The sequence below is a fragment of the Somniosus microcephalus genome, unplaced genomic scaffold, assembly GCF_052327205.1.
Source record: "Somniosus microcephalus isolate GS21.2 unplaced genomic scaffold, FLI_Smic_1.0 unresolved_chr6, whole genome shotgun sequence".
Lineage (NCBI taxonomy): Eukaryota > Metazoa > Chordata > Chondrichthyes > Squaliformes > Somniosidae > Somniosus > Somniosus microcephalus.
In genome coordinates, this window is record NW_028225184.1 from 33505272 (window position 1) to 33649450 (window position 144179).

The 144179-nt window shown below is 43.1% G+C and overlaps 2 protein-coding genes, 1 long non-coding RNA gene and 2 pseudogenes across 4 annotated transcripts; 1 reads left to right on the plus strand and 4 right to left on the minus strand.

Annotated features, from left to right (window-relative positions):
* The first annotated feature begins 3237 nt into the window (after positions 1–3237).
* On the plus strand, positions 3238–9802 carry LOC147087181 (putative G protein-coupled receptor 139). The gene is made up of 2 exons (XM_085978081.1): positions 3238–3338; positions 8720–9802. The coding sequence occupies exons 1-2, from the start codon at positions 3238–3240 to the stop codon at positions 9651–9653; spliced, it is 1035 nt and encodes a 344-aa protein (XP_085834207.1). The 3' UTR covers positions 9654–9802.
* Positions 9803–29250: 19448 nt separating this feature from the next.
* On the minus strand, positions 29251–32567 carry LOC147087182 (uncharacterized). The gene is made up of 3 exons (XR_015075598.1): positions 32406–32567; positions 30594–30634; positions 29251–29537 (listed from the first exon to the last, which is right to left on the minus strand). It is a non-coding gene; the product is annotated as an uncharacterized LOC147087182 (long non-coding RNA).
* A 1744-nt stretch (positions 32568–34311) lies between these two features.
* Positions 34312–44888, minus strand: LOC147087183 (leukocyte immunoglobulin-like receptor subfamily B member 3; annotated as a pseudogene).
* An 853-nt stretch (positions 44889–45741) lies between these two features.
* Positions 45742–109809, minus strand: LOC147087184 (Fc receptor-like protein 5). Of its 2 annotated transcripts, XM_085978210.1 has the most exons (6): positions 109676–109809; positions 92054–92086; positions 72130–72423; positions 70060–70353; positions 67351–67435; positions 51288–51404 (listed from the first exon to the last, which is right to left on the minus strand). In XM_085978210.1, exons 1-5 carry the CDS (start codon positions 109704–109706, stop codon positions 67389–67391), a joined length of 699 nt encoding a protein of 232 aa, XP_085834336.1. In that variant the 5' UTR covers positions 109707–109809; the 3' UTR covers positions 51288–51404; positions 67351–67388. The 2 variants fall into 2 exon arrangements, with proteins under 2 accessions (XP_085834334.1, XP_085834336.1); XM_085978208.1 differs by lacking the exons at positions 51288–51404; positions 67351–67435 and adding an exon at positions 45742–45985.
* LOC147087185 (uncharacterized) lies at positions 77791–81078 on the minus strand (annotated as a pseudogene).
* Positions 109810–144179: the final 34370 nt, after the last annotated feature.

The window sequence follows — 144179 nt, forward strand, 5'->3', positions numbered from 1 at the left end:
ATCTAGTGAATGTAATATAGATATATGGAAAGAAAAGGCAAGGCAACATCCGTGGAGAGAGAAATAGATTCAACATTTCAGGTCGATACCCTTCATCAGAACTGAGAAAGAAAGGCAGGAAATGAGATAGATTAAAAGGCCATTTGGTGGATGGGAAATGGGGGAGGGGATGAAAGAACAAAAGCGAAGTGAAGAAACATTAGGAGGTATTCAAGACGAGACGAGGTGGTAATAGGACAAGTGAAGAGACTAAAGATGGCTCTAGATGAAGTGTGAAATGCGCTGGCAGAATAAGAGACAGCTAGCATGTGGGAGAGAAAAAGGGGGAAGGCACAATCAAAGGCGTGGATTAAAAATATATAGAAAATTAATAGAGGCCGAGATTGTGATGTGAATTTGTTGAACTCGATATTGAGTCCGGGAGGCTGTAAACTGCCTATTCGGATGTCGAGGTTTCTGTTGTTATTTCGGATTTCCAGCATCAGCAATATTTTGCTATCGTTTTAATTCAGCCTGGTGGCGTAGTCTGGGGGGAGGTAGGGAATTCTGCTTCGAATTATCGCGTGCTTTATCGGCAGTTATTAAAACGTTGCTAAGATAAGTCTCTGTGGTCAACATCAGCAACATATTTGATATCAGACAGACAGCAGTGCGGAGCCTAGGCCCAGCACCATATTCAGATCCTCCCCACAGGTGAATGTAAAAGGTTTCTCGGCTTCTATGTATGAAAACACGCCTATCCTCGTATCCGTGCCCAATATCTGCTCCTGGCTTCCCTCCAGTGGTCGCTATTCATGTCCTCTTGCTGCATCCTTACTATTATTGGGTCCACCTCTAACTATATCACAATGATTCAGCACTATCAACAACTCATTACTTCTTTCTCACTTATCTACCGCACAGCAAGCCCGATTTTAAACTGGAGGAAACACGTGTTCCAATTGTACCTTCTTCCTGCCACGTCCCCATTGCAGCTTTACACCTTCGGGTCCCCAATTCTCCTTCCCCAGGTGCAGTACTCATTGCACCATCACCATGCCGAGTCCCCATTGCAATTTCACCTACCCATACCCCATGTACCTTCCTCCTGCCCTGTTTCCATTGTACCTACACCCCGCAGGTTCCCCTTACATAGAATAGGATAACTTACAATTTTACAGCATAGAAACAGGCCATTCTGCCCAACAGATTTATATTCCACACGAGCCATCTCCCGCATTTCCTCATCTCACTCCACTAACACATCATTCTATTCATTTTTGACTCCTATAGTTATCCAACTGCCACTTACATGCATCTATGCAAAGTTCTGCAAATACTGCATGGCATAGAGTCATAGAGTCATAACGGCAACAGAGGAGGCCAGTCGGCTCATCGAGTGCGTGCCAGTTCTCTGTAGAGCAAGTCAGTCATTCCCATTCCCATCGGGGGTTGTCTTATGAAGAACATTTGAGCAGGTTGGGCCGATACTCATTGGAGTTTAGAATATTGAGAAATGATCTTATTGAAACTTATAATGACCCAGAAATTCGGGTCTCCACGGTTGAGTACGCACGGGGTACTCACCCGTGGGCCCAATCGAAGTGCCGTTTTCGTGTGTGCACTGCACATGCGCGGGAAAGCAGAACTTCCATTCCCCTGAAAGATGGGGTTAAGAGGTGGAACGCGTGCGTGGGAGAGGCAGCGCGTGCACATTTAACTTACTATTTTTTCCAGGTTTCTCCGGGAAGGTAAGTCTCCAGAAATTAGACACGTAAAGTGCAGTCCTCAGGCCTGCTTTTAAAAAGGTAAGTGGTGCATTAATCAATGTTATAACATTTTTTCCACAGGTTTATTATTTTTAAATACTTCAAAGAAAGGTAAGCTTATTTTTAGCCCCGTTAGAAAATGTAATTAATTTTTTCAAAAATTTAAATTATTGTTTAAAATAGTTGTTTCATGTAATTTATAGTTATTTTAAAAAAGCAATGTTTTTTTTAAATTTATTTGAAATTTTAGTTACGTTTTGGGGCTTACAGTATTTATAGGATTGACAGCTCTTCCTGTCAAACTTATGAATGAAGCATACCCTGCTACCATTGGCTCTCCATGGCCCACGTGATCCCAGGGGGTTGACTCGAACTAACTGCGCCCCTGGGATACACAAGCACTGCACGCCGGCAGTTGGAGGAGGCACAGGATCGGAACACCACGCAGGCCCACATCTCAACGGCCGGCATGCTAGGTAAGTGCACGTCAGAGGCTTGCACCCGCGGGAAGCCCCCGAACCGAATTTCTGGGCCAATATTCTAAGTGGGCTTGACAGGGTAGATGCACAGATAATGTTTCCTCGCGTGGAGGAATCTAGAACAAGGGTGGCATAGTTTCTAATTGGAGATGAGGAGGCATTTCTTCTCTCAGCTGGTCGTGAACCTTTGGAATTCTCTACATCAGACAGCTGTGGATGTTGGGTCATTGAATATATTCAAGGTGGAGATAGACAGAATTTTGAATTATAGGGGAATCAAGGGTAATGGGGAGCGGGCAGGGAATTGGATTCGAGGCCTAGATCAGATCAGTCATAGCCTTAATGAATTTTAACGAGTTCCACTTTCTAATATTTTTTGCACTTTCTCCAGTGCTTCTATCCTCTTATTGGGCTAAGCAGATCATAACTGTTCACAGCACTCTAAGTGTGGTCTCTCCAAGGTTCAATATAAGTTTAACACATCTCCTCTGTTATTGTTTTCCATTCCTCTAGAAATGAACTCCGTTGCTTTGACTGTACGCTTAATGGCTTCTTTCATCTCTTTGTGAATTTGTAGCCCTAATCTACTTATCTTCTCCCACCATTTGGACTCTTATTTTCCAAGTCTCATGTGCCCTACTTATTCCACCTACCAAAATACACAACCTCACATTATATTTACTGAAAATCAGTTATCATTTTCCCTCCATGATTCCATTTTGTTAATAACTTCCTGAATTTTGTCGCAAACATCCGCAGTGTTAACTATACCCCATAATTTGGTTTCATCCACAAATGTTGATATTATATTTCTGATTCCCAAGTCCAACCCACTACTGTAAATTGTAACCAATAGTGACCCCTGTGGAACACCACTTCCCACATTTCCCCAGTCTGAGCAATTACCTTTAACATCTACTCTCTGTTTTCTATTGAGCAGCCAGTTTTTCTATCCATTCGGCCACTTTTCCACTGAGTCTACAGGCTCGTACCTTAGTCACGAGTCTACTATGGCGGTGGAAGCTCTTATAAATGTCTATTTATATTATATTCACTACCTTACCATTATCTACTCTGCTAGTTTTTCAAATAACGCAGTACGGTTGGTCAAGTAGGAGCTTCCCGTTTGAAATCCGTGCTGACTAGACTTTATTATGTTTCGGTTTCAAGAGAAATTTCTTTTTTATGTTTGAGCGAAGATTACTATACCTTTCCTCTCACCCTTGTTAAGCGCACTGGATGAAAGTTCTAAGAATGTTTACATATATTTATATACAGTGCCTCTGCTGTCTCTTCCTTAGCTTTGACTGTGAGTGGAAATAGTCCTTCCAGACACGGGATTTATCCTCTATACATATGTTTAGTTTATCATAAGAACATAAGAAAAAGTTGCAGGACTAGGCCATTAGGCCGCTCGAGCCTGCTCCAACATTCAATGAGTTCATGGCTGATCTTCTTCCTCAATTCCATGCATCGGCCTTATCGCCATATCCCTTGATGGCCTTACTAGTCTGAAATCTATCGACTCCTGTTTTGAATAGGCCCAGTGACTGAGCCTCCACTTCCCTCTAGGGCAGACAATTCCAAAGATTCTCCAACCTCTGTGTGAAGAAATGTCCTCTCGTCTCAGTCCTGAATGGCCTTCCCTTTACCCTGAGGCTGTGCCCCAGGTCCTAGACTCCCCAGCCAAGGGATACATTCTCCCAGCTTCCACCCTATCAAGCCCTGAAATCATTTTGTATGCTTCAATGAGATGCCCTCTCATTTTTCTAAATTCAAGCAAATACAGGCCTAGTTTACTCAATACCTTCTCATGCGACCGTCCTGCCATCCAGGAATCAATCTCGTTAACCTTCCTTGCACTCCCTCTATGGCAATTATATCCTTCCTTAGGTAAGCAGAACAAAATTGTACACAATACTCCAGGTGCGGTCTCACTAATGCCCTATATAATTGGAGTAAGACGTCTTTACTCCTGTAAGCAAATCGTTTTATAATGAAGGCCAGCATACCATTTGCCTTCCTAATAGCTTGCTGCAACTGCACATTCATTTTAGTGACACATGTACAAGGATACCCAAGTCCCTTTGAGCATCTACATTCCCCAATCTTTCACCACTTAGGAAATACTCTGCCTCTCTGATTTTTCTACCTTCAAATTTATCCACATTATAATCCATCTGCTCTGTTCTCGCCGTCTCACTGAACCTGTCGAGAGCTCCTTGAAGCCTCTTCACATCCTCTTCGCAACAGACACTGCCACCTAGCTTTGTGACATCAGTAAAATCTGGAAATGTGACATCTAAAACATTGACATAGAACGTGAATAGCTGGGACCTAAGCACTGTCCTTGCGGTATCACTCTAGGCACAGCCTGCCATCCTGAAAAATACACGTTTTTCCCTACTCTTTGTTTTCTGTCTGTTAACCAATTCTTAATCAAGGCTAGTATATTTCCCCCAATTCCATGTGTCCAAATTTTGGTCACCAACCTCTTGTGTGTGACCTTATCGAAGCCTTCTGAAAATCCAAATACACACATCAACCAGTTCTCCTTTGCCTGCTGCATTAGTTCCATCCTAAAAGAACTCCAATAAGTTTGTTAAACAGTATTTCCCTTTCATAAATCCATGTTGAATTTGCCCAATCTTACTATTCGTTTCTAAGTGCCCAGTTATTGCATCCTTTATAATATATTCCAGCATTTTCCCAACGACTGATGTGAGGCTAACAGGTCTGTAGTTCCCCGTATTCACTCTCCGCACTTTCTTAAATAGAGGGGATACATTTGCTATCCTCAAATCTGCAGGAACCGTTCCTGAATCTATAAAATTTTGGAAGATGAAAAGCAATGCGTCCACTAACCCAATGGCCACCTCTTGCAAAACCCTGGGATGCACGTCATCCATTCCTTGAGATTTATCGAATTTTAGTCCCATTAATTTTGCTACTACTGTTTTTTTTTACTAAAAATAATTTCTTAAAGATCCTTATTCTCGCCACAGCTTTCGTTTTCTCGTATTTATGGGAGATTTGTTGTGTCTTACTTCGTGAAGGCAGAAACAAAGTATTTATTTAATTTCTCACCCAATTCCTCATTCCCCATTATAAATTCTCCCGTCTCTGACTGTAAAAGACCTACATCTACTTTCGCCAGACTTTGCCTTCTTACATACCTAGAGAAGCATTTACAATCCGGTTTTACATTTTTCGCTAGTTTTTGCTCATATTACAGTTTCATTTTCTTTATCAAATTTTGGTCACCCATTGCAGATTTCTAAAAATTCCCAATTCTCAGGCTGAGCCCTTTTTCTGGCAACTTTTTAAGCTTCCACCTTTGACTCAATACTAGTTCATTTTATTTTGTTTGCCATGGTTGGATCACTCCTCCTTTTGGGTTTTTATGCCATAGAGAAATATATGTTTTTTTTCAAAATATGCATTATTACCTTGAATGTTAGCGATTGTATTTCCACCTTCGTACCTTTTCGTATAGTCTCCCAATCTACCATGCTCAACTTGTCTCACATTCCCTTGTAGTTTCCTTTGTTGAGACTGAAGAATTTAGTTTCAGATTGGACTACATCACTCTCAAACGTATTACAATTCAATCATATTATGGTCATTTGTCAGTAAAGGACACTTTAACACAAGATTATTGATTAGCCCTTTCTCATTAACAGTACCAGATCCAGCAGAGTCTGTTCCCTGGTTGGTTCCTCCAAATATCGATCGAGGAAACCATCTTGCATGCATTCCAAGAATTCGTCCTTCACACCATTAGTGGTTTTTGATTTGTCCAGTCTGATGTACATTAAAGTCAACCATGATTACTGTATTGCCCGTGTTACATGCACTTCTAATCAAAGACCTCGCTCCTGTCTATCTTAGAAGCCTTGGTATTCATTTTGAATTCCTCGGATAATTTCACGCCCACCATGTTTGTGGCCCTGGTAAAAACTGAGGTAAAAGAACTGTTCAATTTATTTCATTTCACTGCTTTTATTTTAGAGTTTATCCTGTCCATTCCTAAGTGGCCATATCTCTATTTTCCTATTCCTATGCTTATAGAATTCTGAAATATTTATTTTTATATTGATTGATAATTTAATTTTGTAATTCGACATTGATTTCCTAATTGTATATTGGCTTATTTTCTAACATCGTGTTGGCATTTGCCTTCCTCTCCTTTATTGTCTCTGTAATGTACTCAATGTATACCTTTAGTTATTATTTTCTCTTTAATCAGCCGGGCTCATTTTGTATTGGCACTTGACCTTCACCCCACAGTCCCAATTTCACCTTCACTCTGCTCAGTCAACGTTGCACCTTCACCCAGCCAGTTCCCCATTGCATCTTCACCCAGCCTGTTCCCCATTGCACATTCACCCCGCCGACTTCCATTGAACGTTCAGCCTGCCCAGTCCCTACTGCACCTTCACCACGCCCGATCCCTATTGCACCTTCAGCCCGCCCAGTCACCATTGCACCTTCAGGCAGTCCGTTCTCGATTGCACGTTCACCCAGCCTGTACCGCATTGCACCTTCACCCTGTCCACTTCCAGAGAAAAATCAGACTGTCGAGTCCCTATTGCACCTTCACCCAGCCCGATCCCCATTGCACCTTTGCCTAGTCCGTGCCCCACTGCACGTTCACCTAGCCCCTTCCCCATTGCACCTCCAACCCGCCCACGTCCATTGAACATTCACCCTGCCCAGACTCTCTTGCAACTTCACATCGCCCAGTTTCCATTGCACCTTCATCTAGACTGTTCTCCATTGCAGCTCCACTGCACATCATCCATTGGATATTCACCATGGCCACTTCCACTGAATATTTACACTGCTCAGTCCCTATGGCACCTTCATCCCGCCCAGTTAATTTGCAAATTCGCCCAGCCCACTTCCATTGCACCTTCAGCCTGCCCAGTCCCTATTACACCTTCACCCCGCCCAGTCCATATTGCTTTTGTAGTGGAAGGCACGGTCGCCAATGGTGGATCGATTGAAATCCAGGATTCCCAAGAGGCCAGAATTGGAGGAGGGCAGAAACCTCAGATGATTGTAGGGCTGGAAGAAGTTACAGAGATAGGGAGGGGCGAGGCCAGGGTGAGATTTGAAAGCAAGAATGAGAATATTAAAATTTAGACTTTGATGAACCGGGAGCAATTGTAGATCAGCGACCTCAGGGGGTGCTGGGTGAACGGGCCTTGCTGCGAGTTGGGATACAGGCAGCAGAGTTTTGGATGAGCTCAAGCTTAATGAGGTTGGAAGATGATAGTGTTGCCAGGAGGGATTTGGAGTAATCAATCCTAGAGGCCACCGCAGCATGTATGAGTGGTTCAGCAGCAGTTGAGCTGAGGCAGTGGCTGAGCCGGGTGATGTTACGGAGGTGGAAGTAGGCAGTCTTTGTGATGGAGAAGATATGTGGTCGGAAGCTCAACTCGGGGTCAATTACAATGCCAAGGTTGTGCACGGTCTGGTCCAGCCTCATAAATTTGCCAAGGCGGGATGTAGCCGTTGGCTGGGAATGCAGTTTAAAGCAGGGACGAATACAATGACTTCGGTCTTCCCGATAATATGTTGCAGGAAATTTTTCCTCATCCAATCTGACAAGCGGTGTGACAAAATGGGGACAAGTGCCGTGTTGGGAGAGGTGGTGGTGAGATGGAGCTGGGTGTCCCCGGCGTGCCTTTGAACAAGACGTTGTGTTTACAGATGATATCGCTGATGAGTAGCATGTAGATGATGATAAGATGGGGCCAGAGGTAACAGTGTTGGAGCGAGCACAGAAGCCGTTGCAGGCTACGGTTATATAGATAAGAATAGAGCCAGGCGTTTGCAGTCCCACCCAGCTGGATGACGCTGGAGAGGCGTTGGAGGTGGTTTGTCCAGACAAAGGCATGAGACAGGTCGGAAAGGAAGAGAGGGAATAGCTTACCACAGACACAGTTACATAGATTACAAATTCTGCCTTTGGTAAGGGCGATTTAGAACTCGGGCAGGGGGCGATAGCTGATATGACTTGGTCCAAAATGGAATTCTGTGAAAGATGGGCACGGACTTGGGAGGAGACAGCACGAACAAGGACATGGTAATGAAAGGGATGTTGGAGATAGGGCGGTACTTGGCAAGGACACAGGCTTCAAGGATAGTTTTTGAGCAGTTGTTCATGACAGCATGTTTGAAGGGGAGGGGAGAGTATGTGAGGAGAGAGAACCATTAACAATATCAGCTAACATGCGGGCCAGGAAGTGAAGTTGGGTGGTCAGCAGTTTGGTGGGAATAGGAGCAAGTGAGCAGCAGGTGGGTCCCATAGACAAGTTGAGCTCGTAGAGGGCATGAGGGGAGCTAGGAGAGAATTTGGAGAAAGATGCGAGTTCAGCGATGGAGCAGATTGGAAGCAACAGAGCACACATGATATCCCATTCATCAGTGCAATAGCAACCTGAAACTTCACTCAAAATAACTGTAATAACGATGGATATAAAGTGTGTCTGAGTGGAAACAAATCTCACTGATCTGTGTATCTCTTGCAGTTAACTTGGCGGCGATTGTGATCCTGTCCCGAGGAAAGTGCGGTCTCTCCAAATGTATCACTCGCTACCTGGTCGCCATGGCAACGGCCGATCTCCTGGTAGTTTGTACGGATGTAATATTAAGCTGCATTGTTGAAATTTATTTCCCAGTTTCATTCTTGACCATTACCCCCGTGTGCTGTCTCAATATGGTCTTGCTTTGTGCAGCCACGGCGACCTCTGTCTGGTTCACAGTGGTTTTCACCTTCGATCGATTTGTGGCCATTTGTTGTCCGAAGCTGAAAACAAAATATTGCACCGAGAAAACTGCGACTGTTGTTATCGGGGTGGTGATTGCGCTTGGCTGTTTAATAAACATTCCGTGGTACTTTGTATTTGACCCTGAATATATAATGGAGAACGTGCCCCGGGGTTGTGTCTGGAAACCGACCTTTTTGACTTCACCCGCCTGGGCAGCATTTGAAGTCTTTTTTCTTACTTTAATCCCTTGTGTCCCATTCGTTCTGATTTTGTTGCTCAATGTTCTCACCGCTAGGCACATTTTACTGTCCAGTCGAGTCCGCAGGGGACTCCGGGGCCTCAGCAATGGAGAGAATCACAAGGACCCAGAGATGGAGAACCGAAGGAAATCCATCATTTTGCTGTTCAGTATATCGGGCAGTTTTATTTTGCTATGGACGACCATTGTTGTTTATTCTCTATCTCTCCGTACAACCATCATTCAGTATGATTATGATAATGACATTGAATCTGTGGGATTCATGCTTCAGGTTCTCAATTGCTGCACAAACACATTTATTTATGTGCTGACCCAGGGTAAATTCAGAGAGGAGCTAAAGAGTGGGGTAAACTATCCACTGCATTTAATTGCAAAATTATTTAAATAATAGAAATAGCTGATGTCTATCCATACAATGTTTATCGGCCATTGCAATAAAGATCAAAACCTGTTTAATGGATCAATTGATATTGGTACAACATTTTAAGCAAAGTTGCAAATCGAAGGTTACTGTAATATATTCTCCTTAACAAACTGTGTTATGTAACGTCACATGTATAATTATAATATTAAATGTTTTCCTGTTATTAACTGTGGAAATTAAAATAAATGCTGACTGAACATGCCCAGGTGATTATTAATGTTACACAGGATGATAGATTGGATGGATTTAGGGCCAGTTGGAAGGATGATGCAGCATCGTGTATCATTGGAGCAACTGTTCCCATCAGAAGGGAACCGTCGCACATCATCACCTGAATCATCTGTAACTAACACAATATAAATGTAACTTTCAATCAACGGGAAATACCCAGATTGTCTCTTCTCAGCTAAATTTACCTCAACGGCTGATGTACTGCCTAAATGGACCTGAAAATCCTTCACCACCACTCAGCGTCACTCCCCCAGTAACCAGCCTGCTTCTCCTCAGAAAACCTTCATTAAATATTGAGACCGGACGCATTCGCACCCCCTCAGCAGTACTCGTCTGTGGGTGACATCGCTGATGCTGCGACAGCTGAAAGAGCCAAGATAACCAATTCATTTCTGTAGTTAGGGCTACTGCGGGCATCGAAACATAAATTTAAATAATATTAAATTCATGGGTTGCTCGCGGCAATCTGGAAACGTATCGCCCATTTTCCATTTTCTCTCCAATGTAAGGAGGTCCAAGAATGTCATGACCCAGCTCCACAGAGGGTGAGCTTGCTAGTGATTGCTATTTCCAGCAAGTTGTTAATGCGGGAATAATTTTACAGACCTTACCAGGCCAGCCAAATAAACTGGACACAAGTATGGCCCGTAAGAGTGCCGTGTAAATAGCATGATTGACAATTGGAGCCACTTTCCTCTCACTGCATCAAACAATATCTGAAATTTACTGTGATACGGCGTTCCACAATATCTTAGACATTTCATTCAGCAGCAATTCTTATTGTCCTAAGATCTGAACACTCTAAGACGCAGTTGAAGGCTCTTGTGACAGATATTCCCTTACCAATATATGATTTCACCCAATCAATGAAAGCGGTATGAAACCACAGTTGGAACATGTATGGTTTTGGATCAGTTTCACTCGAGCAACTTTATTCTAACATGGGAACTAGCCTACAAGCAAAGACAAGGAAAAATTAACCTCAACCCCCATGGGTTCTGCTGTAACTACTCACCCACCAACTAATATTCCTGTACGATAACACCTAATTCTCTCTGAAATTCTACATTTAATATTTTGTCACCAGTTAAATGTATTCTGTTTTTCTATTCTTTATACCAAAGTGAATAACCTCACATTTGTTCACATTTTAGTACATCTGACAGTTTATTGTACAAACACGCAAACTGTGTATATCCCTTTGCAGGATCTGTGTATCCCCCTCACAATTGACTTTCCCACCTAGCTTTGCATCGGCATCAAGTTGAATACTTTACAATAGGTTCCTTCATGTAAATCATTATTTATGATTGTATATATTTGTGGTCCAAGCACTAACCCTTGCGGCACCCCACTAATAAGAGCCTGCCAACCGCAAAATGACACGTTTTTCCCTTCTCTCTGTTTTCTGCCCGTTATCCAATCCTCTAACCATGCCAGTGTTTTACACCAACCTAATAAGCCTTTATCTTCCATAACCATTTGTAAGTGGCACCTTGTGGAATGCTTTTTGGAAATCTAAATAATCTACATCCAGATAACCTGCTTCCTCTTCATCTACCCTTCTAGTTGCATCTCAATATTCTCCAATAAATTTCCTTAACACGATTTCCCTTTCAAAAAACCATGTTGACTCTGCCTAAACATATTATGATTTTCTAAGTGCCCTGTTATCTCATCCTCAATAATGGTAAGCGAAAAGGTTATAAGCGTGATAGTTTTGAACAAATGCATATGGTTCGACTGGATCTGATTAAGCCTGTAAACAGAAAACTGAATTTTGAGGCATTTGGCTCCCTCAAGTAAAACAGCAACTTTGAGTTGTAAGCATTTTTAAGTGTAATTTGAACGACTATTCAGTTGTACATTCAGGTACAGCAAACAATTAGAAAGGTAAATGGCATGTTTGCCTTTAGTGCAATGGGGTCGAGTACAAGAGTAAGGAATTCTTACTACAATTGTACTACAGGGCTTTTGTGAGACCTCGCCTGGAGTACTGCGCACGGGGTTGGTCTATTTAATACAGAAAGGGTATACTTGCCTTCAAGGCAGTGCAATGGCGGTTTAATAGATTGATCCATGCGATGGGAGGAATGTACTAAGGGGAGAGTTGAGTAGATTGGGCCTGAACTCTGTGTGGCAAGATGGATGCGGCGATGCTACTGACGCGGAATTAGGTGAACTTTGTTATAGAGTGACTATTGTGTATAACGCAGAACCTATGATCAGAGAGGTGCTGAGTGTCATTGGCAGCTAACGCCCAATGTAGGGATTGATATTGGTGATTAGAAACATAGAAACATAGAAACATAGAGATAGGAACAGGAGTAGGCCATTCGGCCCTTCGAGCCTGCTCCGCCATTCAATGAGATCATGGCTGATCTTCGTCTGAGATCATAGCTGATCTTACCAGTTCAGTACCCCGTCCCCGCCTTTTCTCCGTAACCCTTAATCCCCTTAGCCTTCAGAAATATATCCAATTCTCTCTTGAAAATATTTATTGAATTAGCCTTCACAGCCCTCTGTGGCAGGGAATTCCACAGGCTCACCACTCTTTGAGTGAAGAAATTCTTCCTCATCTCTGTTTTAAATGATTTGCCCGCTATTTTTAGACTGTGGCCCCTGGTTCTGTGCTCCCCGGCCATTGGAAACATTCTCTCTGAATTCAGCCTGTCCAGGCCTGCCATAATTTTATATGTTTCGATGAGATCCCCTCTCAATCTTCTAAACTCCAGTGAGTACAAGCCCAAACTATTTAATCTCTCTTCGTAGGTCATTCCCGCCATTCCAGGTATCAGCCTGGTGAATCGCCGTTGCACTCTTTCCATGGCAAGAACATCCTTCCGCAGATGGGGCGACCAAAACTGTACACAATACTGCAGATGCGGTCTCACCAGCACCTTGTACAGCTGTAGTAAGGTATCCCTATTCCTATACTCGAACCCCCTTGATATGAAGGCCAACATACCATTTGCCTTCTTGATCGCCTGTTGCACCTGCATGCTCTCCTTCAGTGACTGGTGCACAAGAACACCCAGGTCCCTCTGCACTTCCCCATCTCCCAATCTATTGCCATTTAGATAATAATCTACCCTCCTGTTTTTACCCCCAAAGTGGATAACCTCGCATTTATCCACATTATAGTGCATCTGCCACGTATCCGCCCATTCCCCCAACCTGTCCAAATCGCACTGTAGCCTCCTGACATCCTCATCAGAGCCCACCCCTCCTCCTAGTTTAGTGTCGTCAGCGAATTTGGAAATATTGCATCCAATTCCCTGATCCAGATCATTTATATATATTGTGAACAGCTGGGGTCCCAGGACAGATCCTTGCGGCACCCCGCTGGTCACTGCCTGCCACTCTGAAAACGAGCCGTTTATTCCAACTCTCTGTTTTCTATCCGCCAGCCAGTTCTCTATCCACGTTAATACTTTGCCCCCAATCCCATGAGCCTTAATTTTGCATGATAATCTTTTGTGTGGAACCTTATCGAAGGCTTTCTGGAAGTCAAGGTACACCACATCCACTGGCTCTCCCCCATCTATTTTACCAGTTACTTCCTCAAAAAATTCCAGCAGATTAGTCAAACACGATTTACCCTTTGTAAATCCATGTTGACTCTGTCCGATCCTTTCCCCATTTGTCAAGTGCTCCGCTATTTTAACCTTAATAATGGACTCTAGCATTTTGCCCACAACCGATGTAAGGCTTACTGGTCTATAATTCCCTGCTTTCTCTCTACCCCCCTTTTTAAATATTGGGGTAACATTAGCTACCCTCCAATCCACGGGTACTGTTCCCGAGTCAATGGAGTTCCGGAAGATGATCCTTAGAGCATCTGCTATCTCCAGGGCCACCTCCTTAAGTACCCTAGGATGTAGTTTATCAGGCTCCAGGGATTTGTCGGCCTTCAGTCCCCTCAACTTACCCAACACCATATCCCTAGAGATACTAATTTCTGTCAGCTCCTCCCTCTCATTAGTCCCTATGTTTGCCGATATTCCTGGGAGGTTATTTGTGTCCTCCTTTGTGAATACAGAACCAAAGTATGAGTTTAATTGGTCTGCCATTTCCTTATTCTCCATTATATATTCTCACAATATTTGTGGCTGCGACTAAAGATGATGCATTTAGCCATGCCAATGTTTGTTTAGAGAAAATTATGGCTCATCCAAAACAGGATACTGGAAATGTAGTCCGACATCAAAGGGGGGGGGAGTGGGTGGCGACAGAGAGGACAGAGGATTAAAACTGGTTTCGTCAACGTACATGTAAAAGCTGATCACATATTTGGGAATGAAAGTTTCAATGGGAAGCAGGAGGATGAGGAAGAAGAGAGGACTGGCATACGGAGAGATAGAAAATAAACAACAATGGGCGTCCATAATAATATATAACAGCCAGATATACTGAAGAGCAAAACGATGGATTTCCTCCGATTTTCCATTTCTGCGTCTTTGTTCAACTGATTGCAGCGCGTAGAGAGGCAGAGGTAACACGGTAAAGAAAGTAAACACTGCAAGAGACGAATCAATATAGGTAAAGATGCAAAGAGTAAGTGATGTAGGTGCTGAAATGGATAGTGAAACAAGAGAGAAAGAAGAATAGAGAGACAGAGCGAGAGAGGGAGAAATTATTGGGCAGACACACTGAGAAGGCAGAAAGAGAAACCGGCAAAAGATAAGATGGAGGAAAATAGAAAGAAAACAATATAATGAGGGAAATTACATGGACGAAAGCCATAAACAGTAAAGGCACATGCATATAAATTAAGAAAGCAGCACACATTCAGCACAACTTAAGAGAAAGATAGGAGTTTGTGAGCAAGAGAAAGCTGCGAGAAATTGTTGTACAAATGGAGACAGAAACTGAGAGAGGTAGAGGAAAGTTAAACAGGAATAATTGTCACACAGGGGAGTTATCAGCTTACATTCCCACTAATTTCTCCAGCTCTATTATTTTTACTATTACTAAGTTCCTTTAATTCCTCCTTCTCACTAGACACTTGGTTCCCTCGCATTTCTGGAAAGTTAACTGTGTCCTCTTCCATGAAGACAGAACCAAAGTATTTGTTTAATTGCACTGCCATTTCCTTGTTCTCCATTATAATTACTCCCATTTCTGAATGTAAGTGACGTACATTTGTCTTCACTAATCTTTCTCTTTTTACAGACTTGCAGAAGTTTTACAATCCACCTTTATGTTCGTTGCAAGTTTACTCTCATACTATATTTTTCCCCTCTTAATCAATCTCTTGACACATTTTTGCTGAACTCTAAACTGCTTCTAATCCTCAGGCTTGCTGGATTTTCTGGCAACTTTATATGACTTCACTTTGGATTTAATAGAATCCTTCATTTCTTTTGTAAGCCATGGCTGTGCCTCTTTTCCTTTTGTGCTTTTGCACCAGAAAGGAATGTATATCAGCTGCAATGTCACTGTTTTCTGGTTGAGGGTCAGATGTCGTTGTAATGGCATTAATAGAGTAATACATAGAGTTACACAGCACAGAAAGAGGCCCTTCAGCCCATCATGTCCGTGCCGGTCATCAAGCCCTGTCTATAATAATCCCATTTTCCAGCACCTGGTCCATAGCCTTGTATGCTATGGAGTTTCACGTGCTCATCTAAACGTTTCTTGAATGTTTAGAGTTCCTGCATCTACCAGCCTTTCAGGCAGTGATTTCCAGATTTCAACCAACCAGTGGGTGAAAATATTTTTCCTCAAATCCCCTCTAAACCTCCTGCCACTTACCATAAATCTATGCATGCTGGTTAACGACCATTCTAATAAGGGGGAACGTTCTTTTATATCTACCCTATCTATGCCCCTCATAATTTTGTACAAATCAACATGTCCCCCTCAGCCTTCTCTGCTCTAACGAAAACAACGCCAGCCTGTCCAATGTCTCTTCATAGCTGAAGCTCTCCAGTCGAGGTAACATCCTGGTGAATCTCCTCTGCAACCTCTCCAATGCAGTCACATCCTTCCTATAGTGTGGTGACCAGAACTGCACATAGTATTCCAGCTGTGGCCGAACCAGCGTAAATCTCCTTCATAATCTCCCTGCTCTTATAGTCTATGCCTTGGCTAATGAAGGCAAGTAACCCATATGCCATTTTAAAAACCTTATCTACCTGTCCTGCTGCCTTCAGGGATGCACCATGTACATGCACACCAAGGTCCATCTCATCCTCTGTTCTTCCTAGGGTCCTACCATTCATTGTGTATTCCCATGCCTTATTATTACTCTCAAAATGCATCACCTCACACGTTTCAGCGATAAATTCCATTTGCCACTCTTCTGCCCATCTAACCAACCCACCTATATCGTCCTGTAGCCTGAGGCTTCTCTCCTCACTATTTACAACTCCACCAATTTTCGTTTCATTTGCGAACTTAATGATCATAACTCCTACCTTCATATCTTAATCATTAATGTACACAACAAATAGCAAAGTACCCAGCACCGATCCCTGCAGTGCACCACTGGATACAGGCTTCCAGTCGCAAAAACAACCTTAGACCATTATCGACTGTCTCCTGCCACTAATCCAATTTTGGATGCAATGTGCCAATTCACCCTGGATCCCATGGTCTCTTATCTTCTTGAGCATTCTCCCATGTGGGACATTTTCAACAGCCTTGCTGAAGTTCATGTAGACTACATCAACTACACTACCCTCATTCACACACCTAGTCACACCCTCGATAAATGCAATCAAATTGTTAGACATGATCTCCCCCTGACAAAGCCATGCTGACTATCCTTGATTAACCCTTACCTCTCCAATTGGAGAATAATTCTGTCCCTCAGAATTTTTTCCATTAATTACCCGACCACTGATGTTGGGCTCACTGGCCTGTAATTCCCTGGTTTATCCATACTAACTTTCTTGAACAATGGTTCTACGTCAGCTGTTCTCCAGTCCTCTGGCACCTCCCCTGTGGCCAGAGAGGTTCTGACCATTTATATCAGACCCCCTGCAATCTCCTCCCTTTACTCACACAGCAGCCTGGAATACATCGCATCAGGGCCTGGGGATTTATCCACTTTTATGTCTGCTTAAATTGCTAGCACCTCCTCCCTCTGAATACTCATTTGTTCAAGTATATCACAATCCCCCTGCCTAATTTCTATGCCTACATCACCCTTCTCCATAGTGAACACAGATGCAAAATATTCATTTAAAACCACAACTACATCTTCCGGCTCTCTACACAGATTGCCACTTTGGTCCCTAATGGGCCCTACTCTTTACCTGGTTATGCTCTTCCATTTAATATACTTATAAAAATACCTTGGGATTTTCCTATATTTTGCCCGCCAGTGTTTTTTCATGCCCCCTCTTTGCTCTCCTTATTTCTTTTTTAAGTAGGCCCCTGTCTTTTCTATACTCCTCTAGAGCTTCCACTGTTATTAGTCCTTTGTACCCACCAAAAGCCCCCCTTAATTCCTAATCCAATCTTATATATCGCTTGACAGCCAGGATTCATTTGGCTTTTTGAACCCACCCTTGACCTTTACAGGAACACGTTGGCGTTGTACTCTCCTTATTTCCTTTCTGAAAGACTCCCATTCCTCTGATGTGGATTGTCCTACAAGTAGCTGATATCAGTCCACTTTGGCCAGATCCTGCCTTTTCATATAAAAATCGGCCTTCCCCCAATTTATAATCTTTATTTCCGGTCCATGTTTCTGCTTTTCCATGACTACCTTGAATCTCACCGAATTATGGAAACTGTCACCAAAATGCTCTCCTACTAACACTTCTACCACTTGCCCGGCTACATTCCCTAGATTTAGGTCCAGTTACCGCCCCCTCTCTTGGTGGACTTTCTACATGCTGGCTGAAAAAGCTCTCCTGGATGCACATTAAGAATTCCGCCCCTCTAAGCCTTTCACAGTCGGTCTATCCCAGTTAATATTGGGTAAGCTGAAATCCCCGACTATTATTGCCCTAATATTTCTACACTTCTCTGATATTTGCCAACATATCTGTTCCTCTATCTCCCCCTGATTGTTTGGGGGCCTATAGTACACTCCCAGCAAAGTGCTGGCACCATTCTCGTTTGTAAGTTCTACCCATATGGCCACATTAGAGGAACCTGCTAAGATATCATCCCTCCATACAGCAGTAATTCACTCCTTGATTAATATTGTGACAAGCCCTCCTCTTTTAAACACCCCTCTGTCTCGCCAAAAATTTCTATACCCCGGAATATTGAGCTGCCAGTCCTGCCCCTCCCTCAAACATGTCTCTGTGATAGCAACAATTTCCTACCCCCATGGTTGCACCAACACCTTCAATTTAGCTGCCTTACTCACAAGACTCCTCGCCTTAATACAAATGACACCCAGCCTTGACATACACCCTTGTGCCATTACATATATGCTCTGCCTTGCAGGATGACTTGTTTTTTCCTCTATATTTGGCTGTGCAGCAACCCCTTCTATAGCTGCACTCCGTATCCCATCCTTCTGTCAAGTTATTTTAACCACCCCCCCAACAGTACTAGCAAACTTCCCCACAAGGATTTTGGTCCCGTTCCGGTTCAGGAGCATCCCTTCCGACTTGTTCAGGTCCCACCTTCCGCAGAAGCAGACCCAGTGATCAAGGAAACTTAAGCCCTCCCTCCTGCACCAACTCTTTAGCCACACATTCATCAGCTCTATCCTCCTATTCCTATACTCACTAGCACTTGGCACCGGGAGAAATCCAGAGATTACAAACTTTGAGGTCCTGCTTTTAATCTGCTACCTAGCTCCCTAAATTCTTATTGCAGTACCTCATCCCTCTTTCTACCCATGTCCTTGTTACCAATGTGAACCATGGCTTCCGATTTTCACCCTCCCCCTCAAGAATGCCCTACAGCCGTTCAGTGATATCATTGGCCCTGGCAGCAGGGAGTCAAAATAGCATCCCGGAGTCACGTCTGCAGCCACAGAAATGTTTATCTGTTCCCCATACGTTCGAATGACCTATCAGTATTGCTCACCAAATCATTTTCCTCCCCATCTGTGCAGCTGAGCCACTGCTAGTGCCACGGACATGGCTCTTGCTGCATTCCCGAAGAACAATCTCCCCCATCAGCATCCAAAGCAGAAAATATGTTGGTGAGGGAGATGGAGCCAGGGGACTCCTGCACTACCTTCCTAGTTCTTTTACTCTGTCTGGCGGTCACCCATTTCCTGTCTGCCTGTGCACTGTTTACCTGCGGTGTGACCACCTCGTTAAACATGTTACCCACGAAGATCTCAGCTTTCCGGATGCTCCGCAGTGACCCCAGCCACAGCTCCAGATCCGAAAGGCGGATTTCGACTAGCTGCAGCTGGAGACACTTCCTGCACACATGTTCGCCCTGGACACAGAAAGTGTCCCTGACTTCCCACATAGCACAGGAGGAGCACTCCACACTGCCGAGCTGCCCTGCCATGCCCTACTCTTAATTTACTCCCTTTACTTTCTTTAAATTAAAAATAATGTCCCAGTAATTCGGGTCCCAACACGTGAGTATGGACGGAGTACCCACGCGTGGACCCGATGGAAGTGCCAGTTTCTTTCATGCATAGCGCATGCATGGGAAACTGGCATTTCCGGACCTCTGAACGAATGTGTGCGCAAGGGAGTCTCTGCGTGCGCTTTGCACTTACGTTTTTTTTTACAGATTTTTCCGTGAGGGTAAGTCTTTAGATTTTAGAAATGTAAAAATCGGGCATAAGGACTGCATTTCAAAAGGTAAGTGGTCCAATAATTAAAGTTAGAATTTTTTTTCCACAGGTTTATTATTTCAGTAGAATTTACAGTAAGGTAAGTGTATTTTTGGACACGATTTCGTGAAAAAAAATGTTTTCCGAAATTTGAATAATTGTTTGAAATAGTTTTTTAATGTTATTAATAGTTCATTTAATTAGTGGCATTTTTTTAACTTTTATTTTAAGTTTAAGTACTGTTTTGGGCGCCCGGAGTTTTCATGAGTTTGACAGTTCTTACTATCAAACTCATGAATGAACTTTTGCAACCTCCGATTAGTTGCCCAGTACTCACGTGATCCCAGCTGGCTCATCGAACTAACTACGTCGCTGGATCACGCTAGCAAAGCGCGCCGGGATCTGGACCGGGCCACAGACGCTTCCACACAGGCCGAGGTCTGAAATGTCGGCATGCTAGGTAAGTGTAGGTCGGGGGCTTGCACCCGCGGGAAGCCCCCGACCATAATTTCTGGGCCATTAATTACACTAGGGACCTTATATTATTTAAACACTACTTATTCTAAACTATAGACCTTACTTTTACTTTAACGACTGGAATGTACATATAGTCACCAGGTCCTACTTAGCAATCAGCTCTTTCCATGGTTGTGAGGTCATTTTAGTGGTTTTGCAGTTGCTGTTTGACTGCTCCTGCTCTCAAGCTCTTTACTTGGTGTAAAGTAAGAACCAATTCCTACAGGGTGAAAAGTTAGGAAAAGCAAAGGCGAAGCAAGGGAACTCCTCCTCCCACTCCTCACCTAACTCCCTGATTCACTCAACTCGCACTACTCTGTTTAAAACGCACTCAGTTCAAAATTGCACTGCACAGCCATTTTTTAGATGTGAATTAACTTAATTGTATAAACAATTTGTTCTAAATTAACCTCATACCTACACAGGCATAAGGACATTTCTGTGGCCGATTATCTCCGTTCGGGAGCATGCGGCATTGAATCCTTAAAGCAATCGTTTCAAACATAGTCATAGAATCATAACGGCACAGATGGAGGTCATTCGGCCCATTGCGTCCTTGCCGGCTGTCTATAGAGAAATCCAGTCAGTGCTATTCCCCCGCTCTTACCCCGTAGCCCTGCAACTTTAATTCCCTCAAGTGCCTATCCAGTCTCCCTTAGAAAAATTTGAGTGTCTCCACTTCCAGCCTCTTCTAACGGCAGCGACTTCCAGATCATCACCACTCGCTCAATCAAAACGTTTTTCCGCACATCCCACCTGTATCTTTTGCCCAAAAGGTTAAATCTGTGTCCCCTAGTCATTGTAACATCAGCTGTTGGGAAGAGCCTTTCCCCGTGTAGCCAAGGCAAACCTGTCATAATCACCTCTATCAAGTCACACCTCAACCTCCTTTGCTGTAATGATAAAAATCCAGCTTCTCCAACCTGTCCTTGTAACTAAGATCCCCCATCACCGTTAAATCTCCTCTGCACCCTCTCAAGTGTCTTCACATCCTTCTGAGAAACATACAAACAAAGAAACATAGAAGATAGGAACAGGAGTAGGACATACGGCCCCTCGAGCCTGTCCCACCATTTAATGAGATCATGGCTGATCATCCAAATTCAGAACCTGGTCCCTGCTTTCTGTGATATCCCTTGATCCCTTTAGCCTTAAGAAATATATCTAGCTCCTTCTTGAATATATTTAATAATTTGGCCACATCTGCCTTCTCTGGTAGAGAATTCCACAGGTTTACCACTCTCTGGGTGAAGAAATTCCTCCTCATCTCAGTCCTAAATGGCTTACCCCTTATCCTTAGACTGTAAACCCTGGTTCTGGACTCCTGCACCAACGGGAACACCCTTCCTGCATCTCGTCTGTCTAGTCCTGTTAGAATTCTATAAGTTTCAATGGATCCTCCCTTATTATTCGAAACTCCAGCGAATATAAGCCTCATTGACCCAATCTCTATTCATACGTCATTCCTGCCATCCCAGGTATCAGTCTGGTGAATCTTTGCTGCACTCCCTCCATGGCAAGAACATCCTTCCTCAGATAAGGCGACGGAAACTGCACACATTACTCAAGGTATGGTCTCACCAAGGCCCTGTACAACTGCAGCAAGACATCCTTACTCCTTTACTCGAATCCTTTCGCTGTGAAGGCCAACATACCAGTTGCCTTCTTAACCGCCTGCTGCACCTGCATGCTTACCTTCAGCGACTGGTGCACAAGGACACCCAGGTCTCCTTGTACTTCCCCTTTTCCGAATCTGTTGCCTTTCAGATAATAATCTGTCTTCCTGTTTTTGTCACCAATGTTGATAACCTCACATTTACCCACATTGTACTGCATCTGCCATGCATCTGCCCAATCACCCAACCTGTCCATATCATACTGGAGTTTCACTGCATCCTCCTCAAAGCACACTCCCCCACGCAGCTTTGTGTCGTCTGCAAACGTGCAGATATTACAGCTAGTTCCCTCGGCTAGATCATTAATGTATATTGTGAACAGCTGTGGTCCTAGCACCGATCCCTGTGGTACCCGACTAATCACTGCCTGCCACTGGGAAAAAGACACGTTTATTCCAACTCTTTGCTTCCTGTCTGTCAACCGGTTCTCTATTCAATTCAATACATTCCCCCCAATGCCATGTGCTTTAAATTAGCAAGCTGATCTCTTATGCGGGACCTTATCGAAAGCCTTCTGTTAGTCCAAATGCACCACATCCACTGGTTCTCCCTTATATATTCTACTAGATACATCCTCAAAAAATTCCAGTAGATTATTCAAGCATGATTAACCTTTTGTAAACCCATGTTGACTTTGTCCGATCCTGTCACTATTTTACAAGTGCTCTGCTATTACATCTTTTATAATGGACTCTAGCATTTTCCCCAATACCGATGTCAGGCTTACCGATCTATAATTCCCCGTTTTCTCGCTACCACCTTTCTTATAGTGGGGTTAATTTAGCTGCCATACAATCTATGGGGACTATTCCAGTGTCTATAGAATTTTGGAAGATGACCAGCAATGCATCTACTATTTCTAGGGACACTTCTGTAAGTAGCCTAGGATGTAGATTATCCAGCCCTGGGGATTTATCGGCCTTAAATGCCGTCAATTTCCCTAACACAATTTCCCTAAAAATACTGATTTCATTGAATTCCACCCTCTCATTCAAACCTATGTTCCCCGACATTTCTGGAAGGTTATTTGTGTCCTCCTTTGTGAAGACAGAACCAAAGTATGTATTTAATTGTTTTGCCATTTCTTTGTTCCCCAGTATAAATTCCACTGATTCTGAGTGCAAGGGACCTACGCTTGACTTCACCAATCTTTTGCCCTTCGCATATCTATAAAGACTTTTCCAGTACGTTTTGATGTTCCCTGCAAGCTTACTCTCATATTATATTTTCCCCCTATTAATTAATCCCTTTGTCTGCCTCATAACATCGTAGTTTCCTTTATTTAAATTCAGGACTCTAGTCTCTGATTCAATTATTTCACTCTCCACCTTCATATTATGATCGCTCCTCCCCAGGGGGCCGGACACAACACCATTGCTAATTAATCCGTTCTCATTACGTAATACCCAGTCTAAGATGGTCTGATCTCTAGTTGTTTCCTCGACAAATTGGTCCAGGAAACCATCCCGTATACAGTCTACTATTTCCTCGTCCACAGTATTGTTACTAATTTGGTTAGCCCAATCTAAGTGTAGATTAAAGTCACCCATGATAAATGCTGTGCCCTTATTGCACGCTTCTCTAATTTCCCGTTTAATGTCAGCCCCAAACTCAGTATTACTTTTTGGGTGTTTGTATACAACTCCCACTATATTTTTCTGCCCCTTGGTAAGTGTCAGCTCTAACCCTACGGGTACCACATAATTAGTGCTAATATCCATCCTTGCTATTGTGTTAATCTCCTCTTTTAAATGTGGTGACCACAACTGAACGCAATACTCCCGTTATGGCATAACCAGTGCTTTATAAACGTTCATCATAACTTCAGTACTTTTGTACTCAATACCTTTATTTATGAAGCCCAATATCCCATATGCTTTGCTAACCACACTCCTAATATGTCCTGCCACCTTCAAGGACGTATGCACATTAATTCCCAGGTCCCTCTCTCCCTGCACACTCTTTAAAACTGTGCCATGAAGTGTATATTGCCCCTCCCTGTTATTTCTGCCAAAATGCATCACCTCATACTTCTCTGTATTAAATTCCATCTGCCACTTGTCTTCCCATTTTGCTAGCCTATCTATGTCATGTTGCAGTCTATTGGTATCATCCCCACTGTTTGTCACCCACCCCCAAGTTTGGTGTCATCAGCAATTTTAGAAATTCTACTCTGTATACAAATATGCAGGTCATTTAAACATTTCAAAAAAGCAGTGGCCCCAACACAGACACTTGCGAAACACCACTGTCTACGATTCTCCAGTCTGCAAGGCAACTATTTACCACAACACGATGTTTTCTGTCCTTAAGCCAATTCCATATCTAACTTGCCTATTCCATGTGGCGCAATGTTGGTACCCAGCTTTCTATGTGGTAATTTGTCAAATGCCTTCCTAAAATCCATGTAGACAACATCCATTGCATTCCCTTCATCAATCCGCCCTGTTACTTTAGCAGAAATTTGAATTGAATTAGTCAAACACCATCTGCCTTTTACAAATTCGTGGTGGCTCTACTTCACTAATTTAAAGCTCCCAAGTGCCCGTTAATTTTCCCCTTGATTACAGTGCACTTGCTCGGCACCCCATCCACGAGTTTAAACATCCACTTTTCATGAGGGCAGCAAGTTGTTCCAACATCTGAGGCTCCACCAGCATTGAATTGGCCCGGAGCTGCTCTTCATCAACCCGGACTCCTCAACATCTCAGCTCACAGCAGCCGCTGGCTGACGGGATCGTGTGTATTCACAATGCAGAGCGAGCAGTCACAGCTCTTGTTCCTGTTTGACTCCCTGTCGTTCTTCCACCTCACTTTCTGTTTCGGACATCGGATTTTGGTCTGGTCACAAAACCTTCACAATTGCTGCTATGCTGCAGTTTCTTTTAATGTTTACAGGGCAGATGACCAGAAACTTAATGAAAGGAAGTCGGCAGCAGCATCTGAACAGTTTGCTCCAGATCTCGGTAACACCTCGTAGGGAGCTACAGGGTTACAACGGGATTAGTCTGATTGATAGTGGACTGACTAAAGGGAACTGATGTGAGATAGAGAACGAGGATCCTCAGAAACTGATCCTAGTCAACAAGTGCAATGTACATGCTACATGTGAGGATAAGCATTCAGACTGTCAGTGAAAACTTTTGCTCTCCTTACCTAAGGGAAAATACACGTGCCTTAGAGGGAGTGCAAACACAGGTTCACCAGACTGATTGCTCGGATAGGGGGATTGTACTATTAATATATGTTGAGTAGACTAGGCCTATATTCTCTCGAAACATATACAATTCTTACAGGGCTCGACAGGCTAGATGCAGCGAGAATGTTTCATTTGGCTGCAGTGTATAGAACCAGCGGTCACAGTTTGAGAATAAGGGGACGGCCATTTAAGACTGGGAAGAGGAGAAATTTCTTCACTCAGATGGTGGTGTATCTTTGCAATTAATCACCCCAGGGGACTGTGGATGCTCAATCCTTGAGTAAATTCAAGACAGAGATCGATAGAATTTTGGATATTAAAGGAATTGATGGAATTGGGATAGTGCAGGAAAGTGGAGTTGGGGTAGAAGATGAACCATGATCTTATTCAATGGAGGAGCAGGCTCGAGGGCCCAAATGGCCTACTCCTGCTCCTATTTCTTATATGTTCTTAGAAGGATAGTTATGGGACAAATAGTGGGCTGTGGGATTAAATTGGATTGTTCTTTCAAAGAGACGACACTCTCACAACGGAGCCAAATGCCCCTGTTGTGATGTAAGATTCTATGATTATATGTTGTTATCTCTTTATAATGATAAAGGCCTCTCTGAGGTCTCCTCTTAGTCTCCTTTTTCCCTGAGGGAGGAGCCCAAGGAGTCCCCATGTCTTCCTGCTCAATGCCCCTTTCACACTTCTGTGCTGAGCCCTGGTTTCTTCTCTTCACCCACAGTTGTATTAGGTGCACATATTCAGTACATACTTGGAGCAAAAAAGGAGCTTATTTTAAGTCCAGCAAATGAATGTTGGTATTGAGAAAGGAAGGAACTCAGTCCTTCTATCCTTGATGTCATCAGCTTGGTGCCCCGGACATGTAGCTCAGTGGTATGCGAGCCTAAGTTGCATCTCCAAGCATTTTCTTTAACTACAGTTGCTGAATGTTGCTTTATGAGGGCAGCAGGTTACAACAGCTGAGGCTCCAGAAACATTCAGTGGGCCGGAGCTGCTCTTCACCCACAGTCACAGACTGGCCAGATTGTGTGACGTCACAATGCTGAGCGAGCAGCCACAGCTCTAGTTCCTGTTTGACGCCCTGTGGTTCTTCCATCTCACTTGCTGATTCAAAGATCGGATGTCAGCTTGGAAACTAAACCTTGGTCATTGCATTTATGCCACAGACCTGTTTTTGAAATGTTCAAAGAGGAGCAGAAACCTTGAGAACAGAAAAGTATTTAAAAGCTGTGAGCCATCAGTATCGCTGGGCAGCTGGCTCTCTGTCAGAGAAAATAGAGATTATATTTTCATAATTACAGTCATAATGTGCTTGGAGAGACTAAAAACTATAACACGTGACCTTGATACATTCAAAGCATGCGCTCTACCACTGAGCTACATCCACACTGACAGCTAAGCACGCAAACCTTGGAAAGAGAGGAGCGCTGCTGTCTAAGGGCTGCTGTTTGCATCTTTGAGCGCCTCTCCCACAGACTCATCACCTCCAAACATTTAATTATATCGGAGCAGGAGTTAATCTCAGGCTCCCAGAAACAGCTCAGTTCAATGGGTAGTGCCTGAATATGTGATGGTGTCCACGGTGAGCGAGCAGCCCCTCTTGTTCCTCATTGGCTGCCGATGATTGGTCCTCCCACTTTCTGAATCACAGTTCAGATTTCAGCCCAATCTTCAGTTCTCACTTTTACAAAGCGCTGACCGCTGGTCCACACAACGTTTGTAATTTTATCTTTGGGAGCTAGTGTATCATGAGCGATATAGGTTTACACACCCGTTAGTGGAGATGTGTGGACGTGAAAGAGGGCGGAAAGTATGTTTTGTGGGGGCTTTAATAATGGCAAGATATTTCCACCCTGTTAAAGTCGAAAGAAAAAATAAAGTCTTCCATTTCACGAACTCAGGAAACACTGTAGAGCAAATGAAGTACGTTTGAGGAACAATCACTGTTGCAATGTCAGAAATGCGGCATCCAATTTGTGCACAGCAATGTCCCACGAAGTGCAATGCGAGGAACAGTACCTCATCTTCCGATTAGGCACTTTGCAGCCTTCCGGACTCAATATCGAGTTCAACAATTTCAGATCATAACCTCGTCCCCTATCACTTTTTTACTTTAATTTTTTCCACCCGTTTGTTTTGGGTCTTCCTTCCCACCCGCATTTCCTTCTGTTTCTCCCTCTCACCTGGCAGCTGTCTCTTACCTGCTAGTTCACTTCACACCTAATCTCAGCTGTCTTTTGTCTCCACCGGCCTATAACCATCTCGTTTGCTTTCGAATACCTTTTATTGTCTCTTTTACTCCTTTTGTCGATCGCAGTCCTGCCTTCGATCGATTTAATTTCTTTCCAATTTTGAAAAATGGTTCCGACCCGAAACGTCAACTCAAATTTCTCTCCACGGATGTTGCCTGAACTGCTGAGTTTTTCCAGCATTTTCTGTTGTTATGAGGTGGAGATGATCTGTTTTAGTGATGTTGGTTGAGAGACAAACATTGTCCAGAACACAGGGGAGAACTCCCCTGCGCATTATCGAATAGTGCCATTGGATACTTTATGTCTACTTGAGAAAGTAAGCGGGGACTCGGTTTAACGTCTCAGCCATTTTGATCTCCTTATCGGAGCAAGGATATACATGCCTTAGGAGTGGTGCAACGAAGGTTCAATAGATTCATTCCTGAGATCAGGAGGAATAACTTCATTCAGAGGGTTATGAATCATTGGAATTCTCTACCCCAGAGGGCTGTGGATGCTGATTCGTTGAGCATATTCAAGGCTGAGACTGATTGATTTTTGCACTCTAGGTGAGCCAAGGAATATATATCTTCTCAGATACCTCGATCTCAATTTTTTTCTGATTACCTTCCTGTGAAACACCTTGGACCGTTTAAAGAAAGGATATAAATGCAAGTTGTTTTTATTGGACTTTCCAACCTCATGGGACCTTGTAGTAAACAAACAAACACCACTACTGTGTTATTAGACTTCTGCGAAATTGTAATGCATTTATTCATATACTGAACGCATGACATTGCTGTACGCTCAAATGCATATGCTATTATAAAGCTATTAAATCATCTTCCATGCCATTAACAGTTATAATTATTTCCTGCAACAAAGCATCACCCGGGCAGAGCGCAGAGAGGAATCTCTGGCAGGGCAGAGGGGAATCGCACAGTTTTAACATAATAAACCCCGTTTTTATCAGTGAAAGGAAAGTCAATCCCATTCCTCAAGGTGCGCGCGATACTCTGCACCAGATTTAACATTCGGCGCTCTGCTATGGTGAAACTTAGCACCCAGGCAGTAAAAGCAAAAACATATTTTACACCAAATTATTTAGAGCAGAATTGACTTCCTGGAGGAAACTCCAGCAGTAGTGGAGAGGGCAAAGATGTTCATGAAGTTTCCTGATCTATTCTAATTTCCCCAAAGTGAGGTCCGTTCTGTAATGTGCAAGCTTAGTAAGAAGTTTTACTTTACTAAAACACCGCTTCTACCCTCCTGCTGCAAGGTGGTGCCGAGAGTATTGGCGAAATTGATAGCCCCCAATCCGGTGGTTAATCGATTATTCAAATTCATGGACTGGGGGCCAAGTTTGCATTTTGTGCCCGACTACACAGAAACAGCGATTCAGTCACAATTATCTCAAGGAACATGGCAAAAAGGATGGAATTTAAACTTGAGTTGTACAAATCCTTGGTCAGACCCGGTCTGGAATACTGCGGTCATTTCTGGGCATCGCTCTTCAGGCAGGATCTATTGGCCTTGGAAGGGGTGCAGCGCAGATTCACCAGAATGCTACCGTGGCTTAGAGAGTTACATTCTGAGGATAGGTTGCATTGACTTGGATTGTTTCCCCTTGAGTACAGGAGATTATTGTGTAAATTAATCAAGGTTCTTAAAATGTTTACACTATCTGATAGGTTGGCTATAGGTAATCTATTTCTTCTGGTAATGAAATCTATAACAAGGTAATTATAAAATTAGAGGTAGGCCGCTCAGAAGCAAATTCAGGAAGCACATCTTCACGCGAAGTTTTGCAGAAATTTAGAAGTTTACCCGCAGAAAGGCTCTGTGCTGGGGGACAATAGGAGATTTCGAGAGAGGGATTGAAAAGTTTTGTTAGGTCAGCGTATCAAATGATTAGGCACAATCCGGGTAAACCGAGTTGAGGTTCAGACCAACCATGATCTCATTCTATAGAGAAGGCTCGAGGGGCTGAATGGCCGGCTCCTGGTTACCATGTTCTAAAATGTTTGTTTAAATTACGCACAAAGTAAACTAAATACCTGGACTGGGGTCAGACATTTCTCACAGATTACATTTCCATAGATGGCTTCTTGCAAACACAAAGTCTCGCTGAATAATATTTTAATGGGTGAAATGCTGATGACCATGGCATTGTCCGGTACTGTTGAGATGGATGTGCCTGGTCTTCTAGAGTTTCACTGCTGCATAGAGGACGGAGTCCTCACCGAGGTTTTGGACGGTGTCTCGCTGACTCTGAAAGGAATGGTGCAAATGGTCAGAAATGCAATCGAACAACTACACTCTGGTAACAGTTCAGCGAAATTCTATCAGCTGATGCTCCAAGGCAGAAGCCGAAAAATGTCAAAAGCAGCGTTGTTGGAGTGAGCAGTATTAAACTGGGAATATTGCACTGCTCTAAAGGGTATTAACTGTCTGCTAACGGTTACATTTGCAGATGAAGTTTTCACCTCAGGTAATGCTGTTTGTTTAAAACAAGAAGGGACACTCGAGCAGCAGCAGGGCAACAGGACATGATGGAAACAGAGAGCGGGAGGAATTTTCTACTTGATCAGAGGTGCTGAAGGGACGATAAGGGTTCGGCCACCGATCACTTTGACATCGATGGAAAGGGACATCAGTAAGGTGTAAAATGGGCGGCTGAATCCAGATCACTGTTTTAGGCCCACTCTAAGCCAAAAGTTCCAGCGCCTATCTCTGACAGCATCGGAAAATGAAGGGACAACTTAACTTTCCAGGTGGGATACTAGGATGTTGTGTGTAAGACGTGGAAACCGCATGTTGGTTCAGTGGGTGAAATAGAAAATGGTCTTGTTTATGTCAAAATGCTCTGCATATTCCAGACATTAACCAATTGTTAAACTGTAAATGCTGTACATTGCCTAGATTCGCTTGTACAGGAGTGTGTTTGCAGCTGCATTCGTGGTAATTGAACTCTGTAATTTCCCTTCAGTTCCTATAGCGGGCCCAAATCTACACCTCACCCCTCAAATATTATTGTTCTATTGCAAATACATTTGTTCAATCCGCTTAGAAAAATAGAGATCCGTTCATTATTCTGCATTGGACATCATTCTGTCGCCGTTTAAAGACATATTGAAGTGTGATCAAAAACATTTTTGTCCTCATGTATATTAATTACTGGACAAGGCAATTGTGATATTTCAAAAGAAGAAGAACTCTGTTGGAGAAGGCAACAAATATTTGGACACATCGTTCCAGGAGATGGAATGAGCGAGATAAAAGTCCACATCAATGGAAAAATAAAATCCCAGTGCATTTTTAACTTACAGCGTTTACTCTCGGCAATGTTTGCAGGTTAAGAACAGCATCTAAACAAAACAAAACACAATAACAAATGGATTGATGTTTAAATACTTATAGCATTTTCCTCTTTTATTAAAGAGTTTTATTCCTATGGAGGTTTTGTTTATCATCATATGGATGGGACACCATCTCCACACTCAATAGTGGGAACTAGCTGGCCATTGACAACTACCAATGGGTATTTGACTATCCACTAGGAAGTGAATGCACCTCCTATGCTGAGCTTCCCTTCTCAATTCCTCGGTTTCTCCAGGAAGTGGATGGGTTGGCTGAGGTTTCTCTCGAAATGGGCAGTAGATTTTCACTGTATGACTTGATGTTTCTCGGATTATCGCTGATGCAGCGATAGCTTGCCTAATCTAGAGTTGTCCTGTGATCTCAATGAGTGCTAAACTCTCGATTGTTGAATATTAATGCATTTTTATCCATGATAATAACTTTAGCTATTTGAATAAGGAAACACTTGATTCCGAAATATTTACATCATACAGGCATGTTGCTTCCTCTCTACAAAATCTTACTTGCTGTTGTTAAAATGTTGTCATCCTTTTTGTTCAATCTTTGCTCATTATAATAACCTATGTGATCCTTTATTCTGGAAACTTTATATGTAAATGTCTCACACTGTTGTTACACCATCTAACCACGGGTGGCACTACAACGCATTAAACGTTACTGGAGAAGAAGTTCGATGCTACACCTAACCCAATGTGTTAGCTTCACATCTTTGAAAGGGTTTTGCTATTTAACATTAAATAACAATAAAACGTGAAGTATTGTACAAAAGGGAAAGACGGCCAACATTGGAATTTAATTACATCTGTGTACCCCGGTCCAGTTATCCACTACCCTACAAGAGCAAAAAGTGGAAGGAGCGCACGTCAACCCATGCAGCCCACCAACCCACCCCTTCAACCACCGTCTGCCCCAACTTTGACAGAGCGTGTAGTCACCTGAGAACTAATTTTTAGTGTGGAAGCAAGTCATCCTCGGTTCCGACTGACACCCTAAGAAGATGACCCTGCAATGCTGCACTTGAAGACTCTACTTAGCCCGGACTCCACATGCCTATTGCACTGCGAATTCGATGAGCAATACCATACAAATCTTTTGTGCTCTTTATAAATCGCACTTCCGATTGTAATTAGTTGCTTCACATTGCTCATGATAAATTCCTCTGCTTGATTCACTTGTAGAATCAAAATCTGCGACAGAAATTTGGCATACTGTAATTACATCTATCCACCAGTGGTGGTGTGGTGCAGCTTCTCAGCATGTTTGCAAAAACCTGTGATGCTATTACCGACTCCACTTGCTTCAGCAATTGCTACCTATTACAGTACTGTACTGTAAATATATAAATATTTAAAACAATGCACGATCAGATTTCCTATTAGAAACAAATTAGCACAGTGGGTCGGAATAAAAAAGGGGTTTGTTTTACATCTATGTGCCGGGTCCAGCGACCTCTTTCCGACTATCCTCTCTGCATCTGTTGACTACACTCCCTCATCACTCCCTGTCTGAAAAATCACTTTCATTGAATGATGAAAATATATATTCAGAGTTTATTTTGATTCTTGGTCAGATTCACTAAATGATTCAGAATGATTGACAGTATATGTGATTCACAGTTGGTTTGCTAATACAATAAAATGTCTACAAACGGTTACTAGAAATGTAACAATAAGATTGTGTTCATTCCTTTTCGTTAACTGCAAGAAAAGCTAAATGCAAAGGAGAATTTTGGATGTACGAATACAAAACTGAACTTACATGTTAGGGTCTCACTGCTTTGGTCACCAGGAGGCGCTGTGTTCCTTAAAACAACATATATCGTCAATTAATCATTTTATTTTCGATGGCACAGATCATTAAATTCTTGATACAGGTATTGATTGGATTTCAGACATGGATCCCATGTTATATGTAAAAGTATCTCTCTGCCCACGTCCTGGAACATGTGTTTATCCAACTGTTCCCAGGCCAGGTTATTCCTTGTTACCCTGGAACTAATGATTAGTTTGACATCTAGGGTGATTAATGAGGACCTATCTCCTGCTCTCACCATGTGGAGCGGCACCATTACATAGTTTGTGAATATTTCCTCCCGTTGGACAATCTTTTTGGCGAGCAGAATTTCCATTGGGCTAAAAATAAGAATTTGATGAAATCATCACAAACCGATTCGCGATATCGATTCAGTGAGCACAAAGAGGGATTTCATCTCTCATTGAGCTGTTGTTAATATGGGATCCCCAGATGAGAAAGGCTATAGTTTAATGAGATAATGAACAAAAACACATTTAAAGGGATGTAGTGCAGATGCAAACAAAATTACTGAAGTAAGTGAAAACTGCCTGGATTAGTGTTTGAATATGGTTGAGTTTGTGTGATTGTGTGTGTGTTTGAGTGTGTGTGTGTTTTATTATGATTGTGTGTTTGAGTGTGTGCATGTGTGTTTTAATATGTGTGTGTTTGAGTTTGAGTGTATGCTTTATTATGAGCGTGTATCTGTGTCTTTCACTGAACGTATGAGAAAATATATGTGTCCTTGTGTGTGAATATATGTGATTATGTATACCAGTCTGTGTATATGTATATGAATTTGTGAGTGTATGTATGTATATACATCTAATTGCCTGTTGGAGTGTGTGCGTGAGTGTGAGTGGGGGAGTTTCTTTCTAATATGAAAAGGAAGTGAAGTATACAGGGTACAATTATTCCTGAACATCTGCATCTGAGTTTTATCTTGGCCAGGTGTGGTTGTAATTGACAATTCAACAGTCAATGATCTCATCTCATTTCTCTGCTGCTTCTCCACTTCCCTGAGAAGAAAATGTAAGTGTTAGAAATCTGAGCCAAATAATGGTTTAGAAAATAGGAATAAGAGTAGAGCCAATGAGCTGAAAAGGTCTTTTGGACACAGAAACCTGTGCCCCAGCACCATAACTGCCCCGACACAACCACCCAATGTTTTATGAAGGAACCCGAAGGGGGTACTTTTAAATTAACCCACCGGTGGGAAACGGTCGAATTCAGGCAGGATCTCCATTGTACACAGCGCCCATCTCCTGCTCCGCTAAACTATAATTTCATTCCATGCTGTGTTGCAGATTTTCCTCCTCCATACTCATGTACTACCCTAACCACCTCCACAACATCACCTCTCAGCCGTCTCCTTCCAGACTAAGAATACCGAGTTTTTCGATTCATTCGTTACAATGTGACACTGTGGGTTGGAATTCCACTTGACTGGTAAAGGAAAATGGGCGGTATCGCTCACTCTGCATGTTCTACACCCCACAGGACATTCAGTTCCATACATGGGGAACACCATAGGTGGCAAATGCGATATCATCCATCTTGCACGATCAAGTAAGACACATTTGTACCCCAGTAATGCAGTTGCTCAAAATTAGCAGTAGCGTTGAGCCGCCCATTCTACGTTAAAATCTACATTCTATTGAAATCAATGATACTAAATATCGGATGGAGCAAATAACAGGCGGCTATTTAAAATACTCCCGTTATGTGCTTCCACCAAAGACGCATTTCTACCCAGGACCCTTTCTGCTTCGACCCTCGCTATTTCGCCTGTCAGTCTACGATTTCCAAATATTTACAGTCCGAGCTTATGGGTGAAGTGGGAGATGGTTGGAGGAGGTTGTCAGTACTGTGTTCATGGAGAGGCGGCTGTAAGCATGGTCTGCGTGTCTGTAATGAACGGATAATGCATGTTGATTAACCCACCTTTCTTCCAGAAGCACACACCCAACAGAACAAAGATGAGAATCAGACCCACAGCAGAGCCAACACCAGCCTCCAGCGCAAAGGATTTATCTAAGTGAGGTAAAGGGACACAGCGTAACCAAGTTAAACAACAGTTCCTACAAAAAATAGATAGTCTGCAGCTTAACAGAAGCCACCGATAGGCAGTGGATCCGGAGTGAATTCCAAAGCAGAAAAAATACATAAGAAATTAAAAGGTTGATATAATATCATAGAATTGCACAGAAAAGAATGAGTCCATTTGGCCCATCGTGCCTGTGAAAGAGCTATACAAATAGTATCACACCTCTGCTCATTCCCCACAGCCCTGCATTTTGTTCTCACTTTCAAGTATATATCCGATTCCCTTTGGAATGTTACTATTTAATCTGCTTCCACCTCACTTTCAGGCAGTGCATTCCAGATTACAACAACTCGCTTGTTTATTTAATAATTTTATCTCACCTCTGTGTTTTGCCAGTGATCTTTAATCTGTGCCCTATGGTTATCGACCCTACTGCCAGTAGAATCAGTTTCTCCTTATCTGCTCTATCGTAAACCCTCATAATTTTGAACCATTCTATTACATCTCCCCTTAACATTCTCTGCTCTAAGGAGAACGACCTCAGATTCCCTTGTCTCTTCACATAAAATGGCATAGCATTTCCAACACTCGCGATACTTAATGTTAGCGGTTCCTTGGATTTTCACTGTTTCGAAAACGTGCCTCAGATGTTCAAAGTCGTTCTCTCCTCCTCTGTTTTTTATAATAAATGACCCGCATTAAATCAGTGCTGCAAAATCAGCGAATCAGTAATAAAGTCGGCGGGGGTTTGGCATGCAGTTGACGTCACAATGCATTGGGAGAACATGACGCAGCACGAAGCTGATTCTCATTGTTCGATTGATTAGTTGCCTCGTTCATTCTTTGATTCTTTCATTTAATATTAACCGTGTTCTGGGACAAAGTGACTGTTCCCAGCTGGCGGCAAAAATATAACAGATTGCACGTAAATTAGTCAGTTTCATTCTGTAAGTTTCATTCTGGTCATTGGGTCAAAACTGCGCATGCGAGGAAAGAATGAGTTGAGCTAATTTTTTAGGTGCGGACCTTTGTCACAACATCCTGCTCTCTCCACAGACGCCGACTGAACTGTTGTATATTTCAAACAGCAGATTGTTTGTTTTGCTTATTGCTTACCAGGTTAAAATGACCTTTTGTTAAAGTCGGTGACGTGAATATTTTTTTTTCTCAGCTTCCCTAGGGTTAATCTTGCACTATTATAGAATCGATGAGGAACTACAGAAGAAAGCGAGTGAATCAAACTTTTAATCGGAGTTGGAGAAGTAAAACCATCCAATGGTTAGCGCTTTAGTTCTGCCATCAGTCACGCAGTAAGTAGCAAACACTTAATGGAATAAGAGTCAAGGGGTATTCGAGCACTGGCATAAAAGTGGGCAATGTCACATCGCCCACCTGTTCAGTCCTGTATGACGGGGTGTAAAGTGGGCAGCCTATGAGTCAACATCCAATAAGAATTTTAACATATTGATGTCATTTACATGCCAGCTTTAATCCTTAAACAGAACAACTGATGCACACTAACTATGATGCAAGCACCCCTTGTGCTGGGGTCCGATAAATACAGTGACTCTGTGAATCTCACTCACCTCCTACAGTTATATGTACAGGGTCACTCAGAGCCGATGTTAGCCGCCTTCCGCTCACATCCGCTTTGTACAGGCAGGTGTAACTTCCTCCATCGGAATGACCTATATTCCTGATGGTGAAGGTGAGAGAATTACACCCTGCAGCAGCATGCTGGACATCCGAGTGATTCGTTTCTCCATGTCTGTATAAGTAAAATGTGATGCCAGGAAGCTCCCGTGAGCTTGTACAGTTATAGGTGACTTATCCACCCTTCACAAGAACATTGGAATCCATTGATATATTTGGTTTGGGTAGACCTGTAATTCGAAAGGAACAAGTAGTGACCATCGATTCAAAATGCAATATAGACTTATTCTTGAGAACCAAAATATGAATGAGCTGGGCTTGTGTACACAGGGGATAACTGAAACGTTTGGAGAAGACAAGACAGTCGAAAATATAGTGAGCAGTGAGGATGATATCAACACACATCAAGGGGACATGATTCTGCTATTCCCATTTACACTTCCTCTAGACCCAGCTTTTGTTTCTTTACTGGTCCCATACCATCTCCTTTTGCATTGTACAATCAGACCTACTGTAATTTAATCTTTCCTGCCTTCCAACCTAACACAGACCTTCCCATTTGATCTTTCCTCCCTTCCCCATTTCACTGCCTCTGCATTTGCTTAAAATGTTTTATAACTCTAAGTTTTCCAGTTCTGAGGAAAGATCATCGATGTGAAACGTTAACACTGTTTCTCTCTCTACAGAGGCTGCCTGGCCTGCTGAGTATTTACAGCATGTTCTGTTTTTATTTCAGGATTACATAGAGAGACTGGTGAAATTGAGAGAAACATGGCAGATGAAATCTAATGCAGATAAGTGTGAAGTGACACAATTTCGTAGAAATAATTAAGAGGGAATGTTTAAACGAAATTGTACAATTTCAAACGTGGTGCAGGAACAGAGGGACCTGGGGAGCACATGCACAAGTCTTTGAATGTGGCGGGATAGGCTGAGGTTACATTTAAAGAAAAGCTGTATCAAACAGAGGCTTAGACTACAAAGTCAAAGAAGATATGCTAAAGCTGTAGGAATCACTGGTTAGACGCCATGTAGGAATACTGTGTCCCAGAATAGGGCACTACACTTTAGGAAGGATGTCAATGCCTTACAGATGGTGTAGAGGAGATTTACCAGAATGGTTCCAGGGAAGAGGGATTTCAGTTATATTGAGAGACTGGAGAAGCTGTGATTGACTCGTCAGAGCAGAGAAGGTTGAGTAGAGATTTAATAGAGGTGATCAAAATCATGAAGCGTTTAGATAGATTAAATAAGGAGAACGTTTTTCCAGTAACAGCAAGGTAGGTAACCAGGGGACGCAGGTCTGATTGTACAAATCAAACTTCCTCTCCACCTTCTCTGCTCTAAGGAGAACTACCCCAGCTTCTCTACTCTATCCACGGAACTGAGGTTCGTCCTCCCTGGAATCGTCCTCGTAAACCTTCTCTGCCCTTCTCTAAGGCCTTCCAACCCTTCCTAGAGTGCGGTGCCCAGAATTAGACCCAATGCTCCAGTTGAGGCCGAACAAGTGTTTTATAAATGTTTATTATGACATCCTTGCTTTTGTACTTTATGCTGCTATTTAAGAAGTTCAGGATCCCGTATGCTTGTATAACCGTTTTGTCAACCTGCCCTGCCACCTTCAACAATGTGTGCACAAATACCTCCAGATTTCTCTGGATACACATACACTTTAGCGTTGTAGCTTTTAGTTTTTATTGTCTCTCCTCGTTCTTCGTACCAAATATATCATGTCACACTCTTCCACGTTGATATATTTCGTATTGTTACTGCATCTGTGGTAAATGAATGTAAAGAACAACAGAAATGGATTTCTGCATGTTCTTGTGCCATGAAAGGCTGGTAACTCAATAACGATTGTGACGTGTTTAATTGAAATGTTCGTATCGGCAATTGAGATTCGACAAAAAGGGAACTGATGGTTTCAAAAAGAAAATAAATCAGTTGGGGATCTTGTTCCAAAATCTGGGCTTATCGCTGAAATTACCATCTTTGATACCAGGAGAAGATATTTTCCTTTGAAATTCACATTTATGCTAAATTAGTCGAGCCATAACCTGAATAAAAATAGTGAACAACTCCCATAAACTGTGTGGATTTACATTTCACATCAGGCAGTGCAGAGTTGCTCGGCTGTAGGATGTGGGCTTCGCTGGCAAGGCTGGCATTTAGTGCCCGAACCCAGTAGCCCTTGAGAAGATGATGGTCAGTCTTCTTCTTTAACCCATTTATGCTCCCACAATGCTGTTCGGTATGGACTTCCAAGATTTTGAGCGAGCGACGATGAAGGAACGCCAAATATATTTCCAAGTCAGGATGGTGTGTGACTTGGAGGTGGAACTAGGAGATTATGCTGTTCAGATGCTACGACTGCCATCGTCCTTTTTTATGATGGAATTCGAGGGATTTCGAGGTGCAGACGAAATCCATTGAGTGATATGAAACCTTAAATGTACTTAAGTTAAAATATTTTGCGTATCAGGATGTTTTTGTAAATCTCATTCCACTGTTTCGGTTATCTGACTGAGAATCTGTAATCTGACAAGGCCACCCACACTGGCGGTGCCTCGTGAGGTGACCATACATTCAGTGGAGTTAAAACTTTGGCAGGAAGAAGCCATTTGACGTTAAACATTCCACTGTGGTAGTTCCAGACATTTAGTGAGTAAAATTGGAAATCAGGGTCAGATTTTGCGTGATTTTAAGAGATAGCCGGCCGCCCCCTGTCAGAATGTGTTGTCTTCACATCGCTAAATATCCAATCTCTCAGCTCCATCAAACAGCATTCCCTCAGTACTCAGTCACAGGGACAATGGTAAACTAGCACGATATTAGATTCCATTTAAGTCAATGGAGGGTATAATTGGGCGGAGAGTAAAATGGAAGGTCGATCCCTATCCGCCTCTTTTCCACCTGGAGGATGTGGTTAAAGTTACCCTCCAAGTGTCGCCATGGACTGTGAGCTCATGTATTTCGTCGGGATTGAATGCACAACATTCAGACGCAATGGAGTATAAATTCGTCTTGTACAGTAGCCTAAAGCAGGCGATAGCTCAACATCAGCACGTTTTACACATCGCCGGATTTCCATTTCAATTGCCTGCAATGGAATCAGAAATCTGTCGGGTGTGAATCGGGCGGCTGTTTCGCTTTCGCCTGTTTTACGCTAATTCCCGTGAGGAATGTCACACTATCTCCAGTAATGCTCTTTGCGGTGAGCAGGTGCACAGCGAGTGATTGCAGGGCATGTTACATGAATCCTGTCAAGAGTTGAGGAATCAGATTAAAACCTAGCCCCACTATGTATGAAAGGAGGGAGAGAGGAAACGAGGAACTACAGGCCAGTTAGCCTGACATCAGTAGTAGGGAAATAGTTCGAATCTGTTATTGAGGAAATGGTAATAGGTCACTCAGAAAATACAAATATCATTGACAGAGTCAACACGGATTTATGAAAGTGAAATCATGTATGACAAATCTGGTGGAGTTTTTTGAAGTTGTAAATGGCAGAATTGATAAGGGGGAATCAGTGGAGGTGGTGCATTTGAATTTTCAGAAGGCATTCGATAAGGTGCCAAACACGAGGTTACTAAACAGAATTAGGGCTCATGGGATTGGGGATAATATATTTGCATGTATTGAGGATTGGTTAACGGACAGAAAACAGAGAGTTGCAATAAAAGATTCATTTTCGGGTTGGCAGGCTGTAACAAGTGGGGTTATGTAAGGATCTTTGCTTGGGCCTCAGCTTTTCACAATCTACATCAATGGTTTGGATTAGGGGACCAATTGTAATATATTCAAGTTTGCTGATGATACAGAGCTGGTGCAACTTAAGGTGTGAGGAGAATGCAAGAAGGCTTCCAGGTGATATAGACAGGCAAAGTGAGTTGGCAGGGACAGGGCAAATGGAACAGAATGTGGAGAAGTATGAGTCTAGATCCAAGGCCCACAGTCTCAGGTTAAGGTTTCGGCCATTTAGGAATGAGATGAGGAGAAATTTTTACACTGGCTGGATGACAAATCTTTGGAATTCAGTACCCCATGGGGCTGTGAAGGCTCAGTCGTTGAGTATATTCAAGACAGAGGTAGATAGATTTTTGAATATTAAGGGAATCAAGGGATATGTGGATAGTGCAGGACAGTGGAGATGCTGTAGAAGATTGCGAATGACCCTACTGAATGGCAGAGCAAGCTTGAAGGGCCAAATGGCCTTTCCTGCTCCTGTGTCTTATATCCTTATGTTCTTAAAACCAATTCTGTTTTATTCCTCTCTCCAAATATTAAACCATTAATTCAGTTACAGTGATAGAAGCATGATTTTATAAACATACCAAGAGTGCTGGAAAAATACTAAAATCCTCTGCTCCCTGTCACTCACCTGCTACAGTGACCATCACAGACTCACTGCACTGAGTTTCTAACCACCTTCCATTGACGAGGGTCCCATATTTGCACTGGTACCGCCCTCCTTGGTCAGTACTGTTAACCGGGATTGTTAAAATGTTGTCCTTTCTGACCATTTGATCAGATTGCAGGTATTGATTATCTTTGTATAAGTAGAACGATTTGTCTCGATAATCTACGGTCACATTGCAGGTAATGGTGATCGCCTCTCCTACTACATACACCCCACTCGGTTGATCAAGTGATATCATTGGTGTAGTTAGCGGATCTGTGGTAAAATAAATATAAAGTACAATTAGAAATGGATCTGCAGATTTCCACGTGCAGTGCAAGGTTGGGAACTCATTGATGATTGTGCGGTGTTGAAGCACAGTTTCCCATCGGATACAGAGATTCCACAATAGGGGAGTTCGGGAATTGATTATAAAAAAAGATTGACTTGCATTTCTCTAGCGCCATGCATAACCATGGGACGTCCTAAAGCAGTTTACAGCCAATTTAGTAATCTTGAAGTGTATTCGCTGTTGTTATGTGGGAAATCAAATGGTGGTGCCAAAGAACCAAAATCCGCTCAAGTTCTCGGTCCAAAGTCCGGTTTCAGGCCAGAGATTTTACTCGGGGATGCGAGCGGAACAAGGAAATGGTTGCTTTGAAATGCCCAGTGCTGTTACTTTAGCAAGGTGAAGATGAGATCAGAGAGAGTGAAAGTCTTCATTATTCCCATAGCAGCGACTGGTACCACTGCAAGTATGATACCCCCGCCAACAGAAGGCAGTGAGCAACCAATCTAAGCGAGGCTTTGAGTGTTACACTTTTGAAATAATTTAGCCGTTTTTGTGAGCACACAATTATTTTTATAATTACATTGTGGTTGTCGCTGGCATGTCCAGCAACTACTGTCAATCCCTAGTTTCCCCTCCAGAAGCTGTGGGTGGCCTTCTAATTGAACCTTAGTGAGGCCAGTGTGGTCAAAGTGCACAACAATGTAATGAATTGTAAGGGTTGGACGTACCAACGATGAAGGAACAGCGATCTATGTCCAAGTCAGGATGGTGTGTGACTTGGAGGGGAACTTTGAGGCGGTGATGTTCCCATGTACCTGCTGCCCTTGTCCTTCTAGGAGGAATAGAACGCTGGTTTGGGAGGAGCAGCCGCAGAAGCCTTGGTGACTTGCTGCAGTGCATATTGTAGATGGGAAACACTGCAGCGACTTTGCGCCGGTGGTGGACAGAGTGAATGTTTAATGTGCTGCATGATTTGCCAATCAAGTAAGCTGCGTTGTCTTGGAATGTGTCACGCTTCCTGATTTGCAGCTGCTCTCACCCAGAGATGTGGAGAGTATTCAATCACACTCTGGAGTTGTGCAAGGAGATGGTGGAAAGGCTTTGTGGAGTCAGGAGGTGAGACACTCGCCGCAGATTTCCCTGCCTCAGACCTGCTCTCGTAGCCACTGTGTTTATTTGAAGGTGAATTTGGAGTGGATGTTGTTCCCATGCACCTGCTGCCCTTGTCCTTCTGGCTGGTGGAGGTCCCGTGTAAGTGAAATGCTGACGAAATGCAATGAAGAAAGAGATATGGAAACCCACAAAGTAATTCGATTAAAATATCACACATAATAGGATCATTTTGAAAGTCTTGGCACGCAGATTCTGTTCTCGGACAGAGAAACCTGTAATCTGTTATGGCCAGCCCATCTGGAAAGCTTCTTGAGCTGACACTACACTCAGTGGAGTTAAATCCCACACGCTGTGCTTTCATTGTGGCAATAAAATTTAAAGTTTAAACATGAAGTGGGACATTTTTTTGGAGGTGGATCCTTGAACATAGTATTTATGATTCGATTTTATACACATAATTAAATGGAAAGCTTTATCAGGCAGGGCTGAAAACGGGCGGCCGAATCGCTAGCGCCCGTTTTGAGCTACCGCCCGTGACGAGTTTCATCGCCTTATCTCCAGTAATGCCCTTTGTCGGTAATGGATTCACATCAATTGAACACAGGTCCAGAATTACATGAATACTTTCGAGAATTGATCAATAGGTTCAAAACCCATTCGGTTTCTTCCTCTATCCTAATATTAAAACATTCATGTTGTTCCAATGATTAAAGCATGATTTTATAAAAATTCCAAGAGCTTGATAAAATCATACAAAATCCATTGATCCCTGTCACTCACCTGCTACAGTGACCGTCACAGACTCGCTACGATGAGATTCTAACCGTCTTCCCTTGACAGAGGTTTTATAGTGGCACTGGTACCGCCCTCTCTGGCCTTTACTGGTAACTGGGATTTTTCCAATGTTGTCCTTTCTGATATTTTGATAGGATTGCAGATATTGATTATCTTTGTAAAAGTAGAAAAATTTATCTCGTTAATCTTCAGTCAAGGTGCAGGAAACGGTGACCGTCTCTCCTACAACATACACCCCACTCGGTTGATCAAGAGTTATCACTGGTGTTGTTAGCGGAGCTGTGGTGAAATAAACAGAAAGTACAATTAGAAATGCATCTGGGGATTTTCATGTAAAGTGCAAGGTTGGGATCTCAATGATGATTGTGCGGTGCTGAAGCACAGTTTCACATCGGATACAGAGATTCCACAAAAGGAGAGTTGGGGATTCGATTATGAAGAAAAAAAGACTTGCATTTTTCTAGCGCCTTTCATGATCTTGGAACGTCCCAAAGCAATTTACAGCCAATTTAGTAATTTTAAAGTATTTTCGCTGTTGTAATGTAGGAAATCAAATGGCGGTGCGAAAGAACCTACATCAGCTTCAGTTCACTCTCCAAAGTTCGGTTTTAGGCCGGAGATTTTACTCTGGGGTACAAGCGAAAAAACAAAAAGGTTCCTTTGAAAAGCCCACTGCTGCTAATTTAGCCCAAGTGAAGATGAGATCAGAGAGAGTAAAAGTCTCCATTATTCCCTTAACAGCGACCGGCAGCAGTAGAAGTAAGATACCTCCACCAACGGAAGGCAGAGAGCAACCAAAATCAGCGAGGCTTTGATAGTCACTCATTTCAAATAATTAAGCCGTTTTTGTGAGCACGCAATTATTGTTATCTTTACCGTTGTGGTTGTCACTGGCGTGGCCAACAACTACTGTCAATCCTAGTTTCCCCTTCAGAAGGTGTGGGTGGTTTTCTAATTGAACCTTAGCGAGGCCGGTGTGGTCAAAGTGGAAAACAATGTCAGAGTTCAAATTTTTTACCTACCGACGATGAAAGAACAGCGATATATATCCAAGTTAGGCTGATTTGTGACTTGGAGGTGAACATGGAGGTGGTGGTGTTCCCATGCGCCTCCTGCACTTATCCTTCTAGGTGGGAGAGGTTGCAGGTTTGGGAGGTGCTGCCGAAGAAGTCTTGGTGACTTGCTGCAGTGCAACTTGTAGATGGTAAACACTGCAGCCACTTTGTGCCGGTGGTGGATAGAGTGACTGTTTAAAGTGCTGCATAATTTGCCAATCAAGTGACCTGCTTTGTCTTGGATTGTGTCACGCTTCCTGAGTTGCAGCTGCTCTCATCCAGAGATGTGGAGAGTATTCAATCCCACTCTTGACTTGTGCAAAGAGATGGTGGAAAGGCTTTGTGGAGTCAGGAGGTGAGACACTCGCCACAGAATTCCCTGCCTCCGACCAGCTCTAGTAGTCACAGTGTTTATGTGGAGGTGAATTTGGAGCGGATGTTGCTCCCATGAGTCTGCTGCCCTTGTCGTTCTGGCTGGTGAAGGTCCCGTGGAATTGAAATACTATCGAAATGCAATGCAGGGAGAGAGATGGAAACCCACGAGATAATTAGATTAAAATATCGTGCATATCAAGATCTTATTGAAAATCTCAGCACGCAGATTCTCCTGTCAGCTTGCAGAGCTTCTTGAGATGACAGTACACTCAGTGGGGTTAAATCCCTGGCGCCGTGCTGTCATTGTAGCACTAATCGTTGATTGTTCGAACCTCTAGTGATAAACATTTTCTTAGGCGGATCCTTGAATCAGGCGGCCGCAATTTGATTTTGTACACATAATTAAATGGAAAACATAATCAGGCGGGTCATAAAATGAGCGGCAAATCGCTATCGCCCATGTAATGCTACCGCAGGCCATATGTTTCATTCTCCGATATTGTCATTATGTGAGAGACAAGCAGTGATATCCGATTGTATTACAGTGAAAAAATTGATTCTTACCCATTACCGTTACCTCCACGGTATCACTTCGGTCTGAGGTTATCTGCCGCTCTGACATTGTTCCCTTATACACACAGGAGTAATCTTCTGACCCAGTCCCCATGCTGTCCGTGATGTCAAAGATGATCGCGGATTCCCATGAATTGGCTTTGACCATTTTGATTGGATTATTTTGCCCTCCTCTGTACAAATAGAACATGCTCCCTGAATATGGAGATCGGGCTCTACAGGTAACTCTGACCATCTCCCCTCTCACAAATGTTTGATCCAGAAGGTTAAGTGATATTAATGGTTTGTGAGGATGAGCTGTGAGGATAACAAGAAATCAATATCCCGCCGGGCGTGAACGGTTCTGCAATCCGCTTTTCACCCCAGACTATTATACTCTCCTTGAAGTCAAATGAAAGTAATTTCCGAAAGGTTGTGACCCAATCAGCCGACCCGATTTTACGTTGTACTGAAGTAAATTAATGGTAAAATCGGGCGGAGTGTATATCGTGAAACCGGCCCGAAACAAGCTCTTTCCCGCTTGGTGGATTTGCTCACAATTGCCCACCATGAGCTGTAAGCTGTGAGCTGGATATAGCCAGGACAATGTAAATGACCACCGGCCAGTTTTCTGCTGAGCGAGTAGGTTTAATATCACACACAATGGAATCGGATAGCGTAAAAACGTGCAGCCGATTCACTTTCGTCTTTTTTGCTCCTCCACCCGAGACAAATTTCAGGTGCAATATCTCAGTATTGCTGTTAATAACAGTAGATGCACAGCGGTGTATTCAGGGCCATTGTTACACGGATCCTGTCAAGCTTTGAGCAATGAGATCAAAGGCCATTCGCTTTTATTCCTTTCTCCTAACGTTAAACATTTCATTTTGGTATTGTGAATAACACATGGATTTTTGAAAATCCCAAGCATGTTGCATAGACATATTAATAAACTCTGCCCCCTGTTACTCACCTACTATTGTCAGCGTAATAGCCTCACTCAGCGGGGAAAATAATTGCCTTCCCTTGAAGGAGATTCCATACTGGCATTGGTACCGCCCTCTTTGGTTACGCTGTGTAATCAGGAATGTTGCAATGTTGCCTTTGTTACGATTGGGCTAGAGGACAGCATTGGGCCATCTCTGTCAAAGTAGAAGGCTTTATTGCGATAATCTCCGGTCACAGTGCAGGTAATGGTGACCCTCTCTCCTACTACATACACCCCACTCGGTTGTTCAAGAGACATCACTGGCTTTGTTAGCGGATCTGAGGTAAAATTGACGGAAAGCACAATTAGAAATAGATCTGCGGTTGTTCATGTCATTTGTTCACTCAAAAGTGATTGTGCTACGTTGGAGGGAAGTCCTTTCATTGGGGACTGAGATTCCACAAAAGTGGAGTTCGGGACCTGATTAAAAGCAAGAGAAAACTTGCATTTATATAGCACCTTTCAGGAACTCAGCAACTCCTAAATCGCTTCACAGACAATGTAATACTTTGGAGCTCAAGTCACAGCTGAAATGTAGGAAATCAAATGGCAGAGTCAAAGAAAATAAATCAGCTTCGATTCTCTTTCCAAAGTCAGATATTAGGCCAGAAAAGTTACTCTGGAATACAGGCGGAACAAGGAAAATGCTTAATTGGGCATCGCTATTTCTGCTAATTTAGCGAAGATGAACATGTGGTAAGATTACTGAACCTCCACGTTAACTCTGCGGATTCGCATTTCAAATAATGGATTTATTTCGGTGGTCCCAAAATATTTTTGAATCATTCCAGATGAGGCCACTGATGGTAAGGCCGTCATTTGTTCCCTATATCAAGTTGGCCTTGAGAAGATGGGGGTGGGTATTCTTCTTGATCCGACGCAATCTGTGTGGGGAAGGTGCTCACACAGTGCTCCCGCAGGGAGTTCCACGGTTTAATGCTATGAAAAATGAAGGAATTACAATATATTTCCAAGTCAGGATGGTCTGAGAGTGGGAGGGGTGCCTGGTGGTGATGGTGTTCCCATACACCTGAAGCTCTTGTCTTCTGGTTGGTGGAGGTCGCTGGTTTGGAATTGTGTAATTGTCCTCCGGAGGTCTATTACTGTCCTCCTCATTGCTCACTATATTTCCGAGTTTCCTCTCGTCTGCCAACTTTGAGACTTATGATCTGTATAACCAAGTCCAGGTCATTACTATGCATCAAAAATGTATTCCCTCTTGAATGTTGCTATTGAATATGTCTCCAGCACCCTTCCAGGCTTGGCATTCCAGATCACAACATCTCGCCGTGTAACACAGTGCTCTTTAGTTCCTCTCTGGATCTTTTGCCAATGGTCTTAAATCTGTGCCTTTGGTTCAGTTTCTATTTTATTTACTCTGTCGATAACCCTTATAATTTTGAACATCTCTATTGAGCCGCCCCTTATTCTTTTCAGCTTTAAGGTACAAAAACATCTCACCTAGTCTCTCCAGATAAATAAAAAACCTACCAGTTGTGATATTGCAAAAACGCTGCCCGTCTCACTCACCTGTTACTGTTACTCACACCGAGGGACTAAGTGAGGACCATGTCCATTGCTCGTTGACAAGGTATCCATACTTGCACTGGTAATCTCCTTGCTGATATCTGCTGGTTGACGCAATGTCAGACACTCTGCTGGTAGTGGGAAATGGAAGTTTGCCCCCATCTTTATAAAAGGTATAATCGCTACCCGGGGAATTTATGTCGCCATTGCAGGTAATTGTGATGTTCTCTCCGGGTAAATACACGCCAGATTCTTCATTCAGGGTAATTTCAGGTTTCAGCTGAAGTTCTACGGTAAAAATCATGCTAAACATTTATAAAGCATTGACTTGCTGGCAGCTGGAGTATAGTGTAGTGTTCTGGGCACCAAACTTTAAGAACGATGTCAAGGACTTGTATAGGGTAAAGTGAAGGTTTACCAGGATGATCCGGGGGTGAGGGACTTCAGTTACGTGGAGAGATTGCAGAATCTGCGATTGTGCAGAGAAGGTTAAGGGAGAACCTTATTGGTGTATTCTAAATTAAGAGGGGTAAGTTTGAGCAAATAGGGAGAATCTGTATCCTCTGGAAACTGGGTCCATAAATAGAGCTCAGTGACTTAAAATAAATGAGAAAGGAACAAGAAGGGACCGGCGGAGAATTTCTTCACTCCGATGATTTTAAGATTGGTAAAGCAATAAGTGAAAAGGTGCTGGATACAGATTCCACCGGAACACTCATGATTCAATTGGACATGTATTGAAGGGCGCTAATGTCCAGCTTTAATTTAAAACCTGGGGTGTGGGACACAATTGTACAGCTCTTTCACACAGCTTTCACAGACATGATGGGTGCAGTGGATTACTTCTGTTCCTGAGAGACGGTATCATGCTATGAATTTAAGCTCTACCGAAATAGAAAGGGATTGATGTTAGTGACCTGCTTTTGTGATGGCGTTGTTCGCCGACAGAAGGCGCTAATGCACTTTTCAGGGCATCTAAAGTTGCAAGCAAATGGTGGGATAACCCATCAAAGCGAGTGGAGAAACATCTTAGAATTCTCCATCTTTGTGATGTGCGAAGTTCAGTGCAGTAAGTGTTTATCACTCTCTCGTCTCTGAGTCAGATGATTGTGGGTTCGAGCCCCATTCCAAACACTGGAGCTCATAATCTGGGCCGACACGCCCACTGCAGTACTGAGGGAGTGATGCACTGTGGAGATACCAAACCTTGGATGAAACTTTAACCCGAGGTCCTTACCTTCCTCACAGGTGAATGGTAAATATTCCCTGGCACTTTCTGCAGAGCAGGGAGGTACTTGTGCTCTCTTGTGTCAATGGAGCAGGAGGTGGTGTTCGTGATCAGAACGAGTTCAGATAGGGCATATGGGGAGATGGGAGATAATAGGAAATAAAATGCAATTCAAGTTCAGGGCAGGGTGAGCGGGATAAGGGGATGGTTTCTTTTGCAGGGCAAGGGAAGGAGTTGAAGGATCAGTGGCATCTGAGTGGATGACTTTAGGAATAGAGGAGTGTACTGAGATGAAAATTTCTAGGGGAGGTGATGGTGGGTTTGGGTGTTAGAGGAGGGAGAGGTTTAGGAACACAGCCGAGCTCCGAACACACGGGGTGGGGAGAGAAACTGACATGGGAACTGAAAACACTGAGGACAAGGAGTCGCTCAATGAACAGGTCCTGGGATGAAAGGGAGAAAGCATATCTTAGTAAGAGACTCGGATGGGACTGGAGTTTTTAAGGCAACTATGTCTTGCGGAGAGACCAGGAGCGTGGATCATGTTGAGGGGGTGAATGTAAGTGTAGGTAACAGATGAGCAAGAGTAGAGTCTGCGCTGAGATTTGGTGATTAGGGCCACAGTGCTACCACAGGTGCTAGAATGCGGAAGCACGTCGGGAGGCTTCAGCGAGGTTCAAGATGTTGCCATTGTGAGTCAAGTCTCAGGCAAAGCCAATAGATCAAAGCAATTCAGCAATCACCCACATGGATTGCAACTGCCTTGTTTGTTTGCATTACATTATACGGCAGCACAGAAACAGGTCATTCGACCCATTAATTCCATGTCTGCTGTTATGCTCTACACGATCCTCCTCCCACCCTCTCCTTCTGACCCCATCAACATATCCTTCTCCTCAACTAGCGAGTTCCATATTCTAACTACTCTCTGGGTAAAGAGGTTTTTCCTGGATTCCCTATTAGATTCATCAATGACGATCTTATGTTGATGGACCTTAGAACTGGTCTCCCACGGAAGTGGAAAAATGTTCTCTACAACTGCCCTATCAAACCCGTTCATAATCCTAAAGAGCTTTTTCACATCACCCCTTCGTCTTTATATACCTAGAGAAAAGTGCCCGAGCCTTTTCAATCTCTTCTGATAGTTACATTATTTCAGGTCTGGTATCATCGTAGTAAATATACATTGCACCTTCTCCAGTGCCTCTATATCCAGTTTATAATATTAAGACCAGAACTTTTGAGAGTGCTCCAATGTGGTCTGCCTTAAGAAATGAATCCCAGGGCGTTCTTTGTTTTGTTATGTGTTAATTAAATTGTGTCTCAAATTTTAGTGATTTGTGCCCTGTTCCCCCAGATTCCTCTGCTCTTCAACCCCATTTTGGAAATTAGTTTCTACGTAGTAAGTGTTATCCTGATTTCACTTACATATGTTGATCCACGTATATCCTTCCACTTCACACTTTGTACATATATATAATAATAGTGAACAATTAATCCGGATGGAAATTGGTAGCGGTGCTGGTTGACACATTGAACAACCCAAGGGGATAGTGGTGAATTACTTGACTGGGATGGATAAATAGATTGTGTGATTAGGCTTCAGCAAGAGTGATGGGTGTCGTGATCAGCAACAGAGCAGGAGCGGGAGTGGGCGTTGCTGCTCGTATGAAAAAATTGACAGAAATCTCGATGGACCTTTCAGAGAATGCCAGGAGAGGCATAGAATGCCGCTGTGAATTGTTCACCAATAAATCATTCATGCAAATTAAGGAGAGTGGAATGCCAGGGAAGCTGGTTAAAAAGGGACTTGAGTTGTTAACAAAATTATACACAAGTTAGATGAAAAAAGTCATCGTAATATTAAGTCGAGCATTTGTCCGGTAAAGCGCATGGAATTGAAGACAAATTAGTGACATTGGTACTGAATTGATTAGCAGTTACGAATCATAGAGTAGCGATAATGTGTCTGTAATCTAACTGGCAAAAAGTGACAAGTGGTGTCCCCAGGATTCTGTAATGCGGCCTCGTGTTTTAACTGCATTGATCTATGAGTTACAGGAACGAATAAAGTTCCAGATATCCAACTCCACTGACGGCACTAAGCTGTATATTCTGGCGATAGCAGCAGACCGTTGCAATGGGACACTGCTACCTTAATGAGTGGGCAAAACTCTGGGCAATTTAGTTCAGTGTCGGGGGCTGTTTGGTCAACCAATTTCGACCTAAGCAAGATATATATTACACCTGGAATACTGTGAGCACTTCAGCAAACCACACCATAATTAGCATATAGGAACATAGGAATCGAACTAGGCCATTCAGTCCCTCGAGCCTGTTTCTGCCATTCAATTCAATCATTGCTGATCGGTATCCTTACTCCTTCTAACTTCTAGCAGATTTCAGTGAACAATTCTGTACTTTCAACATAAAGGAAGCACGGTGGCATAGTGGTTAGCACTGTTGCGTCATCAATGCCAGGGACCCAGGTACAAATCCGGCCTTGGGTGACTGCCTGTGTGGAGTTTGCACTTTCTCCCCGTGTTTGCGTGGGTTTTACTCCGGGTGCTCTGGTTTCCTCCCACATTCCAAAGATGTGCGGGTGAGGTTGATTGGCCATGATAAAAAAGTGGCCCTTAGTGTTAGGGGGGATTAAATACGCGGGGTTACGGGGATAGAGCTTGTGTGGGATGGCTGTCGCTGTAGGGACCGGGTGCGAGGGTTTGGATGATCAGCCATGATGTCGTTGAATGGCGGAGCAGGGCCGAATGGCCTGCTCCTATTTTCTATGTTTCTATAACAAACAACATAACCCCTCTATAACGTGGAGAGCAGATTTATTTATTAACAGTCTAAATGATGTCTGAAAAATATATTTTGATACTGGAAATTAACATTGAAAATATGGTTGGGAATGTATTTCTGAAGTTCAACAGCATTACCTGTAGGAGATATAAAACATTGTTAGACCTTTTCTGGGTGTCAAAACAAGAGGTTGTATAGAGAGGGACCAATAGATTGTGGTTTTGATGAAAACAAATAAAACAAACGGCGGATATATAAAAAAGTACAAGCACCACTTAGTTAAATATTTTTAGAAGTTCTTAGAAGTTTGGAAAGTTTTTTAAAATGTAATTAAAATGGAAGAGACTGAAAGAGGTTAATGTGGGCGTGGCTTCGTTTTCACTGCTTTTGTGGGCGTGTCTTCACTTACTCATTGGCTGTAGGCTGCACTCCTGGCCTTAGTGATGTCATATGCTGCCCACAACTAAGCAGTGCCGAAGAGCAAGTCTCAGTTCTCTGCAGCTCCATCGAGACTGACCGCAATTTTTGGGCCTTCATATCATTCATATGGTCCACTGCCCAGAACTGAATGCAGTTCCACCAGACGGGGTCTATCATAGAGAATATAAGCAGGAGTAGGCCATTCGTTCCATCGAGCCTGCTCCACCATTCAATATGATCATGGCTGTTCCTCTATCTCAATACCATATTCCCACTCTCTCGTCATATCCCTTGGTGCCTTTTGTGTCTAGAAATCTATCTCTCTCCTTCTTATATATATTCTGTGCTATGGCCTCCACAGCCTTCTCTGGTGGAGATTTCCAGAGGTTCAACACCCTCTGATGAAGAAGTTTTTCCTCATCTCAGTTCTAAATGTCCTACCCCGTATACTCAGACTGCGACCCCTCGTTCAAGTCCCCACAGTCAGGGGAAACATCCTCCCTGCACCCAGTCAAACCCTGTCAGAATTTTATACGTTTCAGTGAGATTCCCTCTCATTCTTCTAAACTCTAGCGACTACAGGCCTAGTCGACCCAATCTCTCCTCATACGGCAGTTCTACCATCACAGGAACCTGTCTGGTGAACCTTCGCTGCACTCCCACTAGGGCAAATAAATCCTTTCTTAGGTAAGGAGACAAAAACTGCACACAGTACTCAAGGTGAGGTCGCACCACGGCCCTGTATAACTGTAGTAAGACATCCTTGATCCTGTGCTCAAACCTCTTGCAATGAAGGCCAACATGCCATTTTCCTTCCTAACCGTTGCTGGACCTGCATGTTTACTTTCAGCGACTGGTGTACAAGGACACCCAGGTCCCTTTGTACATCAACATTTTCCAATCTATTACCTTTAAAGTAGTACTCTGCCGTTCTGTTTTTCATACCTAAGTGGATAACTTCACATTTATCCACGTTATACTGCATCTGCCATATATTTGCCCACTCACTCAACTTTTCTAAATCGCCTTGAAGCCTCTTTGCATTCTCCTGACAAATCACAATCCAACCTGGCTTTGTGTCATCAGAAAACTTCACAATAATACATTTTGTCCCTCATCCAAATCATTGGTATATTTTATGAATTGTTGGGGCCGCAGCACTGATCTCTGCGGTAGCCCAATAGTCTCTGCCTGCCACCCCGAAAAAGACCCATTTATTCCTACTCTCTGTTTCCTGTCTATAACCAATTAACAATCCATGCCAGTATATTACCCCCAATCACATATACTTACTTTTGCACACAAAACTGTTATATGAGACTTTATCAAAGGCCACCAGAAAAGCCAAATGCGACACATCCACTAGGTTTCCCTTATCTATTCTACCAATTACATCCTTAAAAAACTCCAGTAGGTTTGTCAAACACAATTTCCCTTTCATAAATCCATGTTGACATTTTCTAATCCCGTTCATATTTTCTAAGTGTCCGATTACCACATCCTTTATAATAGACTCCAGTATTTTACCTACTGCTGATGTTAGGCTAACCGGTCTGTAGTTCCCGGTTTTCTCTCTCCCTCTATTTTTAAATAGTGGGGTTACATTTGCCACCCTTCAATCTGCAGAAATTGTTCTATAATCTATAGAATTATGGAAGATGACAACCGATGCATCCACAATTTCCATGGCTACCTATTATGGTACTCTGGGATGCAGATTATCAGATGCTAGGGATTTATCGGCTTTCAGTCCCTTTAATTTCTCCAGCATTATTTTTTTACTAATACTAAATTATTTAATTCCTCGTTCTGCCTAGACCTCAGGTACCCTACAATTTCTGGGATGTTATTAATGTGCTCTTACGTGAAGACAGAAAAAGGTATTGTTTGATTGCCCAGCCATTTCTTTGTTCCCCATTATAAACTCGCCCGTTTCTGGCTGTAAGGGACCTACATTTTTCTACACTAATCGTTTTCTTTTTAGATACTTGTGGAAGCTTTTGCAATCCGCTTTTATGTTCCTTCCAAGTTTACTCTCATACTCTATTTTCCCCTCTTTATCAAACTCTTGGTCCTTTTCTACTGAAATCTAAGCTGCTCCCAATCCTCAGGCTTGCTACTTCTGGCAACTCTATATGGATTCTCTTTGGAGCTAATTCTATCCTAAATTTATTTGCTTATCCATTGTTGGGCCGCTTTTTCTTTTCGGTTTTTGCACCAGAAAGGAATTTATAACTTTTGCAATTCTTGCTTTCATTACTTAAACGTTAATCATTGCAATCCACTGTCATGCATTTAAATTAAGCTCCCAAATCTATTATATCCAACTCCCTCCTCATATTTCGTACTTTGCTTTGTTTAGATTAAGGACCCTACTTTCGGATTAGAAACATAGAAACATAGAAACATAGTAGATAGGAGCAGGAGTAGGCCATTCGGCCCCTCGAGCCTGCTTTGCCATCCAATGCGATCATGGCTGATCATCCAAATTCAGAACCCGGCCCCTGCTTTCTCCCCATACTCCTTGATCCCTTTAGCCTTAAGAAATATATCCAACTCCTTCTTGAATATATTTAATGTATTGTCCTCTACTGCCTTCTGTGATAGAGAATTCCACAGGTTCACCACTCTCTGGGTGAAGAAATTCCTCCTAATTTCTGTCGTAAATGGCCTACCCCTTACCCTTAGACTGTGACCCCTGGTTATTGACTCCCAGACCATCGGGAACATCCTCCCTGCATCTAGTCTGTCCAGACCTGTCAGAAATTTATAACTTTCAATTAGATACACTTTCATTTTTCTAAACTCCAGCGAGTACAAGCACAATCGACCCAATCTTTCCTCATCCGTCATTCTTGCCATCCCAAGTATCAGCCTGGTGAATCTTCCCTGAACTCCTTCCATTGCAAGAACATCCTTCCTCAGATAAGGCGACCAAAACTGCACACACTACTAAAGATGTGGTCTTAGCAAGGCCCTGTATAACTGCAGCAAGACATCACTCTTCCTGAACACAAACCCTCTCACTTAGAAGGCCAACATACCATTTGCCTTCTTAAATGCCTGCTGCATCTGCAGGCTTACCGTCAGCGACTGGTGCACAAGGGCACCCAGGTCTGGTTGCACTTCCCCTTCTCCCAATCTATTGCCATTCAGATAATAATCTGCCTTCCTGTTTTTGCCACCAAAATGGATAACCTCAAATATATCCACATTATATTGCATCTGCTATGCATTTGCCCAATGAGCCAACCTGTCCAAATCATCCTGGAGTTTCTCAGCATTATCCTCACAGCACACACGACCACCCAGCTTTGTGTCATCTGCAAATTTGGAGATATGACATCTAGTTGCCTTGTCTAGATCATTATTATATATTGTGAATAGCTGGGGTCCAAGGACCGATCCCTGCGGTACCTCACTAGTCACTGCCTGCCACTCGGAAAAAGACCCGCTTATTCCAACTCTTTGCTTTCTCTCTGCCAATCAGTTCTCTATCCAATTCAATACCTTGCCCACAATCCCATGTTGCTTAAATTAACACGCTAGTCTCTTAAGCGGGACCTTGTCGAAAGCCTTCTGAAACTCCTAATACAACAAAACCACTGGTTCTCCCTTATCTATTTTACCAGTTACATCCTCAAAAAATTCCAGTAGTTTAGTCAAGCACGATTTACATTTTGTAAATCCATGTTGATTTTTCCGATCCTGTCACTGTTTTCCAAGTGCTCTGCTATTACATCATTTATAATGGACTCTAGCATTTCCCCCATTACCGATGTCAGGCTTACCCGTCTGCAATTCCACATTTTCTCTCTACCACCTTTTTTCAATAGTGGGGTAATATTAGCTACACTCGAAACCATGGTTACTGTTCCAGGTTCCATCGAATTTTGGAAGATGATCAGCAATGCATCTACTTTTTCTAGGGCCACTTCCTTAAGTACACTAGGATGTAGATTATCAGGCCCTGGGGATTTATCCGCCTTCAATCCCATCAATTTCCCGAACACCATTTCCGTACAAATAGTGATTTCTTCCAGTTCCTCCCTTTCATCAGACCCTATGTTCCCCGACATCTCTGGGAGGTAATTTGTGTCCTCCTTTGTGGAGACAGAACCAAAAAATGTATTTAATTGGTCGTCCATTTCTTTGTTCCCCATTATAAATTCCCCTGATTCTGACTGCAAGGGACCTACGATTGACTTCACCTATGTTTTTCTCTTCGCATATCTATAACAGCTTTCACAGTCGGTTTTTATGTTCCCTACAAGCTTACTCTTATTTCTATATTCCCTTTCTTAATTAATCCCTTTGTGCTGCTTTGTTGAATCCTAAACTGTTCTCAATCCTCACGTTTACTGCTTTTTCTGGCCAATTTATATGTCCTCTCCTTGGATCTTATGCTATCCCTAATTTCCCTTGGTAGCCACGGTTGAGTCACGTTTTTCGTTTTATATTTATGCCAAACTGGGATGAACAAATACTGTAGTTGATCCATGCGGTCTTTGAATGTTTGCCATTGCATATCCACCATCAACCCTTTGAGTGACATTCCCCAAGCAATCCTCCCCAACTTGCGCCTCAGACCATCGTAGTTTCCTTTATTTAAATTTAGGTACCAAGCCTGTGAGTCGACAACGTCATTCTCCATCTGAATGATGAATTCGATCATATTATGATCGTCTGACTCAAGGGGCCTCGTACAACAAGATTGCTAATTAATCCTTTCTCGTTACAAAATACCCATTCTAATATGGCCTGATCTCTGTTTGGTTCCTCGACATATTGGTCCAGGAAACCATCTTGTAAACACTCCAGGAATTCCTACTCCACAGTAATGTTAAAAATTTGGTTGATTGGAATTGTTCACTTTCCATCGTAATGAAGAATTGCATCATATTATGGTAACTCTTCCTAAAGTATCCATAACAACTAAATTATGAATTAACCCCTTCTCATTGCACAATACCCAATCTAGGATAGCATGTTCCCTGGTTGGCTCCTTAACGTACTGGCCTAAATCACAATCCTGTGCACGCTCCAGTAATTCATCCTCCACTCTAATAATGCTAATTTGGTTTGGCCAGCCTATTTGTAGATTAAAACCACCCATGATTACTGTACAACCCTTGTTGCACTCATCTCTATTTTTCGGTTTGATGCCATCCCCTACAGATCCACTATTGTTTGGAGGCCTACAGACAACTCCCACCAATGTTGTCTGCCCCTTGGTGCTTCTTAGCTCCGCCCAAACTGATTCTACATCTTGATTTTCTGAGCAAATATCCTTGCTCACTATTGCTCTGATGTCATCCTTTACTAACAGTGCCACCCCACCTCCTTTTCCTTTTTGACTTTCCTTCCTGAATATCAAATACCCCTGGATATTCAGCACCCAGTCTTGGTCACGCTGCAACCATGTCTCCGTAATCAAGTGCTCTGTACAGCTACAACTTTCTTCCTCCACTTCGAATTCCAGCTATCTTGAGATAAAACTATATCAAAGATAAAACTATATATTGAGATATAAGCTGTGTCTTTATGCATTCCTCTACTTCACCTGACGAAGGAGCAGCGCTCCGAAAGCTTGTGATTTCAAATAAAACTGTTGGACTATAACCTGTTGATGTGTGACTTCTGACATTTGTCCACCCCAGTCCAACTCCGGCATCTCCACATCTTGAGATAAAGGCTAACATTCCACTAGTCTTTGTAATTATGTTCCTAACTTTCCACTAGATTTTACTAATTTCTGTACTTTGATTCCTAAATCTTTCCGATCCTCCATTTTCCCCAGTTTTTCAGCAAATAAGAAATACAGGAATCTTGTTTTACGTCCAAAGTGGAAGATCTCACACTTTTTGACTTTACATTCCATCTGCTACATTTTTCCCACTCACCCAATCCATCAATGTCCCTTTACAACTTTCTGCTCAAGAGTGCATTATTTACTGCGTCAGTTAAATTAATTTCACCAGCAAACTTAAATATACGACTCCCTATTCCTTCTTTCAAGTCATTGTTAAATTTACTGAATATCTGAGATTCAGTTCAGATCCCAGGTGGACACCACTAATCACATCCTGCCAGTGTGATTACAGAGCCATTATTCCTACTATCTGTCTCCAGCAATATAGTAAATTTCCTGTCCTTGAAGTCTATAAGTTTCCTCCAATTCCATGCACAAGCTAGTCGAATGCCTTCTGAGATTCCATTTAAATAACATCCATAGACAGTCCTTTACCTACCACTTTAGGTATCTCCTCAAAACGATGAACTAGGTTCGACAGAGGTGACTTAACCGTTACAAATTCATGCTGGATCTCTCTGATCAGCTTATTCATTTCCGAATGCTCTGTCACTCTGTCCTAATAATTGATTGTTGTACATTCCCCACAACTGAGAGCAGTCTAATGAGCCCATAATTTCCTAGTTGATCTCTCGTTCCCTCTTAAATAATGCTCTGCGTCTTGCTATTTTCCAATCCAATCGTTCAATTCTTCAATCGAGAGACTTTTGGAAGATGATGACTCGATAGGATTACATAGGATTTCATCAGATATACGGCACAGAAACAGGCCATTCGGTCCAATCAGTCCATACCGGCGTTTATGCTACACTCGAGCCTCCTCCTGTCTAAATCTAAATCTGTCAGCGTAACACTCTGTTCCCTTCTCCCTCATCCTCATGTCCTGCCTCCCTGAAATGCATCTATACTATTCGGTTCAACCACTCACTTTGGAAGCGAGTTCCAAATTCTCACAACTGTTTGGGAAAATAAGTTTCTTCTCAATTATCTATTGGATTTCTTGGTGTCACTCTTCTAGTGATGGCCTCCAGTTATGCTCCTCCCCACAAGTGGAAACATTCTCTCCTTATCCAATCTATTAAAACCTTTCATAATATTATAAGCTCACTCCTCATCCTTCCTTTTTCAAGAGGAATGAGACCCAGCAATTTTATCTTTTCCTATATGTATACCATCACATTTTTGTATCATTCTTGTAAATCTCATCTGCCCTTTCTCCCTTGAATCTAAATCCTTTTTAACATATGGCGACCAGAACTGCAAGCAGTACTCTAAATGCAGTCCAACAAAGGTTCAATGCAGGCTCAGCATAACTTCGCTACTTTTCTGTTGTGTCCTTCTAGAATAAACCCTAGTGCTTGATTTGTTTCTAAGTGGCCTTGCTAACCTATGTCGCAAATTTAAGTGAATGTATGTATTTGAAATCAGTGGAAATGTTGTTCCTCTACCCCACCTAGATTCGAACCTACCAAGTGATAAGTGACCTCCCTATTCTTCCTGCCTAAAGGTATTACCTCGTATGTATCTATGTTGAACTTAATTTGCCAATTATTTGCTCATTCTTCGAGTTTATTAACATCCCCCTATAATGGATTGCACTCCTCCAGATTATTGACTATTGCCCCAATTTGTTATCATCTGCAAATTCAGAAATTGTGTTTTGATTGAATAGTTTAAATCGTTAATGTAAATTGTGAACAGCAGTGATCTCAGCACTGATCGTTGTGGAACACCAAAACGCACCTTCTGCCACTGTGAATAGAAAAGCTTTACTCCCACTCTCTGCTTTCTGTCTTGAAGCCAGCTAGCAACCTACTCTGCTACTTATCTCGTGACTCCGCATACTCTGACCTTATTCGGTAGTCTATTGATTGGACAAATCAAATTCGCCAAGGTAGCCTTGAGGAGGAGTTCATAGTGTGTATCTGGGATGGTTTCCTAGAACAGTATAGAAACATAGAAACATAGAAGAGGGGGCAGGTGCAGGTCATTCGGACCCTCCAGCCTACTCCGCCATTTAATGAGATCATGGCTGATCATCCAAATGCAGTACCTGTCCTGCTTTCTCCCCATATCACTTGATCCCTTTAGCCTCAAGAAATATATCTAACTACTACTTGAATATATTTAATGATTTTGGCCTCAGCTGCCCTATGTGGCAGAGAATTCCAGTTTCACCACTCTCTGGGTGAAGAAATTCCTCTTCATCTCAGTCCTAAATGGTTTACCCCTTATCCTTAGACTGTGAACCCTGCTTCTGAACTCCCCGCCATGGGGAACATCCTTCCTGCATCTAGTCTGTCTAGTCCTGTTAGAATAGTACAAGTTTCAATGAGATCCCCACTCATTCTTCTAAACTCTAGCGAATGTAAGCCAAATCGACCGAATCTCTCCTCATACGTCATTCCTGCAATCCCAGGTATCAGTCTGATGAATCTTCGCTGCACTATCTACATGGCAAGAACATCCTTCCTCAGATAAGGCGACCAAAACTGCACACAACACTCAAGGTGTGGTCTCATCAAGGAATGTACAACTGCAGCAAGACATCGTTGTTCCTGTACTCGAATCCTCTCGCTAAGAAGTCCAACATACCATTTGCCTTCTTAAAAGCCTGCTGCACCTGCATGCTTACCTTCAGCGACTGGTGCACATGGACACCCAGGTCTCTTTGCACTTCCCCTTTTCCCAATCTATTGCCTTTCAGGTAATAATCTGCCTTCCTGTTTTTGCCAGGGACGTAGATAATCTCGCATGTATTCACATTATGCTGCATTTGCCATGCATCTGCCCAATCACCCATCCTATACAAATCGTACTGATGTTGTTCTACATCCTCCTCACAGCACACACGCCCACCCAGCTTTGTGTCATCTGCAAACTTAGAGATATTATATCTAGTTCCCTCCTCTGGATCATTTATATATATTGTCAATAGCTGGGGTCCTAGCACCGATCCCTGCTGTACCCCACTAGTCACTGCCTGCCACTCGGAAAAAGACACATTTATGCCAACTCTTTGCTTCCTGTCTGCCAACCACTTCACTACCCAAGACAGTACCTTACCCCAATCCAATGTGCATTAACTTTACACACTAATCTCTTACGTGGGACCTTATTGAAAGCCTTCTGAAAGTCCAAATACACCACATCCACTGGTTATACCTTATCTATTTTACGAGTTACATCCTCAAAAAATTACAGTAGGTTACTGAACATGATTTACCTTTTGTAAATCCATGTTGACTTTCTGATCCTGTCATTGTTTTCCAAGTACTCTGCTATTACAACTTTTATAATGGACTCTAGAATTTTCCTCACTACTGTTGTCAGGCTTACCGTTTCTTAATTCCCCGTTTACTCTCTACCGCTCTTTTTAAATTTTGGGGTTACATTAGCTATCCTCCAATCCATGGGAACTGTTCCAGAATATTTAGAATTTTGGAAGATGACCAGCAATGTATCTACTATTTCTAGGGCCACTTCCTTCGGTACTCTTGGATGTAGATTATCAGGCCCTGGGGATTTATCGGCCTTCAATCCCATCAATTTCCCTGACACCATTTCCCAACAAATACTGATTTCATTCAATTCCTCCCTCTCATTAGACCTATGTTACCCGACGCTTGACTTCACCAATCTCTTTCTCTTAACTAATCTATAGAAGCTTTTACAGTCTGTTTTTATGTTCTCTACAAGCTTACACTTATGAACTATTTTCCTATTCTTAATTAATCCCTTTCTCTTCCTTTGCTGAATATTAAGGGCTCCGAATCCTCAGGGTTGCTGCTTTTTCTGGCCAAATTGTATGTCCTCTCCTTGGATCTTATGCAATCCCTAATTTCCCTTGTTAGCTACGGTTGAGTCACATTTTGTTTTATTTTTATGCAAGCAGGGCTGAAAAAATTCTATAGTTCATACATGCGATCTTTAAATATTTGCCATTGCCTATTCACCGTCAACCCTTTAAGTAACATTCCCCAATCCATCCTAGCAAACTCTTGCCTCATACCATCGTAGTTTCCTGTTTTTTAATTCAGTACCCTTGTCTCTGAGTCAACTACTTCACTCTCCATTTTACCGAAGAATTTTATCATATTATGATCGCTCCTCCACAAGGGGCATCACACAACAAGATTACTAATTAATCCTTTCTCATTAAATAATACCCAGTCTGAGATGATCTGATCTCTAGTTGGTTCCTCGAATATTGTTCCAGGAAACCATCCCGTATAAACTCTAGGAGTTCCTCCTCCACGGTATTGTTACTAATTTGGTTAGCCCAATCTACATTTAGAATAAAGTCACCCATAATAACTGCTGTGCCCTTATTGAACGCATCTCTAATTCCCGGTGTAATTCCATCGCCAACCTCCGCATTACTCTTTGGGGGTTTGTAGTCAACTCCCACTATCGTTTCCTGCCCTTGGCATTTCTCAGCTCTGCACCTACAGATTCAACATCATCAGAGCTAATAAACTTCCTTACTATTGTGTTAGTCTGATCTTTAACCAGCACTGCTACCCCACCTCATTTTCATTTTTTCCTGTCCTTCCTGAATATTGAATACCTCTGGATGTCGAATTCCCAGTCATCGTCACACTGGAGCCATGTCTCCGTAATCCCAATTATATCTTATTCCTTTACTTCTATTTGCACAGCTAATTCATCCACCTTATTATGAAAGCTCCTCACATTAAGAGACAAAGCCTTCAGGCTTGATTTTTCATCACTCTTCGTACTTTTAGAATTCTTATTTACTATGGCCCGGTTTGAATTATAGCCTTGATTTCTCTGCCTTGCACTTTTGCTTTTCTCCTTTCTGTCTTTTGCTTCTATCATTGCTTCCCTTTCCTCTGTCTCCCTGCACAGGCTCCCAACCCCTGCCATTTTAGTTAAACCCTCCCCAACAGCACTAGCAAACACTCCCCCTAGGACTTCAGTAATGGAACCAAGCAGGCTACCTAGTATCTGGTACTGTGTAATATGATAGCATTAATTAATGACCTCATACAAAAGGATCCTCTAGGAAAGAGTGATCATAACATGATTGAGTTTCAAATTCAGTTGGAGGGTGAGAAAGTTGTATCTCAAACCAGTGTCCTGCTCTTAAACAAAGGTGATGTCAATGGCATGAGGGCATAGCTGGCTATAGTGGATTGGAAAAAAACAAATTAAAAGGAAAGGCAGTTGAAATGTTGTGGCAGATATTTAAGGAAATATTTTACAACTCTCAACAAAAATATTCTCCAGTGAGAAAGAAATACTTTAAGAGAAAGCAGCACTATTCGTGGCTATCTAAGGAAGTAAAGGATGGTATCAAATTGAAAACAAATGCAAACAAGATTGGTGGGAGGCAAGAGGATTCCGATTATCTTTAAACCAGCATTGGATTATTCAAAAAATAATAAAGTGAGAGAATATGAATTACCAGAGTAAGCCAGGAAGAAATATTAAGTCAGATTGTAAGAGCCTCTACAGCTACATAATCAGGAAAATAGTAGCTAAAGTAAATATTGCTCCCTTAGAGGATGAGAATAGGGAATTAATAATGGGGAACGGGGAAATGGCAGAGACTCTGAACAAATATTTAGAATGTGTTTTCACGGTAGAAAACATTAACATTAACCCACTAATGTATAATCAAGGGACAACAGGGAGGGGGGAACTAAAGACTATTACTATCACTAAGGAAAATGTATTTGGTACAATAATGGACTAAACGACGAAAAGTCCCCTGGACCAAATTGGCTGCATTCCGGTGTCTTTAAATAAGTGGCTGCAGTGATAGTGGATGTATTGGTTGCAATCTACCAAAATGCACTGTACTCTGGAGAGGTCGCAGCGGATTGGAAAACATCAAATATAACACACCTATTTATGAAAGGGGGGAGTCAGAAAGCAAGAAACTATAAACCAGTTAGCCTTACATCTGTCGCTGGGAAAATGCTGGTGTCCTTTATTAAGGAAGCAGTGGTAGAGCATTTGGAAAATCATAATGCAGTCAAGCAGAGGCAGCATGTTTATATGAAAGGGAAATCATGTTTACCAAATTTGCTGGAGTTCTTTCAGGATGTACCGAGTTGGGTGGATAAGGGTGAGCCAGTGGATGTGGTGTATTTGGATTTCCAGAAGGAATTCGATTAGGTGCTACATAAAAGGTTACAGCATATGATAAGAGCACACAGAGTAGCGGGTAATAAATTAGCATGGAAGATAATTGTCTAACTAACTAAAAGCAGAGAGTCGGGATAAATGGGTCATTTTCCAGTTGGCAAACGGTAACGAGTGGGGTGCCACAAAACTCGATTCTGGGGCCTCAACTACTTACAATCTACATTAATGACTTGAACGAAGGGACCGTGTGTCATTTAGCCAAGTTTGCGGAAGATGCAACAATAGGTGAGAAAGCAAGTTGTGCAGAGGTCTAAACGAAGCTGCAAAGGGATACAGAGAGGCTAAATGAATGCGCAAACATATGACAGTTGGAGTATAATGTGGGAAAGTGCGAGGGAATCCACTTTGGCAGGAAAAATAAAGTGTCTTGATATCACATCCTTTATAATTGACTCTAGCATTTTCCATACTACTGATGTTAGGCTAACCAGCCTGTAGTTTCCGGTTTCCACTCTCCCTCCTTTTTTAAGTAGTGGTATTACATTTGTCACCCTACAATCTACAGGAACTATTGCATAACCTATAGAATTTTGGAAGATGACAACCAATGCATCCACTATTCCATTCTCCCGGTGTCTCCTTCAAACTTGCTCTGACGATGCCACCTTCCCTACTAGTGCTTCTGATTTGTAATTCGTTTACCTCAGCCGAGGATTCCCCTCTACCATGGTTGACATGGCCCACTGCTGTGTTCATTCCAGTTCCCGCACTTCTGCTTTCATTCCATCCCAACCCTCCCAGAACGACAGTAGGTTTCGCCTTGTCCTCAACTTTCATCCCACCAGCCTGCACCTTCGATGGATCATCCTCCAGGATTTACGAAATCACCAGCGTGATCTCATCCACCAAACACATCTTCCTCTCACCTCTGCTTTGTGCATTCCAAAGGCACTGCTCCCTCGTCGACACCCTGGTCCACAGCTCCCCCCCCGACAACACCCCTCCCCCTTCGCCCAGCACCTTCCCGTGCAAGGGCAAGAGATGCAACAACTGCCCTTTTACCTCCTCCCTTCCCACTGTCGAGAGCCCCAAACACTACTTCCAGCTGAAACAACGATTTACTTGTATGCCTTGCAAATTAGTATATTGTATTCGTATTCACGATGTGGTCTTCTCCACATTGGGGATACAAAACGCAGATTGTGTGACTGCTTTGTGGAACTCCCCCATTCAGTCCGTGAGGGTGACCTGAGCTCCCGGTCACCTGTCACTATAATTCTCCACTTCACTCCCACTCTGAAATCTCCATCCTCGGCCTCTTACACTGTTGCAGTGAAGCTTAACGTAAGCTCGAGGAACATTGCCTCCTCTTCGATTAATCACATTACAACCGTCTGGACTCAACATCGACTTCACCAATTTCAGATCATAACCTCTGCCTGTATCAATTGGTTTCTTTCCCTCACATGGCAGCTGTCTTTAATTCAGCAATTGGCTTTTACATTTCATCTAGAACCATCTTTAAAACACAACAGTAAAATATTTTACAGGCACCTCAATAAGTAAGAGAATTGGGATGGGAATAGTGCCATTAACGGGTAGATAGGATAATACCACAGGTAACGATAGAGAGATGCCAGAAACATTAAATAATTATTTTGCTTCAGTATTTACCAGGGAGATAGAACAGCTGGGCATCTCATTTGTGATGAGATTAGTAACGAGATAAGTGCATTTAAAATAAAAAGGATTTATTAACTAAACTAATCAAACTCAAAGAGAATAAAACCCCTGATCTGGATGGATTGCGTCCACACATTTTAGTAGAATCTAGCGAAGCGATAGCAGAGGTATTACAACAAACATTTAATAATTCGTTTAAAAAAGTGTTGTGCCAGAGATTTGGCGGATAGTGAATGTAATACCTATAGTTAAGAAGGGGCATAGAACATGTGCAGGGAATTATAGACCAGTCAGCTTAACATCGATAGTAGAAAAAAATGGAGCACTTACTAAAGGATAAAATAGAAGAACATCCCGAAACAGAAGACATAGAAATGATTAGTCAGCATGGATTTCAAAAGGGAAAGTCTTGCTTGACCATCATCATTGAATTTTTTGAAGAGTTAACAGAAAGTGTCGACAATGATAATGCAGTAGGTTTAATTTTCCTAGATTTTCAAAAGGCCATCCATAAGGTAACCCATAATAGACTGATATACAATATCAGATAATGTGCAGTCAGGGAACAAGTAGCAGAATGGATAGTTAGCTGGCTTCAAGACAGAAAGCATTGAGTGGGAGTAAAGTGTAGCTTATCACAGTGGCAGAAGTGTGTAGTGGTTTTCCACAAGGATCAGAGCTGGGACAACTGTTGTTCTCAATTTATATTTTCGAATTAGATTTGAAATCAAAAACACAATTTTTAAATTTGTGGATGACACCAAATTGGTTGGGGTATAGTCAATCCTGAGGAGGACTACAACAAATTACAGGCTGACATGAATAAACTTGCAGAATGGGCATATAATTGGCAAATGAACATAAACACATATAAATGTGATGTATGACGTTTTGGTAGGAAGAACAGGGAAGTCAAATATTAATTGGATGGTGCGAGTCTAGTTTGGGTAGAAGAGCAAAGTGATCTCGTAGTACAACTACACAATTCACTAAAAGTTGCGACACAGGTTAGCAAAGCCATCAACAAGCAAACCAAGAATTAGGGTTTATTTCTAGAGGTTTAGAGTTGAAAAGTAGGGAAGTTTTGCTAAACCTGAATCGAAACGTGGATAGACCACACTAACTGCGCTCAGTTCTGGTCGCCATATTTTAAAATAATATAGAGGAACTGGAGATGGTGCAGAGGATATTTCCAAGGCTGATGCCAGAAATGCGAGGGTATACATATCAGGAAAGGATGAACAGGCTGGGTCTCTTTTCTCTTGAAAAGAGGAGGTGGTGGGGTGACCTGAAAGAGGTCTTTAAAATTATGAAAGGTTTTGATAGATTCGATAAAGAGAGAATGTTTATAATTGTGGGGAAGTTCATAAATAGAGGCCATTAATATAAGATAGTCACCAAGAAATGCAATAGCGAATTCATAAGAAACGTCTTTACCCAGAGAATGGTGAGGATGTGGAACTCGTTATCACAGGGATTGGTTGAAGGGAAAAGTATCGATGAATTTAAGGGGAGGCGAGTTTAGCATATGAGGGAAAAGGGAAGAGAGGTTTATGGTGATAGATTTTGATGAGGTAAACCGGGAGGAATCTCGAGTGGAGCATTAACGTTGGCATGGACTGGTTGGGCTGAATGGCCTGTTTCTGTGTCGTATATCCGACTTAGTCCTATGTAATCCTATGTAAAGTAAATCTCCTCTCAACCATCACTGCTCTCAGCTGAACAACTCCAACTTCTCTGCTGAATCCACGTAACTGATATCATTCACCCTTTGAATCATTCTCGTAAATCTTTTATGCACCCTCTCTACTGCCTTCACATCGTTTCTATACTGTGGTGCCAAGAATTAGACATAATCGCTTTGAGGCCGAACCAGTGTTTTGTAAAGATTCATCATAACTTCCTTGCTTTTGTACTCTATGCTTCTATTTATGAAGTTCAGGATCCTGTATGATTTTTTAACCGCTTTCTCTACCTACCCTGGCACCTTCAACGATCTGTCGACATATAACCCCAGATGTCTATGTTCATGCACTCATTTTGAATTTTACCATTTATTGCCTCTCCTCATTCTTCTTGCCAAAATGTATCACCTCGCACTCTTCTGCATTAATATATTTGCTGCTGTTAGCGAATCTGTGGTAAAGTAAATGAAAAGAACAACAGAAATGGATTGCTGCATTTTCTTGTGCCGTCAAATGTTGGTAACTCAATTACCATTGTGACGTGAAAAATTGAAAGGTCCGTATCAGAGGTTGAGATTCTATAAAAGTGGAACTGATGGTTTCAAACAGAAGTGGGACATAAAATAAACCAGCTGGGGATCCAGTTCAATAACGTGGGCTCATCGATGCAATGTCCCTCTTTGATACCAAGAGAAGGGTTGGATTGAAATTCACATTTCTACTAACTTTGTGGAGCCATAACCTGATTAACCAGAGTGAACAACTCCCATGAAACGTGGGGATGTGCATTTCATATGAAGGAATTCATTTTTGCTGGAATTTAGGACGTGGGCGTCGTTGGCAAGGCCGACATTTACTGCCCAACCCCAGTTGCCCTTGAGATGATTGTCAGCCCACTTCTTGAATCCACTTGTGTTCCCACAATGCTGTTTGGTACGGACTTTCAGGCCTTTGAGCGAGCGACACAGAAGGAACGCCAGATACAGTTCCCAGTCAGGATGGTGTCTGACTTGGATGTGGAACTGGGAGATGATGCTGTTCCCATGCAGCTGCTGCCATCGTCCTTTCTGATGATGGAGGTCGTGGGTGTGCGGAGTGCCGTCAAAATGCAACCCATTGAGTGATATGGAATGCTACAATGAGCTTAAGTTAAATATTTCACATATCAGGATGATTTCGTAAATCTCATTCTGCAGTTCCGGTTTTCTGACTGAGAATCTGTAATCTGACATGGCCAACCAATCTGGCGGTTTCTCGTGAATTGACCATACATTCAGTGGAATAAAAAAATATCAGGATGATGACATTTGGCATTAAACATTTCGCTGTGGTAGGACCAGAGATTTAGGGAGTAAAATTTGAAATCAGGGACTTTGATTGTGTAATTATAATAGCCAGCCTGCAGTTCCCCTGTCAGAATGGCTTGTCTTCACATCGCTAATTATCGGGTCTCTCAGCTCCATCACACAGCATTCCCTCAGTACTCAGTCACAGGGGCAATTGTAAACTAGCACGATATTACAATCCATTCAAGTCAATACAGGTTATAATTGGGCGGAGAATAAAACGGGAGTCCGATCACTCTCCGCCGCTTTCCCGCCTGGAGAATGTGGTTACAGTTACTCTCCAAGTTTGGCCACGGGCTGCGCTGTCATGATTCTTTGGCCGGGTTGAATTAACAAAATTCTGACACAATGAGGTAATCATTAGTCCTGTACAGTAGCCTAAAACAAGCGATAGCCCATCATCAGCCCGTTTTACACATCACCGGACTTTCGTTCCCATTGCCTACAATGGAATCTGAATTCATGGGGTGTGAAACGGGAGGCTGATTTGCTTTCGCTCGTTTTGCGCTTCCGCCCGTAACGATTTTCATCCCATTATCTCCTGTAACGCCCCTTGCCGCTAATAGATTCATAGGGTCTGAATGCAGGGTCAGTGTTACAGGGATCCTGTCAAGTTTTGAGCAATAAAAACAAAACGTAACCCCACTATTTAAGAAAGGAGGGCGAGAGAAAATGGTGAACTACAGACCAGTTGACCTGACATCAGTATTCGAGAAAAAGCTAGAATCTATTATTAAGGACTTAGTAAAAGGGCACTTCGAAAATAATCATAGGATTGGCAGAGTCAACATGGATTTATGAAATGGTAAACGTGTTTGCCAAATTTGTTGGAGGTTTTTGAGGTTGTAACTAGCAGAATAGATAAGGGGGAACCAGTGGATATGGTGTTTTTGGATTTGCAGAAGGCATTGTATAAGTTGCCACACAATAGGTTATTAAACAAAATTAATGCTCATTCGATTGGTGGTAATATACTAGCATTTATAGAGGATCAGTTAACGGACAAAAAGCAGAGAGTAGGAATAAACGGGTCATTTGCGGGTTGGCAGGCTGTAACTGGTGGGATACCGCAAGATCAGTGCTTGGGCCTCAGCTATTCACAATCTATAGCAATGATTTGGATGAGGGGACCGAATTTATTATATCTATGTTTTCTGATGATACATAGCTGGGTTGTAACATAAGTTGTGAGCAGGATGCAATGAGGCTTCAAGGGGATACAGACAGGCTATGTAATTGGGCAAGAACACGGCAATTTGAACATAATGTGGAGAAATGTGAGGCTACCTCCAAGGTGCGCAGTCTCAGATTAAGGGGTCGGCCATTTAGGAATGAGATGAGGAGAAATTTCTCCTCTGTGAGGGTCAAGAATCTTTGTAAATCACTACCCCAGAGGGTTGTGAAGGCTCAGTCGTTTCGTATATTCAAGACAGGTAGATATGTTTTTGAATATTTAATGAATCAAGGGATATGGGGATAGTGCAGGAAAGTACAGATGATGTAGAACATTAGCAATGGTCTTACTGAATGGCGGAGCAGACTTGAAGGTCCAAATGGCCTACTCCTGCTCCTATTTCTTAAGTTCTTATATTCGTAAAACCAATTCTGTTATATTCCTCTCTCCTAATATTAAACCATTAATTCTGTTACAGTGATTAAAGCAGAAATTAATAAACATATCACGAGTGATGATAAAACATATCAAAAATCTCTGCTCCCTGTCACTCACCTGCTACAATAACCATCACGTACGCGCTTCGTAGGGAGTCTAACTGCCTTCCATTGACGGAGGTCCTATATTGGCACTGGTACCGCCCTGCTTGGTCTGTACTGGTAACCGGGATTGTTCCAATGTTGTTCTTTGTGACAAATTGTTCGGATTGCAGATATTGATCATCTTTGTAAAAGTAGAAGTTATTATCACGACTATCTCCAGTCACGTTGCAGGTAATGGTGACCGTCTCTCCTACTACATATGCCCCAGTCGGTTGATCAAGCGATATCAGTGGTATTGTTAGTGGACCTGTGGTAAAATAAATAGAAAGTACAATGTGAAATGGATCTGCGGATTTTCATGTGCAGTGCAAGGTTGGGAACTCACTGATGAATGTGTGGTGTTGAAGCGCAGTTTCATATCAGATAGAGAGATTCCACAAAAGGGGAGTTCGGAATTTGATTACACAGAAGGAAAGACTTGCATTTCTATAGTGCCTTTCATGACCTTGTGACGTCCCAAAGCAAGTTACAGCCAATTTAGTACTTTTGAACTGTAGCCGCTGTTGTAACATAGGATATTGAATGGCGGAGCAAAATAACCTAAATAAGCTCCAGTTCTCTGTACAAAGCCCGGTTTTAAGCCAGAGATTTTACTCCGGGATACGAGCGGAACACGTAAAAGGTTGCTTTCAAATGCCCAGTGCATCTAATGTAGCCCAGATGAAGATGCGATCAGAAAGATTTAAAGGCTCCATTATACTCACACTGCGAGCGCTACCAGTTCAAGTATGAAACCTCCGCCAACCTCATTGAGGCTGAGACCGTCACACATTTCAAATAACTGAATTGTTTTGGTGGGCCGGATATTATTGTTATCGTTACTGCTGGAATAGTCGCTGGCATATCCGGCAACTACTGTCCATCCCTAGCTTCCCATTCAGAATGTGACGGGTGGCCTTCTAATTGAATCACAGCAAGTCCGGTGAGGTCAAAGTGTAAAACAAAATATTGAGTACTAAGATTTGGATCTAGCGACGATGAAGGAACAGCAGGATCGTGTGTGATGTGGAGTTGATTTTGAGGTGTTGGTGCACCCATGCGCCTGCTACCCCTGTCGTTCTAGGAGGGAGAGGTCGTGGGTGTGGGAGGTGCTGCTCAAGAAGTCTTCATGAGTTGCTGCAGTGCATCTTGTAGATGGTATGCATTGCAGCCACATTGCGCTGGTGGTGGTTGGAGTAAATGTTTAAGGTGGTGGCTGGCGTGCCAATCCAGCAGGCTGCTTTGTCCTGGTTGGTGTCAAGGTTCCTGAGTTCGAGCTACACTCATCCAGGCAAGTGGAGAGTATTCCATCACATTCCTGACTTGTGCATGCAGATGGTGGAATGCCTTTTCGGAGTCAGGAGGTGAGTTATTCACCGCAGAATTTCTCACCTCAGATCTGCTCTAGCAGCCGTAGTGTTTATATGGAGGGAAATTTGCAATTGATGTTTTTGTTTGTGAATTTGTTGGTGATGGTTTCCCCATGTGCATGCTGCCCTGGTCCTCCTGGGTGGAGAAGGTCACCTGTTTGTGAGTTGCTGCCGAAATGCAATGCAGAGACTGATCTGGAACCTCACAATGTAATTAGATTAAAATACAGGACCATTTTGCAAGTCTCGGCACGCAGATTCTGTTCCCTGACAGCGTAACCTGTAATGTTTCAACGCCAGTCAATCTGGAGAGGTTTCTGAGGTGACGTTACATTCAGTGGATGTAAATCCCTGGCGCCGTGCTGTCATTGTGCCATTAAACTTTGATAGTTCGAACATGTAGAGGATAATTTTTCTTAGGTGGTTCCTTGAAACAAGTGGTCACGATTCGATTTTACACAAATAAATAAATGGAAAACATTATCAGGCGAGGCATAAAACGGGTGGACAAATCCTGTCTACAGTTGAGCGATAAGATCAAATCCCATTAGGTTATCTTCTTCTCTCCTAATATTAAACCATTCATATTGTTCCAATGATTAAAGCATGATTGTATAAAGAATTTCAGGAGCTTGAAAAAAACATACTAAAATCCTCTGCTCCCTGTCACTCACCTGTTACAGTGACCGTCACAGACTCGCTGAGGTGAGATTCTAACCACCTTCCATGAACGAAGAAATCATATCGGCACTGGTACCGCCCTCCTTGGTCTTTACTGGTAACCGGGAATGTTCCAATATTGTCCTTTGTGACAATTTGATCGGAGTACAGCCGTTGATTATATTTGTAAAAGTAAATGATTTTATAGCGATAATCTCCGGTCACAGTGCAGGTAATGGTGACTGTCGCTCCTACTACATAAAGCCCAGTCGGTTGGTCAACAGATATCACTGGCGCTGTTAGCGGATCTGTGGTAAAATACATAGAAATAGCCTTTAGAATTGGGTCTGCGGACTTTCATGTGCAGTGCCAGGTTGGTAACTCAATGTTGATTGTGCAGTGTTAAAGTGCAGTTTCACATTGCTTACAGAGATTCCACAAAAGGTGAGTTCGGGATTTGATTACAAGGAAACAAAGAAAGACTTGCATTTCTGTAGCACCTTTCATGAACGCGGGACGTCCAAAATCACTTTGCAGACAATTTATTACTTTTGCAGTGTATTCACTGTTGTAATGTAGGAAATCAAACGGCGGTGCCAAAGAACCTAAATCAGCTCGAGTTTGCTGACAAAAGTCTGGTTTAAGGCTGAACATTTCACTCTGGGATACGAGCAGAACAAAGAAGTTTGTTTTGAAAAGCCCAGTGCTGCTAATTTAGCCCAGGTGATGATGCGATCTGAGAGAGTGAAAGTCACCATTGTACCCGCACCGTGACTGGAACCAATGCTATTGTGAATCCTCCACCAAGGGAAGGGCATTAGAAACCAATCTCAGCGAGGCTGTGACGGTCACACATTTCAAATAATTGACAAGTTTTGGTGGGCCCGCAATATTGTTATCATTACCGCTGTGATAGTCACTGGCATGGCCAGCAACTGCTGACCTTCATTAGTATTCCCTTCAGAAGGTCGGTGGCCTTCTAATTGAACACATTCAGGATGGTGTGGAACTTGGAGGGAACTTTGAGGTGATGGTGTTCCCATGTGCCTGCTGCCCTTAATTCGAAAAAAAGGAGTGAACAACCTGCTAAACTCCTTGGATTCACATTTGAAACTGTGGGCCCACCAAAAGCTTTCAAAGAGATTTCCAATTAGTCTCAACCGCTGCCCTTTTCCCAGAGCCATACAGCTATTCCGTTTTTAGGTATTCATTCAATTCTATTTGGAGGGTAATATTCAATCTGTTTCCACCACCAATTCAGGCACTTCATTCCAGATCATAAAAACTCGCTTTGGAAAACAATTCCCTTTTTATCCATCCTGGTTCTTTTGCCAATTAATTTAAATCTTTGTCCTTTGGTTGCAGTTTCTTTTTATTCATTCTATCGATACGCGTCATAGTTTGGAACAACTCTCTTGATACTCCACTTATTATTTTCTGCTGCAAGCGTATAACCCCACCTTATCTAGTCTGTCCACATCAAACTACCCGGGGTTATAAGGCACAGAGCTACGTGATGGCTAGCAGAGAGAGAAATACAAAGAGAGGGAGAGAGATTGAGACAGAGATAGACAGGAACAGCGTGGGAGAGGAAGAGAGAGAGATCACGACAAATCAAAGATAGCATCCAGAGAGAGGAAAGAGCAATTAACAGGTTAAATGGATTCGCAAATGAAGTGGAAAAGAGCAGACGATAGAAAGAGAAGACGACAGAAAGATGAATAACAGGATTGGGAGAGAAACAGAGAGAGAAGGACTGCGAGAATCATTGAGCAATGGAACGAGGGGGAATCAGCGAGACTGGATAAGGGAGATAAAGGGAGAGCGAGGGCTGAAGGCCGTACAAGTCTAAGCTCCGGACCGTACTATCTGACAGGGTCGTGGTAACAGATTCCAGAGGAACTCTCGAAAGGCAATTGGACATGTACTTGAAGATGACTAATTTGCAGGATTAAGCGAAAAGCTGAGGAATGGGACTAAAATGGGCCACTCTTTCCAAAAGCCGGGACAGGCAGGCCGGGCCAAATTGCCTCCGTCTGTGCTGTAAATCTTCATGATTCCATGATTGTATGATCAACCGAAATATAAAAGGGATTTAAATTACTGATCTACATTTGCATTGGTGTCTCTCTGGGTAAAGAGTTTCTCTTTAATTCCCTATTATCATCATTAGTGACGAGCTTCTACTTATGGAACTTATTTCTGGTCTCCCCCACATGTGGACTCATCTTTTCTGCGTCTGCCCTGACAAAACTTTTCATAAACTTAAAGACCTACATCAGATCCCCGTCTCCAGTCCTCCCTTTTCTAGAGAAAGGAGCGCAAACCTGTTCCATCTTTCCTGATAGATATAGCCTTTCAGTTCTGGTATCCTCCTTGTCAATATGCATTGCACCTTCTTCAGTGCTTCGATATCCATTATATAAAATGGAGGCCAGGACTCTGCACAGTGCTCCAAGTGCAGTAAAACCCTTGACTATAAATTGCACCTTCTCCAGTGCTTCGATATCCACTTGATAATATGGAGACCAGAACTCGGCAAAGTGCTCCAAGTGTAGTAAAACCCTGGTCTATACATTGCACCTTTTCCAGTGCTTCGATATCTATTTTATACAATGGGGACCAGGACTCTGCACCGTGCTCCAAGTTTAGTGTAACTCAGGTCTATACATTGCACCTTCTCCAGTGCTTCGATATCCATGTGATAATATGGAGACCAGGACTCTGCACAATGTTCCAAGTGTAGTTAAACCCTAGTCTATACATTGCACCTTCTCCAGTGCTTCGATATCCATTTTATAAAATGGAGACCAGGACTCTGCAGAATGCTCCAAGTGTAGTAATACCCTGGTCTATACAAGGTTAACTTATAAACATAGAACATAGAAAAATAGGAGCAGGAATAGGCCGTTCGGTACTTCGAGCCTGCACCGCCATTCAATATGATCATGGCTGATCCTCTAACTCAATACCATATTCCCGCTCTCTCCCCATACCCCTTGATGCCTTTTGCGTCTAGAAATCTATCTATCTCCTTCTTCAAAACAATCAGTTACTTGGCCGCCACAGCCTTCTGAGGTAGAGAATTACACAGGTTCACTACCCTGTGAGTGACGAAATTTCTCCTCATCACAGTCCTACATGTACTACCCCGTATCCTGAGACTGTGAACCCTCGTTATATACCCCCAGCCAAGGGAAATGTCCTCTTTGTATCGAGTCGGTCTAGTCCTGTCACAATTTTATACGTTTCAATGAGATCCCCTCTCATTCTTCTAAACTCTAGAGAATAGAGGCCTAGTCGACCCAATCGCTCCTCATACGACAGCCCTGCCATCCCATGAATCAGTCTGGTGAACCTTCGCTGCACTCCCTCTATGGCAAGTATATCCTTTCTTAGGTAAGGATACCTTAACTGCATACAGTACTCCTGGTGTGGTCTCACCAAGGCCCTGTACAGGTGTAGTAAGACAGCTTTTTTCCTGTATTCAAATAAGAACATAGGAACATAAGAAGTAGGACAAGGAGTAGGCCATATGGCCCCTCGGGCCTGCTCCGCCATTCATTAGTATCATGGCTGATCCGAACCTAGACTCAGGTCCACTTCCCTGCCCGCTCCCATTACCCTTACTTCCCTTATAAGCTAGGAAACTGTTTTTGTCCGTTTTAAATGTATTTAATGTTGCAGCTTCCACAGATTTGCTACCCTCTGAGTGAAGACGTTTCTCCTCATCTCAGTTTTGAAACGGCAGCCCCTTATTCTAAGATTATGACCCCTAGTTCTAGTCTCACCCATCAGTGGAAACATCCTCCCGGCATTCACCCGATCAAGCCCCCTCACAATCTTTTATGTTTAGATAAGATCGACACTCATTCTTCTGAGTCCCAATGAGTTGAGGCCCAAACTACTCAACCTGTGCTCATAAGTCAACCCCCTCATCTCCGGAATCAACCGAGTGAACCTTCTCTGAACTGACTCGAGAGCAAATATATCTTTTCTTAATTATGGAAACCAAAACTGTACGCAGTATTCCAGGTGTGGCCTCAGCAGTACCCTGTATAGCTGAAGCAGGACTTCCCTGCTTTTATACTCCATTCCCCTTGCAATAAAACCCAAGATTCCATTGGCCTTCCTGATCACCTGCTTTACCTGCATAACAACCTTCTGTGTTTCATGCAGCAGGACCCCAGATCCATTTGTACTGGAGCACTTTGCAGTTTCTTTCCACTTAGATAATAATTTGCTCTTTGATTTTTCTGCCAAAGTGCATAACCTCACACTTTCCAACATTATATTCCATCTGCCAAATTTCTGCCCACTCACTTAGGCTGTCTATGTCCATTTGCAAGGTTTTTTATGTCCCCCTCGCTCACTGCTTTCCCTCCCAAATCATCTTGCAATGAAGGCCAACATACCATTTGCCTTCCTAACTGATTGCAGCACCTGCATGTTTGCTTTCAGTGACTGGTGTACAAGGACAGCCATTTCCTTTTGTACATCAGTATTTCCCAAATTTTCAACGTTTATGTAATACTCTACATTTCTGTTTTTCGAACCGAAGTGGATAATTTCACATTTATGCACGTTATACTACCATGTATTTGCCCACTCACTGAACTTGTCTAAATCGCCTTGAATCCTCTTTGCCTTCTCCTCATAACTCACAAATCCCACCAAATTCGTGTCGTCAGCAAACATGGAAATATTACATATTTCCCTCATCCAAATCATTGATATATATTGTGAATAGCTGGCGCCCAGGCACTGATCCCTACGGCACCCTGAAAAGATCAATTTCTTCCTACCCTCAGTCTCCTGTCTGTTAAACAATTTTCTCTCCCTGCCGGTATATTACTCCCAATCCCATGTGTTTTATTTTTGCACACTGAACTCTTGTGTGGAACTTTATCAAAGGCATTCTGAAAATCCAAATACTCCATGTTAACAGTTTCTCCCTTATATATCTGCCAGTTACATCCTCAAACATTCCAGTAGGTTTGTCAAACACGGTTTTCTTTTCAAAGTAAGGCTTTTGACAAAGACTCGCATGGGAGACTGGTCAAGAAGGTTAGAGCCCATGGGATCCAGGCCAATTTGGCACATTGGATCAAAATTGTCTTAGTGGCAGGAGGCAGAGGGTGATGATCGCAGGTTCTTTTTATGACTGGAAGCCTGTGTACAGTGGTGTACTGCAGGGGTCAGTGCTTGTTCCGTTGCTCCTTGTAGTATACATCAATAATTTATGTGAGAAGTCACACAACACCAGGTTATAGTCCAATAGCTTTATTTGAAATCACAAGCTTTCAGAGCGCTGCTCCTTCGTCAGCTGAAGTGGAGAGATGCATATAGGCACAGCATATATAGTCAGAGAGCACTGCCAGATGATTACAGGTAATCCTTCTAAGTGCCCTTTATCTCACCTCGGCAGAGAGATAATCACAGCAATCAAAGGTATGAATCGAGTCCCAACAGGTCAGTGAGGAAAACATTACATCAAAGAACAATGAGGTGGGGTCATAAGGGGTCAAATGTTGCAGATGCTGGGGTCTGTATGAAAAACAATAAACAAGCAAAAAACAATTTTTTGCCTGAAATCACAGCAGGTCTGGCCGCAGCTGTGTAGAGAGAACAAGCCAACGACGACTCGAGTCTGGATGACTATACGTCAGGTGGGGTTAGATGTAGCGTGACATGAACCCAAGATCCCGGTTGAGGCCATCCAAATGAGTGCGGAACTTGGCTATCAGTTTCTTTCGACGATTTTGCGTTGTCGTGTGTCTCGAAGGCCACCTTGGAGAATGCTTACCCGAAGATCAGAGGCTGAATGTCCTTGACTGTTGAAGTGTTCCCCGACTGGGAAGGAACACTCCTGCCTGGCGATTGTTGTGTGTTGTCCGTTCATCCGTTGTCGCAGTGTCTGCATGTTCTCGCTGATATACCATACTCCGGGGAATCCTTTCCTGCAACCTATGAGGTAGACAACTTTGGCCGAGTCACATGAGCATGTACCATGTACCTGGTGGGTGGTGACCTCACGAGTGATGATGGTAGCTGTGTTGATGATCTGGCATGTCTTGCAGAGTTTGCCGTGGCAGGGTTGTGTGATGTCGTGGTCGCTGTTCTCCTGTAAGCTGGGTAATTTGCTGCGAACGATGGTCTGTTTGAGGTTAGGCGGCTGTTTCAAGGTGAGTACTGGAGGCGTGGGGATGCCCTTAGCGAGGTGTTCGTCGTCATCGATGACATGTTGAAGGCTGCGAAGAACATGGCATAGTTTCTCTGCTCCGGGGAAGCACTGGACGACGAAGGGTACACTGTTCGTTGTGTCCCTTGTTTGTATTCTGAGGAGGTCTATGCGATTTCTGCTGTGGCCCGTCGGAACTGTCGATCGAAGAGTCGAGCGTCATATCCCGTTCTTACGAGGGCGTCTTTCAGCGTCTGTAGGTGTCCTTCACGTTCCTCCTCCTTTGAGCAGATCCTGTGTATTCACAAGGCTTGTCTATAGGGGATGGCATCTCTAAATTGGTTAGGGTGGAAGCTGGAGAAGTGGAGCATCATGAGATTGTCCGTTTCAGGAAAGGATGCCCCAGATCATGGTACATCAGCGAGGCCATGCAGAAACGGCGACAATGGATGAGCGGATACCGCACAACAATCGCCAGGCAGGAGTGTTCCTTCCCAGTCGGGGAACACTCAGCTCCGAACTTCGGGTAAGCATTCTCCAAAGCGGCCTTCAAGACACACGACAACGCTGTACACATTTGCGGCCGGGCCTGCTGTGATTTCCAGCAAAAAATTGTTTTTTGCTTGTTTTTTGTTTTTCATACAGACCCCAGCATCTGCAACATTTGACCCCTTATGATCCCACCTCTTTGCTCTTTGATGTAATGTTTTCCTGACTGATCTGTTTGGACACCATTCACACCTTCGATTGCTGTGATTATCTCTCTGCCGAGGTGTGATAAAGGGCATTTAGAAGGTTTACCTGTAACGATCTGGCAGTGCACTCTGACTCTATATTCTGTGCTTATATGCATCTCTCCACTTCACCCGATGAAGGAGAAGTGCTCCGAAAGCTTGTGATTTCAAATAAAGCTGTTGGACTATAACATGATGTTTTCTGATTTCTCACATTTGTCCACAGAAGTCCAACACTGGCATCTCCACAATATCAATAATTTAGATATGAATGTAGGATGTATGATCAGGAAGTTTGCAGATGACACGGAAATTAGTGGAGTGGAAGACAGCAAGAGGGAAGCCTCATGCTACTGGACGATAGAGACGGGTGGAAAATTGAATGTAACCCTGAAAATTCTGAGGTGATGCATTTTGTGAGGACAACAAGGCAAGGGAATATACAATGAATGGTAGGATCGTAGGGAGGACAGAAGATCTGAAGGACCTTGGTGTGCATGTACATAGATCCCTGAAGGCAGCAGGGCAGGTAGATAACGTGGTTCAAACGCATATGGGACACTTGCCTTCCTTAGCCGAGGCATAGAATATAAAAGCAGGGAGGTTATGATGGAGCTGTACAAAACGCTAGTTAAGCCACACTATAGGAAGGATTTGATTGCATTGGAGAGGGCGCAGAGGAGATTCACCAGGATGTTACCTGGGCTGGAGCGTTTCAGCTATGAAGAGAGACTGGATAGGCTAGGGTTGTTTTCTTTATAGCAGAGAAGAATGAGTGGGGACCTGATTAAGGTGTACAAAATTATATGGGGCACAGATATGGTAGATAGAAAGGAACTTTTCCCCTTAGTAGAGGGGTCAATATCCAGGGTGATAGTTTCAATGTAAGAGGCTGGGGGTTTAGAGGGGATTTGAGGAAAAACTTTTTTACCCAGAGGGTGGTTGGAATCTGGACCTCACGCCTGAAAGTGTGGAAGAGGCAGGAACCCTCACAACATTCAAGAAGCATTTAGATGAGCACTTGAAACGCCATAGCATACAAGGCTACGGATCAAGTGCTGGGAAGTGGGATTAGAACAGATAGGGCTTGATGGCCGGCGTGGACACGATGGGTCGATGGGCCTCCTTCTGTGCTGTATAACTGTATGAATCCCTGATTATTTTGCTCATTTATATCACAATCCCCCTGCCTGATGTTTATGTCTACATTGTCCTTCTCCATAGTAAACACAGACGCAAAATATTCATTTTAAACCTCACCTACATCTTCTGGCTCTACACACAGATTGCCACTCTGGTCCCTAATGGGCCCTATTCTTTCCCTGGTTATCCTCTTGCATTTAATATACTTATATATAGCACTTGAAAATAGTGACAGGATCGGACAAAGTCAGCATGGATTTACAAAAGTTAAATCATGATTGACTAAACTACTGGAATTTTGAAGGATTTAACTGGTAGAATAGATAAGGGAGAATGAGTGCATGTGGTGTATTTGGACTTTCAGAAGGCTTTCGATAAGATCCCGCACAAGAGTTTAGCGTGTAACTTTAAAGAACATGGGATTGGGGGCAAGTTACTGAATTGGATAGAGAACTGGTTGGCAGAAAGGATGCAAAGAGTTGGAATAAACAGTTATTTTTCCGAGTGGTAGGCAGTGACTAGTGGGGATCGGTGCTAGGACCCCAGCTAATCACAATATATATGAATGATCTAGACGATGGAACTAGTTGTAATGGGGTAGAAATTCGAGTCAGGGGCTTGCCGCGCGTGCAAGCCCCCGATCTACACTTACACGACGCGCTGGCCGTTGAGCATCAGCGACGCCTGGAATTCCTGTTTTAAAATGTTGACTCCCGGGCAGCGTCTGACGTCACGCCGCCCAGGAGTGCAGCCAGCGCGAAGCCTGGAGCACGCAGTGCGAGTGAGACACGCCCCTTGAGGTCTCATTTTAAAAGGACACGCCCCCAATGTTTCTCACAAGCTGCAAAGCATTTTTACATGTAGAGCAGCATTTTAAATAGGTTTTTGGTATTTTTAAGAAGCTTTTGATAACTTTTATAAACGTTGACTTTTTTTGAAGAATCTGAAGTAGTTTTAAACAGAATTAAAGCCTTTTAAAAGCCGTGAAAGCATTTTTTTCATTCCATTTATTTAATTAGCAACGTCGTCGTCGTACGTGTCTTCACACTGTTCCCTTTGGGGAAAGGTATGAAGTGGTGGAAGGATTTCTGGCCGTGATTAACGCTCCTTCTGTGATCATAAACATCTTTGCGCCAGCCATTAGGGTGGTTAGACATATGGCGGGAGGGTTTTACGGGCTCCCACAACCTATATGAAGGGGGGGGGCCTCCCACACCTACGGACGCAAATATCCCAATTGATGTCTACCCAGAATTTAGTGCCGGAGCTCCGACTCCACTTGCCGGGACTGTCTGGAGCGGGGTTAGAAACCCTATGCCGTGTGGCCCAGTGGCGGGGATGCTACCACTAAGCCAAAGGCCCACTCACATTAGCAACGTGAAATGGCTGGAATGAGCACAATTCACGGCATTAAAATAACTCACAATTGAACTGATGATGACCTCAGCAATCTCCTCAACGCGGTGGAGGCGCAGCGCCTGCTCATCATTGGTAATGAGAAGTCCAAGGCGCCGCAAAAAGGACAGATGATAGCTTGGTCTTTCAAGTGGCAGCACAGGGCTCCTGTGACGGGGAGGGATAAGGCGCAGGAAACGTATGGGTGTCACCATTTGCACGGAGTGGGCCTTTTGCGTAGCGGTAAGCATCCCCGCTGCTGGGCCAGAAGGAATAGGGTTGCGAGCCCCGCTCCAGACAATCCCGGCAAGTGGAGTCGGAGCTCCAACTATAAATTCTGGGTGGACATCCAGTGGGATACTTGCGTCCGCGGGTGTGTGTGCCCCCCCCCTCAGATGGGTTGTGGGAGCGCGTAAAACCCTCACGCCATAGGACTAACCACCCTAATGGCTGGTATGAAGATGGTTATGGTCACGGAAAGAGTGTTAACATGGCCAGAAATCCTTCCACCACTTCATACAGATCCCGAAAGGGAACAGTGTGAGGATACGTACGATGATAACCTCTTGCGCAATGCACCTCCTTGGACCCACAGTCGCAGATGCGAGGGGGCAAATCGTGCAATTGTTAAATTTTTCATTTTATTGACTTGTAAAATGTTGGCCCAGTAATTCCGTTCCAAATGCGTGAGTACGATTGGGGTGCTCACGCATCTGGCAGGAGGAAATGCCGGTTTTCAGCATGCACAGCGCATGCGGGGAAAACCGGCATTTCCTGTCCTCTGAATGAAGGGGTTCAGAGGCAGAACGCATGCAACTGCACAGGCAGCGCGTGCGCAGTAAAATTCGCGGGTTTCATTCATGCTTTCATTGAGGTTAAGTCCTTACAACCTACACATGAAAAAAGCATGAGTACAGTTGATCCAGAGGCTACGGAGGAAGATATATTTTATCGTGGAGCTTCTGAAAGGCAATATTTTTTTTGGGAAAGGGAGGAAAGTTATTTTAAGAAATGCTGAGCTAAGTTTTAAAGTTTTTTTTTTTAAACGGGTTTTCAGTACTTTAGGTAGAAGGAGCAATTGTGGCTATGTGAATTGAATTTGCTGTGTTTATTAAATGTGAAAATGACGCCAACATTTTTAAGAAAGAAACTTTTCATCAGTAATATATTCTTTTAAGTAATTATGTATGTATGTCTGTATATATTCCTTTGTGTATATGTATGTATATATTCCTTTACTTGTGTATGAATGTATGTTTTTAATTATGACTTTCAGAGAAAGTAACTTATTGGAGTATCATAATTAAATACATACCTTCATACACATTAGTAAAGGAATATATACATATATGTAAAGGAATATATACAGACATACATACATAATTGCTTAAAAGAATATATTACTGATGAACCGTTTCTTTCTTAAAAATGTTGGAAATGTTACATTACTCATTTTAGAACAGTCATTTTCACATTTAATAAACACAGCAAATTCAATTCACACAGCCACAATTGCTCCTTCTACCTACAGTACTGAAAACGCGATTAAAAAAAGGAATTAAACATTAAAACTTATCTCATAATTTCTTAAAATAACTTTCCTCCCTTTCCCAAACAAAAATATTGCCTTTCAGAAGCTCCACGATAAAATATATCTTCCTCCGGAGCCTCTGGAGCAACTTTACACATGCTTTTTCCATGTGTAAGTTGTAAGGACTGAACCTCACTGAATCCATGAATGAAATCGACGAATTTCACTGCGCACGCGCTGCCTGTGCAGTTGCATGCGCTGTGCCTCTGAACCCCTTCGTTCAGAGGACAGGAAACGCCAGTTTTCTCTGCATGCGCTGTGCATGCTGAAAACCGGCATTTCCGCCGGCCAGACGCGTGAGTACCCCGACCGTAGGCACGCGTTTGGAACGGAATTACTGGGCCAATACCTCCAAGTTTGCAGACATCATAAAGCTGGTTGGGCGTGTGTGCTGTGAGGAGGATGCCGAGACAGTCCAGTATGATTTGGAGAGGTCGGATTATTCGGAAGATGCATGGCAGATGCAGTATAATGTGGATAAATGCGAGATTATTCACTCTCATGGCAAAAACAGGAAGGAAGGCAGATTATTATCTGAACGGCAATAGATTGGGAGCAAGGGAAGTGCAACGCAACATGGGTGTCCTTGTTCACCGGTCGCTGAAGATAAGCATGCAGGTGCAACAGGTGGATAAGAAGGCAAATGGTATTTTGGCCTTCATAGCGAGAGGATTCGAGTACAGGAACAAGGATGTCTTTCCACAGTTGTACAGGGCCTTGGTGAGACCACACCTTGAGTATTGTGTGCAGTTTTGGTCGCCTTATCTGAGGAAGGAGGTTCTTGCCATGGAGGGCGTGCAGCGAAGCCTCACCAGACTGATACCTGGGATGGCAGGGATGACGTATGAGGAGAGATTGGGTCGATTGGGCTTATACTCGCTGGAGTTTAGAAGAATGAAAGGGGATCTCATTGAAACTTATAACATTCTAACAGGACTGGATAGACTAGATGCAGGATGGATGTTCCTGATGGCGGGGGAGTCCAGAACCAGGGGCCACAGTCTAAAGATAAGGGGTAAGCCATTTAGGACAGAGATGAGGAGGATTTTCTTCACCCAGAGAGTGGTGAACCTCTGGAGTTCTCTATTATAGAAGGCTGTTGAGGCCAATTCATTAAATATATTCAAGAAGGAGTTAGATATATTTCTTAAGGCTAAAGGGATCAAGGGATATGGGGAGAAAGCAGTGACAGGATACTGAATTTGGATGATCAGCCATGATCTCATTAAATGGCGGAGCAGGCTCGAGAGGCCGAATTGCCTACTCCTGCTCCTATCTTCTATGTTTCTATTTTTCTATTATACAACTTGAGATTTTGCTTTATTTTGCCCGCCAGTGTTTTTTCATGCCCCTCATCGCTCTCCTAATCGCATATATAAGTGCCCACCTGCACTTTCTCTATTCATCTTGGACTCCCAATGTTTTCATTCCTATGTATCTGCCAGAAGCCTGCCTTTTTTTCCTAATCCATTCTTGTATGTCCCTTGACATCCAGTGTGCGATGGGTTTGTTGGTCCCACCGTTGACCTGTACGAGAACATGATGCCGTTGTACTTTCTCTATTTCCTTTCTGAAAGACTCACACTACTCTGATGTGCATTTCCCTACAATTAGCTGGTCCCAGTCCACTTTGGTCAGATCCTGTCTTATCATATTATAATTGGCCTTCCCCCAAACTGGACACTTTATTTCCGGTCCATCTTTGTCATTTTCCATGTCTTCCTTAAATATCACCGAATTATGGTCGCTGTCACCGCAGTGAATGCTCTCCTACTGACACTACTAACACTTGCCCGGATACATTCCCTAGAATTAGCTCAAGTACCGACCCCCCTCTTTCAGAACTTTCTACATGATGGCTCAAAAAGTTATCCTGGATGCACTGTAAGTATTCTGCCCCCTCTATGCCTTTCACACTCTGACTATCTCAGGTGATATTGGTGAAGTTGAATTCCTCTACTATTATTACGCTATTGTTTCTACACTTCTCTGAGATTTGCCAACATATCAGTTCCTCTATCTCCCCCTGACTGTTTGGCGGCCTGTTGTACACTCCCAGTAAAGTGCTTGGCCCCTTTTTGTTTTTAAGTTCTACCCATATGACCTCGTTAGAGGAACCTGCTAAGATAACCTCCCTCCTTACAGCAGTAATTGACTCCTTGATTAATAATGCGACAACCCCTCCTCTTTTACACTTCCCCCTTCTCGCCTAAAAATTCTATACCTCGGAATATTGAGCTGCCAGTCCGCAAACATATCTCTGTTATTGCAACAATATCTGACTCCCATGTTTTTATCACCAACATCAATTCATCTGCCTTACTCGCAAGACCCCTTGCATTAAAAAAATGCCATCCAGCGTTGCCATACTCCCATGTGCTGTTACATATTTGCTCTGTCTTCCAGGCTGACTTGTTTTTTCTGATATATGTAGGTGTGCATCACCCGCTACAATAGCTCCACTCCTTATCCCAGCCCCCTGCCAAGTTAGTTTGAACCCCCGCCCCCCAACAGTAGTAGCAAACTTCACCACAAATATTTTGGTCCCGTTCCGGTTCAGGTGCAACTCGTCTGATTCGTACAGTCCCATCTTCCCCAGGAGCAGACCTAATGATCCAGGAAACTGAAGTCCTCCCTCCTGCACCAACTCTTCAACCACGCATTCATCTGCTCTATCGTGCTATTTGTATATTCACTAGCATGTGGCACCGGGAGTTATACAGAGATTACAACCTTTGAGGTCCTGCTTTTTAATCTGCTACCTAGCTCACTACATTGCTGTTGCAGGACCACATCCCTCTTTCTACCCATGTCGTTGGTACCAATTTGAACCACGACCTCTGAAGGTTCGCTCTCCCCCTTCAGAATGCCCTGCAGCCGTTCAGTGACATCCTTGATCCTAGCGCCAGTGAGGCTACATAGCAACCTGGAGTCACTTCTGCGGCCACAGAAACGTCTATCTGTTCCCCTTACGATAGAATCCCCTATCACTATTGCTCTCTCACTCTTTTTCCTTCCCTCCTGTGCAGCTGTGCAACTCGTAGTGCCACGGAATTGGATCTTGCTGCATTCCCCTGAGAAACCATCTCCCCGATCAGTATCCTAAACTGAAAATCTGTTGGAGAGGGAGATGGACCCAGGGGACTTCTGCACTACCATCCTAGCTCTTTCACTCTGTCTGGCGGTCACCCATTTCCTGTTTGCCTGTGCACTGTTTAACTGCGGTGTGACGACCTCGTTAAACGTGCTATGCACGAAGATCTCAGCTTCACAGATGCTCCACAGTGACTCCAGCCGCAGCTCCAGCTCCGAAGTGTGGAATTCGAGTAGCTGTAGTAATAGATACTTCCTGCACATGTGTTCACACTACACACTGAAAATGTCCCTGACTTCCCATATAGCACAGGAGGAGCACTCCACATTGCCGAGCTGCCATGCCATGTCCTACCCTTAATATACTCCCTTTTCTTCCTTTAAATTAAAGAATATTAAATACACAGGGACCTTACTTCCCTTTAAACATTACTTACTCTGAACTAGAGACTTTACTTTTACTTTAACGACTGGACTGTAGAAATAGTCACCAGGTCCTATTAACAATCAGCTCCTTCCCTGATTGTCCCGTTGCTTTTTCGCTTTCGCAGGTTGTTGTTTGACTGCTCCCGCTCTCGGACACTTTCCTTGGTGCAAAGTAAGAACCAATTCCCAACTCGCAGCATCTGTTTAAACCTCACTTAACTTTCAGTCCCATTAAATTCTCCACCACTATTTTTTTAATAATACTAATTTACTTTAATTCCTCCTTCTCACTAGATCCTTGGGTCCCTTGAATTTTCGGGAAGTTATTGCTGTCCTCTTCTGTGAAGACAGAACCAAAGGATTTGTTTAATTGCCATGCCATTTCCTTGTTCCCCATTATAAATTCTCCCGCTTCTGACTGTAAGGGACATACATTTGTTTTCATTAATCGTTTTCTTTTTATATACTTGTAGATGCTTTTACAATACGCTTTTATGGTTCTTGCAAGTTTACTCTTATACTGTATTTTTCCCCTCTTAATCAATCTCTTGATCATTTTTTGCTGAACTCTCAGCTGCTCCCAATCCTCTGGCTTGCTACTTTTACTGGCAAATTTTTGTGACTCCTCCTTGGATCTAATACTATCCGTAATATATCTTGTTAGCCGTGTTTTGGCTGCATTTCCTTTTCTGTTTTTGCGCCAGAAAGGAATGTATAACTGTTGAAATTCATGCATTCGTTCCTTAAATTTTTGTCTTTTCCTATCCACCTTCATGTCTTTTAATGAAGCTCCCTATTTTATCTTCCCTGCTTTCCAATTCTCGGCCTCTAGAAGTGAATGCCAGGGTATTCTTTGCTTTCCTAGAATCATAGCATCACAGAAATTTCTGGCACAAAATGAGGCCATTCGAGCCATCGTGTCTGAGTCTACCGATAAAGTGCCATCCAGCCTTATCCCATTTCCCAGCTCTTGGTCCATAGCCTTGTAGATTATGGAACTTAAATGCATAGCCAAGCACGTTTTAAATGTGATGAGGGATTCTCCCTCTAGCACCCTTTCAGCCAGTGAGTTCCAGAGCCCAACTACCCTCTGGGTGTAAAAAAGCTCTCCTCAACTCCATTCTAATCCTTTTACAATTTACTTTAAATCTATGCCTCCTCCTTATTGTCCTCTATGCTAGGCGATGCAGGTGCTTCCTGTCCACTCAATCTAGGCCCCTCATCATTTTAAACATCTTATTCAAGTCTCTCCTCAGACTTCTCTGTTCCATAGAAAACAACGCGAGCAAACCCACCTTAGTTATGGCCTTATTAACCTGCGTCTCAACTAGAAGTGATTTGTGTGCCTGTACCCCCAGTTTCCTCTTCTCCTCTACACCATTTAGATACTTTTTTTCCAAGGAGTAATTGCCATCCATATCACAAGTATATTGGTTATTCCAAGTATACCCTTCCACATCAGACTTTTTATATAAATACATATATAATAGTAAACCATAATTCTGGATGGAAATTGGCAGGGGCGTTCGTTGATCCATTGAAGAGTCCAAGGGGATAGTGGAGGATTCATTGACTGGGACGGATCAGTAGTTGGTGAGATTATGCCTCAGTAAAGGCGATGTGTGTGAGGATCAGTGGAGGATTCATTGACTGGGACGGATTAGTAGTTGGTGAGATTTGGCCTCAGTAAAGGTGATGTGTGTGAGGAGCAGCAACAGCGAAGGAGCGGGGACTGGTTTTGCTGCTCGCATGAAACGATTGATAAAACTCTCGATGGGCCTTTCAAAGAATGCCAGGAGAGGCACAGAGGGTCACTGTGGACGTGTTCACGAATAATTCAATTCTAGAAATGCAGGGGATTGGAAACCTAGTGGAGTAGTGAAGTGTTGGGATATTGGCCGTTAAGTAACGGCAGAATAGAGAAATACAGAAAAGAGCGAATTAATAAAAGGGATATGGGACTCATGGCAGAGTGACACTTGAACTCCTGCAGCTCATCTCTGGCTCAAGCCAAATGTCAGTATATGGGGTGCTAACAAAATGATCCACTTGTGTGATCAAAATCAGTAATCGTGACATTAAGTAGAGCATTTGTCTGGTAAATCACATGGAACTGAATGCAACCTATTGACATTGGTAGCGAATTGATAAGGAGTTAGGAGACAGAGAGCAGGGATGACGGGTATGTAATCTCATTGGCAGGATGTGATAAGTGTTGTCCCCAGGATTCTGTAATGTGGCCTCATGTTTTCACTGCATTGCTCTATGAGTTACAGGAATGAATATAGTTCATTACATCCAAATTAATGTCGAAACTACGTTAGGTGGCATTGCAAATTCAGGAGCTAGCAGCAGAATGTTGCAAGGGGACTTTGCTAGATTAAGTGAGTGTGCAAAACTCAAGTTGATTCATTTCAGTGTGGTTGGAGTGTGAGTTCACCCACTTTAGACCTAAGCAAGATATACATTCCACTTGGAATGCTGAGTGCACTTTATAAACCAACACCAGATTAAGGATGTAAGAACATATGAACAGAACTAGGTTATTGAGACCCTCTAGCCTGTTTCACAAATCAATACTATCATTGCTGATCTGTATCCTAACTCCATCTACCTGGCTTGGTTTTATAAAACGTATTACACTTTCTTAATACAAATCTACTAATCTCAGTTTTGACATTTCCTATTGATGTAGTCACAACCGTAATTTTGAGTGAGTGTTCAATGTTTTCAGCTTACTTTGTGTATAGAAGTGCTTCATCACATCACCCCTGAAGGACCTAGCTATAACTGTAAGGTTATGCACGCTTGTTCTGTACTCTCCCACCAGCTGAAATCGTTTCTCTCTTTCTAACAGATCAAATCCGTTAATGAACTTAAACAGCTGAATTCGATCACCCGTTAAGCTTCTGTACTCGAGCGAATGCAAGCCTAGACTATGGAACCTCTCCCCATAATTAACCCTTATTGACCTGTTATCATTCTGGTCAATCTCCGCTGCACCCCCTCCAAAGCCAATGGGGCAGATTTTGCGGTGTGGATGGCGGCGTACTCTGAGAGTGCTCCGTCACATTTACTGCAAGTTCGGGATTTCCACAAGTGCTTGCACAGGCACTAACTCCCGAAATTGTGATTGTTCCAGGTTCGCCTTAACACATGATCCGCACCGATGGGGAAGTACTAATGAAAGGTGCAGATTTGGGCGAATTACAAACTGCCTAGCAATTACATCCGCAAATCTTACGGTTACTGAAAATGGGCACAAGAGGCTGTGTCACATTTTAAAAGATCTGTGACTGTAAATTGTGGACGTTTTGGTGGAGGAGACTTTTTTGTTGTTTGAGTTTAATTTTACTTATTTGGGAAGTTGAAAAAGAAAGTAAAATAAAATGAAATTCTAACAAATTTCAGTGAAAAAATTATTCCAAATAATAAATGAACAAGATAACTTATATAATAATCTCTCTTTATCATGGAGAATAGATTTGTTGATTACCAGCCTAAACGAGGTCTGAATAATATATTTAATACTGAAAATTAACTTTGAATATATGGTTGGGAATCTCTTTCTGAAGTTCAACAACATTACCTGTAAGAGATAAAGGACAATTTTAGCCCTTTACTGAGGATCAAAAAAGGAAGTTTTATCCAAAGGGACTAATAGATTGTGGGTCTGTATGAAAGCATAAAACAAAGGATTGATATATGAAATAAGACCAGATAAACTATCTTTTTTTAGAAGTTTTGATATGTTTTGAAAAAATTATATCAATGGAAGAGACTGAAAGAGCCTTTTCTGGGCGTGGTTTATTTTTAACAGAATTTATGGGTGTTTCTTCCATTACGCAGAGGATGTACGCTGCACTCCTGGCCTTAGTGATGTCATACGTGGCACACAACTCTGCATCGCCAAGGAGCAACTATCCATTCTCTGCATCTCTATATCTGTATCTATGCGCCCGATGCAATTGTTGGGCCATTATATCCTTCCTGAGGCCCGCTTCCCTGATCATAATGCAGTTACTCCAGACGGGGTCTAGCCATAGCTCTGTACAGCTCCAGTTACTCCAGATGGGGTCTAGCCAGACTCTGTACAGCTCCAACTTAACTTCCACCGCCACGTATTCCAGCTCTCTTGAGGTGAAGCACATTATTCCATTAAACTTTTTAATTATCTGTACCTGTCCACTAAATTTTAGCTATCCCTGTACTTCGACCTTTAATTCACTCCATGTTTCCAATTTCCCGAGCTTTATAGCAATTAGAAAATCGAAAAATCTTGTTTGTACGTCCAAAGGGAAAGAACTCACACTTTCTCTCTTTAAATTCCATCTGCTACTGTCTTCCCGCTCACCCAATCAAACAATGTCCCTATACAACTTTTTACTCACGTGTGCATTATGTACTGTGCAACCTAACTATTTTCGCCAGCGAAATTTGATATATGGCTCTCTATTCCTTCATCCAAGTCAGTTATAAATATGGTGAAAAGCTGAGTTCCCAGTACAGATCCCCGGGGACACCATTATTCACATCCTGCCAATGTGAGTTTAGAGCCATTATCCCTACTAACTCTCTCCAACAAAATAACCATTTCATTTCCTATTCAATACGTTGCCTTCAATTGCACGCATGGCTACTCGAATGCCTTCTGGATGTCCCTATAAATAGCATTCATAGACAGTTGTTTAACTCCAATTAGGTACCTTCTCAAAATAACAATTGGTTCGATAGACGTGATTTGCACTTTACAAATCCATGCTGGATCTCTCTGGTCAGTTCATAGCTCTCCAAATGCTCAGTCACGCTGTTCCTAATAATAGATTGTAGTGCTTTCCCAAAACTGATGTTGACTGATGGGCCAAAAATTTTCAAGTTGATCTCTCCTCCCGTCGTAAATAAACAGTGCCTGTTAGTTTCCAATCGAATTGGCCAATTCATCAATCGAGAGACTTTTGGAAGTTCATGACTAACGCATCAGCAATTTCCTCACCTAGTTATATTAACCGCCCCCACCCCTCCCGCCACACGGCCATCGGGTAGAAACACTCGGGTCCTGGAATTTTTTTCTATCTTTGATGTCATTATCTTCTCCATCACCATTTTTTTACGTATATTGAACCTAGATATGTCTTCCTATATTTATTGTACTTTTCCTTGAATCGCTGACCAAAATGTTAGAAAACAAAGACATCTCTCATAGTACCTGGGCAATGAAAGCTACTGAGATGCAGACATGCATTACTGCTACAAACTTCACAACATGATGCATTACAGCAATGAATTTCAATTACATAATAACAAATTCATTTATTGAGCAGTTTGAAATTTAATTGCTCAATTTCATTATATTAGAGAAAAGCGTCGACACTAACCTTGAGAAACGATTCTCCGAGCCCCAAAAACCACTAAAAAGAGAGAACATGAATCAGTTACTCAAACACCAAAACCTTTAGCGGCTGAATATACTGACTGACTGCCGTGTATTGTTTTATGGACATTTCACAGTGTGACTGAGTTGGTGACATTCTGGCTCCTTTTACTTCAACTCCCGCTCCAGTACATGAACACATAATGTAGGCAGACACTAATTACAGAGAGTTCCAGATTTACACTACACTTTGTGTGAGAAAGTATTTCCAGTTTTCACTCCAAATTATTTGGCATCAGTTTAGATATCCTGCTCCTTGTTTTAGATTCACCCACCGTGACTGAAGAAATTCTACCGAGATGTTCATTTGCATCTAATTCCAATAATGCACGGCAATTAACAAAATGTGCCCTTGGGCCTAATGACACAAAACACGTGAAATGATAACAGATCCATTTTGTGGCTTTGTGACAACGGCACTGAAAGACAAATGAATGCAACTGCATGGAATGTGGGTGCAAACACTGAGCATCTTTACAGATCTCCACATGCGGCTACACCACGATACAGAATGGCAATGGCAGGGCCGGAGCTCCATTATTGAATGGATTCAGGCATTACCAGGGGCAATTTTGTTTGGAGACGTTGTTGATTAAGAGGTTAATGCAGCTCTGTGTCTTAGTAGTGTATTAGTCTCCGCGCACTGTGCAGATCTCTGTCTCAGTGATATGCTCAGCTCCAGCAGATTGAATGAGGAAATGGAATTAAAATACATTCCTGGATCTGAAAGCTGCCTGAATTATTCACCAGAAAGCATTAGTTGTACAGACAGTACACAGACGCTCAACTATATCAAAGAGCACCTAAAATTGTGATGCAAGACGGAAAAGAGAAAGAAGTATAATCAAATAAAGGAAAATGGTCAGTACTGCAGACAACAGTAGCAGCAGTTAGGTGTGAAAACGGAAGCCTGCGGTTTCAAGCCGAAGGAGCTTTAATTCATAAAAAGCGGCACTTAGCTGCTCACAGAAAGAACAAAGTCTCAGAACCAAAGAAAATACTAAAATATATTTACTACAATATACAGTGACTGTGTTAAAATCATTCTCATCCAGTTTCTCTCTCGAAATCTTTAATGCCCCCGGCATTATCTGTTCATGTTTGAGTGCAGACACTGAGTGGGTTGCTTGACGCGAGTTCAGCAGTGGTGAGCCCGGCAGAACTTTAACCTCCTACCGCACATGCTCGCTCTGCAGCAGGCAACAGATATCAAAGAGCTACATCACGACATTTGGCCGAGGCTTCCTTCAGTGGCCTCGGAGCATTAAGCTGAATGGTAGCGCCAGTACCTCCGCTTGTTGGAGATCAGGGAACACAGCAAGGAGCGGATGTTAATCATTCGGTCTTACTATGATTTATTTCTTAGCTCTGCACTGCAGGCACTTACTGAGCTATCAGGAGACCAATATGCTCCACTATTCTCCTGACAATATACACAATTCTCCAAATCCATTCCAGTAACAAATTAAAAAGTGCCGTATAAAACCGAGAGATGATCATTTACTTCAACTTTTCCAAAAAGGAGATTAGGAGACCCATCAACACCCAGAGAGTGGACACAATGTGGAAAATGGGACCACATGGTGTAGTTCCGGTGAATAGCATAGATGCATTTAAGATGAAACTAGTTGCTAAAATGAGGGAAAAAGGAATAGGAGGATATGTTGATAGTGTCATCTGAATTCGATTGCGAGGTGGCTGGTGTTGTGTAGACCTGTTGGGGCCGAATGGCCTTGTCTCTGTGCTTTTATTTCCATGTAAATCTATTTAATTTCAGGCTGAAATTAACAATGACAGCAAATGCTGTAAACGGAAGCCTGTGGTTTCTGCTCTGAAGCATTTCTCCATTGGCAGGTAGTATGTTAACCCCTGACAGTAAGTACAATACATCAGAATCAAGAATGTATATATACACTTCGAAAAAGTATTTTGTGGCAATCTTTCTTATACACTTTCAACCGTATAATTCATTAATTGGTGTCCATAATTGTGAAAGGACATACTTGCTCTCGAGTCAGTACAAAGAAGGTTCACTCGGTTAATCCCGGGGATGTGGGGATGTACATATGAGGAGAGGTTCAGTAGATTGGGACTCTACTCATTGGAGTTCAGAAGAATGAGAGGCGATCTTATTGAAGCATATAAGATTGTGAAGGGGTTGGATCGGGTGGATGCAGGGAAGATGTTCCCGATGATGGGTGAAACTAGAACTAGGGGGCATAGTCTTAGAATAAGGGGCTGCTCTTTCAAAACTGAGATGAGGAGGAACTACTTCACTCAGAGGGTGGTAGGTCCATGGAATATGCTGCCCCAAAAAGCTGTAGAAGCTACATCATTACATAAATTTAAAACAGAAATAGACAGTTTCCTAGAAGTAAAGGGAATTAAGGGTTACGGGGAGCGGGCAGGAATTTGGACATGAGTCTAGGTTCGGATCGGTCATGGCCCTGTGGGTAGCGGAGCGGGCCCAGGGGCCGTGTAGCCTGATCCTGCTCCTATTTCGTGTGTCAAATTTTGTTAGATTCAGGAGATGGTTCTGTGATAGTGGATTGGCGGTTAGGATCAGATCAGCCATGATCTTATTGAATGGCGGAGCAGGCTGGAGGGGCCGATTGGCCTACTCCTGCTCCTATTTCTTATGTACTTATGTTCTTATGTTCTTAATTATTGGATAATAATTAAGGAGTCAATTACTGCTGTAAGGAGGGATGATATATTAGCGGGTTCCTCCAATGAGGCCATATGGGTGGAACTTAAAAACAAAAAGGGGGCAAGCACTTTGCTGGGAGTGTACTATAGGCCCCCAAACAGTCAGGGGGAGTTAGAGGAATAGATATGTAGGCAAATCTCAGAAAAGTGCGAAAATAATAGGGTAATAAAAGTGGGGGATTTCAACTTCCCCAATATAAATTGGGACAGTCAGAGTGTGAAAGGCTTAGAGGGTGCAGAATTCTTAAAGTGCAACCAGGAGAGCTTTTTGAGCCAACATGTAGAAAGTCCTACAAGAGAGGGGGCGGTACTGGACCTAATTCTGGGGAATGTAGCCGGGCAAGTGGTGGAAGTGTCAATAGGGGAGCATTTTGGCGACAGTGACCATAATTCAGTGAGATTTAAGGTGGTCATGGAAAAAGACAAAGACGGCCCGGAAATAAGGGTTCTAAATTGGGGGAAGGCCGAGTTTAATATGATAAGGCAGGATCTGGCCAAAGTGGACTGGGAGCAGCTACTTATAGGAAAATCCACATCAAAACAATGGGAGACTTTCAGAAGGGAAGTTGAGAGAGTACAACGTCAACATGTTCCTGTAAAGGTCAAGGGTGGGACCAACAAGCAAAGGGAACCTTGGATGACAAGGGATATACAAAAATGCATTAGAAATAAAAGGGGGGCTTTTGGCAGTTACAAAAGACTAAAGACGGAGGAAGCCCTAGAGGAGTATAAAAAGTGCAGGGGCATACTTATAAAAGAAATTAGGAGGGCGAGGAGGGGCCATGAAATAACACTGGCGAGCAAAATAAAGGAACATCCTAAGATGTTTTATAAGTATATTAAGGGCAAGAGGATAACCAGGGAAAGGGTAGGGACCATTAGGGACCAAAGTGGCAATCTGTGTGTAGAGCCAGAGGATGTAGGCGGGGGTTTTAAATGAATTTTTTGCATCTGTGTTCACTATGGAGAAAGACGATGCAGACATAGAAATCGGGCAAGGGGACTGTGACATATTTGAACATATTAGCATCGAGAGGGAGCAGAGGCTAGCGGTTTAAGCAGGCCAAAACGTGGATAAATCCCCAGGCCCGGACGAGATGCATCCCAGGCTGCTGTGGGAGGCAAGGGAGGAGATTGCAGGGGCTCTGACACTAATTTTCAGAACCTCTCTGGCCACAGGGGATGTACCAGAGGACTGGAGAACAGCTAACGTTGTACCATTATTCAAGAAGGGTAGCAGGGATAAACCAGGGAATTACAGGCCAGTGAGTCTAACATCTGTGGTGGGGAAATTATTGTAAAAAATTCTGAGGGACAAAATTAATCTCCACTTGGAGAGGCAAGGATTAATCGGGGATAGTCAGCATGGCTTTGTCAAGGGTAAATCATGTCTGACAAATCTGATCGAATTTTTCGAGGGGGTGACTAGTGGGGTGGATGAGGGAAATGCTGTGGATGTGGTTTACATGGACTTCAGTAAAGCTTTTGACAAAGTCCCGCATAGGAGACTGGTTAAGAAGGTAAGAGCCCATGGGATCCAGGGTGCCTTGGCGCGTTGGATCCTAAACTGGCTGAGTGGCAGGAGGCAGAGGGTGATGGTTGATGGTTGCTTTTGTGATTGGAAGCCTGTGTCCAGTGGGGTACCTCAGGGATCGGTACTGGGTCCCTTGTTGTTCGTGATCTACATAAATGATTTGGATGAGAATGTAAAAGGTATGATCAGTAAGTTCGCAGATGACACGAAAATTGGTGGGGTGGTAAATTGCGAGGAGGAAAGCCTCCGGCTACAGGACGATATAAACGGGTTGGTCAGATGGGCGGAAAAGTGGCAAATGGAATTTAACCCTGAAAAGTGCGAGGTGATGCATTTTGGACGGACAAATAAGGCAAGGGAATACACAATGAGTGGTAGGACCCTAGGAAGTACAGAGGGTCAGAGGGACCTTGGTGTACATGTACATAGATCCCTGAAGGCAGCGGAGCAGTTAGATAAGGTGGTTAAAAAGGCATATGGGATACTTGCCTTTATTAGCCCAGGCATAGAATATAAGAGCAGGGAGGTTATGATGGAGCTGTACAAAACGCTGGTGAGGCCACAGCTGGAGTACTGTGTGCAGTTCTGGTCGCCTCACTATAGGATGGATGTGATTGCTTTGGAGAGGGTGCAGAGAAGATTCACCAGGATGTTACCTGGGATGGAGCGCCTCAGCTGTGAAGAGAGGCTGGACAGGCTGGGGTTGTTTTCCTTGGAGCAGAGAAGGCTGAGGGGGGACCTGATTGAGGTGTACAAAATGATGAGGGGCATAGATAGGGTAGATAAATAGGAACTTTTCCCCTTAGTGGGGGGGTCAATAACAACGGGGCATAGATTCAGGGTAAGGGGCAGGAGATTTAGAGGGGATTTGAGGAGGAACTTTTACACCCAGAGGGTGGTTGGAATATGGAACTCAATGCCTGAAAGGGTGGTAGAGGCAGGAACCCTCACAACATTCAAGAAGCATTTGGATGAGCACTTGAAATGCCATTGCATACAAGGCTATGGACCAAATGCTGGAAAATGGGATTAGACTGGACAGGGATGGATGGGCGGCGCAGACACGATGGGCCGAAGGGCCTCTTTCTGTGCTGCAAAACTCTATGACTCTATGACTCTATAACCACCACCATGTGTGATGGAGTAGCAGACTGAAACGCCATACTGTCATTTATTTATGCAATTCAATTCAAGTCAATTTAATAAAATAAAAAAGCTGTTTCATATTCCACTAGCATCTTGTAACCTGTATAAAAGCAGATGTGTTGTGGGACATCACAGAAACAGAATGGGATAAATCGGAGGATACTATCAGGCACAATGCAGTTTTGCGATAATTCGATACTTCAGCTTGTTTAAGGCCTGAAAGGAAGTTAGATGGTCAGCTGTTCACTAACATAAGTTCAAGGCCAAGGTGGTGGGTTTCACAGGCACATTAAACAGGAGAAGTGCATGTGTGGGGATAGGAGAGACATTAAGGAAAGATGCAGAATCAGAGCTCAGAGAGGGCGGACCCTCAGGTGTTTGAACGTCGTGACCAGGGGAACTGTGTGATGTAGCATCTGAACTGATGGACTTGATCTTAGAGACTTCATCTTTGTAGAGAGATTAGAGAAGCTGGGATTGTTCTCCTTAGAGCACAGAGGTTTAAGCGGAAATTCACCAGAATGACTTGGATTTGTGTCATTAGAGCAGTGAATGTTAAGTGGAAATTTAACATAAAAGTACCGGGAATGAAGGACTTCAGTTATGAGGAGAGACTTGAGATATACGTTGATCTCCTTAGAGCAGAGAAGGCTAGGTGGAGATTTAGTTGTATGATTCCTGGGGAAAGGGACTTCAGTTATGAGGAGAGATGAGAGAAGCTGAAGTTGTTCTGGTGCAGTCTGCGAGGAACTAAGAAGTGGATTTAAATACAGTTAATAATAGTTTTTGAAAATATTTCAGGCTAAAGCTAACACTGAAAGAAAATGTTGAAAACAGAAACCTATTGTGTCAGCTCAGAAGCACTTTACCTCGGACAATGAGGAATTTAATTTAAGGAGGAAAATACATTTTGACAATATTTCTTTTATGTTTCTGGCCATATAATTAATTAATTCTGTGTTTACCACCACAGATAGAATCAGCAAATCACAGAACTTTCCAGCAGCGCTGGAACCACAGCACCATCGTGTCTGTGCTGACTCTTTGCCAGACCAATCACATTAGTCCCACTCATATGTTTTTTCTTCAAAGTCCTGCAAGTTTTTCACTTTGGATCATTTAGCCCATTCCATTTTGACAGTTACAATTAGAGTTCCATAGAGGGAGTGCAACGATGGTTCAACAGATTGATTCCTGGGATGGGGGGATTGTCCTATGAGGAGAGACTGAGTAGTCTAGGCCTATTTTCTCTAGAATTTAGAAGAATGAGAGGTGATCTCATGGAAATATATAAAATTCTTAAAGGGCTTGACAGGGTAGATGCAGGAAGGATGTTTCCCCTGGCTGGGCCGTCTAGACCCAGGGGCCACAGTCTCAGAATAATGGGTCGGCCATTTAAGACAGAGATGAGGAGACATTTCTTCACTCAAAGGGTGGTGAATCTTTGGATTTCTGTATGCCAGTGGGCTGTGGCGGCTCAGTCGTTAATTATATCCAAGCAGAATATCGATTAATCTTTGGATATTAATTGAATCATGGTGTTTAGGGATAGTGCTGGAATGTTAGATGTCCTACTCCTGCTCCTATTTCGTATGTTTTTATGTTCTTAATATACATTTAGAGATAATATTCCACTTTACATCTCGTAAACTGTAAATTTAGTGGTATTATATACAAACACAATGGATGAAATAGAATGATACAATCCGCCTAATAACCCTGTATTGTGCGGCAAATGTAACTGTGCATTGAAATCAATGTAGTTTGTTTCTGAGTCCAATTAATTTAAAGAAATTAGCCGACTTTGAAACAATAAGAATAAAACTCAATTTTGACGTGAATGAAATCCATGTGTTTTATATTCACCATTTCATTCAACTGAAAATCAAGTCAGCTTGGAGCTTGGTTGGAAATGCAGTAAACTTTAAATTGTAGTAAACAGTGAGGGGGATAGCAGCAGACTTCGGAATAGAGACAGTCTTGTGAAGTGGGCAGGTACATTTAATGTAGTGAAATCTGAAGTGATGGAATTTAGGTAGACGAATGAGGAGAGACAATGTATAGGAAATTAAAATATATTACAGGGCGTTCCGAATCAGAGCGCACATTCACAAATCTTTAAAGGTGGCAGGACCTATTGATCAATATGTTAAAACAACCTTTAAGATCTATTGCTTTAATAGTAGAGACATAAATACAAAAGGAAGGAGGTTTGCTAAACCTTTGTAAATCACAGGTTAGGCCTCAGCTGGAGCATGGTGTCCAATTCTGGCCACCACACATTAGGAAGGATCTCATGACCTTATAAATGATGCAGAGGAAATTTAGCAGAATGGTAGAAAGATTGACAGAAGTTAGTTATGTGGAGAGACTGGTGAAGCTGGGGTTGTTCTCCTCGGTACAAAGCAAGCATGTACCCATAAGGAGGAAATATGGGGCTTCCAAAGCTACAGCGCTTGGATGAGAAAGACAATGGAGGTTAAATTAAATTATGACAAATGTCAATTGCAGAATACAGCAGAACACCAGGTAGAATAGGGAGAGTGCAGGCGGAAATTGAAAAATTACATAAGAAGGGAAAGGGGAGCAAATGGAAACAAATTAGCGGGTAAAATGTATCATTTATAAGCATTAAAGTAATGTTGGGGCCGATTAATGTCAAAAGAGGAAAGATTCTTGTGGAGGCAGAGAGCATGACTGGGGTACTGAATGAATAGTTTGCAGCTGTCTTCACTTAGGAAGATGATGAAGTTAATGTTGCAGTAGATGTACTGGATAGGATAAAATAGATAGCAAGGATGTAGAAAATAAGTTGCCGATATTTACGTTAACAATTCGCACGATCCATATGGAATGTATGCTACATTGCTGAGGGAAGTAGTGGAGGAGATAGCTGAAGGTCTGACCACGATTTTGCAAAGCTCCTTGGAAATCAGAGTGGTGCCCAAGGACTGAATCATTGCAAATATCATGTGACTGTTCAAAAAAGTGGAGAGAGATATACCGGTTAATGCCAGGCTAATCAGTCTACTTTCAGTGGTGGGAAAACTACTGGAGACCATTGTTAAGGACAATATTAAGTCTGACTTACAGAAGCATGGTGTAAAAAGGAACAGTCAACTTGGAGCTGTTCAAGAAATATCATGTTTGACTAACTTGACTGAGTTTTTTGAAGAAATAACAAACAGGCCATGCAGCCGATTTTGTATATCTGGAATTTCAATTAATATCACATAACAGATGCGAAATGTAGAAGCACATGACAGTATAGGCAGGATGGTAAATTGAGTACGTAATTGGCTAAGGGATAAGAGGCAGAGAGTAGTGTATTTGCCTTAAAGAAACAAAACACCATTAAGGGATGCACAGATACAAAAATGGTCAATTTTAATGGAGTGAAACCATCATTTAAAGACAAAGCAAGCACCTGGGTGGAGTCTGTGTACAAATAATGAGCATCTTTACAGATTTCCACATGCGACCATACCACAAAACACAAGGCTATCGTGGAATCTCCATTATGGATTAGATGGAGGCAGTAACGGTAGGAATTCAGATTGGGAAAAAATTGAGTTGAAGAGATAAAGTCTAAATTCTGAGCACCAAAGGCAGCTGCAGCATTGTATTGCTTGAAGGACATTCGTCTCAGCCCACTGTTCAGATCTGTTTCTCAGTGATATGCTCAGTTCCAGCAGTCTGAATGAGGAAATGGAATTGAAATAAATTCTTATATCTGAAAGCTGCCTGAATTATTCACCAGAAAGATTTAGATATACAAGCAGTATACACACGCTCAATGATAGCAAAACGTGCCTGAAGTTGAGAGGCAAGATGCTAAAGAGAATGAAAAATAAGCAAACAAAGGGAAATGCTAAATACTGCAGAGAACAGCAGCAGCAGTTAGTTGTGAAATCGGAAGTCAGCGGTTTCAACTCGAAGGAACTTCAGTTCAAAGAAAGAGGAACAAAGCTGCTCGCAGAAAGAACAGTGTCTCAAAACAAGCGAGACAACTACAATATATTTAGTATAATATACAGTGACTGTATTAAAAATTCAGTTTCTCTCGCGAAGTGTCCAATACCCCCGGCATTATCTGTTCATGTTTGAGTGCAGACACTGAGTGGGTTGCTTGACCTGAGGTCAGCAGTGGTGAGCCCGGCAGAACTTTACCCTCCTACCGCGCATGCTCGCTCTGCAGCAGGCAACAGATATCAAAGTGCTGCATCACGACTTTTGGCAGAGGCTTCCTTCACTGTCCTCAGAGCACTGAGCTGAATGGTAGCGCCAGTATCCGCTTGTTGGAGATCAGGGAACTCAGCAAGGAGCCGATGTTGACCATTCGGTCTTACTTTTATGTACTTCTTAGGTCTGCACTGCAGGCACTAACTGAGCTATCGGGGGATCAGTATGCTCCACTATTCTCCTGACAATAAACATTATTCTCCAAATTAAGTCGAGTAACAATTTAAACCGTGCTTTTTCAAACCGAGAGATGATGACTTAGTTCAATTTATCCAATAAGGCCTTTAGGAGACAATTGTTCACGCAGTGATTGGACACAATAAGGAAAATGGGATCACATGGTGCAGTTGCGGTGAATAACATAGATGCATTTAATTTGAAACTATTTGGTAACATGAGGGAGTTAAGAATAGGAGAATATGCTGATAGTGTCATCTGAATAGATTGGGAGGTGTCTGATGTGGAGTATAATCAATGGCATAGACCTTTTGGTGCCGAATGGCCTTGTCTCTGTGCTGTTATTGCAATGTATTCTATTTAATTCTCAGGCTGAATTTCACAGTAACAGTAAATGCTGTAAACAGAAGCCTATGGTTTCAGCTCTGAATCGCTTCACCTCGGACAGAGAGTAATTTAACCCCTGACAGTAAGAACAGTGGTTCAGAACCGAGAATGTGTTTAAACACATTTAAAGAAGTACATTGTGGCAATCTTTCTTATACAATTTCAACTGAAAAATTAATTAATTCTTGTATAATCCACCACCGTGTGCGTTGCTTTAGCCGACTGGAAATCCATACTGTCGTTTATTAGTACAAATTGATTCAATTATTAAAATAAAAATAGTTATTTCATATTCCACCAGCAACTTCCAAACTTGAAAAGGGGATGTGCTTAGGGACATCACACAAACAGAATGGGATAAATCGGAGGATACTATCAGACAGAATGCTGTTTTGCAAGTGAATTACAGTAACTGAAGTGACAATAATTCAATACATCAGCTTGTTTAAGGTCTGAAAATAAGTCAGATGGTCAGCTGTTCACTAAAAATAAGTTCAAGGCCAAGGTGATGGGTTTCACAGGCAAACTAAACAGGGGAAGAGCATGCGTGGGGATAGGAGAGAGATTCGGGAAAGACTCAGAGTCAGTGCTCAGAGAGGGCGAAGCCTCAGAACTGTTTGAGCGTTGTTATCAGGGGAACTGTGTGATGTAGCAGCTGAACTGATGGTCTTGATCTTACAGACTTCAGTTATGTAGTCAGAGGAGAGCAGCTGGGATTGTCCACGTTGGAGCGCAGAGGTGTAATTGGAGATTCACCAGAATGGCACCAGGCCTGAGCAACTTCAGTTATGCGGAGAGATTAGAGACACTTGGATTTGTCTCCTTAGAGCAGAGAATGTTAAGGGGAGATTTATCATAAACATACCGGGAAAGAAGTACTTCAGTTATTAAGAGAGACTAGAGAAGATTAATTTTTTCTCCTTTGAGCAGAGAAGGCTAGGTGCAGATTTGTCAGTATGGTACCAGGGAAATGCACTTAATTTATGAGGAGGGATGAGAGAAGCTGGGGTTGTTCAGGTGCAATCTGTGTGGAACTAAAAAGTGGATTTAATTACCGATAAAAATAGATGATGAAAATATTTCAGCCTGAGGTTAACAGTGAAAGAAAATGCTGACAACAGAACCCCTGGTTACAGCTCAGAAGCGCGTCACCTCGTACAATGAGGAATTCAACCCTGACAGCAAGGGAACGGCATCAGACCCAAGAATGAGGATAAACATATTGAATGAAAATGCACTGTGACAATCTCTCTGATATAGTTTAACCGTATAATTAGTTAATACCTTGCTTACCACCACAGATAGAATCAGCGAATCACAGAGCCTGACAGCGGAGCAAGAGGACATTCGGCCCCTCGTGCCTGTCCTGGCTCTTTCTCAGACCCAAAACATTAGACCCCCTCATATGTTTTTCCTCATAGGCCTGCAAGATTTTCCATTTGACACATTTACACTATTCTGCTTTGACATTTACAATTAGAAGTGCACTAACAGAATGATTCTCAGACATTCAATTATTAATGAAATTGAATTCAAGACACTTATTGCAATTATATAGGGCCCCAGTGAGACCAAACCTTCAAATTGTGTACAGTTTTGATCTCCTTACCTAAGGCAGGATATACTTTCCATAGAGGGACTGCAACGTTGTATCAACAGACTGATTCCTGGGATGGGTGGATTGACCTATGAGGAGAGATTGAGCAGACTAGGCCTATATTCTCTAGAGTTTAGAAGAATGAGAGCTAATCTCATTGAAATATATACCATTCTTACAGGGCTAGACAGGGTAAATGCAGGAAGGATGTTTCCCCTGGCTGAGGCGTCCAGAACCAGGGTTCACAGTCTATAAATACATACTCAGCCATTTAGGACTGAGATGAGGAGTAATTTCTTCAATCAGAAGGTGGTGAATTTTTGGAAATCTTTACCCCAGAGGGCTTTGGAGGCTCAGTCGTTAATATATTCAAGTCCATGATCGATCATTTTTTGGTTATTAAGCGAATCAATGGGTATGGGGATAATGCGTGAAGGTGCAGTGGGGTTCAAAGATCAGCCAAGATCTTGTTCAATGACGGATCAGGCGAGAACGGCAGGATGCCCTATTTCTGCTCCTATTCTTATGTTCTTATGTTCGTAAAATATATGAAGAGAAAATGTTCCACTTTACCTCTCGTAAACTATAAATTAGGGGAATTATATAGAAACACAATGGAAGAAATAGAACTGTACAAACGACTACTACACAACTATTGTGCTGCAAATACAACTGAACATTGCAATCAATGTAGTTTGTTTCTGAGTCCAAATAATTTAAAGTAATTAAACGACATTGAAATAAAAAACTTTAAATTGCATTTGGAAGTGCATGAAAGCCAAGTGCTTTATATTCTCCATTTCTTTCATCTGAAAAGCAAGTCAGCTTGCAGCTTGGTTGGAAAAGTAGTAAACTTGAAATATGTAGTAAGCAATGCACTGTATAGTAGCAGACTTCCGGAGGACAGAGAGAAACTGGTGAAATGGGCAGGTACATTGCAGCTGACATTTAATACAGAGAAATATAAAGTTTTGGAATTTGGGCAGACGAAAGAGGAGAGGCAGTGTATAGGAAATTATAAAATATTACAGGGCGTTCAGAAACAGAGCGCACATAGAAAAGTATTTAAATGTGGCAGGACTCGTTGATCAATGTGTCAAAAAAATCTTTAATATCTTTTGTTTAATATTAGCGACATAATATATAAAAGGAAAAAGGGTTATGCTAAACCTTTGTAAATCACATGTTAGTCCTCAGCTGGAGTACTGTGTCCAATTCTGGCCACCACACATTAGGAAGGACCTGATAACCTTGTAAACGGTGCAGAGTAAATTTGCCAGAATTGCAGGAGGATAATCAGAATTCAGTTATGTGGAGAGTCTAGTGCATTTTGGATTTTCCACCTTATGGCATAGAAGGTAAACGGAAAATTTACCAGAATGGTAGCAGGGATCATGGACGTCAGTTATGTGGCGGGATTAGTGAAGCTGGGTTTGTTGACCTCATGGCAGAGAAGGTTAAGCGAAGATTAACCAGAATGGTAGCAGTGATGATGAGCTTCAGTTATGTGGAGAGACGAGTGAAGCTGGAATGATTCACATTATGGCATGGAAGGTTAATGGAAGATTAACTAGAATGGTAGCAGGGATGATGAACTTCAGTTATGTGGAAAAACTTGAGATGCTGGGATTATTCACCTTATGACAGAGAAGGTTAAGTGAATATTTACCAGAATGGTACCAGGGATGATGAACTTCAGTTATGTGGAGAGACTAGTGAAGCTGGGATTGTTCACCTTAAGGCAGATAAGGTTAATGGAAGAATAACCAGAATGGTAGCAGGGATGATGAACTTCAGTTATGTGGAGAGAGTTGTGAAGCTGGGATTGTTCACCTTAAGGCAGAGAAGGTGAATGGAAGATTAACCAGAATGGTAGCAGGGGTGATGAACTTCAGTTCTGTGGAGAGACTAATGAAGCTGGGATTGTTCACCTTAAGGCAGAGAAGGTGAATGGAAGATTAACCAGAATGGTAGCAGGGATGATGAACTTTGGTTATGTGGAGAGACGAGTGAAGCTGGGATTGTTCACCTTAAGGCAGAGAAGGTTAATGGAAGATTAACCAGAGTGGTAGCAGGGATGATGAACTACAGTTATGTGGAGAGACCAGCGAAGCTGTGATTGTTCATCTTATGGCAGAGAATGTTAAGAGAATATTGAACAGAATGCTACGAGGGATGATGGACTTCAGTTATGTGTAGAGACTAGTGAGCTGGGAATGTTCACCTTATGGCAGAGAAGGTTAAGGGAATATTAAAAAGAATGGTACCAGGGATGATGGACTTCAGTTATGTGGAGAGACTAGTGAAGCTGGGATTGTTCACCTTATGGCAGAGAAGGTTAAGGGAATATTAAACAGAATGGTACAAGGGATGATGGACCTCAGTTATGTGCAGAGACCTGTGAAGCTGGGAATGTTCACCTTATGGCAGAGAACGGTAAGAGAACATTTACCAGAATGGTACCAGGGATGAGGGACTTCAGTTATGTGGAGAAGCTGGAGAAGCTGGATTTGTTCTCCTCTGTACAAAGCAAGCATGTGCCCATAAGAAGGAAAAATGGGGCTTCCAAAGTTAGAGTGCCTGGATGAGAAACAGAATAGAGATTGCACTAAGCGGAGTTCAGGAGGCTTATGACAAATGAGAATTGCAGAACGCAGCATAACACCAGGTTGAATAGGGCGAGTGCAGGCAGAAATGTAAAAACGATATAAGAAGTGCAAAGGAAGCCCATGAAAACAGATTAGTGGGTAATATACACCTTTAATAAATTTTAAAGGAATGGTGGGGCCGATTAATGTCAAAAGAGGAAATATTCTTGTGCACGCAGAGAGCATGACTGAGGTACTGAATGAGTAGTTTGCATCCGTCTTCACATAGGAAGAGGATGGAGTCCATTTTTGCAGTAGATCTACTGGATTGGATAAAATACATAAAAAGAATATGAAAAATAAGATTGCGTTAATTACATTAACATGTCAGCCAATCCATATGGGAGGTATCCTACATTCCTGAGGGAAGTGGTTGAGGAGATAGCAGAAGTTCTGACCGCAATCTTACAAAACCCCTTGGAAATGGGAGTAGCGCCAGAGGAATGAAGGATTGCAAATATCATGTGACTCTTCAAAACGGGGAGAGCGATACACCTGTTAATGCCAGGCTAATCAGTCCACCTTCAGTGCTGGGAAAACTACTGGAGACCATTGTCAAGGACAACATTAAGTTCTCACTTACAGAAGCAAGCTTTTTTCAAGAACAATTGTGTTTGACTAACCTGATTGAGTTTTTTGATGAAATATCCCTGAGGGCTGATGAAAGTTGTGCCGTAGATTTTGTATATCTGGAATTGCAATTAAGTATCACATAACAGAATCACCCGAACTGCAGAGGCTCATGGTATTATAGGGGCGATAATATATTGATACGAGGGAGTGAGCAGTGGTGAATGGAAGTTTTACTGAATGTGTGGAAATATGCAGTGGTATTCCTCCAAGGGGCGGTATTAAGACCATTGATAATCGTGTTCTACCTACATGAATTGGACTTGTGTATAAGGGGTAACATTTCGAATTTTGCACTGATGGAAAATTTGGCAAGGTTATATATAGAGAGCTGGATAGCAGCAGATTCAGGAGGAAATAGACAGAGTGGTGAAATGGGCAGACTATGACAGCTGGAATTTACTGTGGCTAACAGTGCAGTGAAGCACTTTGGTAGAAACTTCATGGCGAGGCATTATAATACAAATGACAATATCTTCAAGTTGTCAAAGAGCAAAGGTAACTGGGAGCACATGCTGACCGATCATTGAATGTGGCAGGGCAAATTAAAGAGGCAGTTAAGAGCGTGTACGAGATATTTGGCTTTGGAAAAAGATGCACTTAATAGATGAACAAGGAAGTCCAGCTAAACATTCACAAATTACTGGTTAGGCCTCAACTGGAGTATTGTGTAAAATTCTAAACACCGCATTTTAGAAATGATTTCAAGTGCTTCGCGAGGGATCAGAGAAAGTTTCCAGGATAATACTAGGTATGAGTGCCATCCATTGGAGGAGCTGAAATTGCTCTCCTTACAACAGAGTTATTAGCAATATATGGGGCTTTGATAGAGCAAGGAGTGATAAACTGTCGGCAAGCAAAGTTCAAAGATTTCAGATAAACAGCTAAAGTTCCAGAGCGGAGATGAGGTGAAATGATTTGACACAGAGGTTTTTTAAGATCTGGAACACACTACCTGAAAGTGTGATTGAATCAGATTCCATATAATCTTTCATATTTTGCATGGTTATGTGTTAAAACCTCGATCCTGGGACTAAATGTCTTTCTTCTGCACTGTAAGATTGAATGGCTAAATAAATAAGACCTATCGAGACGACCATGTGTAATCAATTTCAAAAATCCATGGCTGGTATCAGGATGTGCCTTTGCCTTGAAGAAACAAAGCCATGGTAAATGATGCACAGATACACACATGGTCCATTTTGTGACTGAGTGAAACCATTACTGAAAGACAAAGGAAAGCAGCTGGGCGGTGTGTGTGTGAAAAAACTGAGCATTTTTACTGATCTCCACAATCGACCATAGCACGGAAAAGAATAGCAAGGCCACCGTGGAATCTCCCTTATGGAATGAATGGAGGTACTGACGGTGGAAATTGAGATTGAAAAAATGGAGTCTAAGAGATAAATTATCAGCACAGCAGGGCAGATGCAGCCCAGCATTTGTTAGCGGACATTAGTGTCCGCACTCTGGGCAGATCAATATCACAGTCAGATGCTCAGCTCTTGCAGACTGAATGAGGAAAAGGGGTTAAAATAAATTTCTAGGTCTGCAAGCTGCCCGAAATATTCACCAGAAACATTTAATTGCACAGACAGTACACGCAGGCTCACAAATATCACAAAACGCCTTACATTGAGATGAAAGTGTGAAAAGAGAATGAAAAATAAGCAAACAAATGGACAATGTTCAGTCATGCAGAGAAAAGTAGCAACAGTTAGGTGTGAAAACGGAAGGCTGCGGTTTCAACTCGAATGTTCACGGAAAGAAAAGTGTCCCAGAAACAAAGGCAGTGCTAAAAATATATTTACTGTAATATCCACTGTCAGATAATATTGTTCTTCTCCTCTTTCCAAACCTCCTAAATTGTAGAAACATGGAAACGTACGGCACAGGAAGCCATTCGATCCATTGTGACTGTGCCGGCCAGAAAGCATCTTCCTTTGCCCACCGGGTACATTCCTGTTCTTTTCCACAGATTAGCCGGCATTACTGAACCGACAGAAGAACCTTTAAGTCAACCGAACAACATTGTGAAACCGCACACCTCATCAGGTGATATTGTGATTTATCAGACATACTCTTAACCGTTTTATTTCAATTACTCTTATCTTTCCCCTCTCCTTTGTGAAGAAGGAGACTCACCCTGGAACATGGCTGTAAGGGCGGCGGTTTTCTGTTTTGCCCTTGGGGAGAGTGGATACATTGCATATCTGATCTCCGACGCTGCAAATCTCTCACCTCTCCCGAAAACTAATACCACTTGCACTGTCTCAATGTTACTCATGGAGAATTCAGCACAAACAAATATCCACTCTGACAGATTGCCGATCTAAAGTGGTCCACTTAGTTTGCCAGGAGTTGCTTTAATCCACTGAACTACCGGAGATCGGTCACCACCGGATTCAGTCCCACTCTCCTGCTTACATTTGCCCACTCAGTTACCTCGCAGACCCAGAATCCAGCAAAGCAGGTAATAAATTGATCACGACTCACCAAACAGCATTAACATGGCGGCTCTCTCCATGTTCTAGTGTGAGCTAAATTGAGAGATGAGAGCTGTAAGTAACGGCGACTGATTGTTATGCTCCGCCTCGCAGAAGTTCATACCAGGAAGCGTTGAGGCACTGAGAGCAGAAAGAGAGGCCGGCAGGAAGTGAGGTCATCCCCACAATTAAAGCAACAGCACTGAGTTTGTTTACAAGCTGGAATGCAGTACGGATTGGAACGTTGCAAGCTCCAGCTTTACAAAATTTGAATATTAGACAATAATAACCGGCAACAACAATCATTAGGGTTGAAAACGGGCTGCAAAATCGCTACCACCTCTTTCCACCCTGCGGTGTGACAATTCACCCCAAACAGTTTACTATCATTCTCTTCCCTGAAGGACCTTAATTATCTAGTTGACTATGTACGACCTCCCGTTGTTTCCTGTTTATTTTCCTGCCGTCAACTAATCAATTACCCCAATTTAAGATTTAAGTTTCCTAAAGTGGGATTATGAACTCATCACCTGTGAGCACCTCAACAGACTCCGGTCCATTAATCTCGGGGTGAGGTTTGTTATTGCTGTTGGGGAGGATTTACACTAACTTGGCAGGGAAAAGAGCACCAGCATATTCAAGTAGAAAAGAGGAATAAGGTGCATAAAAGAGTGCTTGTGTTAGCTAGTACTAGAGAAGACAGTACTTGAGGCGGTAATAATACAATTTTATGTAGGAGCAGACTAAAAAAGACAATGACAAATTCAGAGATGGGTTTAGAATGCATGTACGTAAACTCTCAACGTGTGGTGAGTAGCGTTTTTGAGCTAAAATCACAAATAGCTGTGTGGCAATATGATGTTGTGGCAAGAACGGAAACGTGCCATTAAAACTGTGAGGACGGGACACTTATTATTCAAGGGTACAAGGAATTCAGAAAAGAGAGCAAATGAAAAAAGGGAGGTGGGATGGCAGTGCCGATTAAGGAAAACATTGTACTGTTGGAAAGTGTGGATGTTCTTGAGGGGACAATGACATAATCCATTTGGTTAGAGTTCAGCAGCAAAAAGCGTATGATGACGGTATTCGCGTATTCTATAGGCCTCCAAAGAGTTAGAGTGATATACAGGAGCTTGTGGCGTTGCCACATTGGGGAAACACTGTGTGTATGTAGATAAACCTGTAAAATCCCCTTTTAACTGCTGTATTCCCCTCCCCCCGCAAGACAGTTGCAAGCTGAGAGGAATAAGGCACGTTCAGACTTGTCTGCTGCTGATAGAAGGAAAACCAATCAGGTTCCAGCAGGTGACCAATCCGTGAGTCATCACAGGTTTGCGGGCTTCACGAATTCAGTACTGTGTTGTGAGAGTTGGAGTAAAAACTTATTTATTGTAGCTCGCTGTGTTGCCTATTTCTTTACGCGGGAGACTGTAGTCCCCCACATTGGTGACCCTGGATGCCGACGGTCGAAGCCCCCGACTCACGCAGCCCAACAGAGGCCAGTAACGACCCGATGGCAACCAGCAGCAGCTTGATGTCGGCCGGCGCCGCGTCCTTGAAGCACCTCACCTTCTGGGAACACCAAGCACCAGCTTGGTTCGCGCACTCGGAGGCCCAATTCACCCTTCGCAGGATTCAAGATGATGAAGAAAGGTACCTCCACGTAGTCTCAGCACTAGCAAGCTCTACCACCACCGAAGTTCTCGACCTGCTGGGGAACCAACCACAGACCGGCAAGTACTCAATCATTAAGGGCCGCTTGCTGCAGGCTTATGGCCTGTCCAAGGAGGAGAGGGCCCGCAGGCTTCTCTGACTACCAGGCCTCGGCGAATCTACCCCAACCCACTTGATGAGCCGGATGCTTGCGCTCCTGGGCTCTGTACCGCAGTGCCTTTTGTTTCGGGCCCTTTTCTTCAGCCATCTTCCTCAGCAGGTACAGACTGCCCTCGCGGGGTCCCCGATCACGGACTGCGTACAACTGGCAGCCGCCACGGACAAAGTTTTCACCATCGCCCAACTCGGCTGTGCAGCCGCGAGGCTCCCCGACACCACCGAGCGCGCGCCGCCACGCCAGGCCGCAGAACTATGCTACTACCACGCGCGTTTTGGCCACAAAGCCCAACGCTGCAGAGCACCCTGCTCTTTTGATCAAACCAAGGTGGCCGCCCAGCCCAATGCACCAGCCCCGGGCCACCGCCTAGGCCTGCTTGACCGCACCCCCGCCGCCACGATGGCCATTGGCACCACAGTTAAACTGCTGTACATAACCGACTCTCTTTCTGGGCGCAGATTCCTTTGCGAAACCGGAGCCTAATGCAGCATAATTCCTGCCTCACAGCTCGACATTTAGGCAGGCCGCAGCAGCCCACCCCTCGTGGCGGCAAATGGCGCAGCCATTGCTACTTTCGGAAAGCGACGGGCCGAGGTTTGTTTCAATGGCCAGCGATTTATGTGGGATTTCGTGATGGCCTCGGTGGCACATCCTTTGCTGCGCGCCTATTTTCTTTGCGCCCACGGACTCCTGGTCGACGTCCGCGACAGGCGCCTGATCGATGCAGCAACTTTCGCTTCACTGGCCTGCCAGCAGAGCAACAGCCCAGCCCTCGTCGGGTCCTGCTCCGCCCCGGCGCATGACAACTACGCCCGCCTACTCGCAGATTTCACTAGGCTCACACAACCGACCCTCTCAGCCACGGCAGCCAAGCATGGGGTCGAAGATCACATCGCCACTACGGGACCACCAGTGTTCGCTCGAGCCAGACGCCTGGACCCATCCAAGATGGCGGTGGCCAAGAAAGAATTCACCACGATGGAAAAACTGGGCATCATCCGCCGCTCGAACAGCCCTTGGTCATCCTCCCTCCATATTGTACCCAAGACGGGCGGTGGCTCTCGCCCCTGTGGCAACTACAGATGGCTCAACGACGCCACCACGCCCGATAGATACCCCATTCCGCACATCCAAGACTTCTCGGCACACCTAGCAGGAAAGTCCATCTTTTCCAAGGTCGACCTGATTCGCGGCTACCATCAGGTCCCCGTCTACCACGCAGACATCCAGAAGACGGCGGTCATCACCCCCCTTCCGACTGTTTGAGTTCCTGCGCATGCCCTTCAGGCTTAAGAACGCCGCACAGGCCTTCCAACGGCTCATGGACTCCGTCCTACGCGACCTGAACTTCCTGTTCGTCTATCTGGATGATATCCTCGTGGCCAGTACCAGCAAGGTCGAGCACATTGCGCATTTGCGCTCCCTTTTCCAGCACCTCAGCCAACACGGTCTAATCGTCAACCCGGCCAAATGCCAGTTCGGAGCAGCCCAAATTGACTTTCTCAGCCACAGAATCTCGCCAAGGGGAGCCATTCCCCTACCTTCCAAGGTGCAGGCGGTGGCGGACTTTCCCCAGCCCACCTCGGTTAAGGCGCTGCAGGAATTTTTGGGGATGGTCAATTTCCATCATCGGTTTGTGCCCAGTGCCGCCGCACTCATGCGCCCCCTCTACAAAGCCACCAGGGGCAAAACGGGCAAAGAGCAACTCACCTGGTCCAGCGAGATGGCGACAGCCTTCCACCAGACCAAAAGCGCCTTTGCCAACGCCACAGTACTGGCCCACCCCATCCCGGGCGCCAAGACCACCCTCACCACGGACGCTCGGATTACGCCGTCGGCGCCGTCCAGCAACAGTGGGTTGAAGGCGTGGCAGCCACTGGCATTATTCAGCTGACAGCTGCGCAAGAACGAGAAGGCTTACAGCACATTCGACAGAGAGCTGCTGGCCCTGTTCCTGGCAATCCGGCACTTCCATTTCCTTCTGGAAGGCCGGCCGTTCACCGCATTCGTGGACCACAAGCCGTTCACATTCGCCATGGCCAAAGTAACCAAACCCTGGTCCGCGCGCCATCAGCGCCAACTCAACTTCATCTCGGAGTTCACCACGGACATCCGCCACGTCGTCGGCAAGGATAATTTGGTGGCCGACTGCCTCTCAAGACCCTCGTTCCACGCAGTGCACCTGGGCATCGACTACACCGGCATGGCGAGAGACCAGGCTGCCGATGCGGAGATCCAGGCCCTCAGGACGTCAACTACCAGTCTCACCCTGGCCGACATCCACTTCCACGCAGCTGGCACAACCCTCCTGTGTGATGTCTCAGTCCCTTCGCCTAGGCCGGTCGTTCCATCCGCCTGGCGCAAGCGAGTTTTCGACATCATCCACGGCCTCTCACATCCAATAATGCGTGCGTCTCAGAAACTTATGTCCGCGAAGTTCACCTGGCCTGGACTCCACAAGGATGTGAGAGACTGGACCAAAACATGCATGCCGTGTCAGCGTGCTAAGGTCCAGCAGCACACCAAGGCACCATTGGAGTGTTTCCCGGTTCGCGAGAGGCGTTTCGACCACGTCCACGTCGATCTGGTAGACCCTTGCCGCCATCGCATGGTTTTACACACCTGCTCACGATCGTCGACCGCACCACCAGAAGGCCCGAGGTGGTTCCCCTCGCCTCCACCACCACGACTGACGTCGCGCGAGCATTCGTCTCGACATGGGTGGCCCGGTTCAGTGTGCCGACCGACATATAACCTCCAGTTCACCTCACAGTTGTGGAATGCCATCATTGCCGGCCTCGGCACCAAGTTGCACAGGACAACAGCCTACCACCCGCAGGCCAACGGGCTCTGCGAGCGCTTTAATCGTTCTTTGAAAGCCTCTCTCTGCGCCAGCCTGGTCGATACCAGACAGATCGACAAGCTACCCTGGGTTCTCCTCGGATTGCGTACCACGCCCAAAGAGGACCTCCGCGCCTCTGCGGCCTAGATGGCCTATGGCTGACCACTCAGAGTACCAGGCGACTTCCTCCCCCTGACAACGGAGCCGTGGTCGGCCGCCAAACAGCTTTCCCTGCACCAGGACGCAGCCCAGCAACTCTGTCTAGTGCCCACTTCGCAACACGGCCCGCAGCTGTCCTACGTGCCTCGAGACTTCCGACATGCGGAGTTCGTCTTCGTGCACCGGGACATGCACAGAGGCCCACTGCAGGCACCATACACCGGCCCCTTGCCAGTATTGGAGACAGAGGAAAAAGATTTTCTTATCGATGTCGGCGGGAAGCCGGACCTTATTTCAGTAGACCGCCTCAAACCGGCGCACCTGGACCTTAGCTTCCCGTTTCGGTCGGCTCTTCCCCCATGGCAGGGCAGACCTCCTGTGTTGGCGGCGGCCCCAGCAGAGGAACAAGACATGCCAGAACCTTACTTTCCAGCCGCCGCCCCACCTTCGCCGGCAGCCTGTTCAGCCAGCCCACCAGCAGACCATCCGCCTGACCAGCCGACGAACCAACCGGCCGACCTCCCAGACAGCCCTCCTCACACGCCAGATCGCTACTACAGCCGCTACGGCCGCTTGGTCAAACCTCCGCAGAGACTGACTTTTACAGTTAACGAGGATTCTGGGCGGGCGTATGTGCCGTTGCCACATTGGGGAAACACTGTGTTTATGTAGATAAACCTGTATAATCCCCTTTTAACTGCTGTATTCCCCTCCCCCCGCAAGACAGTTGCAAGCTGAGAGGAATAAGGCACGTTCAGACTTGCCTGCTGCTGATAGAAGGAAAACCAATCAGGTTCCAGCAGGTGACCAATCCGTGAGTCATCACAGGTTCGCGGGCTTCACAAATTCAGTACTGTATTGTGAGAGTTGGAGTAAAGACCAATATCTTGTAGCTCGCTGTGTTGCCTATTTCTTTATGCGGGAGATCGTAGTCTCCCACAAGCTAATCTGCAGGGAAATTGCAGAGACATGCAAGAGCTTTAGAGTGGTGATATTGGGGCACTTGAGTTACCCAAATATCGATTGGGATATTGCTCCGGTAAAGGGAAAGCAGGGGCAGGAATTTCTGAAATCAAGAGTGGAGTTTCTATACTGGAATAGGGCTAACTTCAATGGGATGTGAAAGGATCTAGCCCTGGTAAAATTGAAAAACAAAGACTGACAGGGAAAACTGCAACGGAACAATGAGTGATCTTTAAGGAGGAGATGATCCATTCCAACAAGGGCTCCTTGGATGACGAGGGAGATAGAGAAGATAATGAAACAAAAAAGGGGTTGCATGATGCATGTCAAGTGAATTCTTCAAAGGAGAACCAGACGAAATGCAATAAGTTGAGAGGGGAAGTGATGATGAAAGGAAGATTGACAAAGAGATAATATGATAGTAGAATGGCAGTTCACTAAAATCTTCTACCAGCCTGTAAAGTGTAAGCGGATAGTAAGAGACGGTGTGGGGCCTATTAGAGACAAAGAAAGTGCTATTATGCTTAGAGGCGCAGGGCAAGGCTAGAATATTCAATGAGCACATGTTATCAGTGTATAATAAAGAGGTGAATGCTGTCAAAATAACGATAGAAGAGCAAAAGCGAGAAGCAACAGAAGGGTTGAAAATTGATAGACAGGATGTACTAGAAAGATTGGGTATGCTTAGAGCGGACAAGTCGCCTGGTCTAGATGTCTTAAATCGCAGGTTGCTAAGGTAATTGGGGGAGGAGATAGCGGAAGGGTTTGCCATAATTTCCCAATCTTTCCTAGATGTGGGGGTGGTGCCTGAGGGTTGGAAAGTGGCAAATGTGACACCATTGTAGAAGAAGGGTGTAAGGAAAATCCTAGTAGCTACTCCTTGTCAGTTAACATAAGTGGTGGGTAAAGTTGTAGAAACAATGACCAAGAAATAAATTACCGGGCACTTAGAGACGTTCAAGCTAATTAAGGGGAACCAACAGGGATTTGTGAAAGGCAGAACGTGTTTGACTAATTTAATTGAATTTTTTGCTGAATTAACAAAGAGTATTGGTGAAGGGAATGCAATGGATGTTGTCTACATGGATTTTCTGAATGCGTTGATAAAGTACCCTATAGAAGGCTGGTTATCAAAATTGAGGTGCATGGAATAGGTGGGGCAGTGGCAGCTTGGATAAGGAATTGGCTTAAGGACAGAAAACAGCGAGTTGTGTTAAATGGCTCTTTTTCAGAGTGTCTGATACCAGACAGTTGTGTTCCTCAAGTGTCAGTGCTGGGGTCACAGCTTGTTTTGAGATATATCAATGACATGGATATTGGAATGCAGAGCAAAATTGCTAAATTTGCTGATGACACCAAATTTGGGGATATGGCAAACAATGATGTTAATACCAATCGAAAGCATCAGGACATAGAAAGACGAGCAGAATGGGCAGACAAGTGGCAGATGGCATTTAATACAGAGAAGTGTGAGGTGATGCATTTTGGCAGAAGGGACAGGGAGAGGCATTACACACTTAATGGCATAGTTTTAATTAGTGTGCAAGGAATGAGGGGCCCTGGAGTTAATAGACATAGTTCCCTGAAGGCAGCAGGGCACATTGAGAGAATTTTTAAGAAAGCATATGGGATCTTGGGCTTCATAATAGAGGTATTGAGTACAAAAGTAAATAAGTTGTGCTAAATCATTATAAAGCACTGGTTAGGCCACAACTAGGGTATTGAATACAGTTCTGGTCGGCCCACTTTAGGAAGGATGTGAAGGCCCTTCAAAAGGTGCAGCCGAGATTTACCAGATTGGTTCCCAGGATGGGGGATCTTATCTACAAGGACAGGTTAGAGAAGCTGGATTTTTTTAGCAGGGCTACGGGGATAAGGCGAGGGAGTGGGACTAACTGGTTCACTCAGCAGAGATCCGATAAGGACTCGATGTAACAATTGGCCTCCTTCTGTGCCGTTATGACTCTATGACTGTAGTGCGTGAAGTTGGATTTGATGTAGAGGATCAGGCATGATCTTATTGAATGATGGAGGAGGGGCAAAGGGAAAAGGGCCTAAATCTGCTCCTATTGCTTATGTTCTTAAAATACATGAAGAGATAAAATTACACTTAACATTTCCTAAACTATAAATTTAGGGGGTTTAAATACAACACAGTGGAAGAATTTAAGGTTACAAGCCGCCTATTTTCGCTGTATTGTGCTGCAAATGTAGCTGTGCATTGAAATCAATGTAGATTGCTTCTGAGCCCAATTAATTTAAAGTGGTTTAACGACATTGGAACAACAAGGACTAAATTCTGTTTCGACGAAAATTAAAATGATGTTGTCTGCATTCCGCATTCTTTTCATCTGAAAAGCAAGTCAGCTTGGAGCATGGTTGGATATGTAGTAAACTTGTAATTGTAGTAAGCAGTGAGGAGGATAGCAGCAGACTTCAGCAGGACAGAGGGAGACTGGAGAAAGGCCAGATACTTTGCCGCTGACATTTAAGGCAGAGAAGTGTGAAGTGATGAATTTTGGGCAGACGAATGAGGAGACGCAATGTACAGGAAATTGGAAAATATTCCAGGGCATTCAGGAACAGAGTGCACATACACAAGTCTTTAAAGGTGGAAGGACCATATGATCAATCTTTAAAAAAAATCTTTGAAGACCTTTTGCTTTAATAGTAGAGATATAGGCCCAGAAATTCGGGTCTCCACGGGTGTGTAAACATGGATTACTCACCCGTAAGCCCAATGGAAGTGCGGGTTTCCTGCTTGCACTGCGCATGCGCAGGAAACCGGCACTTCCGTTACCCTGAAGGAAGGGGTTCAGAGTTCAAACAAGTGCACAGGAGAGGCTGTGCATGTGCATCGAACTTACATTTATTTTGCAGGTTTTCCTGGGAAGGTAAGTCTCCAGGAGTTGCACATATACAAAGCAGACGCAAGGCCTGCTCTTTACAAGGTAAGTGATTAATTCATCAAAATTAAAACATTTTTTCCACGGATTTATTATTTTTAAATACTTTAAAGAAAGGTAAATTCATTTTTAGCCCCGTTAGAATATAAAATTAATTTTATTCAAAAATTTAAATTAGTTTAAAATAGTTATTTCATGTATTTTAAAAATGTGATTTTGTAAGAAAAAACTTTGAAGATTTAGCGATGTTTTGGGGCTTATAGCTTTTATAAGTTTGACAGCCCTTCCTGTCAAACTTAGGAATGATGCATTCTCTGCTACCATTGGCGCTACAAGGCCCACGTGATCCCAGGGGACGCATCGAACTAACTGTGCCCCTGGGATAAGCAAGCAATGTGCGCTGGCAGTTGGAGGAGGCCCAGGATCGCAATTCCATGGGGGCCCACAGCTCAACGGCCGGCACGCAAGGTAAGAGCAGGTCGGGGGCTTACACCCGCGGGAAGCCCCCGACCCGAATTTATGGGCCATAATGTACAAAATGAAGGAGTTATGCTAAATCTTTGTAAATTACTGGTTAAGCCTCAGCTGGAGCTTTGTCTCCAATTCTGGCCTGCAAATATTAGGAAGGATCTCATGACCTAGTAAATGGTGCAGAGGAAATTTACCAGAGTGGGAGGAGGGTTGACAGAATTCAGTTTTGTGGAGAGTCTTGAGAAGCTGGGATTGCTCCACTTGGTACAAACCAAGCATGTGCCCATAAGGAGGATAGAAGGGGCTTCCAAAGTTAGAGCGCCTGGAAGAGAAACAGAATAGAGATTAAACTAAACAGAGAAAAGGAGGCTTATGACAAATGTGAAATGCAGAATACAGCAGAACACCAGAATGTGGACAGTGGAGGCAGAAATTGGAAAACGATATGAGCAGCGAAGAGGGGGCGCATGAAAACAGACTGGTGGGTAACATAAATCTTTTATAAACATTAAAGGAATGGTGGGGCCGATTAATATCAAAAGAGGAAATATTCTTGTGGAGGCAGAGAGCATGACTGAGGTACTGAATGATTAGCTGCATCTGTCTTCACATAGGAAAAGGATTATGTTCATGTTGCCGTAGATCTACTGGACAGGATAAAATAGATAGGTAGGATGTGGAAAATAAGTCGACGTTATTTACATTAACAATTCACCCGATCCATATGGGATGTATCCAACATTGCTGAGGGAAGTGATGGAGGAGATAGCAGAATTTCTGACCACAATATTACAAACTTCCTTGGAAATGAGACTGATGCCAGAGGACTGAAGTATTGCAAATGTCACATGATTGTTCAAAAAAGTGGAGAGCGATATAACTGGTAACAGCAGGCTAAACAGTCTGCCTTCGGTGGTGGGAAAATTACCAGAGACCATTGTCAAGGACAATATTATTTCTCCCTTACAGAAGCATGCTTTAATAACGGACAGTCAGCTTGGAATTGTTCAACTGAAATCGTGTTTGACTACCCTGACTGTGTTTTTAATGAAATAACAAATAGGCCGTGCAATCTATTTCGTATATCTGGAATTTCAATTATGTATCACATAACGCACTCACTCGAAAAGTAGAAGTCATGATATTATAGGCATGATGGTAAATTGAGTACTTAATTGGAGAAGGGATAAGAGGCAGAGAACAGTGATGAACGGATGTTTCACTGACAGTGTGAAAATCCGCAGTGGTATCCCCCGGAGGTCGCTGTTAAGGACATTGATTATCTTGTTATATGTAAATAAATTGGAATTGTTTGTAAGGGGTAACATTACGAATCTTGCATTTGCAGCAAAATTTGGCTACCTTGTAAATAGTGAGTTGGATAGCAGCAGACTTCAGGAGGATATAGAGAGAGTGGTAAAATGGCCAGACAGATGCCAGATGCAATTGACGGCGGCTAACTGTGCAGTGAAGCACTTTGGGGGAAACAACATGGAGAGGAAGTACATTGTAAAGGAAACTGTCTTCAAGGGGTAAAAGGGCAAAACGTAACTGGGGAAACATACTCACAAACATTGAAGGTGACAGGTCAAGTAGATAGATCAGATAAGGCCGTGTATGGGTTAACTGGCTTTGAAAAAAATAGGTTCTGAATAAAGAACAATGAAGTCATTCTAATTACTTACAAATCCCTGGTTAGGCCTCAACTTGAGTTTTGTGTACATTTCTAAGCACCACACTTTAGGAACGATATCAAGTGCTTCCGGAGAGTTCAGAGAGTGCTTGCACGATAATATGAAGCATGTGGGCCGTCCTTTGGAGCAGCTGGAATTGCATTGCGTACAACAGAACATGCTAATGGGAGAACCAACAGAGATAGTGGCAATAATATGGAGCTTTGATAGAGTATGTAGCGAGATATATTGTCGGCAAGCAAAGTTCGTGGATTTTGGCAAAGGGCCCAGAGGGAAATGAGGTGACATTATTTGACAGAGTCTGGTTAAGATCTGGAATGCACCACCTGAAAGTGTGGTGGAATCAGTTTCCATAGGAACTTTCATAAGACCATTGGACATTTACTTGAAGAGCACAAATTTGCATCTTTATGGGTTAAAAGCTCGAACCTGGGACTAAATGTCTTCCTTCTGCACTGTAAGATTCAATGACTCTAACTAAATAAGATCTATTGAGATAAACATGTGTAAACAATTCCAATGCTCCATGTCTAGGATCAAGATGTGCCTGTGCCTTAAAGAAGCAAAACACATTTAAATGATGCCCAGATACACAAATGATGAAGTAGTTACACAGATACACAAATTTTGAAGTAGGGTTTAAACCCGAAACGTCAACTCAAATTTCTCTCAACGGATGATGCCTGACCTGCTAAGTTTTTCCAGCATTCTCTGTTGTTATTTTACACAAATGATCAATTTTGTGACTGAGTGCAACCATCACTGAAAGACAAAGGATAGCAGATGGGTGGAGTCTGTGTTCAAACAATGAGCATCTTTACACATCTCCGCATGCGACCATACCAAGAAACAGAATTGCAAGGCTATCGTGGAAAGTCCATTATGGAATGGATTGAGACATTATCGGTGGGAATTGCGACTGAAAGGATTGGAGTTTAAGAATTAAATTCTGAGCACCAAAGGAAGCTGCAGCAGTGTGTAAGTTGGAGGACATTAGTCTCCACCCACTGTGCAGATCTGTAATTCAGTGATATGGTCAGCTCCAGCAGACTGAATGAGGACGTGGAATTAAATTATGTTCCTTGATCTGAAAGCTGCATGATATATTCACCAAAAAGCTTTAGATGTACAGACAGTACACACACATCCAAAAATATCAAAAAGTGCCTGAAATTGAGATGCAAGATCGAAAAGATAATGAAAAAACGCAAACAAAGTGAAAATGGCCAGTACTGCAGTGAAAAGTTGCAGCAGTTAGGTGTGAAAACGGAAGGCTGCGGTTTCAACTCGAAGGATATTCAGTTCAAAGAAATTGCAGCTAAGCTGTTCACAGAAAGAACAGTGTATGAGAACCAACGGCATAGACACAAATATATTTACTATAATATACAGTTTCTCTATTTTAAAACTTTCTCATCCAGTTTCTCTCTCGAAATCTTCAATACACCGACCCCGCGCATTATCTATTCATGTTTGAGTGCAGACACTGAGTGGGTTGCTTGACCTGAGGTCAGCAGTGGTGAGCCTGGCAGATCTTTGCCCTCCTACTGCGCATGCTCGCTCTCCAGCAGGCAACAGATAATAAAGAGCTACATCACGGCATTTGGCCGAGGCTTCCTTCAGTTGCCTGGGAGCACTGAGCTGAATGGTAGCGCCAGTACCTCCCCTTGATGGAGATCAGGGAACCCAGCAAGGAGCGGAAGTTGATCATTGGGTCTTACTTTGATGTATTTCTAAGCTCTGCACTTCAGGCAATAACTGAGCTATGGGGAGACCAATATGCTCCACTATTCTCCTGATAAAATGCCCTATTCTCGAAATCCAGTCCAGTAAAAAATTCAAAAGTGCCTTTTCAAACCGAGGGATGATCATTTATTTCAACCTATTCAATAAGGAGTTCATGAAACACTTCTTCACCCAGAGAGTAGACACAGTGTGGAAAATGAAACAACACGGTGTAGCTGTGGCGAATAGCATTGATCCATTTAAGGTGAAATTAGTTGGCAACATGATGGGGAAAGGAATAGGAGGATATGCTGATAGCGCCATCTGAATTAGATTGGGAGGTGGCTGGTGTGGTGTATAATCAATGGCATAGACCTGTTGTGGCCGAATTGCCTTGTCTCTGTGCTGTTATTTCCATGTAACTCTATTTAATTTCAGGCTGAAGTTCACAGTGACAGCAAATGCTGCAGACGGAAGCCTGTGGTTTCAGCTAAGAATCGCTTCACCTCGTGCAGAGAGCAATTTAACCACTGACAGTAAGAGCAGTGCATCAGAACCAAGAATGTGTATAAACACATTGAACAAAATACATTGTGCAAATCTTTCTTATACACTTTCAACCGAATAATAAATTAATTATTGGATAAACCACCACCATGTGGGGTGCAGTAGCAGACTGAAACTCCAGACTGTCAGTTATTAATACAATTCAATCCAAGTCCAGTTATTAAAATAATAAAAATATTTTTCATATTCCACTGGAATCTTCTAAACTATATGAAAGGGGATGTGATGAGGGACATCACAGAAACAGAATGGGATGAATCGGAGGATACTATGAGGCACAATGCAGTTTTGCAAGGGAATTACCATAACTGAAGAGAAACTAAATCAATTTTTCAGCCTGTCTCAGGCCTGAAAGGAAGTTAGATGGTCAGCTGTTCACTAAAACAAGTTCAAGGCCAAGGTGGTGGGTTTCACAGGCAAATTAAACAGGAGAAGAGCAAGTGTGGGGATAGGAGAGAGTTTGAAGAAAGACTCAGAATCAGAGCACAGAGAGGTTGGAGACTCAGAGGTGTTTGCACGTTGTAACCTGGGGAACTGTGTGATGTAGCATCTGAGCTGATGGCCTTAATCATAGAGACTTCGGTTATGCAGAGGGACTAGGAACGCTGGGATTGTTCTCCTTAGGGCACAGAGGTTTAAGCAGAAATTCACCAGAATGGCACCAGGGCTGTGCAAATTCAGCTATGCGGAGAGATGAGAGACACTTGGATTTGTGTCATTAGAGCAGTGAATATTAATGGGAGATTCAACATAAAAATACCTGGAATGAAGGACTTCAGCTATGAGGAGAGTCTAGAGAACATTAACTTTTTCTCCTTAGAGCAGAGAAGGCTAGGTGAAGGTTTACCAGCATGGTACCTGTGGAAATTCACTTCGGTTATGAGGAGAGATGAGAGAAGCTGGGGTTGTTCAGGTGTAATCTGCGTGGATCTAAATAGTGGATTTAAAAACCGATATAAATAGATTATGAAAATATTTCAGACTGATGTTAACAGTGACTGGAAATGCTTACAACCGTAACCTGTGGTTTCAGCTCAGAAGTGCTTCACCTCGGAAAATGAGGAATTTAACCCCTGACAGTAAGAGCAGGGCATCAGACCCAATACTGAGGATTAACATATTGAATGATAATGCAACGTAGCAATCTCGCTGAGATGGTTTAACCGAATAATCAGTTAATTATTTGTATACATCTACAGATAGAATCGGGAAATCACCGAAACTGACAGCAGAGCTGAAGGCCAATCGGCCCATCCTGACTGTGCTGGCACTTTGGCAGACCACTCACATTAGTCCCTCTGATATTTGGTTCCTCATAGCCCTGCAAGCTTTTCCCTTTGAAACATTTAGACAATTCCCTTTTGACAGTTACAATTAGAGTTGCAACAACAGACTGATTCTCAGACATTCAATTAATAATAACATTGAATTCAAGACAATTAATGCAGTTATGTAAGGCGTTGCTGAGACCAAACCTGGAGTATTGTGTACAGTCTTGGTCTCATTTCCTAAGGAAGGATATACTTGCAATAGAGGGAGTGCAAAAGATTGATTCATAGAAACATAGCAACATAGAAGATAGGAGCAGGAGTAGGCCATTCGGCCCCTCGAGCCTGCTCCGCCATTCAATGAGATCATGGCTGGTCATCCAAATTCAGTACCCTGTCCCTGCCTTCTCCCCATATCCCTTGATACCTTTAGCCTTAAGAAAAATATGCAACACCTTCTTGAATATATTTAATGAACTGGGCGGGGGTGATTGTCCTAGGAGAAGAGATTGCGTAGACAAGGCGTTCGTTCTCTAGAGTTTAGAAGAATGAGAGGTAATCTCAATGAAACATACAAAATTCTTACAGTGCTTGTCAGGGTTGTTGCAGGAAGGATGTTTCTCCTGGCTGTGCCGTCTAGAACCAAGGGTCACAGTCCCAGAATAAGTGCTCGGCTATTTAGGACTGAGATGAGGAGAAAATTCTTCACTCAGAGGGTGGTGAATATTTGGAATGCCCTACCCCAGAGGGCTGTGGATGCTCAGTCTGTCCAGTATATCCAAGCAAATATCGCTAATTTTTGGAATATTAAGCAAATCAAGGGGTATGGGGATAATGCAGGAAGGTGGGGTTGAGGTCGGAGATCAGCCATGATCTTGTTAAATGCGGATCAGGCTGGAATGGCAGCATGTCCTAATCCTGCTCCTATTTCGTATGTTCTAATGCTCTTAAAATACATGGAGAGATAATATTCCACATTTATCTCGTAAACTATATATTTAGGGGAACATGCAGACAGAATGGAAATTCTCTCTTCACAAAGGACGACACAAATAACCACCCAGAGATGGCGGGGAAAATAGTATCTAATGAGAGGGAGGAACTGAATGAAACAGTATTTTTCGGGAAATGGTGTTAGGGAAATTGATGGGATTGAAGGCCGATAAATCCCCAAGGCCTGATAATCTATATCCTAGGGTACTTAAGGAAGTGCTCCTAGAAATAATAGATGCATTGCTGGTCATCTTACACATTTCTATAGATTCTGGAACAGTTGCCATGGATTGGAGGGTAGCTAATGTTACCCCAAATGTTCAGTACTGCGGCAAACAGTAACAGCAGTTAGTTGTGAAGACGGAAGGCTGCGGTTTCAACTCGAAGGAGCTACAGTTGAAAGAAAGAGGAACTGAGCTGCTCACAGAAAGAACAGTGTCTCAGATCCAAAGTCAGATCTAAAATACATTGAGAGTAATATCCACTGACTGTTAATGTTTTTCTGCTCCTTCTCTCTCCATACATCCTGAATTATAGAATCATTGAAGCGGAAGGCACTGGAAGCTATTCGGCCCATCGTGTCTGTGCTGGCCGGAAATGATTTTCCTTTGTATACTGGACACGTTCCTGTTCTGCTCCACAAATAAGCCAGCGTTACAGAACCGACTGAAGAACTTTTAGTTCAACTGATATCTTTGTGAACCCTCAAACCTCATCAGCTGATATTGTGCATTATCAGACACTAAACTAACCTTTTTCGTTCAATTAATATAATATTCCCCCTCCCCTTTGTGAAGGCAGCGGCTCAACCTGGAACACCTTTGTAAGGCCGACGCATTTCTGTTTTGCCCTTGCGTAGAGTGGACACTTTTCATATCTAAGCTCAGACTCTGTGTGTCCGTGAACAGTCTGATTACAGAATGTGTAATCATGGAACCTGACAGTGTCCTCAGTGGACATCCACTAATCAACACTGTACACCGGGGCCAAGAGGTAATGATCAGCAGCGGGAACTTTACTTCTCTCTAACTCACAGTGTCCTCAGTGGATATCCAATAATCAGCACTGTAAACAGGGGTCACGAGGTAACGATCAGCAGCGGGAACTCTCTCTACTTCTCTCGACGCACTAAATCCCCCACCTTTCCCAAAAACTGATACCACTTGCACTCTCTCAATTTTACCTACGGAGAATTCTGCACAAGCATGTAACGGCTCCGACAGCTTTCCAAACTAAAGTGGTCCACACAACACTAGGAGCTGCTTTACTCCACTGAGTTACCGGAGATCGGTCACCGCCAGACTCAGTCCCACTCTCCCGCTTAAATTTGCCCACTCAGTTACCTCACAGTCCCGAAATGCAGTAATTTAGGTATAAAATTCTTCACGACTCAGCAAACAGCATTAAAAAGGAGGCTCAGTCCATGTTACAGTGTCAGTTAATTTGAGACATAAGAGCTGTAAGGAACAGCGACTGAGTCTCTTGCTCCACCTCGCAGAAAATGATACCCAGAAGCTTGAAGACAATGAGAGCGGCAAGAGATGCTGGGAGGAAGTGAGGTGGTCGCCACAATTAAAACAACTGCACTGAGTTTTTGTACTTGCTGGATTGCAAGATGGATTGGAACCTTGCAGGGTCCAACGTGACAACATTTGAATATTAGACACTAATCACCGCAAACACAAATCAGGATGGTTGTAAAACAGGCTACCAAATCTCTACGGCCCATTTCCACCCGGCAGTGTGACAATTCACCGCATACAATTTACTAAAATGCTCTTCCCTGAAAGACGTTACTTATCCAGTTGACTTTTTCGACCTCCCGCTTGTTTCCTGATCACATTCCTGCCGCTAGCCCATCAACTGCCCCAGTTTAAGATTCAGTTTCCTAACCTGTTACAGTGGGATTATGAATTCATCACCTCTGGGCAGCTGGTCGTCTGGGATTGACAATACAGAATAACGACATGTTTACCTCTGAAATAGAAACATAGAAAAATTACGACACAGAAGGAGGCCATTCGTCCCATCGTATCCGTGCTACCCAGCCTAATCCCACCTAGCAGCACTCGGTCCGTAGCCCTGAAGGTTACCTCTCTTCAAGTGCACATACAAGTACTTTTTAAATGGGATGAGGATTTCTGCCTCTACCACCCTTTCAGTCTGTGAGTTCCAGACTCCCCCGCACCCTCTGGGTAAATAAAAAATCCGCATCTCGACTCTAATCATTCAATCAAGTACTTTAAGTTCCCCCCCCCCTGGTTCTTGAACCCTCCTCTAAGTTAATTAGTTCCTTCCTAGCCACTCTTGCTAGACCCCTTATAATTTTATACATTTCAATTAAATCTCCCATCAGCCTCCTCTGTTCCAAGGAAAACTACCCCAGCCTATCCAAACTTTCCTCATAGCTAAAGTTTTCCAATACTGGAAATATCCTCGTAAATCTCCTCTGCAACCTCTCCAGTGCAATTACATCCTTCGTGCAATGTGGTGACCAGAACTGCCCACAGCTCGCAAGCTATGGCAGAACCAGTGTTGTATTCAGTTATAGGATAACTTTCCTACTCTTATATTCAAGGCCTCGGCTAATAAAGGAACGCATTATCTACGCCATTTATAACTACTTTATTGACCTGTCCTGCTACCTTTAAGGATCTGTTGACATACACTCCAAAGTCCCTCTGTTCCTGCACTCCTCTCTGTATCCTCCCATTAACTGTGCCTTTATGGCAGTCCCCAAATGCATTGACTCACAATTTTCCAGTTGAATTCCATTTGCCACATTTCTGCTGATCTGACCATTTCATCATATCTTCCTCCAGTCTAAAGCTTTCCTACTCATTGCTAACCAAACGGCCAATTCTTGTATCATCTGCAAATGTATTTATCATGCCCCCTTCATTTAAGTCTAACTCATTAATTTATACCACAAAAAGTAAATGATCGAGAACCGAGCCCTGTGGATCCCCACTGGAAACAGCTTACCAGTCGCAAAAACACCCCTCACCCATTACCCCTTGCTTCCTGCCACTGCGTCAATTTTGAACCTAGTTTGCCTCTCTCCCTTGGATCCCATGGGCTATTACATTTTTAATGAGCCTGCCATGTGGGACCTTGTCAAAAGCCTGCTAAAATCTATGTAGACAACGTCAAATTCGCTGCCCTCATCGACCCTCCTTGTTACCTTCTCAAAGAATTATATGAAGTTAGTCAGATACGGCTTTCCTTAATAAATCCATGCTGACTGTCGTTGATTACTCTCTGTCTTTCTAATTGAAGGTTGATACTGCCTCGAGAATTGATTCCAGTAATTTGCCCACCACCGAGGTTAAGCTAACTGGCCCTTAATTGCTCGGTTTAACCCTTCCCCCTTTTTTAAATACAGATACAACATTAGCAGTCCTCCGATCCTCTGGCACCACTCCTGTAGCCTGGGAGAATGGTCAGAGCCTCCGCATTTTCCTCCCTTGCTTCCTTTAATAGGCTCGGATATACTTCATCCAGCTCTGGCGATTTATCTGTTTTAGGGATGCGAAACCCATTAATATTTCCTCTCTCTGTTTATCATCTCCAATATTTCACTATTTTACTCTTTAAATTCAATGTCGGTATCGTCCCCCTCTTTTGCGAGGACAGCTGCAAAGTTTTCATTAAGTACCTTACCCACATCTTGCGCCTCCACACAAGGATCACCATTTTGGTCCCTGATAGACCCTACTCGCTCTTTAGTTACCCTCTGCTCTTTATGTAATTATACAAAATCTTTGGGTTTCCTTTATTTCTACTTGCCAGTTTTTTTAATGCCTTCTTTTTGCTTTCGTAATTTCCTTCTTAATGTCATCCCTACATTGTATATATTCTTCTTGACTTTCTATAGTATTGAGCTGATGATATCTGATATAGGCTTCCTGTTTTTGTCTCACCTTACCCTGTTTGCACCTTGTCATCCAGGGGGCTCTAAATCTGGCAGTTGTTCCCTTTTTCTTTGTTCACCTTGAAATCCCTGTATCTCCCTCTTGAATGCCTTCACTGCTCTGACACTGATTTAGCTTCAAGTGACTGTTTCCAGTCCACTTTTGCTAAATCACTTCTCAACATAGAGAATTGGTCTTCACCCAATTTAAAACACTTTCTCCTGTTTTCTTCTTTGTCCTTTCCACAATTGTGCTAAACCTAACTGAATGATGATCATTAGCACCAATATGCGCACCCACTGATACTCCTTCCAGCTGCCCAGCTTCATTCAGTAAAACTGAACAGAGAACTTCCCCCTCTTCACCTATTAACCTGGTAGTATCCCAGTTAATTATTGTGGTAATTGAAATTCACCATTATTACTGCTTCCTGCTTCTGAACTTGTCAGCCATTTGCTTAGCAATTTACGCTTCTATCTCCTTGGGTCGAGGCCTTCCCCGCTAAGAGGAATACAGCCGAAGCAGCTGCGAAAATCCTAGCGATGGAAGTCATTCCCCGATGGGGGGTGCCTTACCAGAGATTCCGACCAGGGAACCCACTTCACCGGCATGGCCATGAAACAGGCTTTAGCCCTCCTGGGGGTTCGACAACAGTTCCACATCCCTTACCATCCACAATCCTCAGGAATGGTGCAACGGATGAGCCGTACTTTAAAACAGTCTGTGACTGAGGACAATTTACAGACCGGAAAGGGTTGGCACATTCCTCCCCCCCATTCCTTGGGGCATACGAGCCACGCCGATCAAAGGCACTGCCTTAACTCCGTTCGAACTAATGACTGGACGAGCTATGCTGTTACCCCAAGATGCACCCCCTCAGGGTATGGGGGACACTTCCCAATTCCAGACAAATCTCCTATCATATCTATGCCTGATCAATGAGACCAATCAGGATAGATACTTTCGGGTTCAACACTTACAGGAGGCAGATGATGCCAAAATACAAAGGGGAATTTAGGAAGCGCCCCCTCGGGTAGGACAGTGGGTGGTGGTTCAGCGACCGGTTCGAGGTACCTTTGAGCCCCGGTGGGATGGGCCCTTCCAGATCCTCCTAAGTACAGGAACCTCCGTTTGCCTACAGGAAACATTTGATGTAAGATAGAGACACTGGAGCCATTCCAAGCCGGTGATGGAGCCCGGGGAAGATATTCGCCCATCTCTTGGGGACCCTATGATTAAAAGGCAATAATAACGAAATAATAACCTGTCTTTTCTCCCCTATATTTGATCCGGACCGGATTTCGAAGGACGAATTCGATTCTTCGGGTCGCTATTTTACCTGTCTCTTTCTTACAGATGTGCGGGCCTGACCTCATTACTGTCTGGGGTTGTTGAACTTTCGACGGTCCAGTTTATTGACTTAACCGGAGATCCTGCGAACTCTCACTACTATACAACTCTAACCTTCCTCGGAACTCATCCCTTCACTCTAGAGTTCCGATTATCTCCCTTTTGTGGTAGGACTACCGGACCCCTCTTTCTACATCCCAACAGAACTCAGAATCTTTTATTAACCCTACTCAGCCAGAGGAGATACACCGGTTCTGCGACACAGCTGCTCTTTGGGAACCGCTGGTGAGGGACTAGAGGACATTCCCGAATGGATATTCAGCCCTTTTAGAGGCCCTCCTGCCTCTGAAGGAGGACAGTGCAACCTGTATTCTTACATTCCCGTCCGACGGCTCCTAATTCTCACCGAATTATGATAAGTCAATTAAGTTACATTGAGCCACTGTTGCACGGCCACCGCCTCCACCTCAACGCCACGTATGAAGTAGCCTCAATATGAGAGTTTGCCAATTCCGAGCCATGGTATGGGTATATCCCACGCAGGTCGAATGCAAACCAGACGGGGTTCGGGAGCTGGGTTTCATTTTGGTCGTCCCAGTGATGACACCGGAGACACAAGGGCGGGCGGTATATCAGGTACAAAATATTTGTATACTAAAAGATGGCATACATATATCTTACAACAATATGTTACCTTACACAGTGATAGTGAAATGAAACTGGATGGGTACCAAGCTGGAAGGATGTGTCTCCAGAGATGCCATCATCATATGCCTGCATGCAATCAGCCAAAGCCCGCAAGCCCAATGTGGTTCATTAACACAGGCATGGAGATTAATTGCACCATGGAGGCATTGGATGCAGCCTCAAAACCAACCCAGATGGCATACGCCGGCAAAGATGAATACTGTGTAACACCGACTTGGAGACGTTTGAATATGCCAATCTAACTTGCGACATCCCCAGTACAGAGTTCTGCTTCACACCAGCAGTTCCAGTACGGATTGGACATGAGGAGTTGGTGATCATACACCAGTTTAATATTATCTCTCTTCAGGTGCCTGAAGACATCAAGTATGGATTGTGGAACTACATCAACACCTTTGAGTATCCTATACCCCTACTGCACGAGCACCTGAGGCAATTACGGAAGGAGATACGGATCTCCCAAAAGGTGTAATATACTCTGCAACAACGGAACACGGATTTGAAGACATCGACGCGATCAAGGTGACCACGTGGGTGGATGACATTTGGGACTGGGGACGAAATATACAGATCCATCCATGGATCCGACTGATTTCACATGTATTAGTCGTGGTGCAGTTAGTGATTGTCCTGATCTTGTTATGTATGACATGCAGGAAATGTAAACGGACTCGGGCGAAACAAATTGCAAAACAAGTGGTTAAAACTGGTAATGCTTGTACTGCTCCTACTCCAAGCGTTTCAGATGATGACTTTAACAACTTGTTGGAAAAATCATGTGTATGAATAATGAAGCAATCATATAATGAATCAGGGAATGACTAAATATTAACTTTACTCATCTGATGCATATCTGGTGACTCGACGGGTGGCCACCCAGACTGGATTCACACTATACCATATGCAACAAATGTGCGGCCTACCTGGAATAGCCAAAGGCCTGGGGGGGGGGGGAAGTATAGAACAAATTGGGGGGGTGGTTACAGGAAAACCTTCATCATTCGTGCTATTTGATCTGGGAAAACGCATATGCATTTCTGGCATACTATAAACCCAGCAGCTTATCAGATTATCGTAGCGTAGAGAGCACACTCTCCAACCCCGCTTTAAGCTCCGTTTCTGGGGTTCGGATGGGGGAACTGAAAGGTTCAGCTTGTTCCCAATGAATTCTGGGATACTTGACTATGTTAACCTCCTATTTAGCCATAGTGTAGGTTTAGCTGACTGAAGCAGATTTGCAGACTGCAAGATGCCATTTATTTAACAAAGTTCGGAATGTTTGTGTTCACAGCCTCAGTAGAGCCATTGTCCAAACAAAGCCTGTCCACCCAGGAGATAAGGGTGCAATTAACAACGAACATTGTTCCAATCACAGGGTACATGAATCACTGCGGCCTGTATCCATCCTGCTTGATCGACAGTTAATGTTAAAATATATTTTCTCAAACTATAAACTATGCCGACAACGGGGAAGAGATAACAGCAGGAATGTGGGGAGTAGGATGAAACGACTAACATCTGTGACTGGCATGGTCAGAGGGTGCCCGAGTTCAAGTGGTGGGCACGTCAGTTGAGTGACTAACCACATAAACCAATAAACAGTAACTGCTGTGACACAATTTGTACATGTACACCCCCATTCTGTAGTAGGTGGGCGTTGCTTATAGAAATGTATAACTTGAATGAACCGCTCTTTGTCCCTCGAGAGTGCACCCCTAGCTTGAGGAAGCTGGGTGGCTCTCCCTTGTGCACAAGTCTTTTGGTTGTTTTAATAAATTCTGAACTTGTCCTCAATTCCGCCTCCATCTGTGTTTTCTCAATATTCGAATCGAACCCCATTGCAATGTTCTATGGCACTGCAACTGACGGTACTATTGCAGAGAAATTCCTTTGCAACGTTCTATTGCATTGCAAATTCCTTTTAAATAGCAAAGTGATATTCCATTGCAAAGTTTTCTTCATTGCAAATGACGATCATATTGCAAGGCGTTATTCCATTTCAATGTTCTATTATATTGCTAATGACTGCTGTATTGCAAAGTGATGTTCCATAGTAAAGTCCTATTGCATTGCAAATGACGATCATATTTCCAAGCGATATTCAATTGCAATATGCTTTTGCATTGCAAATGACGATCATATTACAATACGATATTCAATTGCTATGTGCTATTGTACTGCAAATGTCTATTTTATTGCAAAGTGTTATTCCATTGCAATGTGCAATTGCATTGCAAATGAATATTATATTGCAAAGTGACATTTCATTGCAATATTCTATTGAATTGCAAAAGACATTCATATTGCAAACTGATACTCCATTGCAATGTTCCATTTCACTGCAATGACTATTCTGTTATAAAGGCATATTCTATTGCAATGTTCTATTGTATTGCAAATGACGATTGTTTTGCAGTGATATTCCATTGCATTCTTCTGCTGAAATGTAAATGACGATCATATTACAATACGATATTCAATTGCTATGTGCTATTGTACTGCAAATGTCTATTTTATTGCAAACTGCAATTCCATTGCAATGAGATATTGCATTGCAAATTATTATAAAATTGCAAGTTAAAATTCCATTGCACTGTCTATTGCATTGCAAAAGAATATTATATTGCAAAGTGAAGTTCCATTGCAATGTTCTATGGCATTGCTAATGACTATTATATTGCAAACAGATATTCCATTGCAATGTTCCATTGCATTGCAATAATTATTATATTGCAAATTGATATGCCATTGCAATGTTCTATTGCACTGCAGCTGATGAAAGTATTGTACTGAAATTCCATTGCAATATGTTATTGCACTGCAAATTGCTATTATATTGGAAAGTGATATACCACTGCAATGTGTTATTCATTGTAGATGGCGATTATATTGCAAGGCGATATTCCATTTCAGTTTGCAATTGCATTGCAAAAGACTATTATATTGCAAAGTATTATTCCATTGCAATGTTCCATTGCGCTCCAATGACTATTCTGTTGTAAAGAAATATTCTATTCCAATGATCTGTTGCATTTCAAATGCCGATTGTTTTGCATTGATATTCAATTGCAATGTTCTGTTGCAGTGCAAATAACTACTATGTTGCAAAGTGCTATTCCAATACAAAGTCCTATTGCATTGCAAATGAATATAATATTGCAAATTAAAATTCGATTGCAATGTTCTATTGCATTCCAAATGAATATTATAGAGCAAAGTTATATTCCGTTGCAATGTTCTACCATATTGCAAGTTACTAATAAATTGCAAAGCGATATTCAAGTTCAATGTTCTATTACATTGCAAATGACGATCACATTTCAAGGCAATACCCCATTGCAATGTGCAATTGCATTGCAACAGACTAAAATCTTGCAAAGTGATATTCCATTGCAATGTTCTGTTACATTGCAAATGATGTTTATATTGCAGCGATATTCTATTGCAATGTGGTATTGCATTGCAAGTTAAATTAAAATTGCAAGTTGATATTCCATTGTAATGTTAAATTGCATTGCAAATGACTATTATATTGCAAAGTGATATTCCATTGCAAAGTCCTATTGCATTGCAAATGATGATCATATTGCAAAGTGATATTCCATTGTAACGTGGTAGTGCATTGCAAATGAATAAAATATTGCTAGTTAAATTTCCATTGCAATATTCTGTTGCATTGCAAATGGCTATTAATTTGCAAAGTGATATTCCCTTTCAATATGCTTTGCATTGCAAATGACTATTATACTGCAAAGAGATATTCCATTGCAATGTTCTACTGCACAGCAAATGCCATCATATTGGAAATCGCTATCCTATTGCAATGTGCTATTGCCTTGCAAATGACTATTATATTTGAAGTGATATTCCACTGCAATGTTCTATTGCATTTCAAATGACGATTATATTGCAGTTATATTCCATTGCAATGCTCTGCTGCATTTCAATTCACGACATTGTTGCAAACTCAGATTTCATGGCATTGGCCTACTACATTGCAAATGGCGATCATATTGCAGTGATATATTACATTGCAATGTGCTATTATATTGCAAAGTGATATTCCACTGCAATAAACTATTGCACTGCAAATGACATTTGTATTGCAAACTGATATTCCAATGCAATGTTGCATTCATAGAGTCATAGAGTCATAGAGTTATACAGCACAGAAAGAGGCCCTTCGGCCCATCGTGTCTGTGCCATCCATCAAGCCCTGTCCAATCTAATCCCATTTTCCAGCATTTGGTCCATAGCCTTGTATGCAATGGCATTTCAAGTGATCATCCAAATGCTTCTTGAATGTTGTGAGGGTTCCTGCCTCTACCACCCTTTCAGGCAGTGAGTTCCAGACTCCAACCACCCTCCGGGTGAAAAATTTCCTCCTCAAATCCCCTCTAAACCTCCTGCCCCTTACCTTGAATCTATGCCCCCTTGTTATTGACCCCCCTACTAAGGGGAAAAGTTCCTCTTTTTCTACCCTATCTATGCCCCTCAGCATTTTGTACACCTCAATCAGGTCCCCCCTCAGCCTTATTTGCTCCAAGGAAAACAACCCCAGCCTGTTTAGTCTTTCTTCATAGCTGAGGCGCTCCATCCCAGGTAACATCCTGGTGAATCTTCTCTGCACCCTCTCCAAAGCAATCACATCCTTCCTATAGTGAGGTGACCAGAACTGCACACAGTACTCCAGCTGTGGCCTTAACAGCGTTTTGTACAGCTCCATCATAACCTCCCTGCTCTTATATTCTATGCCTCGGCTAATGAAGGCAAGTATCCCATATGCCTTTTTAACCACCTTATCTACCTGTTCTGCTGCCTTCAGGGATCTATGTACATGTACACCAAGGTCCCTCTGACTCTCTGTACTTCCTAGCGTGCTACCACTCATTGTGTATTCCCTTGCCTTATTTGTCCATCCAAAATGCATCACCTCGCAATTTTCAGGGTTAAATTCCATGTGCCACTTTTCCGCCCATCTGACCAACCCGTTTATGTAGTCCTGTAGCCTAACGCTTTCCTCCTCGCAATTTACCACTCCACCAATTTTCCTGTCATCTGCGAACTTACTGATCATACCTTTTACATTCTCATCCAAATCATTTATGTAGATCACAAACAGCAAGGGCCCAGCACCGATCCCTGAGGTACCCCTCTGGACACAGGCTTCCGGTCACTAAAGCAAGCTTCGACCATCACCCTCTGCCTCCTGCCACTCAGCCTGTTTAGGATCCAACATGCCAAGGCACCCTGGATCGCATAGGCTCTTACCTTCATGACCAGTCTCCTATGCAGGACTTTGTCAAAAGCCTTATCGCAGTCCATGTATACCACATCCACAGCACTTCCCTCATCCACACACCTAGTCACCCCCTCGAAAAATTCAATCAGATTGGTCAGACATGATTTACCCTTGACAAAGCCATGCTGACTATTCCCGATTAATACTTGCCTCTCCAATTGGAGGCTAATTTTGTCCCTCAGAATTTTTTCCAATAATTTCCCTACCACAGATGTTAGGCTCACTGGCCTGTAATTCCCTGGTTTATCCCTGCTACCCTTCTTGAATAATGGTACTGTGTTAGCTGTTCTCCAGTCCTCTGGTACATCCCCTGTGGCCAGAGAGGTTCTGAAAATTTGTGTCAGAGCCCCTGCAATCTCCTCCTTTGCCTCACACAGCAGCCTGGGATACATCTCATCCGGTCCTGGGGATTTATCCACTTTTTGGCCTGCTAAAACCGCTGGTACCTCCTCCCTCTCGATGCTAATATGTTCAAGTATATCACAGTCCCCTTGCCCTATTTCTATGTCTACATCGTCTTTCTCCATAGTGAACACAGATGCAAAAAATTCAGTTAAAACCCCACCAACATCATCAGGCTCTGCACAAAGATTGCCACTTTGGTCCCTAATGGGCCCTTCCCTTTCCCTGGTTATCCTCTTGCCCTTAATATACTTATAAGACATCTTAGGATTTTCCTTTATGTTGCTCGCCAGTGTTATTTCATGGCCCTCCTCGCTCTCCTAATTTCTTTTTGAAGTATGCCCCTCCACTTTTTATACTCCTCTAGGGCTTCCTCCATCTTTAGTCTTTTGTAACTGCCAAAAGCCCCCCTGTTTTTCCTAATGCATTTTTGTATATCCCTTGTCATCCAAGGTTCCCTTTGCTTGTTGGTCCCACCCTTGACCTTTACGGGAACATGTTGGCGTTGTACTCTCTCTATTTCCCTTCTGAAAGTCTCCCACTGCTTTGATGTGGATTTTCCTATAAGTAGCTGCTCCCAGTCCACTTTGGCCAGATCCTGCCTTATCATATTGAAATCGGCCTTCCCCCAATTTAGAACCCTTCTTTCCAGGCCGTCTTTTTCTTTTTCCATGACCACCTTAAATCTCACCGAATTATGGTCACTGTCGCCAAAATGCTCTCCTACTGACACTTCCACCACTTGCCCGGCTACATTCCCTAGAATTAGGTCCAGTACCGCCCCCTCTCTTGTAGGACTTTGTACATGTTGGCTCAAAAAGCTCTCCTGGTTGCACTTTAAGAATTCTGCACCCTCTAAGCATTTCACACTCTGACTATCCCAATTAATATTGGGGAAGTTGAAATACCCCACTATTATTACCCTATTATTTTCGCACTTCTCTGAGATTTGCCTACATATCTGTTCCTCTATCTCCCCCTGACTGTTTGGGGGCCTATAGTACACTCCCAGCAAAGTGCTTGCCCCCTTTTTGTTTTTAAGTTCTACCCATATGGTCTCATTAGAGGAACCCGCTAATATATCATCCTGTGGCGCTCCCAAAGATTGTCTTTTACATTGAGATATATACATAATTCCCTTTAACTTAACTTTTTTATGTATGTATAACTTACCTAACTGTATGTACGTAATTTACTTATTGTATAACTTACCAGTTAGGGCTGTTGCCTCTTTAACTTACCTGTTGGGCAGTTGCCCCTTTAAGAGGCGACCTAACGTGCTGACGTCACGCATCACGTGACGCATGTGCGTCGGCCGCCGAACTAACGCGCTGACGTCACACGACGCATGCGCACTGGCCGCCGGCCCGATTCGGGCTTCCAAGACGGCCGCCGGCATAGCCCGGCCTATCGAGACTTCGGCTGCATTAGCCGGCAAGCGGGATCGAAGGGATTCTCCGCTCCCGCGGCAAGTACTGGCACAGCCCGGCCTAGTAACCTCGGTCTTAAAGGCCAGCCTCCATAACGGGGAGATGCACTGACAACGGCGCAGGTCACGTGAATGCCTAAGCGCACGTGAATGTGCTGACATCATGACGCGGTCACGTGACGTCGGGAATATAGAGCCGAGTGTGAGGAGGTCATGAGGCTCCCCACACGCTCCCCACGGGACTGGGAATGCAGTCCTTGTGGAGTCCCCGCTGGGACAAGGTCTACAACATGGTGCTCCTGCAGTCAGCCATCTTACCTGCTATCTTACCTACCGTAAGACCTACAACATGGTGTTCCTGCAGTCAGTCACCTTACCTGCTCCCTTATCTGCTGTAATTATCTTGTGATCTACAATATGGTACTCTTGCAGTCAGCCATCTTACCTGCGACCTTACCTGCTGTATTATCCTGTTCTGGTAAATAAACAACTTATTTATAGTTCGTCGAAGCTAAACTCTTTTATATAGTGGCGATTAACACGAACCACTACAATCCCTCCTTACAGCAGTAATTGACTCCTTAATTAATATTGCAACACCCCTCCCCTTTTACACCCCCCTCTGTCTCGCCTGAAGAATCTATACCCCGGAATATTGAGCTGCCAGTCCTGACCCTCCCTCAACCATGTCTCCATGATAGCAACAATATCGTACTCCCATGTGTTCAACAACAACTTCAGTTCATCCACCTTATTTGCAAGACTCCTTGCATTAAAATAAATGCCTTCCAGCCTTGCCATATTCCCTTTTTCCTTCACATATTTGCTCTGCCTTCCCAGTTGACTTGTTTTTCCTCCGTATTTGGCTGTAAGTCACCCCGTACTTTAGCTCCACTCTGTATCCCATCCCCCTGCCAAGTTAGTTTAAATCTCCCCCAACAGTGCTAGCAAACCTCCCAGGAAGGATATTGGTCCCCCTCTGGTTCAGGTGTAAACCGTCCGACTTGTACAAGTCCCACCTTTCCCAGAAGCAGACCCAGTGATCCAGGAAACTAAAGCCCTCCCTCCTGCACCATCCCTTTAGCCACGCATTCATCTGTTCTATCTTCCTATTCCTATACTCACTAGCACGTGGCACCGGGAGTAATCCAGAGATTACAACCTTTGAGGTCCTGCTCTTTAATCTTCTACCTAGCTCCCTAAATTCTTGCTGCAGGACTTCATCCCTCTTTTTACCTATGTCGTTGGTACCAATGTGGACCACGATCTCTGGCTGTTTGCCCTCCCCCTCCAGAATGCCCTGCAGCTGCTCAGTGACATCCTTGACCCTGGCACCAGGGAGGCAACAAACCATCCTGGATTCACGTCTATGGCCACAGAAACGCCTATCTGTTCCCCTTACTATAGAATCCCCTACCACTATTGCTCTCCCACTCTTTATCCTCCCTTCCTGGGCAGCAGGAGCAACCCAGTGCCACGAAGTTGCCTGCTGCTGCCTTCCAATGGTACGTCATCCCCCCCAACAGTATCCAAAGCAGTATACCTGGATGAAAGTGGGATGGCCATAGGGGTCCCCTGCACTACCAGCCTGTTTCTTTTGTTCCGCCTGGTGGTCACCGATTTCCCTACTGCCTGTGCAGCCCTACCCTGCCGTGTGACCAACTCACTGTACGAGTCATTTGCAACCCTCTCAGCATCATGAATGCTCCACAAACCATCCGCCCGCAGCTCCAGCGCCCCAAGACGGGCCGTTAGTAGCTGCAGCAGGATACATTGCATTGCAAATGATTATTATATTGCTGTGATCATCCATTGCAATGTTCTGCTGCATTACAAATAACTACTATGTTGCAAAGTGATATTCCATTGCAATGGCCTATTGCATTGCAAATGCGATCATATTGCTGGGCGATATTCCATTGCAATGAGCTATTGTATTGCAAATAACTATTATATTGCAAGCTAATACTCCATTACAATGTCATATTACATTGTAAATGATTGTTACATTGCAAAACAATATTCCATTGCAATATTATTTTGCATTGGAAATGACTATTAGATTGTAAACTGATATTCCATTGCAATATTCTATTGCATTGCAAATTACGGTCATGATCCAAGTCAACATTCCATTGCAATATGCTACTCTATGGCAGCTGACTACTATACTGCCAAGCAATATTCCATTGCAATATTCTATTGCAATTCAAATGACGATTGCCTCACAGCGCCAGGGACCCGGGTTCGAATCCGGCCTCGGGCGACTGTCTGTGTGGAGTTTGCACATTCTCCCCGTGTTTGCGTGGGTTTCCTCCGGGTGCTCCGGTTTCCTCCCACAGTCCAAAAATGTGCGAGTTAGGTTGATTGGCTATGATAAATTGACCCTTAGTGTTCGGGGGATTAAATATGTGGGGTTACGGGTATAGGGTGGGATATGTGTTGGTGTAGGGGTTACGGGGATCAGGTGGGATATGTGTCGGTGCAGGCTCGATGGGCCGAAATGGCCTCTATCTGCACTGTGGGGTTTTCTGTGATTCTGTGATTCTGTGTTTCTGTGATTGCAGTGATTTTCCATAGCAAAGCTTTGTCACATTACAAATGACCACCATGTTGCAAAGTGATATGTCATTGCAATGTTCTATTGCATTTTAAATGACGATTATATTGCAGTGATATTACATTGCAATGTTCTGTTGCATGACAAATGACTACTATGTTGCAAACTCATTTTACATTGCAACGGCCTATTACATTGCAAATGGCGATCATATTGCAGTGAGATATACCATTGTAATGTGTAATTGTATTGCAAATGACTATTATATTGCAAAGCGATATTCCACTGCAATATTCTATTGCATTTCCAATGACGATTTTATAGCAGTGATCTTCCATTGCAATGTTCTGCTGCATTACAAGTGACTACTATGTTGCAAAGTGATATACCATTGCAATGGCTTATTTCATTGCAAATGGCGATCATATTGCTGGGCGGTATTCCATTGCAATGTGCTATTGTATTGCAAATGACTATTATATTGCAAGCTAATAGCCCGTTGCAATGTTATAGTGCTTTGCCAATGACTATTATATTGCAAAGTGATGTGTCACTGTATTTCCCATTGCATTGCAAATGACGGTTATATTGCAGTGATATTCCATTGCAATGTGCAATTGCATTGCAATTGACAACTGTATTGCCAATTGATGTTCAATTGCAAAGACCTATTGCATTGCAAATGATGAGTTTATTACAAAGCGACTTTACATTGCAATGTTCTATTGCATTGAAAATGACTAGTATATTGCAACGTTATATTCCAATGCAGTTTTAAAGTGCATTGCAAATGACGATCTTATTGGCAGTCGATTATCCATTTAAATGTGCTATTGCATTGCAAATGAGTATTCAATTTCGAGGTAATATTCCACTGCAATATTCCATTACATTGCAAATGAATACTGTATTGGAAAGTGAAATTCCATTGCAATGTACTATTACATATTGTGAACCAATATACAATTGCATTGTTCTATTGTATTAAATATGGCTATTATATTGCACAGTTATATTCCAAAGCAATTTTATATTGCATTGCAAATGACGGTCATATTGCAAGGTGATATTCCATTTCAATGGGCTATTGCATTGCAAATGATTCTCATATTGCAAAATGATATTCCATTGCAATATCCTATTGCATTGGAAATGTTGAACATATTGCAAAGCGTTATTCCATTGCAATGTTCTACTGCATTGAAAATGAATATAATATTGCAAGTTAATATTCCATTGCAATGTTCTATTGCATGCAAATGTCTATAATATTGCAAAGTGATATTACATTGCAACGTTCTATTGCATTGCAAATGACGATCGCATTGCAAGGCAATGTTCCACTGCAGCGTGATACTGCATTGCAAATGACGTTTGCAAGGCAATATTCCAATGCAATGTGCTGTTGCATTGCAACTGAATATTTAATTGCAAGGTGATCTTCCACTGCAATGTTCTATTGCATTGCAAATTACTATTATATTGCAAAGTGATATTCCGCTGCAATATTGCATAACATTGCAAATGACGATCATCTTATAAAGCGATATTCTATTGCAATGTGCTATTGCATTGCAACTGACTATTTTATTGCTAGGTGATATTATATTGCAAGGTTCTACTGCATTTCAAATGATGATTTTATTGCAGTGATATTCCAAAGCAATGTGGAATTGCATTGCAAATGACTACTTTATTGCAAAGCGATGTTCCATTTCAAAGCCCGACTGCTTTGCAAATGATGATCATATTGCAATGCGATATCTCATTGCAATTTTCTATTGCATTGTAAATCATTATTATATTGCAAACTGCTATCCCATTGCAATGTTCTATTGCATTGCAAATGAGTACCATTTTGCAAAGTGATATTCCACTGCAATATAATATTGCAAAACAAATGACGATCATTTTGCAAAGTGGTATTCCATTGCAATATGCTATTGCATTTCAAATCACAATTATATTGCGAAGTGATATTCTATCGCAATGTGCTACTGCACTCCAAATGGCTATAGTAATGCAAATTGATATTCCATTGCAATATTCAATTGCAATTCAATGTTCTATTTCATAGCAAATGACTATTATATTGCAAAGTGATATTCCTTTGCAAAGTTCTTTTGCTTTGCAAATGACAATCACATTGCAATGCAATATTCCATTGCAATGTTCCATTATATTGAAAATTACGATGATTTTGCAGTGATATTCCATTGCAATGTACAATTGCTTGGCAAATGACTAATATATTGCCATGTGATATTTCATTGCAATGTTCTATTGCATTGCAAATGACTGTTATATTGCAAATTGATATTACATTGCAATGTTCTATTGCATTGCAAATGTCGATTATACTGCACTGATATTCCATTTCAATGTGCAATTAAAATGCAAATTGCTACTAAAATGCAAAGTGATATTCCATTGCAATCACAGAATCACAGAATCCCCACAGTGCAGATAGAGGCCATTTCGGCCCATCGAGCCTGCACCGACACATATCCCACCCGATCCCCGTAACCCCTACACCAACACATATCCCACCCTATCCCCGTAACCCCACGTATTTAATCCCCCTAACACTAAGGGTCAATTTATCATAGCCAATCAACCTAACTCGCACATCTTTGGACTGTGGGAGGAAACCGGAGCACCCAGAGGAAACCCACGCAAACACGAGGAGAATGTGCAAACTCCACACAGACAGTCGCCCGAGGCCGGATTCGAACCCGGGTCCCTGGCGCTGTGAGGCAACAATGCTAACCACTATGCCACCGTGCTGCCCAATTGCATTGCAAATGATGATCAAATTGCAAGTCAATATTCCATTGGTATGTGCTATTGCATTGCAACTGAATGTTATAAATCTCATAATTCCTCAAGAAACTGCTCGTGAAATAAGGCTGGGTGGCCAGCTGGTGGCGCCGTTGAATGTGTATAAATACCCGGGTGTGGGCTCAGCTTGACAGGGACATTTTGTAAGGTAAGTAACTAGGGAAGTACAACTAGACCTCCATTTTCTGAAATAATTTGATTAAAGCCTTGCATTATGCTCACACAAAGTGTGTTTTGAGTTTTTTTACGTCACTGACTATGATATTGCAAGGTGATATTCTATTGTAATGTTCTATTGCATTACAAATGACGATTATATGCAGTCATATTCCATTGCAATTGTGATTTTCATTACAAATGATTGGTATGTTGCAATGTGATATTCCACTGCAATGTTCTGTTGCATTGCAAAGGACGATTAAACTGCAGTGATATTCCACTTCAATGTGCTGTTGCATTGCAAATGACTATTATATTGCAAAGCAATATTTCATTGCAATGTTCTATTGCATTGCAAAGGACGATCGTATTGCAAAGCAACATTCCATTTCAACGGGCTTTTTTATTGCATATGACTTTTAAATTGCAA

What these genes read in the sequence shown, in the direction of transcription:
- LOC147087184 (XM_085978208.1), bottom strand. Translation starts at nt 109,706, where the DNA reads ATGGAGAGAGCCGCCATGTTAATGCTGTTTG. An exon ending in CGCCATGTTAATGCTGTTTG is followed by an intron (nt 92,087 to 109,675) that starts GTGAGTCGTGAT and finishes CTCTCTTTTTAG; the next exon opens with TGGTTTTTGGGGCTCGGAGA. An exon ending in TCGGAGAATCGTTTCTCAAG is followed by an intron (nt 72,424 to 92,053) that starts GTTAGTGTCGAC and finishes ATTTTACCACAG; the next exon opens with ATCCGCTAACAGCGCCAGTG.
- LOC147087181 (XM_085978081.1), top strand. Translation starts at nt 3,238, where the DNA reads ATGGCGGTGGAAGCTCTTATAAATGTCTATTTATATTATATTCACTAC. An exon ending in AACGCAGTACGGTTGGTCAA is followed by an intron (nt 3,339 to 8,719) that starts GTAGGAGCTTCC and finishes ATGGATATAAAG; the next exon opens with TGTGTCTGAGTGGAAACAAA.